This window comes from Thermobia domestica, chromosome 1 (genome assembly GCF_964235325.1).
Source record: "Thermobia domestica chromosome 1, izTheDome1.hap1.1, whole genome shotgun sequence".
NCBI classification, from domain to species: domain Eukaryota; kingdom Metazoa; phylum Arthropoda; class Insecta; order Zygentoma; family Lepismatidae; genus Thermobia; species Thermobia domestica.
This window is the reverse complement of record NC_137454.1, coordinates 92834204-92978382: the sequence shown is the minus strand read 5'-3', so window position 1 is coordinate 92978382 and position 144179 is coordinate 92834204. Positions and strand designations below refer to the sequence as shown.

The following is a 144179-nucleotide window of genomic DNA, read 5'->3' as shown; positions in this document are numbered from 1 at the left end:
AGCACAATGACAGAGAATCAAAATTAATGAATTCTTGCCCTTGTGAACTTGGGATACCACCATGTGCAATAAAACTGTCGCGTCTTCTGAAGTGATATTTTATCGAAAATAACTCGTTTTCCTTTATATATCCGAAGTTTTTGAGGGTTTCAAAGTGAGGAAACGTTACTGACAAACAAGGACGTATTTAGGGGTGGGTCCAGGTGGTCCGGACTCCCCTCTGAAATCCCAACTTCTCTGTAAATTTAGCCTAAATTTAAGGATTATCTTTTAAATTTTATTATAATTTATTCTAATATTGAAGTCGGACTTCTCCCGAAATAAATTACTGCATACGTGCCTGCTGACAATTTTCAATATATTCCTTAAGTAAGTAAAATAACTAAATTAGGAGCAAAAAGCTTCAACACGGGCTAACTTTTGTCCACTGCCAATATTGTTAGAAGGGATATTAATAGCAAAAACTGCTAGGCAATGCTGAACCTTGGAACTTCACTCCGAACAGCAAGCTTATTATTGAGAACTACATATGAAACATTTTATCGAAACTTATCTAGCTTTTACCTGGCATGAAATTATTATATACACCAACATTCACTCTCCTAAAATGTGTATCTAAACATTGCTCTACGTATCTCCGAAGCAATGAAAATTATTTATCGAAATATGTGAGCAGGGAATTCTAACAGCCAGCCATTTTATTTAAATCGTAGTAAACCCTGTAACCGGGCGTTAACGTGAAGACAAAGCTTGGTCCATTGGTAAAGTGTTGGAAGAATATAAACTCAATGTTCGTAGGTTCGAATATATACACTCACCATAACATTTTGTTCTTATGTGTAACGATGAAATAAGAAAGAAAAAATGTATAACCGTTAAGACAAAACTTCAACCAAGTCTGAAGAGAACAATACTAAAATAGTAATACATTGACGTCAACCAAAAATTATTTCATGTAGCGTTTGGACGAAATTACAGCTGTTAACAATTGCAGAAATAAAAACAGGCTGTAATGCAGTCTAGACTTCTGAATGCATTTACTTCCTGAAAACTTCCGTCTCGTCATTGGTATGCCGTTAATCATTGTAAAACCTTTCAATTGGAAGTGAAATGACACAAACTAAAACAGTTTTAAATCAATAAATGTCTATGTGTAAAAGTAGGTGTCTTTTATCTGTAGTTCTGAGTTCCTTTTACTTTGAAGTGACAAATGAGAGAAGAAAGTATGGTGTTCGAAAAAAAAATCAAATTTGACATTTCAACGAATTTACACGTATTATAGCCCCTAACACCGAAAAAGTTATTTTTCGATACATGTCCATCAGTTCGTCCGTACGTTCGCTACACTTTTCTATGCACTTGCCTAGAAGCCATACCGTTCAACTTATCTGCACCAAATTTTAGTTTAAGATTTTTATAGTATTTCCTATAGTTTTTTTTTTATTTCTCCTACTCCCAAAACAAGGGTAGTTTCCTGTACGATGAAAATAAAAAAAAAATATTTTCTCATAACTGGCTCTAACGATCTTGTTTTCTTTCTTTTTTTATAAATCAATATTTAATTAGCAACCCTATTTTGTGGTGTAAGGCATTTATCTGAGAAAAATCTACAAGGGGTAGTTTATACTAAGGGGGTGAGTTTTTTCTCAGTGATTTTCTCAAAATGGACTCAAATGTTTTCGTTCATATTTCATAAATAAAGATTTCATTAATAACTTATCAATATGGCATAACTCGTTTGTCCTAAAAAAATGCGAGGGGTAGTTTATTCTTGGTGGAGTGTTGTCTGGGCGATTTTCTCAAAAACGACTCAAAAGAGTTTATTCATATTTCAAAAATAAATATTTCGTTAATAACCGAACAATATGGCAAAACTCGTTTGTCCTGAAAAAATATGCGATGGGTAGTTTACTCTTGTGGGTGTTTTTCCTCCACCGTTTTCTCAAAAATGAGTCAAGCAATTTTGTTCGTACTCAGAAATAAATATTTCATTAAAAACCTAGTAATATGGAATAACTCGCTTACCCTGAAAGAATCCTCAAGAGATAGTTTATTCGGGGAGTTATTTTTCCCTCACGATTTTCTCAAAAATTACTCGGACAATTTTATTGATAATTCATAAATAAGTATTTCATTAATAACCCTATATTTTAGTATAAGTCATTTCTATGAAAAACAATTACAACGGATAGTTTATTTTTGGGGTCAAAGTTTTTTCCCCGACAATTTTCTCGAACGACAGGCGATTTTGTTCAAATTTCGCAAATAAATATTTCATTAATAACCAAAAGTATACCTTAACTCATTGTTCGAAACAATTCACAAGAGGTAGGTTACTCCTGACGTGTTCTTTTTGAATGACTTTCCCAAAGTGACTCATTTGATTTTTTTCATATTTCATAAACAATGATTGCATTAATTGGTCTATTATATGTCTAATGAAAATGTGCTCAAAGTGTGAGTTAGTTTTGTAGTATGGATTTTCTTCAATCGAAGTTTTTTATTCGATAATCTGACATTCGATGTATTTGAATAATACGATAATTTTATTCGTATTATCCAAATACACACTTCAGTAACAACTGCGGCCTAACACAGTTAAGAAATTGAATTGAAAAAGTTTAGTGCGGTGGCCCTGTAATTGAATATTTTTTGAGAAACTCCCTAGCTTTTTGTGGTAAACTCAGGCTTTTCTTTTTCGAGCGACAAAAGAGAGAAGAAAATATAGTGATTGTGAAAATAATATCAAATTCAGATTTCAACGGATTTACGTGTTTCATTGCGTCTACATATCGAATATGTGACTTTTCGACACCCGTCCTTCCGGTCCGTCCGTTCGGCACACTTTTATATGCACTCGCCTAGAGGCCATACCGTTCAACTTATCTACACCAAATTTTAAACTTAGGGTTTACTTAGTATTCTTACAGGAGCTTTTCCATTTTTCCTACCACCTAAAATAAATGTGGTTTACAAACAGCCGAAAATCGAAAAACGCTATTTTCTCAAAAATGGTTTTAACAATTTTATTTTTCATTAATCAATATTTAATTAACAACCCTATATTGCAGTATCAGATATTTCTCTTAGAAAAATTTACGAGGGGTAGTTTATTCTTGGAGGTGACTTTTTCTCGACGATTTTCTCAGAAAAGACCCTGGCGAATTTTGTACACACTTCATAAATAAATATTTGACCTTACAACATGGTATAAGTCAATTGACCTGAAAAATATATGAGTAGTAGTTTATTCTTGGACTTGAATTTATTCCCAGTGAGTTTCTCAAACACGACCAGTTGGCAACCCTGTATCTCGACAACGAAGCTGAATTCGAAAACTGCAAGAGGACCATTTGTCTCCTTTTGATGTCACGAATCACCTCCCGAAGTTTGTGGACATCTTTCAGGTTCACCCTTAATGAAGCTTCTTTTCGAAAAGTTAACTACTAACTTTAGGCATTGTTTATCTTTTTTTAAATCACAAATGTCGTTATTAATTTTAAGGCAGAGAACTACTTCTGAGAGAATAGATCTTGAAAAATAATTTTAAAACTTAGACTTTTGTTTTCGAGACATTCCAGACAAGACGAGACATTTTACAAGCTATCTCGTGTCCAAAACATTTGCCTCGTATTATCTTGGATGTCACAAAGCGCGTCTTGTCTCTTTCTCGAGACATGTCTTATCTCGTGCGCATTCGTTAACACTTGGGAAGGATTATCTTTCAACTCAAAGCATTGTTTTTATAATGGTTGCATATTTATGATAATTGCTGTCCACATAAATTACAGTCCTTTCAGTTGAATTAATTATTATTATTATTATTATTATTGAAATTGCAATATCTAGTTTAACGTTGGACGATTATGCACTTACGCTAAGGGAGAATGATGATGAATGAAATGGTGAAATGAAGAAAGTGGGAGGAAAATGGAAAATCTCAAGAAAACAAATACCCATGCACACGGTATTTGTCCACCTCAAATTTCACTTGGCACGAAGTGGAATCGAGCCACGAACCCCCTGCACCAAAGGTCCCTGTAATGCTTTATTATTATTATTATTATTATTATTATTATTATTATTATTATTATTATTATTATTAATAATAATAATAATAATAATAATAATAATAATAATAATAATAATTGAAGCGAGCTAAACGAGTTTCAACCGTACGACTCAACCAACGTTTGGGTGCCTGTTCGTTCGTCTGCTCCTCTCATAAAAGACATTTCATTTTAATGAAACTAGTAAGTGCTTTCTTTTAGCTCTGCGAAGTAACTATTGCTTGGAATATGAATCTGCAAAACATAAGAGGTAAAATTAACCAAATGGTGCAAGTTTCCACTTATATATACAAAACAATTTTGCAATATCAACTACGTGAATCTTGTCCCATAAAGAAGCCGAAACCCCTACACCGAAGAGCCCTCCGAGATTTGATCATTGTCCACACGGACTGAAATTGTCATTTGAAGCCAAGACTTAATATGAAGCCAATAATTTCTTTAAAATAGACGGAAAATTCGGAAGTTATAAGCATTTTCATATTTTTGCCTTTTCCCATAAGCGAGCCGTAGCCCCCTATACTGAAGACCCCCCCGGAGATTTGATCATTGTCCACTCGGACTGAATTTGTCATTTGGAACCAACACTTTAATACGAAGCAAAATATTTCTTTAAAATAGACGAAAAATTCGAAAGTTATAAACATGTTAATAATTTTGCCTTTTCTCATAAGGGTGCCGTATTAGCCTACACTGAAGAGCCCCACGAGATTTGATCATTGACCACTTGGACTGAAATTCTCATTTGAAACCAAAACTTTAATATGAAGCCAAAAATTAAACTTTTACATCAATTTAAATTGACTGGGTTCCGGTTCCCCCCACTATTGTTTAGTTTAGTTAAGTGGTAATTTGTGACAGCTTCACATCATCAAAAGAATGTTTCACTTCCCCTCCCCTCCCCCAGGAGTTCGTGCTGGATCCACCACTGGAATCAATAGACACTCTTCCTATTCTTTTTGTCACCCTTGATTGTGTAGGGGCTCCCTCGTACAAATAAAGAAGCGGTAATATTACAATCAAGGGGCGCTATATATTAGGTATTTTTTTAGTTACCTACCCCTAACCGCACAGGGCCATCTTTCGTAGAATAAAAAATATTACGTGATATTCCAATCATGAAAGGGGAGAGGATGCTGTAAATATATTTCTTATTCATTTTGTCTGTCCTGCTTATCAAAAATTACTTTCTGTTGGAAGGCTACTGAAATGAGAGGGGCAAAATAAAAAGTCGTACCCCCTCCTACATGGTTGCTCAAATAAGTACTAAAGAAAGCATTTTAAACTAAGATATTTAAGATTTAAACTAGGAAACTAAGATATCCTACATTATGTAAGGATGGCATATTCAGGATTATTATTATTATTATTATTATTATTATTATTATTATTATTATTATTATTATTATTATTATTTGAATGTTTTTGGAGCACCGAAATTTTGTGAGACGAACAATGATATGTAGAGGTTTAAGATGGGTGGTCATAGAGGAGGAAAAACCAGGATTTTTCTCTGTCTGACTCTCTAACGTAAAGATTATGTGCTGAAGGTAAGAAGCATCATCATTCTACAATAGGTTGCTTTTACGTAGAATATCAATTACTTGAGTTCTCCTCCTTCGGTCTACTTACCTTATGTAGTAAATTCAAAACAATTTCAATTCAATACAAATACATTGTAAAACTTTTCCGTAATTAAACATCTAGGGAAAATTAAACATTTAATAGGGAAATCTGTTATCAAAATATCCAAACACGTAGATAGAAGACTATCTAGTGAGAAATATTGTGAAACTTTATAAAATTCTCCAAATTAGAATTAACATTTACTGGGAAACATTCGTTATGCGCCAGCGAGCATATGGTGAGCAGTGAGCACAGGGGAAATAATTACGAAACTTTGCAAACAAAATTAAGGACGCTACTGCAAGTGCGACAACAGCATTTTTTCTTTTTTTGGTATCGTCATGAGTTTTACACATACGTTACAATTTGATTTTTCCCAAATAAAAAAATAAAAAAAAATAACCGTAGTGTAGTGATAAAAATGATAACGGTACTTCCAGGGGATCGAACCCGCCACCTTCAGCATACAGACTCGTTGCTTTAACTAACTGAGCTATTTGTTTTTTTACGTGAACTGAGCCTGTTCCGGTAAAGACGATATTTCATTACGATCGTCCTACCAATTCGTCCTTTTCCATAGATAATTTCCACTATTTGCTCTATCTTTATGTTAATACTTAGCATATATTCATATATTTGGAGTTTGCAGATAATGCATATAATAAGACATACTAGAAATATTCGTTAAAAGTTTAGTTTGTAGATTTAGTCCACATTTCTCTCAATGTCATAGATGTCGCTGCTTCGTGTTGAACTGCAGAATTCCCTCGTGTTCTTGAAAATTTCCCACTTTAGCAGAGTTGGTAATTCTCGAGATTTCTGTCGATTTAATGTTTTTTGCTTCTAATTTCTTTATTTTAAGCTAATATCTAACACAAATATTAAAAACGGGTTTGTTATTAACCTGTCCTGCTGGGGAAACCTTCCGAAATTTCGAACATATATAGAAAACGGAGATATTTTCAAAAAACTTCAAAATAAAGAGACGCGTCATTTATTTTGCTCATGGTAGTACTTGATCCCGGTATGGAATCATCCATAGTCAGTAGTGTCTACACCTTCCTACTAAGGCCGTGCAAAGGTTTACAAGTTAAATATCTCTTCAATAAACCAATTGTAAATTTATAGGACAGTTTTTACTTTTACTTTTCCTTAACGATATATTTGGTTATATAGGAGGAAGGATAAGAAAACAAGATTACAAGGACGATATTTCTGGAGTTTTGTCTGCTATACAGGGATTAGGAGTGTGCGGTAATTTTAATTCATGAAGTTGGGAACTGTGCAGAGTTTCAACCATTTACGGCGCTAGCTGTAGGTAAACACAAATGGCAACTCGTTTAGAAAGCTGGTCTCGCGAAGTCAGTTATTCGATTTCTGTGGGCGTAACATGTAACCGCGGCTAAAATTCACCGGCAGCTGGTAGAGGTTTACGAAGAGACTGTAATGTCTCATCAACATATCGCAAAATGGTGTCGAAAGTTTGCGAGTGATAGAGAAAATGTCACCAAATTTGAACACAGCTCGCGTGGAGGAGTTGATTCAGGACAACAGTAGGATCACGTTACGCTCCAAGCGACTTTCACCTGTTCCCGCACTTGAAGAAGCACTTAGGAGGCCGTCGCTTCGCTCTAGATGAGGAGATGAAACACTTTGTGACAACGTGGCTGAACATGCAATGACAGCATTTTTGCCAGGAGGGAATCTTCAAACTCATCTTACGATGTGATAAGTGCTTCTACTAGTATGGAGAGCAGGTCGAAAAATAACCTAATGTATGTACTATCTGTTGGCTGTATTGGTTGTATGAAATAGTATATACAACTGTCATTGCAGGCCAGGGGCGTATCCAGGATCGACTTCTGGGGAGGCGGTGGGTTGTCATACTGCTACTTATAAGGACTCCAAACTTTGGGATGAGTTTTATTTATATATATATATATAAAATAAGAAAGTTTCCTCTTCTGGGGGGCAATCGCCCCGATCGCCCCCCCTGGATCCGCCCCTGGGCTTTGTAACCTTACTCTCTGATCACTCCTCGAATATTTCGCTTCACAGCTATCTACATTTTAACTGCTATGTGTCTTCAATTTAGTCGTGGTAAACGTATGGAATAGCTGTATTATTATTATTATTATTATTATTATTATTATTCAGCAAATACTACACTAGGACGTGGTTAACGATAATTTAAATTAATCACTTCAAAAGCAAAGCAAAGGATGCTACAATGTATGTATTGGAGAAACAAAGAAAAATCTGCACAGTTAACTGACAGAGGTAGATAAACCATGAACGTCCTATGTGATCCTGAAATGAAATCTTCAAGTTATACGTCCCACAGTTATGCCGGCTAGCTAAAGGAGGCGGAGATTATGAGAAATGAAGGAAGGAAATGGTGGAATGAAGAAAGTGGGAGGAAACAGGAGAACACCGAGGAAACACACGCACACGGTATTTGTCCATCACAAAGTTCACTTGGCACGAGCTGGGATCCAACCAGGGACCCCATGCACCAGAGGTGAACGGTTTACCACTCTTTTTTAAAGTTAACTGACTCACCGAACGTGTCTCAGAAACTTACTTGGACTACTTATTACTTAGTTTTACTTGCTTTACTCGTTTACTTGACTTTTTTTCCAATCAGCTAGAACGACAGGCACACAAACACAGAAACATCGAGGACAGTTAAAATCACAAAGGCTCTCCCACCGGGTATCGAACACAGGACCTCGCACACCAAAGGCGCACGTGGTAGCCACTAGACTAGCGAGGAGGGCTACGACTGAGCCACCGCGGCCCTTTGCAAACAGTGAATCGACTCTGATAGATTCGCATTGCAAGCTGGCAAACAGGAATTAAGTCTCCGGCAGTCCAGCAGTCAGATTTTCGTGTATTTTTCTGATAATATTAACGTTGTCTTGTTTATATATCCGTATATAAGGTAAGTGATTTGTTTCTGAATTAAGGCAAAGAATGTTAGCATTAATAAAATTTCATGCAATAACTTACCATGTTTGTCAATTTGTAAATACTTTGTGAATAACACGATAACCATAACCTTCACAAACCACATTCAAGGCAACACATTAAGATAATACAAATTGAAACAATAATTATCTTCTTTTTACTATTTAATTTCTCAGTTTTATCTTTCCTTCTTTATCACGTAATATATACTCTTTAAAATGTTATCTTTGTGTAATGACAAAGGTCAACCAGAGCAAAACCAAAGTCAATATAGTTTACTGCTTCCTTCTTTACTACAAACGCTGAAAAAATTATAGATTATTTTTGTACTTATCATAGTAAATTTTATTACTCAAAAATACAAAGAGGTACTTACTAAACAGATTAGGCCTACTCCCAATGTTAACGGTTACGGGTTCGTCTCCAGTTTGTCGAATTATTCAGTGCATCGAGACTTGGACCTCTAATAGATTCCATGGGCCATTAAACAAGTTTCTGTGAGCAGTGTTTCTACCAGACATGATTTTGGGGGGCACTCCCCCCCCCGGAATTGTTAGAGTGCCCCCGGAGGAGACCAAAGTAATACGTCTATAATATAATAATAAGTAGGATAGTACGATACGAAAATAGTATGTGCTGTACTTTTTTGCTTGTACCTTGCCTTCCAGCGATATCATAAATATCTAGATAACTGACATTAAGTCATTACAAAATTATGGGTAGATTTCTAAATACCTTAAAAATATAATCAATTTTACTAATTTTTTTCTCAAATGGAAATTTCGCTATTAATATTTCTTCTTTTATCTCTTGTTTATATTCCAAGTTTCATACGTGTGTAGATAATTACTAGAATTTAAGATTTAAGTTTTAGGATGAGCAAATAAAAATTGAGATCTAAAATTCTGGAACAAACGTATTTTAAGGTAATAAAAATATGCAAGGATGAGATATATACTAATAGATATAACTTATTTAGCTGAACAAAATGCTGTGGGTGAGTGTAAAAACTCATGCGTAGTTTTCGAGAAAATTAAGTATGAGTAATTTCTTTGGAAACCTAAAAATTTTGACACCGTACGAGAACTGTACTACTGTACTTATTGTGGTGAAACTAATATTTAAATCTATCCTAATTAAGTTCTATATTATGGAACTAAGAAATGATCCCTCGTAGCATTGTTGCCAACTCTCTCGCCATTTGGTGTGAATGTTTCTGGGGAGAGATGGAGTGGGTCAATGGGTCGTGGGTCAACAGGACGTGACTCACTGCGACCCACTATAACCTGACCAGGATAGCAGTGCGGTTTTGGGAGGATGGCGCTGCTGTTGTGTTTACATCAGTTTCTTGGCTAGCGCGGCGGGACAGGGGGCGGAGAGTTTGACTTTGCAGTATATCCAACGGTTTTTAAAAGTTGCAGTTTAGATGTTATGCATATCCTAATCTCTTTCCACTTACTAAAGAACGCCGTAAGTTACTTGGTTGTAGTTAACCATTCCTGCAGTAATGTAGATGTATTGTGAAAAGATATATGAATGGAAATTACCAATTTAAGAACAACATAGCACAATTGACAATCCAGTGAGCTTCTACCGTGTATTAAGCAGATTGTATAAAAATTGGTTACGTTTTATTCGATGTCAATATAAAACAGAGACAGCCTGTAAAACGCTGCTCGCTAGTTTGTTCGCAAGTTAATATGGAGGGTGTATTTTTGTTGTTGCTTAAGATGTTCTGCAAATAACTTCAATAACTTTTGAAACTGTTTTTCTTAACTTGAGCCAGGGGCGGATCCAGGCTGAATGTTTGGGGGCGTTCGTTTGAAGTCAAATCAAGGTAAGAGTGTATTGCAGAAAAAAAGGAAAAGAAAAAGAAAACAACTTTAGAAAAGGAGGAGTAGCTATTGTCTACAACAGAAATGACCACCAGCGATTTCGAACGTGGACATTTTTTTTTTTTTTTTTAGCAAGAACGCAAATGTAAGTAATTTCTTGTAATTTATTGCTTTATTTGACTTCTGCAACGTAAAACAAAAAGAAAAACTAAGGCCTACCTATTTTAGATTGTATTTTACATTTATAATACAAAGGTGAAAATTCTTTGGTTTTATTTTTAAAATAAAAAATATCCTATTCTGGAGGGGGGCAATCGCCCCACCACTTGGATCTGCCCCTGACGAGCATTTGCGTGAAGTGGTTTATTACGAACTGGACAAAAATAACTGTGATAGATTGATTACAAGTAATCCGGTTAGAAACATTGATGCTTGCATTTTAGTTCCAAAACAGGCCGCCCGCACTCGTTCGCTGGTCGCGTAATACCCACCGTGACTCACTCTGACCCACCGACCCACTCTGCTCAATGCACTGTAGACAGCGGTGAACACTGATAAATTTGTCTAGGTTTATTTTCAAAGCTTCCAATTTTCTTCCTTTTTTCACGTATTTATATTTACTTGCCTGGCATGAGTATATCTAAGTGAAAAAGGAACTTCAGCTTCTTTTGGATATTGATACTTGTAAATATAATAGTAATAATAGCAGTAAGATCTACTACTTGGCTTTCAAGACATAGCCTGTGAGTTTTTAGAGGAGCTAACTACTGGAAAAATATATATATTAATCACTTGTAATACATGAATTATTATATAAATAAAAAGTTGAATGTAACTATGTGTGCGTGATCATCACAGTCAAATTATAAAGTCAACTGAAATGACTTTTGATATACGTATAGTTAGGACCCAATTCCAACTAGTATGTTACATTATAATACATATTTTCATTATAATACATATCCTAAAATGGAAGAGTGGGGGTCCGAATGTTTGCTAAAAATTGAGTACCGCAAGAGCCGTTCAACTTATGAAACTGAAATCCAGTATATTAACTCTATTAAAAATAAACAGAACGTGTCCTATCATTTTTTTTTTTAATTTTCTTTTAAGGGATGTACTTTCTGTATTAGGGGAATTGTTAGTGAATTGATTTGTAAAAATAATTGAAAACGATTTATATTAGTTGAGAAACAAATTGAAAAACAATTATTGAGACATTAAACTACAGTGCTTCGCATTTTATATTCACTACTTTCTATAATAATAACTGCTGAAGCTTGTGTTTGTTATATAGTGTTCAGAGCACAAGGCAATCAAACCATAAAATTGTGAGAAGAATGGACTTAAAATCAGGGCTTGCTAACTTAACATAACTATAACATAACGAAATAGACGGAAGTAACGTAATATATTTGTTAACACATTATGTTATGTACCAATTGTAAATTCATATATTTGTTACGAAACACTAATGTTACTATACTTATCAAATAACTATAATGGTACCGTCTTAAAGGAGCAAACTACTTTCTGTTTATCACTAAATAACTTTATGAAGAGATTGATAGGTATATAGTATATTGTAATAACGTTATTACTTTATACGTTATTCCCAAGGCTTGCTGATTTAACTTAACGTTAAAATAACGAAAAAGATGGAAATCCAGCCAAGTATAGCAATATATTTGTTAAATGTTTTGTTATGTACCAATTGTAACTTTATATATTTGCTTCGGAACAATTGTGTTACTATACTTATCAGATAAGTATAGAGTAACGAATTACATGATCAATCTACTTTCTGTTACCACTAAATAACTTTATGAAAAGATTGATAGGAATATAGTATATTGTAATAACGTTATTACTTTATACGTTATTCCCAAGGCTTGCTGATTTAACTTAACGTTAAAATAACGAAAAAGATGGAAATCCAGCCAAGTATAGCAATATATTTGTTAAATGTTTTGTTATGTACCAATTGTAACTTTATATATTTGCTTCGGAACAATTGTGTTACTATACTTATCAGATAACTATAGAGTAACGGATTGCAGGATCATTGTGCTTTCTGTTACCACTAAATAACCTTATGAAAAGCTTGATAGGAATATAGTATATTGTAATAACGTTATTATTTTATAGGTTATTCACAAGGCTTGCTCATTTAACTTAATGTTAAAATGACGAAAAAGATGGAAATCCAGCCAAATATAACAATATATTTATTAAATTTTTCGTTATGTACCATTTATAACTTTTATATTTGTTATGAAACAATAATGTTACTATACTTTTCAGATAACTATATAGCGACGAATTAGAAAAAATGAAATACTTTTTGCTATCACTAAATAACGTTAAGAAAAGATCAACTGAAATATAGTACATTTCAATAACGTTATTATTGTATAGCTTATTCCCAGGACTTTCTAACTTAACGGTATCATAACTAATAATTACCGGAACAAAATGTTTTTTGTTATGAGTGTTTTATCCAGGCATATGAGAAGGGGAAAATGTCCTCTCCAAAGTTGTAGAATTCCCGTCTTCCCCCCCCCCGCGTATTTTAAAACAACACTTTCAAGGTTTGGGAGGTGATTCCTAACACCAAGATAAGACAAAAAATATAGACGAAAATGTGTCCAAAAATGATTCCTTTCGAAGTTATAGGCTGCCGAAAACATGAAAAAATAATCCTCCAAAACAATGGGAAGTACCCTAGTCGGGTCAGGACTTCACTTATGAACTAGTATCTGCCCTATCCAAATATCGATGTTTCATAATTTGCGGTACTACCTCAACAATTTTTAGAGAGATAGTTGGTAAGTACTTCAAATTATATGCCCATAGCCAAACACCCTCTATAAAAAATGTTGCATGAGTATTTTAGGATTTTGAAACATTGATGTTTGGATATGACACATATTAGTTCCTAAGTGAAGTCTGGGGCCGCGGTAGCTCAGTGGTAGAGCGTTCACCTCTGGTGCTAGGGGTCCCGGATTCGATCCCAGCCTCCGCCAAGTGAACTTTGTGGTGGACAAACACCGTGTGCGTGGGTTATCTCGGGGTTCTCTCGTTTCCTCCCACTTTCTTCATTCCACCACTTCACTCATTACTCATCATCACCATCTCCTTTAGCCTAACCGGCATAACCGTGGGACGTAAAACTCAAAGATTTCATTTTTCATTTCCTAAGTGAAGTCTTGACCCGACTAGGGTAAGCCCCTAGTTTTGGAGCTATGGACCTTTAAAGTTCATTTTTCATGCCTTTGACAGCCTCTAGCTCCGAAAGTATATATTTGTGAACTCAGGTTGGTCTATACTTTTTGTCTTATCTTGGTGTCAGGAATCACCTCCCAAAAGTTGTCAGTGTTTTTTAGAAACACCTTGTATATATAGCTAGTTTCAAATTTAACGTTCAGTTTATGTTTTTCCAATTTGCGAGGTTTCAGTCAATGTCCTTTTCCATATTACCCAAAAAGTCACATATGTTTTCATGGTACCATTTTTATGTGTTCAATATTATAATCCGAAAAACTTACTGTTAGTGGTTTACTGATGAAAGTGTCAGTAGCAACGTCTCGTTTGAAGGATAATTATGAGTGACTAATCGAGTTATTTGGAAGCATTTCATAGGTATCACAAGAAAGTGATGAAAGAAAGTCTGTAAGCATTCCTGAAGGCAGATTTTGAAGACTATGATAAGCTCCATAATGAAGTTGTGCGACCATATGTGATAACATTGTTAGAAAATTTTGATAGATTTGGGGATACCGTTCGAAAAGTTTCTTTATCGTCCCAAGTGTTCAACTGTGGTGACATTATGCTTATGGAGTGGCCCCGTGTAGCGTAGTCGCTAACTCTCGCCTTCGGTGCGAGCGGTCTCGGGTTCGATTCCTGGTGGGGACACTCGGTCGAAAATGAGGTTTTCCTCATTCACATGAGGCAAATGCCAGGGTGGTACCTAACTTATATGACTCAGGCCACTTCCTTCCTTCCCTTTAGTTGGATAGTGTGCTCGACGAGGGACGAAATCCCTCAAACGTGACGAGCTAAATGCATTGATGCCGAAAGCACAGAAATCTAAATCCTAAAATCCATTTCTATTATGCCTATGGATAACGCAATACAAGAACTCAAATCTTTGTGTGATTTTCTTTCTTTGAATTTTGAGGAGTGTGTACCTGAATATAAGTGTTTTCATTAAATTTTAAAGAAGTGTGCAGAGAAGAATATGAAGTTGAGTGAAATGTTACGCAAACTTCAAGCGGATAATATTGGGGACGGTTTCCTACACTAAGACATCTAGCTGCCATATTAAGTGTGTGTCCTATAGGTAATTGCAAACTTGAAAGATAATTCTCAAGTATGGAACGAATTTGTACTAAATTAGGACAGCTTAGACCATGTCGCTTAAGTTCACTTGTGCTTACGCGCTTTTGGCGTGGGAGACCCGGGTTCGATTCCAGCGGGAGCTCATGTGGGTTGGATTCCACGTTAATCAGTAGGTCCACGTCTCATATAGCATCGCTGCTGAACAGGACGTTAAACTCAAAATCAGCTCATTAAGTTCACTTGTGTTAATATTCATGAAAAATCCTCGTGAACTGGAACTTTTCCATGTAAGAAATTGTATCAAAATTTGATATAATCCATCCCCACAAAGAATTGCACTGCCTTTTCTAAAACTTCAAATGTAAACTACGTTGGCTTAATAAAAATGTGTCTTTAAATATTTAGTTCATGGAAAGGTAAGAACCTCTAGATTAATCCTAATATTTTAATAATTGAATAAATATGAATATTTATCTAATCAAAATATTATTAATAATAATTCTTGTATATGGAGAAGCTTTATATTTCAATACTTCAAAATTAATGTATAGCAGTAAAGAAGAAAGATACAATTCTCTTAAAGTATACTGACGGTTTCTTTACACACAGTATATGAAGGTATGGGTTGCATAAGGTACATGGATACTTTCCACATTTTTAATTAGTTCTCCTCTAGAACTTAAAATTACCCCCCCCCCCAAAAAAAAACGAGACGACTGTATAAAATTGTTGTTACTACTAAAAAGGCATCATTAAAATACTGGCTAAATATTTTGTAATATCGTTATCAGTGTTTCTTCCAGACATGTTTTTGGGGAGCACCGCCCCCCCTGGAGGAGACCAAAATAATACATCTATAATACAATAATAAATAGAATACTACCAACAGTGCCCCCCCGGAATACTAAGTATGCCCCCCTAGAATATTGTTTCTGTAAAAAAAAAAAAAAAGATCGATATTATGGCATATGGTAAAATATTGCGAACAAGAACAATAAACTAAAGAGTGAAAAGTAGCTTTTCATGTATATACAAGGCCACAGGGGTAAAAGCGGATCTGAAAAGGTAGGGGGACACATGACGTCACGCCGTCCCCTGTGCCTATCTTTGCCCATTGTAATATTATTAGAAAATGGGGGGACGCCACGGATAATTCCTGGAAGCGGAGGGACGTCGTCCTCCCGCGTTCCCCCACACTTTTACCCCTGCAAGGGCATAAAATGTATACAATAATGATTGTACGTTTGTGTGTATTATCAAATGCAGGTGTAAGTATGCATGAGCTTGCTACATGTCGTAAGCGTCGGTGGACCACCGATGGGCAACTAGCGACATCTCGCCAAAGATTGGCGGCCCCGCAGCTTCAATGCGCGGTGACTCCACTTCCATTTTGAAAATTATACCACCAGCGACCCACTAGTGCCAGAGACGCGACGAAACGCCAATGAACAACAAAACAACTCCCCCCCCCAAAAAAAATATGTTAAATCGTCTATATGCGTAATTTATTTACATTAAGGTGAGTCTAAAAATCAATTTTAAAAGTTTTAAAAAATCACCCCAAGATGGGCGCGAACTACCGAATTTTCTATTATTAGGCACGTGCGCTTCCGACTTGGCCACTGAGGCGATGAAGAAAACGTTGCATGTAAAGGGATAAATACTTGAGATCTTTTTAATTTTGCTAATCAGTGTGCTACTGTAACCGTGCATATTCGACGATAACCGTTTGCGATCAGATAAAATTCGCTCGCCATCCAATTTTATAACAAAATAACGCGCGTCTATTTACTTTATCTCATGATTCTCCCATATTCACTTTCAAATGATCGGTGACAGTTGCCATTTAAATTCATATAATTATACGCACTCATCTCAAGATTGCTCACGCCGTGTGGTCTTTGTGGTGGACAAGCACTGTTTTCGTGGGTTTTCTCGGGGTTCTCCCGTTTCCTCCCACTTTCTTCATTCCACCATATCACCCATCTCTCATTATTACCGTCTCCTTCAGCCTCACCGGGTGATAATTTCAATACCCCGAATATAGATATTTCTTTCGACCCGACGAAACCCTGCCGCCAGTGGCACACTAGCGGCAATCCTTCGACGCGTCGCTATATCGATGATCGACATTTACTGGCAAGTGGGCCACTAGGTGTTGGCAACGTTTACGGCATGGGGTATAGGTTACTACCAGGTATGATGTTTTATTTCTCGGTAACTACTGGCCGGATCTGTACTAAACTTGCTGGGAAAGTAGCTCATCGTCCATGAAAAAAGAAAAAAAATATACACTAGGTCGTTTGCTTATATCCGACCATATTCGATTCGGTGCTGTTACCTGGTGTATCATACTGGAACTATGGGTCTGTTGGCAGAAGCGGTGTTGTGTGTGACCTTCTAAGTGCGTGAGTGTTATCAAATGTCGTCGAAAAACAACCAGTATGGGCAGATTAGGTAATGGTCCTTTTCCATGCTAAGTTTTCGTACGTACGCAAGTTCCAAGTACCTGGCAAATTCCAAATGGAAGAAAGTTGTCACAGTGGATTATCCATATGTCCATCTCACTGCTGGTGCTCTCATTCCGGCAATCATATACCGTGACATTGACGGTAAAAGACACAACAACTTTATTGGTGAGTGTAGGGACAGTTTTTCTCGTGGCATCATGGTTGTTGCGGGATTCAGATATGAGGATAAGTTGATGATACACAAGATAGACAAAAACGTGAATGTGAATGCTAGATACTTCCGAGGGTCTATTTCAACACCTATCTATTGGAAATAGATCCCATAATTGTATGGAATGAGCGCGAATCAGGTGATGTTCCATATAGACAAGACTTCGACTAATACCAACAGAACATTGCTACGGTTTTATCAGGTGATGGCAAAGGAATTGAGGATTTGTGTTATTCTTTTTGAATACATTCCTGTGGAAAGCTCAGATGCCAGCCCAATAGATTGTTGCGCCTTTGGACTGTTGAAATATCTTCAGAGTCACCGACCGCGCACCCTGGTAACCTGGTGAATATCATTCAACTCTGGGCCCTGGTTGCTCTCTTTGATTTTAATTATAGCGTATTCCAGGACAAAGTTGAATAATAATGGAGACAATGCATCTCCTTGTTTCAGGCCATTCTCCACATAAAAGCTCATGGAAAAAAAATCCTATCCGGACTTTACTTTGGGATTCATTCATTTACATAATAATATTATTATTAATAATAATAATAATAATAATAATAATAATAATAATAAAGGAATAACAGAAATACAATCCCAATTACGAAAACAATTCCTTCCAATAAAGAAAAATAGTTGCCATGACGGGATTTCGAACCCAGATCGCTGCATATAGTACCCTGCTTTCACACCTTTTATTTTTTTAAAATTCGTTCCAATGTATTAGTGTTATTGATGGTGATTGTTATTGGTAAGAGAAGGGCGATTTCTACATCAAATATGATTGTTCGCCAGGGGCACCTCATGTCCTTTCGATGTATTCCAAACACGACAGGGACACGAACACAGAAATATCGAGGACAGTTAAAATTCCGACCTTGCTTTTCAGAGGGATTCGAACACCTAGTGGATTGCGGCTCATGATCCGAAGCCGAAATCCCGAGGCTTTTTTTTTAATTTTTATTATTTTTGTGGGCTACTCGGCTATTGCCAGCGGCTACACTTCACCAAATTCATCATACGAATATAAAATAAACTAGTAGTTACGGAAGACAAAAATATAACTTTCTATTTCCACACGAGTTGATACAATTAAAAGAGTGCTAAACTAATGTCTGCCGTGTTTCCTTCTTTGGAAATCAGAAGTTAAGGTGATGAAATGTAATATAAATCGAGACCATCGTTGAAAACGATGACGTAGCGTCAACTTGAAGAACGTTTTGTGATATTTTTCTCATTGACGGAGATCTATATAACTTTTTTTGAGTTAAAGAAAATCTCGAGTAAGTGATTGTGACGTTCACATAAAGAACGTCTCTTTATACGAGCATTAGGATCGTGTGTATAGTCTTACATGCAACGATTATAACTGGCTAATAGTGTGGATGGATGGCGAAAGTGAAGCGGTAGGTATGTGGTTAGCATATTGAACTTCTATTCTGTGAACCCTCGCTCAAGTCCCCGATAGGTCCATTTTTTTTCAAATGTTTCAATTTCAATTTCAATACATACTCAGACGGGAGGGTCCCACAAGTTGTCACTAAAATCTGATTGCCCCATAGTACATCTGATAGAGAATCATCAGAAATGAACATTAGCAAAATTTAAGGTGCTATGGACCAGAAGGATAGGCGCTAGGAGGCTTCAAAATTTGAATATCCAAAATATTGTATTATAGAATTTCGTACGTTTAAAGTAAATATCTTGAAAACCGTTAAAGCATTCAAAACAAAAATTGCACAATATAATGAGAACAAAATGCCCTATTGAAAACCATAAGCAATGTTGCCATAGGTGAAGCAGTGTTGCCAACTCAGCATAAAATATTTTATTTGAAAAAGCACCATATACAAATGTGCACAGATTTAAAATGCACTTTTAACACTAAACATAACAGTGAAGTGTAGTGGTGCAGTGTTGCACGTTATTGCACCTACGTCTGCTGAAAATGTACAATGGAGAAGTTTGATATGTGGCAACAGATGGTAATAAAGTAGTATGAATTTAGTTTAAATGCATAAGACAGATACTATAACATAACAAAATGTCAGCAGTGTCACAAAATATTGATGCATTTGAAAAACGAAATTGAGTGATACCATTTTTATGTTCTATGTCAGCTTCGAATCTATATAGGAGTGTAAACTGGGATCCGAATCACTATGAAAGAGAAAGATTACAATGAAATGTAAGGTGAAAAGTACACTTTGATGCTAGCGGTCTACTGGTCTACGCTTAGTTGCATGCATGGAGAGCATACCTGCGACCTTTCGGTCTATTTGATGGACGGGTACCGCTCAAATGTATCGCACCCCGCCCGTAGTTCCTCAATACGCTATTGAATGTTCGTGCACATGCTGCACCGTCAGAATTTGTCCCCTAATTCTGACTCGCCTAAACGATGTAACCCCCATTCTCTGAGGGAGTGGGATACGCCCACTGCGCGGCCGGACCGAAGTCCTGAGTGCCTACCAGTTGACCTACTGGTTGAGGCAGACTGCTAGCGAATCAGTCCTACTATGCTCTGCAGGCATGGCGCCCGAGCGTTATAAGGCAAGCTCACCTCCCGCCCGTGTTCACCGTTACCCAGATTCCTGGGATTGGATCCCACAAGCTACCGAATCCCACGGTATGACCACAGCCCGACAGAGTCCAACCAAATCCGGGGCCCCAGGCAATGCCCGAGGGGGCTTGTTCAATGCCGGCCCTGCCTGCCTCGTTCAACTGGCAACCGCCTTGTCGTGTAGAGGTACCACGCACACGTCGAGATACTCCCGTATCTCATCCCGGACCAAATGGTACGTGTTAAGTCACCATTTGAGTTTGGTGCCAGCCCATACCCACAGAATTTCCTCCCTTTAGCAGGATCAAAACCGTTACCCAGATTCCTGGGATTGGGCCCTCCCCACCTCCGTTTGGTCTCCCCGCAGGCAAGAATCCGACACCCCCCCCGGTAGGGTCGTGCAAGCAATACTGTACTTCCTCTAATTACGGTAGAGGTACACCGTACATTACCAGAACCAATGACTGATGTAGACCGTTTGCTGAAAGGCAGACATTGTCATTTGGGAGCCGTGTCTCCCCTGGTAGGCCCGCTCAAACAATACGGGGCTACCTATCTTTTACGTGTTTAGGTACCACGTACACGTTTTAGCTAAGCTACTTGTCCGAATCCCAATGGTACGTGTAACCCACCATTAGAAGGGACACCCACACCCTTCCTTCCTTAGGGCCGTTCGAACAATACGGAACCACCTCTAATTACGGTAGAGGTACACCGTATATTACCAGACCCAATGGCTGATGTAGACTGTCTACCTTTAAAGACAATGGTCATTTAAGAGCGGCGGCTCCTCTAGTAGGGCCGTGTATTGCTCACTTCCTCAGCGCTCCTGAGGTACGAGTATGAGTTAGGATACTAAGTATCCCATCTCGGACCCAAGAGAACGCATTACACTCTCCTTGAGGGCAGTACCTACATCATCCTCCCGGTAGGGCGCTGGATCCGCCGACACTCTTGGACACATCAGCTACCCACTCTTTTTTAGCGTGTTAGGGTACCACGCAGCCTTCTCTCCCAGACCCAAGGTACGGCCTAGTTGTCCATTTCAGGGGATACCTGCATAGACACCTGGATCAGCGCTAGTAACTGCTGTTAGTGTACAGAAAAGTTTCGTGTAAGTTGGGTTGCATCTGTCCAGGCGTTTTACAAAGTGCAAATTATCTGGACCCCAAGGAATGGAATTAGAACACTTAGGAGGGAGATACTTTTGCTGGTGACTGTACATTTAAAAGAATAATATCACACCAGCGACCCTTAAGAGTAATAAAAGAAAGTCTATTAGTAATAAATTCAACGCGCTTAGTTGCTGATACTCTTCGTTTGTGAACGAAAAACCCTGTTCCTAATTGGTGAATTTTATTTCCTTCCCCGTAAAAGAACATAAAATTTCCGGAATTCACAGATCCATTTCCTTCCAACCTAACTTAATGAACTACTACTAGGTCCATCCTGTATTCCTCTAGCTCATTCGTTACGTTTTTTAATGCGCCTGCCCTATAAAGACTTCTAATATTCCATGTTCGAAATCTCATGTCCATTTTCTTTTGCTAGGGACGTGCAAAGTTATCAGTTCCGGTCCAAGGCTTCTGTGAGTGTTTCTGAACACATACGTACCAAATTTCACAAAATTAAATCCCCACGTTAAGCGGGTTTGCATATCCAGGCTCCTAACTATGAAAACATTTACGCTCAGTCCAACCTCAATCATTTCACGAATTCAACCTGTTTTACGTATGTTATTAGGACATAATATCGATTGTGATTTATTCTAAAAACACTTTTATACATTGCAAGAGCTGTAACGTCCAAATATTTACTGAGAACTCATAGTCGTATCGGAATAAACAAAAGCGAGTATGGAACAGTAAACTGCTTTCACAAAAGGAAAAAGAATAGGTGCAAAAGGCCTACAAAACGGTCGAGTGGTTTGCATCGATACACTATCAATCACATGTTTGTGAATTCAAACCCTGTAGCAAGTTGTTTCTTTTTTAAGTGTCTTCCTATTTTCATCCGGAGGCTGAAAATATTTCTTTGAGTAACTCATTGAAAACTTCTTTTGTTTCAAATTCGATTAGAACGGAACGTTATATGAATTGCGAATCTTAAATCCATAGCTAAAAAAAATGAAGTATACTCACTACTCCATTATCCTGTGATTTGTAACGAAAAACTATTTATAAACAGTGGTGACTTCAGAAAATTATTCTCGGGGGGAATTTCAATATGCGGGTGGAGGACAAACATTGGTAGTCCACATTGAGCACGATCGAATATATGGTCCTGAAGGCGGAAATTTCTTAGCTCGAGAGGGGTCTCAAATTCTCCCTCAGATCACGTCCTGAAAGCATCATTGCTTAAAAGCTTTTCGTAACAAATATAATATTACACTTGTTTCTCGTTCTACATTTAGAATTGGTAAAATCATAACTTATAGAGGATTATAATAAAAGCATAAAAATTACAATACCGATCATGTATAAATTATCCTGTAAGTTACCAACTTTGGGTCAGATTAAAACTCAAATATTTGTTTTCGGATTGCACTTAGAAGTAAGTCCTCTCTATATAATCCTGATTGGAAAGCCATGTTTAACACTAATTAATTAATCACTATTTATACGAATATTTTTTTTTATTTTACTATTTTTACTATTCAATATTATATACACTTCATTTCCAAAATCAAAATCTCGAAAATGTATATTGTACGAGTGCAGACTCGCAAATAAATGATTATTTATCATATATATTGGTCTCTATTTGAATTCTATTTAATCGAATCCGACAAGAACACAGACAGAAATATCGAGAACAGTTGACAAAAAAGAGAGAGAAAAACGTTGTACCCGGCGGGGACTCGAAGTAAGTTCGAATGGTTCTTTATAAGCGAACGCCTTAGACCACTGGGCTATGGTAACAGCTAGTGATTGAAGCAAAGGCTTCGAGTAGTAGTTCTTATTACAGAATAACATTTTTTCTATTGCCTAAAATTTAAACCTAATTTACTTTGATATAATATATCTATTAATTTGTTTCATGAACGTTTTCGTTACTTAGATGAATGATGTATGTTGTTGATATAGATTTTATTACACATTCTTTCGTAAATATTATAGAAAGTATCAGGGTTATTTATGATCTTTTATGGAAATTGACTGGCGCATGCGCAGTACACAGACAGTTCAATTGGAAGGCGAGGAATGAAACGCTTACACACTGTTACAATGTTTCCCTCGCAAGCATTAGTTCCCAACCGAGGGACGGCGGGACGCACTTCCTCCTCCTGGGGTGGTGTGAAGGATTTACGAAGTCCCTTCGTTGTCTTATATTTCTTGAATGATTATACACAATATCCAGTCACATATTCTACACATTTGGAAGTGACAAATCGTAGTATAAATAAACCGTCCTCCACATACGGTGATTGTTGCTTTTCCAAGATTATAAACTGAAACACTTTTTATTTCAATAGAATATAAAAGTTTCAATGGGAGGGGTTACAACCCCCTCAACCCCCTGGGTCTTCGATATGTCACCGCCTAAACTGTAACTTTCAAGTTAGAATCGAAAAATGGAGACATGTGACCTACTAAATATATTTTTAGCTAATTATACATTTTCATAAATAAAATATCCACAATTACAATGACAGTAAATGCTAAGTAATTATTGTAAATCTTTGTACTTTTATTTTCTCTCTTTCTTCTCAAGTGAGCTTGAAAAATGTAAAAATGGGAGGTTAAGAACTTCAAATATTACGTATATTTTAGCGTATTACGAAATTATATTTAATAGAATCCGGTAGGATCACAAACAGAAACGTCAAGAAGAGGTAAAATCAAATTGTACTGTGGTGGGATTCGAACTACTCTTGAACGGTGCCTCAGAATCTCTAACCGAATGCCTTAGTCCACTCGGCTAATGTGACAAGTTGAAAATATAGTAAGCATGTTTCATATTCAATCTTTTGTTACCGTATGAAATTTATTTTGTATTCTCTGAAGTTTAAGCCTATTTTGGCCTGATTAATAGTCTGTTGAAATTGTTTTATGTTTACGGTATTCTTTACTTTGACGAATGATGTTGTTAATATAGGTTCTATTACGTATTCGTTCATAAATATTACAGCAATTGTCAGGATTATTTATGATCTTTCATGAAAATTGACTGGTGCATGCGCAGTAGAAACAGAAAGATGCACTTTACCGACATTTGTCATACACGCCAGAACGCAAATTTCTAATAGGTTCTCAAAATGCCTCGCTCTAAAGGCTGTGGAGAACTGTCTGTTGCTCTGAGAGGAGAAATCATAGGCCGAGCAAAAATGGGACAAACTGTGCCTCAGATTGCTAGAGATCTGGGATGTGACAAGAAAACGGTCAAGAAATGGGTTCAGCGACATGAAGAAGGTGTGAATGGTTCAGGTCTCGGTCAAGAAGTGGAAGGCCAAAAGTGACAACTTCAGCTCAAGATCAAGCTTTAGTTACAGAAGTAATCAACAGACCTCTATGCCACACGTCAATCCTCTTGGACAAAGCCAGAGAATATAATTGTTCTCACGAAACAATAAGAAGAAGATTATTGGGGGCTGGTCTACACTGTTCAAGACCCGCTAGGAAGACTCTCCTGACGGAAACTCACAAGGCCAGACGAATGGAATGGGCACAGAATAACATAACCCAATCTCAGTCATATTGGGACTTAGTCATCTGGACCGACGAGAAGGTTTTCAAGTCTAACCAACAATTCAGAGCAGTGGCGGCGATTGGACGTTAAAAGTGGGGGGGCAAGACATGATTTGAATATTTGTATATCAATGTTAATATTCAAATTTCCCTGGTTGAAACTATATACATTAATAGGCCATTTCAGAAAAGTGGGGGGGCAACTGCCCCCCTTTGCCCCCCTAATCGCCGCCCATGATTCAGAGTTATATTGTATAGACCGCGCGGAACCAGGTATGCTGAACAAAATATTATCAGAACTTCTTGTTCAGGACGAATATCAGCACACTTTTGGGGATACATCACGGCTGCTGGTCCTGGAGATTTAGTTGCGGTGCCTGAGAGAATGAACAGCAGTGTTTACATTAATATCCTCGAAAATACGTTGTTACCGTCCTTAGAAAGAAACTTCCCCGAACAGGAAGAATATATATTTATGCATGACAACAGTGCTGTTCACACTTCCCGGCAAACACGAGAGTGGCTAAATGAACATCCAGAGTTAATTTGTATTGAGTGGCCCCCTCTATCCCCAGATTTGAACCCAAATGAACATCTGTGGGCCTACATGGTGCAAGAATGGGAAGAGAGACGTGAAGACAGAGACCAAACGTTTCTTCAAAATCATGTTATGGAACAGTGGCAACATTTTCGTGACACACCGTCGTATTGCTCGAGACTTCTATCTAGTATCCCCTACAGACTTCAAGAAGTTACTGACTCTGGAGGTGACTACACGAAGTTACTGACTCTGGAGGTGACTATACGAAGTACTAGTGTGTTATTTTCTGTGTAAACATTTATTTAAGTTTCATTTATTTATTATATTCTTTTCAAGAGCAATACTTTCGTTCTTCATTCTTTTCCTTTGCTTGTTTACTTATTAGTTCGTTAAAACGTAAAGGAAGAGTAGTATATCTTCAAAAAGTATTTGTGAATTTACTTTGAACGTTTCTAAGAATACATTTACTTTTTTTCCTTACTCTATATCATGCCCAATATTACTTTCATTTCAGTTAATTAATAACTTTATTTCACATCTCGGATAAAAGTATTATTGCCTTTTTAACGATATTTTTCCTTTTGATTGTGTAATTTCTAGTTTCATTGAATTATCTCAATTCTAATGAATAAATCACATTTTGTTTATTGTCCCTTCCTTAGCTAAGTTCGAATTCGAGAACAATTTGGTGTAATATACGTTCTTTATTCTTCATATTGTGCAGTAATGACAATATTAATTATTTTTCATGAGTCCAGTTGATTAGTGAGAACTTGGACAAACATTAACGTGGTGATTCTTTACGCAATGACAAGCGTAAAATACATTTTAGCTATTCTTTATACTTCATAGCGATGAAACATTCTAAAAGTCTGTTAGCGTTTCCTTCCTCGCCTTCCAATTGAACTGTCTGTGTACTGCGCATGCGCCAGTCAATTTCCATGAAAGATCATAAATAACCCTGATACTTTCTATAATATTTACGAAAGAATGTGTAATATAATCTATATCAACAACATACATCATTCATCTAAGTAACGAAAACGTTCATGAAACAAATTAATAGATATATTATATCAAAGTAAATTAGGTTTAAATTTTAGGCAATAGAAAAAATGTTATTCTGTAATAAGAACTACTACTCGAAGCCTTTGCTACAATCACTAGTTGTTACCATAGCCGAGTGGTCTAAGGCGTTCGACTTGTAAAGAACCATTCGAACTTAGTTCCAGTCCCCGCCGGGTACAATGTCTTTTTCTCTCTTTTTTTTCACCTGTTCTCGATGTTTCTGTCTGTATTCTTGTCGGATTCGATTAAATAGAATTCAAATAGAGACCAATATATATGATAAATAATCATTTATTTGCGAGTCTGCACTCGTACAATATACATTTTCGAGATTTTGATTTTGGAAATGAAGTGTATGTAATATTGAATAGTAAAAATAGTAAAATAAAAAAATATTCGTATAAATAGTGATTAATTAATTAGTGTTAAACATGGCTTTCCAATCAGGATTATATAGAGAGGACTTACTTCTAAGTGCAATCCGAAAACAAATATTTGAGTTTTAATCTGACCCAAAGTTGGTAACTTACAGGATAATTTATACATGATCGGTATTGTAATTTTTATGCTTTTATTATAATCCTCTATAAGTTATGATTTTACCAATTCTAAATGTAGAACGAGAAACAAGTGTAATATTATATTTGTTACGAAAAGCTTTTAAGCAATGATGCTTTCAGGACGTGATCTGAGGGAGAATTTGAGACCCCTCTCGAGCTAAGAAATTTCCGCCTTCAGGACCATATATTCGATCGTGCTCAATGTGGACTACCAATGTTTGTCCTCCACCCGCATATTGAAATTCCCCCCGAGAATAATTTTCTGAAGTCACCACTGTTTATAAATAGTTTTTCGTTACAAATCACAGGATAATGGAGTAGTGAGTATACTTCATTTTTTTTAGCTATGGATTTAAGATTCGCAATTCATATAACGTTCCGTTCTAATCGAATTTGAAACAAAAGAAGTTTTCAATGAGTTACTCAAAGAAATATTTTCAGCCTCCGGATGAAAATAGGAAGACACTTAAAAAAGAAACAACTTGCTACAGGGTTTGAACTCACAAACATGTGATTGATAGTGTATCGATGCAAACCACTCGACCGTTTTGCAGGCCTTTTGCACCTATTCTTTTTCCATTTGTGAAAGCAGTTTACTGTTCCATACTCGCTTTTGTTTATTCCGATACGACTATGAGTTCTCAGTAAATATTTGGACGTTACAGCTCTTGCAATGTATAAAAGTGTTTTTAGAATAAATCACAATCGATATTATGTCCTAATAACATACGTAAAACAGGTTGAATTCGTGAAATGATTGAGGTTGGACTGAGCGTAAATGTTTTCATAGTTAGGAGCCTGGATATGCAAACCCGCTTAACGTGGGGATTTAATTTTGTGAAATTTGGTACATGTTTTTTACATGTAATATTTTTAAGTAGTCATATCATTTTAAAGTATAATATGTTTTGTCCTTACAAACATTCAGTAAATATAATCATCGCAAACTTCTGTCTACACACTCTCTTTGTAAGATATCAAGGGTGACTTACTGATAAGGTGGCACTATTATAAGGACATTGTTGATAAGGGCAAGAGTAAACTGACATTTTTTAACATAGGGCGAAAGCATACATGCCCATGAGAGATGACGCGAAATACGGAAGGCGCGAATAGAAATGATGAATATGACTTCGCAACTTGTCATCAGTTTTTATTTACATTACGATATCCTTCCACACCAAACCCCGTTAAGTTTTTTTTCTTTTATCTTATGACGTAATTTTTAGCCCTTTTCTCAAAACTCTTGTCTGAAGGGGATTTGGCCTATAATTTTTTCGTCTTACGAAGTCTTTTGGTGATTGACACATGGAAAGGAACAAGACGGCGAGAGAAATTTTCTTGTACACCTTGTCTCAAAAAGGTTGAGCGCATTCTTTATTGGTGTTTTGAGGCAAAAATTTTCTAAGTCCAGCTTCGGGTATCTTCGGGAAAAAGTAAGCCAGGTTCGAACCTCCAAGCCAGCCTTTGCAATCGGGAAAAAGTTTGCAGATTTGTTTTTCTTCTTTTAAATATAATAAGACTTGTTACCAAGTGTTTAAAAAAGCAACATTGATTGAAATACTTAATGATACAATATTTCGAAACTTTTTTTTTTAATGTCAGCACATGCTTGTTTGTCATTTAGCTCTCCATACGTAATGGAACATTTAAATACGTTAAAGAATCTTTCCATATGTAAAAGAATGCTCAAAGTTAAGAAATAGAACATAATTATCGCCTGAGTACTAAAATAAAAGTCAAAGTAGAACAGAAACAGCGTTTGTAATGGATATGAATGTCATAATTATCTTGAGATACGTTATACATCGCTAGAAGCATAGTTCTGGAAGTCCTTGCGTTAGCTCATTGGTAAGCTGTCGGATTTCAAATCTTACGGTTGAGAGTTCGAATCCCGTCTAAGTTAGTCCTTTTTTTAAAATTATATTTTCCGCAATGCATGAAAAATTATATAAAATAATTACATTAGAATACATATGTTGTGTATATATAACATAATCATTGCAGAACATAGTAATTATTATGTTTAAAATATAACATCTGAGAGAATTTTCACAGTAGGTCGGTATTATATATGAGGATGTAAATACAACTTAAGAAACTCGTTCAATAGCAATAAATAAGTTATGTAGTGTATTTATTTGCATCTATTTGTCATACAGATGTAACTTCTCAATATTCTCATTACAGCATGTCATTTACATTCGTGAAATACAATATATTCCTACGGATATAGAAAGTGTATAAACAGAGTATCCAAAGTCGTATACTGCTTCAAGACACATAACTTTTCCCGATCCCCTTAACGTCACGGGAAGAAACACAAACTCTCTTTAGAACGGAATGTCGTTACTTACAGTCTCATTCGAATACAATGAATATGCTTTTGTATATTCATCTCTCTCTCTCTCTTTCGCTTTGTTTATGTGTGTGTGTGTGTGTGTTGCGGAATATCCCAAGTTGAATACAACATTTGCCAAGTATATGAGCATCATTGTCATCGAATACCAGAAAATGAAAGTCGTGTTTCTTCAGGTTGGGTTTGCGTGTTCATGTTAGCTCACTGGTAGAGTACGGACTTGCCAATAAAGAGGTCTTGAGTTCAAAGCCCACAGCTAATAATCATTCTTTTGTTAGTAGGATTGCACAGAAATCGGATACAAGGAGTGGTTTACTTCTAGAAATATTTTCAGAAGCGTTTAGGTAGCCCTGAAAAGGGCTGTTTTCGGGAGTTAAGGCGGGGACATTAATATTGTGTCCAAGACCCTTCTGAATTTATTACACGCTCCATTCTTCTGGGCATGGAATCTATTACATGGGTGACAAATCTATCTCCTTCCCCTACCTCCAGCCATGCTTCGGAAACAAGATGCCACAGGTCATCCTGAGTTCTTGGTGGATCTGCCTCAGGCCAACTTTCCCTTAGAGTACGCTTCACTTCTGCCCACATATTTTCCATGATATTGAGGTCTGCTCCACGAGCGGCCAGTCGATTAAATCAATCTCAGGATGCCCTGCGAACCATTCCTGAATCACACGGGAAGTATGTATTGGCGACTGGTATTGCTGGAACTGAATTACACCATCAGGCTGAAATACTCGTACAGATAGCACCATGATATTACTGATAATGTCTAAGTACTGAGCATTGTCCAGATGTCCTTCAATTCTATGAAGCTGTCCTGCTCCGCGACTGGAAATCCAACCCCAACATAAAATAGATACATGTCCACTGCGATTGCAAGCAGCCACATATCCATGGTCATATCGGGTGCCTCTCGGACGATACACAAAACGGCGTCCCTCCTTTGATGTTTTGAATATGGATTCATCTGAGAAAACTACGTTTTCCCAATTGAGACCCACATTCGCCTGTGCAAACGCGAGACGGTAAATTTTGTGGTCGTCTGAGAGTTTTTCCTTCACGGCAGCAACACGGCCACGTAACCCAGCATGACGAAGCCTTCGCAGAGCTGTATGCTTTTTACCAGGAAAGAGAGAAACTTCCCTTAGCTGTCTAGACGTCCTTAGTGGGTCTAACCGGGCTTCGTTTACTAATCTCGCATCTTGGGCTTCGGTTGACACATGCGGACGACCAGGAGATCGTAAATTATCAGTCTGACCTGTAGCACCATATTTCCGAATCCATCGCCTTCCTGTAGAGGCCGGGACACCTACTCGCCTGCTAGCTGCAGTTGCAGAATAACCTTCCAACTCCCATAAAGTAATTACTGCTGTACGTCTATCCATAGTTACCAATGTTCTGAGCTGTGAGAAGGAAGCAATAGGTAAAAGATAGTACCTGACGTGTGATTGGTTACTTGCACGACACGCCTATTGTGGGGAACAGCGTTGCCAGATCTAGCATAATGATGCTAGATCTAGCATAATTTGCATGTCTCTAGCATCTAGCATCTTGCTTTTAGCATCCTGCCCAAATATAGCACAATTTCAGCAAGTTTATCAGAAAGCCGTAAAACCTGGAGATGAGAAAGAAGTTGGTCGTGGGAAGAAAAAGAACGGCAGAAATGTATCCTCTTCCATTGATTCATACAGTCGGTAAACCTCACAGGCAGTCTTATTTTCCGAAGTAAGTTCGAAACGTCTAGCGTCTTTGGGATTTTTTGTGGCTCCACCCAAGGTTTTCTAATCCTTTAACTCCGAGGCATAGGCGGAGCTATGGGGGCCATTCTCCCCCCAACTTTTTGACAACTTCACCATCTTTATTTCTGACTTCATGATCATATTTATTCCTGAAATGACAGCTCCGAGACCGACCAAAAATCTGCCGCCCCCCCCCCCTAGCAGACGATTCCCAACTCCCCTTATGCTGCGAAGTAATTTTCTTTCAAAATATGTAAACAAAAACTTTGCATTCATTTATACGATATATACGCCATTGAGTCTGGCAACGACTGCATTAATTTAGCTGAGTTAAAATTTTGGTGCGTGAAGTATTGCATTCTTGCTCTCTGTGTATTTTAAGTTACGTTCTCAACTTCGTGTATCTCAACTTCGTTTTTTTAAACTCCTGAATTAGTAATTATGAGGATCTAGCATAATTTGACCGAATCTAACATAAGTTCGATCAGGTTTTGGAATAATTCCGAGCTGTGAGTCTGGCAACGCTGGTGGGGAACGACTTGGTCAACGACTCGCGAAAGAAATCTGAAAATGGTGTGCCGTAATAACAATATCAAAAACAGTTTTTATAAAGGAATATTAATACATACGAAAAGCTGTTTAAAGAATGAATTGTTATACTGACTTTACACGTATAAAAACATATACCATATTCCAAACAGATTGAGCGATATGATGATAGCTGTTTTGAGACAAAATCTTTCGAAGTCCAACTTCGGGTACCTTCGGAAAACAGCAAACTAAAGCTGCTGGTTCGAACCTCCAAAGCCAACCTTAGTAATCGGGAAACGATGTACAGATATATTTTTCTTCTGTTAAATATAATAAGACATGTTGAAATGGTATTAAGTGTAGAAAAAAGTAACATTGAAATACTTAATGATACAATATTTCGAGACTATGTATTCACACTCTCGTTTCGTCATTGTGATTTCCATACGGAAAAGAGCATTTACGTATGAGCTCAGTTATATTTCAGAAGCAGCTTCCGAAAAGCGGTCATGTTAGCTCAGTGGTACACCACCGAGCGTTTAAATCGTGCGTTCGATACCCGTTCAGGTGAAATTCTTTTATGATATTCTACTTTCCTCAATGCATGAAAATTATGTAAAATAGTTACATTACAATTCATCAGTTGTATATATCAGTTGAATATATATATTCATATCAAAAGTTGTATATATCAGTTGAATATATATATTCATATCATTTCACGACATAAGTAATTCTTATCTTTAAAATATAACATCTGAGGTATTGACAGAACGTCGGTGTGTTATGTGTGAATATTGAATACAAATTTAAAAAATCGTGTAATAGCAATAAATAAGTTATGTAATGTATTTATTTGCAGCTACTTTCATCGCAGATAACTTCTCAATATTCGCATTACAGCATTTAGGTAGAGCATATCGAAAATCGGATCGTGGTCCAAAACAAAAAACTAGTTAGCCCCAAACTGTCACGTAAGAAATTCGCGAATCGCAAAAGTAAAGTGAAGAGATTGAGAGCGGTAATTCCTTAATCGCTCTCTCTCAACTCTCTCTTATCTGCATTTATACACATAAAAGTGTATGTATGTATGTTCCAACATAACTCATGTATGCCTAGGGCAGGGTTTCTCAACCTGGGAGTCGCGGTCCCTAGGGGATCGCGAAGATAGGCGGAAGAGATAAATATAGTTAGAATCTAATACCAGAAATTATTTTTAAATATTATTTTTAATTTTGTTCTGATAGGCATACTTTTGTTTTTTATACACACTGTAAAGAACAATAAAAAATAAGTCTACTGAACATTTTCAAAGGGTGTAGAATTCGTGTTACTATTCGGTTCAAAGTCTTGTCGTCGCGAATTCTGTCGAGACATTTGAAGCTTAAAATATACAAAACGATAATCATGCCTGTTGTTCTGTATGGTTGCGAAACATGGTCGCTTACTTTGAGGGAAGAACATAGACTGAAAGTATTTGAGAACAAGATCCTTAGACGAATATTCGGACCCAAGAGGAACGGGAATGGGGAATGGCGGAAAATTCATAACGAGGAACTGCATAATTTATACGGTTTACCCAACATTGTTAGGGTCGTCAAGTCTAGAAGGCTTAGGTGGGCAGGTCATGTAGCTAGAATGGAAGAAAGTAGAAACGCTTTCAAAATCTTGACTGGAAGACCAATCGGAAAACGACCATTAGGAAGACCTAGGCGCAGATGGGAGGACAATATTAAGATGGATTTCGCTGAGATACGAATACAAAGTAGAAACTGGATCCAATTGGCTAAGGATAGAAGTCAGTGTAGAGCTTTTGTGAACGCGGCATTGAACCTCCGGGTTCCATAGGCCATAGAGTTAGTTAGTTAGTAGAGTTGTTTAAAAATGAATTTAAATCTAAGAGGTATGATATAAAACTAATGAGAACTGTATATAGAAATACTAGAAAAATACACATGCAACAAAACCTGCACATTGAAATACAATTAAAATTAAAACCTAATGAGACACCTAAGCATGGTGTAATTTCACTAGTTCAGCAATGTCCGGTTCAATCTTCATGACGAACATTATCAAGCCATTTTCAACTGATAAGCGATTTCTTATCTTTGTTTTAATGTTTACCATAAAAAACACACTTTCGCACAAGTACGATATAGCAAATGGAATTATTACTTTTAAAGCAGCAATCCCCAGACCACGATATTCTTCTCTCCTCATCAGGCAGAACTTGTCCAAGTCTTCGTTACAAAAAAACAGTTGCAAAGACTTGTCGCATGATCATTCTATTATTTGGTCAAGAAGTTGTGGGCTTAGATCGGATACGTTAATGGCCTCTTCAATGAAGGAGTTTAACATCCATCTTGAACCAGCACCTTCGTCGTTGGGAATATAGATATTACAGTTACTGTATCCACTGTCAGTGCCGGGCGCCGAAAAAAGGGGCCACACATTATAACGAAATACTGTGGATAGTTTAATAATGACCTGTACCTTGGGCAGAAAGTGCTCATACATGTGCACTATACTTAATAGAATGTTAATTTTATATTAACAAAAAGAAGAATGTTTTTAATATCTGTAAGAGATATTATGGGATAGTGTTAAGTAGTGTGTGGTTATGTAAAGGTTTATGGATATCTAATCATCTTGTATGTGTACATGACAATTTGAATGAAAATACATAAAAGTGTATCAACCAATAAATTATTTGATACCGTTCATCGACTTTATAATTTTGATAGAAAAGGTGAGAATAATAATATGTATAATTATTAAAGATATTTTTACATGTAAACTATTACTACCACTCGAGATTCATATATCATCGATCGAACCAGGTTGACGACTATCCTTGGTGAGTCGTTATAAAAATTTTGGTTTACCTCACCCGGGACTTGCTGTAAATTCATATCCCGAAGGAAAGTAAGGGTGAATTTACTTTTGTAATAAAGTTAATGAATACAAATTTCACAAGACTGAGAAGTGGTAGAATAATTATAAGAAAAATGAACGGTAAGGGAATAGAAAATGAATCCAATGAGGGTGATATCGGTGAACATAGTGTAGCACCAGGAATGACATTCGAAGAACGAATCTTGCTAACCTTACAGCGGCAAGAACAATGTCGAAAGGATGATTTTGAAGCCATGAAACAAAATTTGGTCGAATTGAAGCAGACGATAGAACAGAAGATAGAACAGAAGTCTGAAGAATCCAATAAGCAATACGTCAAATTGAAGCAGACGATAGAACAGAAGATAGAACAGAAGTCTGAAGAATCCAATAAGCAATACGTCGAATTGAAGCAGACGATAGAACAGAAGATAGAACAGAAGTCTGAAGAATCCAATAAGCAATACGAGGAATTGAAGCAGACGATAGAACAGAAGATAGAACAGAAGTCTGAAGAATCCAATAAGCAATACGAGGAATTGAAGCAGACAATAGAACAGAAGATGGAACAGAAATCAGATGAAACGAAACAGTCAATTGTTCAGGCGATGAATCACATCTCCTCACAGTTCGAGGAAAAGTTAAAAAAAATATTTGAGGATTGTCAAGATAAGCACAATCACCAAATCCAAGAAATCAGTGATGTAAAAAAGGATTTAGAAGTAATAGAATCTTCTGTTCAACAGCAAAAGATCCAGGTCATCAATAATTCTAACAACATACGTGCAAATACGCAATTGATAGCTACTCTACAGGAAGAAGTTAGGACGCTACAGGTTAAAGACAACACATACCACAATAATATGGGTAGTGAGCGCTTGGAGTTTCCCCACTCACCAGAGATGACTTCGCCTTCCCCTGTGTCTGATGAAGATATTATTTTGGAAGAAATTCATCCGAAGAGGACAGATGGGCGGAAAAGGGATAGTGCAACGACACATTACGTCATGGATAGGAATTGTCACCCAATAAGTACACAGAATGATAAAAGAAAGGTAAAGTTAAGTGTTAAGATGAGTGAAATACGGGCTATGAGTAAATTCAGTGCTAAATGTAATGAAAACGCTACTTCTTTCCTGGAAAAATTTCAGGACGAATGAAATATAATGAGTATAGATAGATCACAATATATGAAATTAATCCCTCATGTATTACTCCCACCATGTTCTTTATGGTTTAAAGCAGTACGCGATCACATCAATACATATGAGGAATTCAAAGCGGCATTGATCGCGAATTATGAAAATGACTTTTTGCTTGCAAATCGAGATGCCACCATTAGAAATCAACATTTCAATCCTCGTTTGCACAAATCTGTTGTAGAGTTTGTTGTAAATACATACAACGAATTAAAAGTCGTTAATCCCTTGCAATCGGAATCTAGAATAATAGCATCGATTCGAAATTTGCTCCCATTTAAGTTACAACAGATCTTGTTCTCTACACAGTGTATGAGTTTCAACCATTTATTAATGCTTGTTCAATGCTATGAAACCCAATACCATGCAATGAATCAACAAGCAGGAGTAGGTAAAAGCAAAAATAATTCAGATCATTTTGTACCTGTTCGGAATCTAAATATCAGAAGTGTGAACGATACGGAACACAACCTAAGCCGAGTAAATTCTAGCAATCAAAACGAGCAAAGTAGGCAAAGTTACGTAGGGAATACGCCTAGCCTAATTAATGGTAGCAATCCTAATGTTAGACCATATAATCAAAATAGGTTTAAAAATAGACGGAATGTATGGCGAAATTCTAGGAATACAGCAAATTACGTGGATAGACGTAATTGGAGGTCAAGAGATGGCACTTCGCATCAAGATCCAGGCATCGATGCAATTCCTGTACAGAACAGTAATACGGAACATAATCATGATTGTGCAGTACAATGTACTTTATTAGAATCATACGCAAGTATGAATGTAAGCTGATTATCGTTAATGAAATCAGGTTAAACCCATATCAGTTATAGATTCTTGTGAACTTTTAGTTTCAATTTTATGAGTTAATGTTGATAATGAAAACGACTTTTATGAATACTTGAAGTGCTTAGATATAGTTTTAGATAGACTATAAAGTTAATTTTCAAATGATTTTAATTCTCTCGTTAATGTGAAGAATTATAATTCGATTCATAAATGATTAAAAGCAAAGGTTATCTATATTAGATTGATTTGTGTTGAAAACTTAATTGTCAAAGATTATGTTAAGTATAAGATTCATTCTGTTAAGTTAATTATTCAACGACTATCTTGAATGAAATTCTTCTATATTTTGATGCTTTATAGATCCAATGTTTATTTTAAAATATCACCCAATATAATTATTATAAAGCGCCCTGGATAATGGTAACGCATGTTTTAACTGTAATTGCCTCTTACGATTTTGACTTCGTACCCTTCAAAGATTAAATAAATGAGCGACGACATTTTAATAATAAAATATAATAATAATGTAATGAATGATAATGAAATAAATATAATTAATGTAATGAAAGATAAGTATTAATGAAGTGAAAGATTTGTTATAAATGTATCTATATCTATAATATGTAATGAAGATACATACGAGGGTCGATCAAAATGTGATGGACATATGTAATGTAAGATCATTATTGTAAACGGACCAGTGGTTCTTGAAGATAAAAGCCAAGCTCGTTTATGACTTTTATATTCAGTCCAATTGTCGGGCGACATTTTATATAACGAAATACTGTGGATAGTTTAATAATGACCTGTACCTTGGGCAGAAAGTGCTCATACATGTGCACTATACTTAATAGAATGTTAATTTTATATTAACAAACAGAAGAATGTTTTTAATATCTGTAAGAGATATTATGGGATAGTGTTAAGTAGTGTGTGGTTATGTAAAGGTTTATGGATATCTAATCATCTTGTATGTGTACATGACAATTTGAATGAAAATACATAAAAGTGTATCAACCAATAAATTATTTGATACCGTTCATCGACTTTATAATTTTGATAGAAAAGGTGAGAATAATAATATGTATAATTATTAAAGATATTTTTACATGTAAACTATTACTACCACTCGAGATTCATATATCATCGATCGAACCAGGTTGACGACTACCCTTGGTGAGTCGTTATAACATTTCGGAGGAAGTGTGTTACTCATGTTAGGAAAGTGCATGTGCACATGTGTAAAATAGAAGGAAAAACGTAATAAAATGTGCTCAAAATTAAGGAAAGGTAGGGTTTATTTTGAAAATGTTATTGAGCTTCGTGCCAACCATGGTGGCGCTTCGTAGCTAGTCTGTCGACGTCACTCATATATACGGTGACATCGTACTATACTCTCGCCCCGGGCGCTGATTTTCCATGGCACTGTTCACTATAAACAAAAAAAAATGGATTCTACTATTATAGAAATAGGTATGTTAAAAATCCCACACAAGCTTATTATAAAATAAATTATAAAAGGGTCGCTGGCAAGAGCGTGTGATAAAAGGGGATCGTGATAGGAATTAGATTGAGAACCACTGGCCTAGAGTAATTTTAACCACATTTCTTATAGTTTCAAAAAGAGTGCTGTCGGGTTATCTATGGTGAATGGGAGGGGGATACATATAAAAGATTGGTAGAAAATGATCGATATTAGATTCATAGTTTTCGGGGTCGCTTAGATAAATAGTGAGACTTTCAATTTCGCTTAACTCCGATTAAGCTCTCATTAGTAGGGATGGGCACGAACGACTTTTCTTTGAAACTCGACTCAACTCGAAACAGACATCTTTGAGGTCTACTCTTGGACTCGGCGCGAAAAATATCTTCCAACTCGACTCGGATTAGAGTCAAGTCGAACCAAAACGAGCAAAATCCTGTGTGTAGTCCTACCTGGACAATACATAGACAATAATTATTCTATCATCAATTATACTACTATTACTACAAATAATAATAATAATAATAATAATTATTATTATTATTATTATTATTATTATTATTATTATTATTATTATTATTATTATTATTATTATGACAACACCGTGTACAAACATGAACAATAGATGGTTAGTAAAGGAATACTAAAAGCTAGTTGACTGCCGACGTCGGTAGTCATGAACTCTACAAGGCAAAGACATCGTTCATTACTCTAAGCTGTAAGCGTCGGTGGACTACAGATGGTCAACTATTGACCTCTCGCCAGAAATTGGTGGTCTCGCAGCGACGATCCGTGGTGGTCCAAGTTCCATTTTGAAAACTTTACTACCAGCAGCAGAGACGCGATGAAACGCCAACGAACCACAAAATTACTCTCCCAAAATATGTCAAAATGCCTATATGTGTGATTTATTTATATTTAGGTGAATCAAAAAACACAAAACAAATACCCGGGGTGGACGCAAACTATCAATATTACGATTACTAGGCACGTGTTCTTCTGACTTCTCCACGGAAACGATCATAAAAAGCTTGGTTGTTAAAGGATAAATCATTGACGTCTTAATTTAGCCAATCAGACAAACCCCTACATCTCGAGTTCTAGAAGGTGATACCGTGAACCGTTTCAGATTTATTGCTTCCTGGTGGAGTACTATCCATGAGCAAAATTTGAGCATAATAGCCGACATGCATCTTCGGTGCCTCTTATCTTTAGTACAATTTTAACCAGAGATGGTGTGGGTCAATGAAAATTTGATCCACGACCCACCATGACCCACTATCACCCACCAAGCAAATGCCCCATTGGCCCACTCTGATCCATCAACCATCGTGATCCACTCTGACCCACCACCAACTATGAACCACTCTGAACCATTGTGACCAACTCCGACCCACCAAAACCCATCGACATCAACTCTGACCGATGGCCCACGTCCTCCTCTCCATTGGCTAAAGAGGTTACACTTGTAATAAAACAAGACTGTGAAATTATCACTTATCGGAGTTTGAATTTCTACCGTTAATGGCTCAAGCACCTCTCTGTTACAATACTGGTGGGTCTGACCTTTACGATATATAATGGCAAAGTGTTTCTCATCTTCCAAATTAAAATGAATTTAAATTTATCATATATAATTATTTCTTTGTTGCCTTACAGACACATTTCAGTAGAAAATAGGGTGAAATTTGAAAGTTTCAAATCAAGGAAAAGTAGACCAACGTAAAAAAAAAAACAGAGAGAGAGGGAGAGAGAGAGAGAGAGAGAGAGAGAAACTAATTTTCTATATAATTAAGCATGCCGTACTAATTGAAAATGCCCATGCAATTAAGTTTAGAATACAAATTTTATGGCCATTTTTCTCTAACTTTATGGCTTGATTGCCTTATGCTCGGAACGCTCCATATATTAAACACCAGCTTCAGCAATTATAAATAGAAAGCAGTGGGTATAAAATTCAAAAAGAACTTTAATTTGCATTACTCAATTTCAACTAATATCAATCGTTTTCGATTATTTTTACAAATCAACCCACTACCAATTTCCAATATATAGAAAATGCACCCCCGTCCCCCCGCTCATAAAAGATAATTTTAAAAAATGCCAGGACATATTCTCTTTATTTTTAATAAAGAGTTATATGCTGAATTTCAGCTCTCAGTTGAACGGCTTGTGAGATACTCAATTTTTCGCTCATGTGGTTCGGATTCCACGTTAATCAGTAGGTCCACGTCTCATATAGCCTCGCTGCTGAAAGGGACGCTAAACTAAACTCAACTCAACTCAATTTTTCGCAAAAATTCGGACTTCTACTCCCCCTAAGGATATGTATTATAATGAAAGTGACACGCGTATGATAACTTCCCAGTTGGGATTGGAGCCTGATTATATACCAAACGTCAATTTATTTGACTTTGCAATTTGACCGTGATGATTACGCAGACATAGTTACTTTCAATTTTTTATGATACATATCCTTATTTCATATGTTACAGATGATTCAAAAATACTTTTTCAAGCAGTTAGCTCCTCTAGAATCTCACAGGCTGCATCCCAAAATCCAACTCCTACTATCCTATGACAATCCAAAAGTGACTGAACTGTTTTTATTAGGAACAAATGACAAAAGAAAAATGGAGATCTTGAAAGTAAAATGTAGAAAAGCTCGGTGCCCCCAATAACTACATATTTCTCCGCCCCTTCATCCCGAACTTAAAAATAAAACTTAATTCGAATATGGTTAATTAGTGAATTTATTACAGTTAAATTTCACTCACTACATGCTACAGCTACAACTATGTAACAAAAAATAACAACTGTGAAACATGTTCTCAATTACTATTAGATTTCTTACGCTATTATTAAACATATTAGAATAGTAAAAGAGGATTGTTCGTGAAATAGTATATTTGCTCTTGATTTATAACTTTTTCATACGGAAAAAAATAAAATATTATTCAAGTTTTAAACTTTGCACTCTGCAAATATTATGCCCTCTAGGCAATGGGACTAATGTGAAATGTGGACTATTGTGGACTAATGGGAAATGCTGCACTGTTAGCGGCGCTGAAAACTTACGATTCGATTCTAATATCGAATGATTTCGATAACTTTATGTCGCTACGTAACCACCCTGGGTGCTAATGGGAGCTTAGTTGGACTTGAATTGAAAGTAGAACCATTCACCTAAGCGACCACGAAACTATGGATTCGATACTAATATCGACCCGTTTCTAGCATTTTTGATATGTATCCCGACAGTACTCTTTTTCCAGACTGTAAGAAATATAGTTAAAATTGCTCTAGATATATCAGAATTATGTTGAAATACACACATAAATCCACTTTTATATTCTGTATAAATAGAGAGTGAGCGAGCGAGCGAGCGAGAGAGGGCGACTGAAGGCATCACCACTTCCACATTGCAAAAGCATATATCAGGAATTGAATTGAAAATCTATGTAAAGACTTTCTGCTGTGGCATGCTTCACAAGGACAATTCCAGTCTGCTCACGTGACCTTTGGGGTTCATGAATTTTTTTGTGAGCGTTCCGACTTTGGATTCTCTGTTTATACCTTCTGTTTATGCATCGAATAACTTTTCAAGAACATAAATGACATTCTGTATTATGAATGTTGAGAATTACCCTCTATATGACAAATAGCTGCAAATAAATACACTACATGATTTATTTATTGCTATTGAACGAGTTTCTTAAGTTGTATTTACATCCTCATATATAATACCGACCTACTGTGAAAATTATCTCAGATGTTATATTTTAAACATAATAATTACTATGTTCTGCAATGATTATGTTATATATACACAACTTATGTATTCTAATGTAATTATTTTATATAATTTTTCATGCATTGCGGAAAATATAATTTATAAAAAGGGTTAATCTAAACGGGATTCGAACTCAAAACCTTATGATTTGAAATCCGACAGCTTACCAATGAGCTAGCACAAGGACTTCTAGAATTATGCTTCTAGCGATGTATAACGGATCTCAAGATAATTATGCAGTGGTGCCCACCCCCCTTTATGTCGATGACGCACCCCCCCAATTGTCTATCCGTAGGTGTTCTTCCATGAAAAAATCTTCTTTTCGATTAATTTTACCCCCCCCTATCAAACATATTTATATAGATTTTTACCCCCCCCAAATATTTCAATGACGCAGTTTGCGTCGTAGCCCCCCCTTGTGGGCACCCCTGAATTATGACATTCATATCCATTACAAACGCTGTTTCTGTTCTACTTTGGCTTTTATTTTAGTACTCAGGCGATAATTATGTTCTATTTCTTAACTTTGAGCATTCTTTTACATATGGAAAGATTCTTTAACGTATTTAAATGTTCCATTACGTATGGAGAGCTAAATGACAAACAAGCATGTGCTGACATTAAAAAAAAAAGGTTTCGAAATATTGTATCATTAAGTATTTCAATCAATGTTGCTTTTTTAAACACTTGGTAACAAGTCATATTATATTTAAAAGAAGAAAAACAAATCTGCAAACTTTTTCCCGATTGCAAAGGCTGGCTTGGAGGTTCGAACCTGGCTGACTTTTTCCCGAAGATACCCGAAGCTGGACTTAGAAAATTATTGCCTCAAAACACCAGTAAAGAATGCGCTCAACCTTTTTGAGACAAGGTGTACCTTACATGACATAAAGTTTGGCCCTTTTTCAAACCTTCGGGGTCTTACTGTAACCAAAAGCACCCGGTTTGACGCGCAAGACTTTTTCTTACGTTCCCGCCGACCTGCACCAGATATAGGGGTGAAACAATTTGTACCTCATGACGTGATTTTTTCATGTGCTAGCTCTCTGTCCAGTACTAACTCCAAAGGATAGATAGTTTTTTTTTTTGTTCCCTTCGTGTAACGTTTCCTTTTTCTCGGTAGTGGTAAACACAACACTCGAAACATTCTGCTCGATCGCCTGAAGGCAAGACAACACAGAGCAGCAAGCAAGCAAGGGCTACCTCTCTTAGAACGATTGGGTGCTGCCAAGTTTCAAGCTACGTCTTATCAGCAACATGCAAAGTTGAGTAACAGTAGCGAGACAGGTGCAATTATTCCGGTGCAATTACCGGGGTATAAAATCATATGATAGCACAATAATATTTTACGTTTCACTTCTAGACAGTATTTTCTGTGAATCGAAGCAAAATAGAAAAATCTATTATTAACAATAGTCAGGGCCGGCTTTAAGCCGATTGGACCGATTGATCCTAACCGGGCCCTGCGCCTAAGGGTGCCCCGTGCTATTGCCGTCTACTCTACCCTCCAGTCTAACCTACTCTCTAGTAACGTTTTAACAACGTATTGGGCCGCAGAGTAAACAAGTGTGTTGTGGTCCCTATGACTAAATTTTGTTCCTAGTACATGTACTTAATACATGGCATTTTGCTCGCGGGGCCCCGGCCAAGTGGTCATGGTACCGTTAAGACGGCACTGCTACTCTCGGTTTTCAAGTACACAACATACGTATTGCAATACATGTACACCTTGTCTCAAAAAGGTTGAGCGCATTCTTTATTGGTGTTTTGAGGCAATAATTTTCTAAGTCCAGCTTCGGGTATCTTCGGGAAAAAGTAAGCCAGGTTCGAACCTCCAAGCCAGCCTTTGCAATCGGGAAAAAGTTTGCAGATGTGTTTTTCTTCTTTTAAATATAATAACACTTGTTACCAAGTGTTTAAAAAAGCAACATTGATTGAAATACTTAATTATACAATATTTCGAAACCTTTTATTAATGTCAGCAAATGCTTGTTTGTCATTTAGCTCTCCATACGTAATGGAACATTTAAATACGTTAAAGAATCTTTCCATATGTAAAAGAATGCTCAAAGTTAAGACATAGAACATAATCATCGCCTGAGTACTAAAATAAAAGTCAAAGTAGAACAGAAACAGCGTTTGTAATGGATATGAATGTCATAATTATCTTGAGATCCGTTATACATCGCTAGAAGCATAGGTCTAGAAGTCCTTGTATTAGCTCATTGGTAAGCTGTCGGATTTCAAATCATAAGGTTGTGAGTTCGAATCCCGTCTAAGTTAATCTTTTTTTTAAATTATATTTTCCGCAATGCATAAAAAAATTATATAAAATAATTACATTAGAATTAGTGCTCTCAACGGGTCGGGTTGAAGACCGACCCGACCCGACCCGTGACCCGAATTGACTGACCCGACCCGACCCGACTGACCCGAACCGTGATCCGATCTGATTGACCTGACCCGATAACCCGACCCGAGCTGACCCGGTTGACCCGACCCGACAACCCGACCCGAATAACCCGACCCGACAACCCGACCCGAGCTGACCCGATTGACCCGACCCGACAACCCGACCCGAGCTGACCCGACCCGACAACCCGACAAGAGTGGCCTGACTCGACAACCCGACCCGACTGACCCGACCCGACAACCCGACCCGAGTTGACCCGACCCGACCCGAACTGACCCGATCCGAGTCGGGTCGGGTCACGGGTCGGATCGGGTCAACCCGACCCGTTTGAGAGCACTATGGTCACGACACTGGGTGAACGCCAAAATGCACTCACATTGGGAAACTAGTTTTAAAAGCATAATTTTAGAAAATAAAGCATAAAGCATATTTTAAAATATATAGCACAATTCTTGGAAAATTCTCTTTAACTGAAAGTTTAACATACTGTGTTAATATTTTTTAAAGCCAATATTTACAATGCAAAATCATTGAGAACATAACAATGCAACAATGAAAAGCTTATTTTCATTTCTGTAAACTTTTCGGTGAAATCCTTTGATGTGGAGAAAAGAAAAAAGTAAAAGAAGAAATTTTTCTGCCAACAATGAATAGTATGCAAGAACTCCATACTATATTGTTACAGTGACGACGCCAGCTTTAAGTTCTTAGGGGGGCAAAGGAGGGGCAGATACATTTTCGGGGGGGGGGCTATTTGCCATACCAAAAATGACATATTTATTACGTTTGACTTATTTTACATTACATTGTGTATTTCGTTGCTGTTTTTATGTTAGATCTATATGATTATAAATTAAACTTATTTCAAATAAAATTTGTAACTAACAAATAAGTAACGTCTGCACATGAAATATTTTTCAATGAAACTTTTGAAGTTTAAACATAAATTGAATTACTTTCGCGTATGCTACAAGTAACACATTCGTCTATATGCTACGTTGTCTCTCTCTCTCTCTCTCTCTCTCTCTCTCGCTATATATATATATATATATAGCCAGAGAGAGAATTTACGAGGAGCTGCTGAAAATGTCGTAGTCCAATCCAGAAGGAGTGTAGGTACTAGGTAGAAAAATGAAATCGTAGTTTAGAAAAACATATCTCTGTATATACAAATATAAATTTTCATATTAATAATGAAATTCTTATTGTTTCTCAGGCCTCTGAAGTGTTTATGTGTGCCCAAACAGATAATTTCACGAACATCCAGATCCTTACTGTTATAACATTTTTGTTCCACCAAGGAAAGTCACCGAAGTAAATTAATTAGGAATTCAGTGAAACACCACGGGACTCTCCTCCGTTATATATGGTGGTGAAGAAGTAAGTGGCTTAGTATCAGGGGTGGATCCAGGGCCGACTTCTGGGAGGGGGCGGTGGGTTGTCATAATGCTACTTTTAAGGGCTCCAAACTCTGGGATGGATTTTATTTGTATATATAAAATAAGAAAGTTTCCTCTTCTGGGGAGGGGGCGATCGCCCCGATCGCCCCCCCTGGATCCGCCCCTGCTTAGTATAAACGTAGCAATTTCTCAACAAATTATGCTTTACATCCAGGATGATTAAAAGCAATGACTCTTCCTGGAATCATGGATGCAATTTGTGACATTATTCTTGAAAACTGCAGCATTTCAGCCAGTGGTGGATATAGCCCGGGGCCGGAGGGCCTAGGCCACCCCAGTTTTTGTGTGACAAAAATAATTTAAGCTATTATTTATATAGTTTTTAAAGTGTATAGTAAACTCACGATATATTTATTATAGTCTGAGGTCTGCACCCCGCTTTCTCAGTTTTTACCTTCTCAGCAAAACTTGTGTCAGAGATTCTGGGCATTTCTTTGGAACTCGTCGGTAGCATAATTCAGAATGGCTTGGGTATGCGCAAGTTCTCGGCATAATGGATTCCCAAAATATATGTCAGGAGAATAAAGGGGTAACGGCATTAAGAGAAGTCTTCTTCCAGTTTGACCGTAATGCTGATCAATTTCGCTGGCGAATAGTAACCATAGATGAAATATGGTTGTACCACTATGATCCTGAATCGGAACAACAGTCAATGGTGTAGTAGCACTCATTTCTCCATCGCCCCAAAAAGTTCAAGACACAGAAGTAGGTTGAGAAACTGTTTGGAACATTCTTCTGGTATAAGTATGGAGTGGTAGACTACCTCCTCAATGGTCAGATATTTAATCCAGAATCTATACATTACTTACAAAACTGAAAGAAAAATTCAAAGTTCAACGCTGCGGAAAATGAAAAGAAAGGAATCCTGTTCCTTCAGGAGAATACACCTGTCCATCAAGCCCCTGCGAACATAACTGACATTGCATAATCTATGATTTCAATGTCTAGATCATCATTCTTATTCCGCAGATTTAGCTCCGTCTAACTATTACGTGTACTTATTTCCCAAACTTAAATAACACTTGAAAGACGCCATTTTAGATCTGATAGGGGTAGTGCGACGAACAGTGGTGCGAGGAAATCTAGATTTTTTTAACTTTTCTGCAAAAGCTGGAGCACTGTACAATGTAGTATATTGACTCTCGAGGGAAGAGAAGAAGAAGTAAAACTTCACCAATCCACGTGCACTCCTTCTGGGTTGGGCTACGAATTTTTCAGCAGTTCCTAGTCAATATGGTAGACGTCACGTCAGTACTTTGAAACAAAATAAGTAAAGGAGCACTAGTGTAAACCAATTACTAACTAAAGATCAGCACTCTGACAATACATTTTATTGGGAATCAATTTCTTCCATAATTTTATTATTATCATTTGCAGGAAGGGAAAACACAACTCTTTTTATCTCCTTCAAAAAACTAAGCCCTGGTAGTTGCAAACTAAGCTGTTATAAGCACATCCTCTGAATATTGGAAGCCGAGAATAATGTTTCAGAAAAAAGAAGTTTTAAATAAAACAAAATATGAAACTGAAAACTTCAAACCTGGATAAATACAAACAAGTTACGTAACTGGTTTTACCTTTCTTTTGTTTCCAATCGAAGTTGATCCAATGAGAAGAAAACAAGTCGACCAAATCTACTATTGTTCGCTAGGCACAATTATTAAAAATCATAAGAAAGAAGTATAACTAAAATTTACCTCAAAAGGGGCTAAATTAGAAAACAGAAATATGCGTGCATACCCAGACGCTCAAAGAAGAAAGCTTGAGGATTAATCTGCCACATAGTAAATTCATGGAAAGTAGACTACAATTTGTCAATGAGATTGGTTATGATACTGATATAAAATACTACGTGAAGAATGTTTAAAGATTGTATGAGTCTGGAGGGGCAGTCTAAGTGGCAGTCAGGGGGGCAAAAGTAGCTACTAGGGGGGCGCTCGCCCCCTTGCCCCCCTCTGGCGTCGTCACTGTATTGTTATGTTTACTTTTTGAACTTAAACACTTTCTGTACTTTTTGGTGGCATCTTTTACTTTCCCTTTCTGTATATATGTACACCTTGTCTCAAAAAGGTTGAGCGCATTCTTTATTGGTATTTTGAGGCAAAAATTTTCTAAGTCCAGCTTCGGGTATCTTCGGGAAAAAGTAAGCCAGGTTCGAACCTCCAAGCCAGCCTTTGCAATCGGGAAAAAGTTTGCAGATGTGTTTTTCTTCTTTTAAATATAATAAGACTTGTTACCAAGTGTTTAAAAAAGCAACATTGATTGAAATACTTAATGATACAATATTTCGAAACCTTTTTTTTTTTAATGTTAGCACATGCTTGTTTGTCATTTAGCTCTCCATACGTAATGGAACATTTAAATACGTTAAGGAATCTTTCCATATGTAAAAGAATGCTCAAAGTTAAGAAATAGAACATAATTATCGCCTGAGTACTAAAATAAAAGTCAAAGTAGAACAGAAACAGCGTTTGTAATGGATATGAATGTCATAATTATCTTGAGATCCGTTACACCTCGCTAGAAGGTTGTGTTAGCTCATTGGTAAGCTGTCGGATTTTAAATCATAAGGTTGAGGGTTCGAATCCCGTCTAGGCTAATCCTTTTTTTAAAATTATATTTTCCGCAATGCATGAAAAATTATATAAAATAATTACATTAGAATACATAAGTTGTGTATATATAACATAATCATTGCAGAACATAGTAATTATTATGTTTAAAATATAACATCTGAGATAATTTTCACAGTAGGTCGGTATTATATATGAGGATGTAAATACAAGTTAGGAAAATCATTTAATAGCAATAAATAAGTTATGTAGTGTATTTATTTGCATCTATTTGTCATACAGATGTAACTTCTCAATATTCTCATTACAGCATGTCATTTACATTCGTGAAATACAATATATTCCTACGGATATAGAAAGTGTATAAACAGAGTATCCAAAGTCGTATCCTGCTTCAAGATACATAACTTTTCCCGATCCCCATAACGTCACGGGAAGAAACACAAATTCTCTTTAGAACGGAATGTCGTTACTTAGAGTCTCATTCGAATACGTTGAATATGCTTTTGTATATTCATCTCTCTCTCTCTCTTTCGCTTTGTTTATGTGTGTGTGTATGTGTGTTGCGGAATATCCCAAGTTGAATACAACATTTGCCAAGTATATGAGGATCATTGTCATCGAATACCAGAAATTGAAAATCGTGTTTCTTCAGATTGGGTTTGCGTGTTCATGTTAGCTCACTGGTAGAGTACGGACTTGCCAATAAAGAGGTCTTGAGTTCAAAGCCTACAGCTAATTTTCATTCTTTTGTTGGTAGGATTGCACAGAAATCGGATACAAGGAGTGGTTTACTTCTAGAAATATTTTCAGAAGCGTTTAGGTAGCCCTGAAAAGGGCTGTTTTCGGGAGTTAAGGCTGGGACATTAATATTGTGTCCAAGACCCTTCTGAATTTATTACACGCTCCATTCTTCTGGGCATGGAATCTATTACATGGGTGACAAATCTATCTCCTTCCCCTACCTCCAGCCATGCTTCGGAAACAAGATGCCACAGGTCATCCTGAGTTCTTGGTGGATCTGCCTCAGGTCAACTTTCCCTTAGAGTACGCTTCACTTCTGCCCACATATTTTCCATGAGATTGAGGTCTGCTCCACGAGCGGCCAGTCGATTAAATCAATCTCAGGATGCCCTGCGAACCATTCCTGAATCACACGGGAAGTATGTATTGGCGACTGGTATTGCTGGAACTGAATTACATCACCAGGCTGAAATACTCGTACAGATAGCACCATGATATTACTGATAATGTCTAAGTACTGAGCATTGTCCAGATGTCCTTCAATTCTATGAAGCTGTCCTGCTCCGCGACTGGAAATCCAACCCCAACATAAAATAGATACATGGCCACTGCGATTGCAAGCAGCCACATATCCATGGTCATATCGGGTGCCTCTCGGACGATACACAAAACGGCGTCCCTCCTTTGATGTTGTGAATATGGATTCATCTGAGAAAACTACGTTTTCCCAATTGAGACCCACATTCGCCTGTGCAAACGCGAGACGGTAAATTTTGTGGTCGCCTGAGAGTTTTTCCTTCACGGCAGCAACACGGCCACGTAACCCAGCATGACGAAGCCTTCGCAGAGCTGTATGATTACTACCAGGAAAGAGAGAAACTTCCCTTAGCTGTCTAGACGTCCTTAGTGGGTCTAACCGGGCTTCGTTTACTAATCTCGCATCTTGGGCTTCGGTTGACACATGCGGACGACCAGGAGATCGTAAATTATCAGTCTGACCTGTAGCACCATATTTCCGAATCCATCGCCTTCCTGTAGAGGCCGGGACACCTACTCGCCTGCTAGCTGCAGTTGCAGAATAACCTTCCAACTCCCATAAAGTAATTACTGCTGTACGTCTATCCATAGTTACCAATGTTCTGAGCTGTGAGAAGGAAGCAATAGGTAAAAGCTAGTACCTGACGTGTGATTGGTTACTTGCACGACACGCCTATTGTGGGGAACAGCGTTGCCAGATCTAGCATAATGATGCTAGATCTAGCATAATTTGCATGTCTCTAGCATCTAGCATCTTGCTTTTAGCATCCTGCCCAAATCTAGCACAATTTCAGCAAGTTTATCAAAAAGCCGTAAAACCTGGAGATGAGAAAGAAGTTGGTCGTGGGAAGAAAAAGAACGGCAGAAATGTATCCTCTTCCATTGATTCATACAGTCGGTAAACCATACAGGCAGTCTTATTTTTCGAAGTAAGTTCGAAACGTCTTTGGGCTTTTTTTGTGGCTCCACCCAGGGTTTTCTAATCCTTTAACTCCGACGCATGGGCGGAGCTATGGGGGCCATTCTGCCCCCAACTTTTTGACAACTTCACCATCTTTATTTCTGACTTCATGATCATATTTATTCCTGAAATGACAGCTCCGAGACCGACCAAAAATCTTTCCCCCCCCCAGCAGACGATTCCCAACTCCGCTTATGCTGCGAAGTAATTTTCTTTCAAAATATGTAAACAAAAACTTTGCATTCATTCATACGACATATACGCCATTGAATCTGGCAACGACTGCATTAATTTAGTTGAGTTAAAATTTTGGTGCGTGAAGTATTGAGTTCTATCCATGCATTCTTGCTCTCTGTGTATTTTAAGTTACGTTATCGTATCTCAACTTCGTTTTTTTAAACTCCTGAATTAGTAATTATGAGGATCTAGCATAATTTGACCGAATCTTGCATAAGTTCGATCAGGTTTTGGAATAATTCCGAGCTGTGAGTCTGGCAACGCTGGTGGGGAACGACTTGGTCAACGACTCGCGAAAGAAATCTGAAAATGGTGCGCCGTAATAATAATATTAAAAACAGTTTTTATAAAGGAATATTAATACATACGAAAAGCTGTTTAAAGAATGAATTGTTATACTGACTTTACACGTATGAAAACATATACCATATACCAAACAGATTGAGCGATATGATGATAGCTGTTTTGAGACAAACACTTTCGAAGTCCAACTTCGGGTATCTTCGGAAAACAGTAAACTAAAGCTGCTGGTTCGAACCTCCAAAGCCAACCTTAGTAATCGGGAAACGATGTACAGATATGTTTTTCCTTCTGTTAAATATAATAAGACATGTTCAAATGGTATTAAGTGTAGAAAAAAGTAACATTGAAATACTTAATGATACAATATTTCGAGACTATGTATTCACACTCTCGTTTCGTCATTGTGATTTCCATACGGAAAAGAGCATTTACGTATGAGCTCAGTTATATTTCAGAAGCAGCTTCCGAAAAGCGGTCATATTAGCTCAGTGGTACACCACCGAGCGCTTAAATCGTGAGTTCGATACCCGTTCAGGTGAAATTCTTTTATGATATTTTACTTTCCTCAATGCATGAAAATTATGTAAAATAGTTACATTACAATTCATCAGTTGTATATATCAGTTGAATATATATATTCATATCATAAGTTGTATATATCAGTTGAATATATATATTCATATCATTTCACGACATAAGTAATTCTTATCTTTAAAATATAACATCTGAGGTATTGACAGAACGTCGGTGTGTTATGTGTGAATATTGAATACAAATTTAAAAAATCGTGTAATAGCAATAAATAAGTTATGTAATGTATTTATTTGCAGCTACTTTCATCGCAGATAACTTCTCAATATTCGCATTACAGCATTTAGGTAGAGCATATCGAAAATCGGATCGTGGTCCAAGACAAAAAACTAGCTAGCCCCAAACTGTCACGCAAGAAATTCGCGAATCGCAAAAGTAAAGTGAAGAGATTGAGAGCGGCAATTCCTTAATCGCTCTCTCTCAACTCTCTCTTATCTGCATTTATACACATAAAAGTGTATGTATGTATGTTCCAACATAACTCATGCATGCCTAGAGCAGGGTTTCTCAACCTGGGGGTCGCGGCCCCTAGGGGATCGCGAAGATAGGCGGAAGAGATAAATATAGTTAGAATCTAATACCAGAAATTATTTTTAAATATTATTTTTAATTTTGTTCTGATAAGCATACTTTTATTTTTTATACACACTGTAAAGAACAATAAAAAATAAGTCTACTGAACATTTTCAAAGGGTGTAGAATTCGTGTTACTATTCGGTTCAAAGTCTCTTGTCGTCGCGAATTCTGTCGAGAAATTTGAAGCTTAAAATATACAAAACGATAATCATGCCTGTTGTTCTGTATGGTTGCGAAACATGGTCGCTTACTCTGAGGGAAGAACATAGACTGAAAGTATTTGAGAACAAGATCCTTAGACGAATATTCGGACCCAAGAGGAACGGGAATGGGGAATGGCGGAAACTTCATAACGAGGAACTACATAATTTATACGGTTTACCCAACATTGTTAGGGTCGCCAAGTCTAGAAGGCTTAGGTGGGCAGGTCATGTAGCTAGAATGGAAGAAAGTAGAAACGCTTTCAAAATCTTGACTGGAAGACCAATCGGAAAACGACCATTAGGAAGACCTAGGCGCAGATGGGAGGACAATATTAAGATGGATCTCGCTGAGATAAGAATACAAAGTAGAAGCTGGATCCAATTGGCTAAGGATAGAAGTCAGTGTAGAGCTTTTGTGAACGCGGCATTGAACCTCCGGGTTCCATAGGCCATAGAGTTAGTTAGTTAGTAGAGTTGTTTAAAAATGAATTTAAATCAAAGAGGTATGATATAAAACTAATGAGAACTGTATATAGAAATACTAGAAAAATACACATGCAACAAAACCTGCACATTGAAATACAATTAAAGTTAAAACCTAATGAGATACCTAAGCATGGTGTAATTTCACTAGTGCAGCAATGTCCAGGTTCAATCTTCATGACGAACATTATCAAACCATTTTCAACTGATAAGCGATTTCTTATCTTTGTTTTTATGTTTACCATAAAAAAAAACACACTTTCGCACAAGTACGATATAGCAAATGGAATTATTACTTTTAAAGCAGCAATCCCCAGACCAGGATATTCTTCTCTCCTCATCAGGCAGAACTTGTCCAAGTCTTCGTTACAAAAAACCAGTTGCAAAGACTTGTAGCATGATCATTCTATTATTTGGTCAAGAAGTTGTGGGCTTAGATCGGATACGTTAATGGCCTCTTCAATGAAGGAGTTTAACATCCATCTTGAACCAGCACCTTCGTCATTGGGAATATAGATATTACAGTTACTGTATCCACTGTCAGTGCGGGGCGCCGAAAAAAGGGGCCACACATTTCGGAGGAAGTGTGTTACTCATGTTAGGAAAGTACATGTGCACATGTGTAAAATAGAAGGAAAAACGTAATAAAATGTGCTCAAAATTAAGGAAAGGTAGGGCTTATTTTGAAAATGTTATTGAGCTTCGTGCCAACCATGGTGGTGCTTCGTAGCTAGTCTGTCGACGTCACTCATATATACGGTGACATCGTACTATACTCTCGCCCCGGGCACTGATTTTCCATGGCACTGTTCACTATAAACAAAAAAATGGATTCTACTATTATAGAAATAGGTATGTTAAAAATCTCACACAAGCTTATTATAAAACAAATTATAAAAGGGTCGCTGGCAAGAGCGTGTGATAAAAGGGGATCGTGATAGGAATTAGATTGAGAACCACTGGTCTAGAGTAATTTTAACCACATTTCTTATAGTTTCAAAAAGATTGCTGTCGGGTTACCTATGGTGAATGGGAGGGGGATACATATAAAAGATTGCTAGAAAATGATCGATATTAGATTAATAGTTTTCGGGGTCGCTTAGATAAATAGTGAGACTTTCAATTTCGCTTAACTCCGATTAAGCTCTCATTAGTAGGGATGGGCACGAACGACTTTTCTTTGAAACTCGACTCGACTCGAAACAGACATCTTTGAGGTCTACTCTTGGACTCGGCGCGAAAAATATCTTCCAACTCGACTCGGATTAGAGTCAAGTCGAACCAAAACGAGCCAAATCCTGTGTGTAGTCCTACCTAGACAATACATAGACAATATTTATTCTATCATCAATTATACTACTGTTACTACAAATAATAATAATAATAATAATAATAATAATAATAATAATAATAATAATTATTATTATTATTATTATTATTATTATTATTATTATTATTATTATTATTATTATTATTATTATTATTATTATTATTATTATTATGACAACACCGTGTACAAACATGAACAATAGATGGTTAGTAAAGGAATACTAAAAGCTAGTTGACTGCCGACGTCGGTAGTCATGAACTCTACAAGGCAAAGATATCGTTCATTACTCTAAGCTGTAAGCGTCGGTGGACTACAGATGGTCAACTATTGACCTCTCGCCAGAAATTGGTGGCCCCGCAGCGACGATCCGTGGTGGCCCAAGTTCCATTTTGAAAACTTTACCACCAGCAGCAGAGACGCGATGAAACGCCAACGAACCACAAAATTACTCTCCCAAAATATGTCAAAATGCCTATATGTGTGATTTGTTTATATTTAGGTGAATCAAAAAAACACAAAACAAATACCCGGGGTGGACGCAAACTATCAATATTACGATTACTAGGCACGTGTTCTCCTGACTTCCCCACGGAAACGATCATAAAAGGCTTGGTTGTTGAAGGATAAATCATTGACGTCTTAATTTAGCCAATCAGACAAACCCCTACATTTCGAGTTCTAGAAGGTGATACCGTGAACCGTTTCAGATTTATTGCTTCCTGGTGGAGTACTATCCATGAGCAAAATTTGAGCATAATAGCCGACATGCATCTTCGGTGCCTCTTATCTTTAGTACAATTTTAACCAGAGATGGTGTGGGTCAATGAAAATTTGATCCACGACCCACCATGACCCACTATCACCCACCACCCAAATGCCCCATTGGCCCACTCTGACCCATCAACCATCGTGATCCACTCTGACCCACCACCAACTATGAACCACTCTGAACCATTGCGACCAACTCCGACCCACCAAAACCCATCGACATCAACTCTGACCGATGGCCCACGTCCTCCTCTCCATTGACTAAAGAGGTTACACTTGTAATAAAACAAGACTGTGAAATTATCACTTATCGGAGTTTGAATTTCTACCGTCAATGGCTCAAGCACCTCTCTGTTACAATACTGGTGGGTCTGACCTTTACGATATATAATGGCAAAGTGTTTCTCATCTTCCAAATTAAAATGAATTTAAATTTATCATATATAATTATTTCTTTGTTGCCTTACAGACACATTTCAGTAGAAAATAGGGTGAAATTTGAAAGTTTCAAATCAAGGAAAAGTAGACCAACGTAAAAAAAAAAAAAAAAGAGAGAGAGAGAGAGAGAGAGAAACTAATTTTCTATATAATTAAGCATGCCGTACTAATTGAAAATGCCCATGTTACAAATTTTGTGGCCATTTTTCTCTAACTTTATGGCTTGATTGCCTTATGCTCGGAACGCTCCATACATTAAACACCAGCTTCAGCAATTATAAATAGAAAGCAGTGGGTATAAAATTCAAAAAGAACTTTAGTATGCATTACTCAATTTGTTTCTCAACTAATATCAATCGTTTTCGATTATTTTTACAAATCAACCCACTACCAATTTCCAATATATAGAAAATGCACCCACGTCCCCCCGCCCATAAAAGATAATTTTAAAAAATGCCAGGACATATTTTCTTTATTTTTAATAAAGAGTTATATGTTGAATTTCAGCTCTCAGTTGAACGGCTTGTAAGATACTAAATTTTTCGCAAAAATTCGGACTTCTACTCCCCCTAAGGATATGTATTATAATGAAAGTGACACGCGTATGGTAACTTCCCAGTTGGGAATGGAGCCTGATTATATACCAAACGTCAATTCATTTGACTTTGCAATTTGACCGTGATGATTACGCAGACATAGTTACTTTCAATTTTTTATGATACATATCCTTATTTCATATGTTACAGATGATTCAAAAATATTTTTTCAAGCAGTTAGCTCCTCTAGAATCTCACAGGCTGCATCCCAAAATCCAACTCCTACTATCCTATGACAATCCAAAAGTGACTGAACTTTTTTTTATTAGGAACAAATGACAAAAGAAAAATGGAGATCTTGAAAGTAAAATGTAGAAAAGCTCGGTGCCCCCAATAACTACATATTTCTCCACCCCTTCATCCCGAACTTAAAAATAAAACTTAATTCGAATATGGTTAATTAGTGAATTTATTACAGTTAAATTCCACTCACTACATGCTACAGCTACAACTATGTAACAAAAAATAACAACTGTGAAACATGTTCTGAATTACTATTAGATTTCTTACGCTATTATTAAACATATTAGAATAGTAAAAGAGGATTGTTCGTGAAATAGTATATTTGCTCTTGATTTATAACTTTTTCATACGGAAAAAATTAAAATATTATTCAAGTTTTAAACTTTGCACTCTGCAAATATGTTGCCCTCTAGGCAATGGGACTAATGTGAAATGTGGACTAATGTGGACTAATGGGAAATGCTGCACTGTTAGCGGCGCTGAAAACTTACGATTCGATTCTAATATCGAATGATTTCGATATCTTTATGTCGCTACGTAACCACCCTGGGTGCTAATGGAAGCTTAATTGGACTTGAATTGAAAGTAGAACTATTCACCTAAGCGACCACGAAACTATAGATTCGATACTAATATCGACCTGTTTCTAGCATTTTTGATATGTATCCCGACAGTACTCTTTTTCCAGACTGTAAGAAATATAGTTAAAATTGCTCTAGATATATCAGAATTATGTTGAAATACACACATAAATCCACTTTTATATTCTGTATAAATAGAGAGTGAGCGAGCGAGCGAGCGAGCGAGAGAGGCCGACTCAAGGCATCACCACCTCCACATTGCAAAAGCATATATCAGGAATTGAATTGAAAATCTATGTAAAGACTTTCTGCTGTGGCATGCTTCATAAGGACAATTCCAGTCTGCTCACGTGACCTTTGGGGTTCATGAATTTTTTTTGCGAGCGTTCCGACTTTGGATTCTCTGTTTATACCTTCTGTTTATGCATCGAATAACTTTTCAAGAACATAAATGACATTCTGTATTATGAATGTTGAGGATTACCCTCTATATGACAAATAGCTGCAAATAAATACACTACATGATTTATTTATTGCTATTGAACGAGTTTCTTAACTTGTATTTACATCCTCATATATAATACCGACCTACTGTGAAAATTATCTCAGATGTTATATTTTAAACATAATAATTACTATGTTCTGCAATGATTATGTTATATATACACAACTTATGTATTCTAATGTAATTATTTTATATAATTTTTCATGCATTGCGGAAAATATAATTTAAAAAAAAGGATTAGCCTAGACGGGATTCGAACCCTCAACCTTATGATTTGAAATCCGACAGCTTACCAATGAGCTAACACAACCTTCTAGCGAGGCGTAACGGATCTCAAGATAATTATGACATTCATATCCATTACAAACGCTGTTTCTGTTCTACTTTGACTTTTATTTTAGTACTCAGGCGATAATTATGTTCTATTTCTTAACTTTGAGCATTCTTTTACATATGGAAAGATTCCTTAACGTATTTAAATGTTCCATTACGTATGGAGAGCTAAATGACAAACAAGCATGTGCTAACATTAAAAAAAAAAAAGGTTTCGAAATATTGTATCATTAAGTATTTCAATCAATGTTGCTTTTTTAAACACTTGGTAACAAGTCTTATTATATTTAAAAGAAGAAAAACACATCTGCAAACTTTTTCCCGATTGCAAAGGCTGGCTTGGAGGTTCGAACCTGGCTTACTTTTTCCCGAAGATACCCGAAGCTGGACTTAGAAAATTATTGCCTCAAAACACCAGTAAAGAATGCGCTCAACCTTTTTGAGACAAGGTGTACATCCGTGGACTCCACAAGGGAGGGTATGGCCTCTCCCTAACAAGTAAATGAATAGTTTGTATTAAGTTACCGGGCATAAGCAAAAATTTTCTGAATTAAATGCTATAGTAGTTTCTTTATTTTTTTACGCTTACAACTTTTGTTGTAAAAATAGATATTACGTCCAGGGAGTATTCTGCAGTGTTTCTACAAGAAAAAATGTTTCTCTGCCACTTTGGTTGTAAACCCTTAATTACGGAGAGAGCTAATTAAAAAGTAATTACTGGAATCAGTCATCCTCCTTGCCCTTTTATTATCCCTATCTCCGTAATTAAGCGTTTTCGATCAAAGTTGCTGATTTTTTCTAGCATTGAAGTTCTTAACACACATGCGAAGTTAGAGCTCCTTCGTGGCTAAGCGGTTAGCGTATGCACCTTTGGCGTGGGAGACCCGGATTCCATTCCCGTTGGGAGCTCACGTGGTTCGGATTCCACGTTACTCAGTAGGTCCATGTCTCATATAGCCTCGCTGCTTAACAGGACGTTAAACTCAAAATCAACTCACTCAACATAAGCGAAGTTTTGAGGTTTTTCCTGGAACATCCTGTATATGAATACGTTATTGCATATATGAATACGTTTACACATACATTTGTAAATTATGTGTTTGAATGTTTAGTATCACACACATGTATTTCTTTAATTAAAACTTAGAATTTATCTTATTAACAACTTTTTACTTTAAATCTCAAATTACATTTACTCCTGTCAGCCAAGGGCGCACATTAGGGGGGCAACGTGGGGCGCTCGCCCGCTAGAAGAAATCGTACTTCAGAATATCGAAAACTTAATTGAATTTTTAAAATAGTTACAACAAAATTTGAAACTATATCTGAAATGTCCATATACGTGCCCCCCCTTGGAAACTACAACATGGGCGCCCTTGCTGTCAGCAGTTAATCATCATAATTATCATAGCAGAAAATCTGAGGGTGATATCGGTGCGAAAAAACGGATTGCATTTTCGTTTTCAGGATATGTGAGTTAGTAACGATTGTGTTGTTTTATCTCTGCATATTTTTGAAACTTGAAATTTGTAGATACTGTAGTCTATGTGTTGTCAGTGCTTTAAAGCTTATTACTGAAACTATATGTAAAAATATATAAGTAAATAAATATATAAATAAATAAATTGAATCCGGGGCTGCTATTACTTACGTTATAGAGAGTTTTAAATTTAGGTTTCGCTCTACATTTCTTGCTTCCTCGCTAACCTTACTAATCAACAAAAATAATTGAAAGAGGGAGCTAATGTAAGTTATGTGCAGAACGATACTGAAGTACACCCGTCGCGTCGACAGATTTACATTTGTTTGTGTCACAAAATTAAAAAAAAAAAAAAAGTGTCACTCGTGTGCGTTTTCGTGTTGTAAACACATTTGATTGTACTCATGCCCAGTGAAAGGAATAACTCAAATCCTAGGACAACAGTTTAACTGACGTGAAACCTAATGCATAAATTGTCATTGAACCCAGCAGCGTTGCCAGGTTTCGGAGGGGGTTCGGGAGTCCTCCAGGAATTTTTTTTTGGCAGTGTGTGGATTCGAAACGCAATTTTCGGCTTTATTGTAATGACTTAAATCTTTCGGGGGTCCGGGGGTTCTCCCCTAGAAACTTTTAGCAATATTTAGACTGGAAACGGAATTTAAGGCTTTATTTTAACAGCTTTTTACAATTTCCGGGAGGTGGTAAACAGACTCCATGACCCTCCCGCTGGCTTCGCCATTGCATTGCACTCAGTGTCTACTAAATATTAAATTGAACTATTACTCATTTGAGTAATTTGTGCGTGTAGTAAAGTTGTGAATTTATTTGTTTTGAAGTGATGTGAACAACATGGCAGGTTTTCCAAAGAATCTGATTTTACTTGAGACAGTGTTGTAAATAGATAGTAATAGGACATTGACCATAAGAGCTCCGAAAAACCCACTCGGACTTCCAGTAATTTCTGTTTTGAGAACTGAACAAAGGATAATACCACAATTTCATTCCACTATTTTATTCATTCTCTCATCATCACCGTTTCTTTTAGCCTACCCGGCATAACCATAGAATTTAAAACTCAAATATTTCATTTCATTCTGTTACCTTTATTTCATCTTTTGGCAAACGCTCACAAGTTATTTCGCCCAAAACCTTGCTTTCCTTGTAGCTTTTGAACTAATAGTTATATCTGTTTTCAGCTAGTGTATTTTATATTTGCAACTTGTAAAACATTTCTTCCTAACACAATTTGAAAGGAAATGAGATGAAAAATAGTTACATTAAAGTGTTCTCAGTCTCGGGGTGAAGTTAAAAGAACATGACACAAATCACAGCTCAGAAATAAATTAGTGTTAGCGTATTACTCGAAACCACTTGACTTTTCCTCATTGCAAGTGACACTTTTGGGTCACTTGCTGGTTTTTATGTTTAAATAAAGCTTTTAATTTATATATTGTTTTATATCAGTATATTGGTATTGATTTATATATTTTAAGTTATTATTATTATTAGGTTAAGAAATCCAGATCTGGTCATTGGTGATTAATTATTGTTATTATTAATTGTATGTAAATGTAATTGTTGTATTTACTATGTATATTTATATTATTTCTATTTTCTGCTATTACAAAAAATACCTCTAGTAAAAAGAATAGTTAGATAGCAACTCTGTTTCAGAGAATAACATATTTAAAGTGTTCAGAGAAAGCTTCTTTTTGGTAGAACACCCTCCTCCCTACCACTCGTTTTTTCTACATAGCTTATGATATGATAGCATTCCTATATAAACGGAAGATTTTTACAGGGAAGGGTTTCAGTTGACCGTCAGTCTTGGGGGAGACTTCGAACAGTTTTCAAAAATGTAGTCTATAGGAAGGACTCGGTTCGGTGAGCCGAGTGGGAGCTTTTTTCTACCCGTAAGAGAATATCATACTTCAAGTAAATGAAGGGGGAGTATTACGGAGGTCTTGCTTAGACTCGTTAGGTTCTCCGAGTCTTAAATAGGGCAGAACGCATGAGCTATATTAGGTTCTAACTTCTAGTACGTTTTCATTTTTAAGGGACTTCTTTCTTGGACTAAAATGAGGTTCTGTGAGAAGAAGGGATATAGAAAAATAATTCTTATACTAATTCAAGAAACAGAATGTTGCTAGGGAATTAGGCCCCGTAAAATAGGGACAGGATTTGATCCTTGAAATGCTACATTCCATATTTAGGTGGATATGGCATTTAGATTAACAATTCCCTGATACTAGAATTTTTGAGTACGTGTTCAAAACTGAAGCTGTATACGGTTTTGGTCGGTTATAAGGTAATTTGTTCCTCTTGCAGGACACAATAGTTTTTTTAATGAATACTCTGAACACAGATTCCTGGGTTCGATCCCTCGAAGTGGACTCGTAAGAGGCTACTGATAGAGCTTTTAGATTTTTTAAAATCACATCTCCTAATTCAGGGAGTATGGTTCTTACCTAACCTTTACATCCCAGATCTATTTAAGGATCTTTCGTTACTATAAGGCGAACTCATTCTCCTTACCTACCTATCCCTATAATAAATTTTTAGATAGATATCCTTCTAGTGCATCTCCTAGTTAAGGGAGTACACGAAATAGGGTCGTAGGCCAGGGCTTTTGATGTAGTGAGTCAATGCCCTTTATAAGTTAAGGTTGACAGAGGACGCTTTTAGTGAGGGCTAACCCTTCTGTCTGCCACATGCACATAATTAGAGAAACCTTAGCTTTATAAAGTGTACTAAAACTAGAGGAATTAGAGAAGAAAGAAAGGGAAATACCAACAGGTATTTCTCATGCGCTTTCAAAGATAGATATTTCATAGAATTATCAACTTTTTCTAAATAAACTTTTAATAGAGGTAATTCATGTGTTATGATTTCATATGTAGATAAGATCCTGAGTTATAAACCTGTTTATTAAGTTAATTACCCTAGAAATTGCTTATTTTGTTTTAAGATACGAGTCTGAATATAATTTATTATATTCTATTTTATTTTTTAAAGTTTGTCGAAAATTTTGTGATAGAGACACGAATAGCTATAGCTCACAGTCTGACGGATTTCAGCGTTACATATAATAAGTAACTTGAATCATTTATTATAATTTTTTTTCCCACAAACATCATGCTCACTCTTTTTTTCACTTTTGTGTTAATTCTTTGCTTCACAAACGAGATTCAACTCAGGTCACGGCGAATGATTGGAAGCTAAATCTCTTGCAATGTTTGAATATATTTTTCGAAGAAATCAAATGCTCCGTTTTAGTCATAATATCTTACAAGGCTGAATTCACGTTTAATATACACCGTGATCAAAAGTACCCGGACACCTGTCTGAAAATGACTTAAAGTTCGTGGCGCTCTGCATCGGTACTGCTGGAATTCAATATGGTGTTGACCCACCCTTAGCCTTGATTACGGCTTCCACTCTTGCAGGCATACTTTCAATCAGGTGCTGGAAGGTTTCTTGGGGAATGGCAGCCCATTCTTTACGGAGTGCTGAACTGAGGAGATGTATCGATGTAGGTCGGTGAGGCCTGGCACGAAGTCGGCTTCCAAAACATTCCAAAGGTGTTCTATAGGATTTAAGACAGGACTCTGTGCAGGCCAGTCCATTACAGGAATGTTACGGCCGTGTAACCACTCCACCACAGGCCGTGCAGTATGAACAGGTGCTCGATAGTGTTGAAAGATGCAATCGCCATCCCAGAATTTCTCTTCAACAGTGGGAAGCAAGAAGGTGCTTAAAACATCAATGTAGGCTTGCACTGTGAAAGTGCCACGCAAAACAACGAGGAGTGCAAGCCTCCTCCAAGAAAAACACGACCACACCATAACACCACCACCTCAGAATTTTACTGTTGGCACTACACACGCTGACAGATGACGTTCACCGGGCATTCACCATACCCACATACTGCCATCAGATCGCCACATTGTGTACCGTGATTCGTCACTCCACACAACGTTTTTCCACTGTTCAATTGTCCAATGTTTACGCCCCTTACACCAAACGAGGCGTCGTTTGACATTTACCTGCGTGATGTGTGTGGCTTATGAGCAGCCCTCGACCATGAAATACAAGTTTTTTCACCTCACGCCTAACTGTCATAGTACTTGGAGTGGATCCTGATGCAGTTTGGAATTCCTGTGTGATGGTCTGGATAGATGTCTGCCTATTACACTTTACGACCCTCTTCAACTGTCGGCGGTCTGTGTCAGTCAACAGACGAGGTCCGCCTGTACGCTTTTGTGCTGTACGTGTCCCTTCACGTTTCCGCTTCACTATCACATCAGACACAGTGGACCTAGGGATGTTTAGGAGTGTGGAAATCTCGCATGCAGACTTCTGACACAAGTGACACTCAATCACCTGACCACGTTCGAAGTCCGTGAGTTCCGCGGAGCGCCCATTCTGCTTTCTCACGATGTCTAATGACTACTGAGGTCGCTGATAATGACTACATGGCAGTAGGTAGCAGCACAATGCACCTAATATAAAAACGTATGTTTTTCGGGGTGTCCGGATACTTTTGATCACATAGTGTAGCTTCTGATACGAAATGGACGCAAGACACTAGTCCAACCAACCAATCTCACATCCAGTAAGTGTTTAGATAATACATTAAAGACGCAAAGAGTTCCAATGCCATTAATATATGATATTAAACAACACGCTCAAAATAATAGAGATTCATCTTACCGTTAGAATGGAGAAATGTTTCTTTCTTAGGTCCAGGGTCTTAAGGAAGTGGCTGTACCAGTGATCACAACATAATGTACCTTGGATCACTCACTTCATGTAGGCGGAATTATAAGAAAAGAAACAATAAATTCGGCTTTTTGTAAACATTTTACATTACACACCTTATTGCAAATTTTGCATTACTTTTTGCATGACTATCTTTTAGATATGTATGTTTTGTATCAGGTGATATGAAACTGTTTGAATAGCATTCTTCATGACTTTAAGGTCTACAGTATTTCGTTTTCCCTTGTTTTACTTCGTGATATTGTTCTGCAATAAAATTTATCAATAAATATAGCATTATATACAGGGCCGCAATTCCCATTAGGCCAAATAAGTTCGTGCCTAGAGCGCAAACTCTTTTAAGGGCGTGAAATTTAGTAGTTATAACCTTTTCCAAAACACTTTGAGTTACAAACTTAAAAAGAGCAAATTAAGGATCTTTTACGTTAGATAGAAGCCAGTGCCCTTCAAATCTATGTTGTAATAAATACAAAAACAGTCATCTACATTAACAAAGAAGCACCCCGCATCTCCTCAGTAACGATACAACACGCTTCTTTTCCTATACCAGGAATGGTCTCCACGCCCCTTCAATTAATTTGGAATCAAAGGAAGGGGGTGGGTGCCAGCATATTTGTTGGGGGAAGGGGTCGCCGAGGTTCTAAATGCGGAACTGACCGTGTACCTGTAGCCCCGATGAACACGGGCAATAAGTGTCGCACGATCAATCCGCGACTATGTCCTGTGTTGTTGATGCGAGGTCGTGTAGGCATTGCAGTGACAGTTGGCATTATTGGCAGCAGAAACAAATCTGTGGATAGCTAGTGATGGCCAGACGAATCCGGATCTCGAATATCCGGATTCTATAAGATTCGGATCTCGGATACGGATCCGAAATTTCGGATCTTGGATCCGGATCCGGAATTTCGGATCTTGGATCCGGATCAGGATATCCGGATCTTGGATAAGGATCCAGAATTTCGGATCTTGGATCCGGATCCGGATATCCGGATCTTGGATCCGGATTAGGAATTTCGGATCTTGGATCCGGATCCGAAGTTTTGGATCTTGGATCCGGATATCCGGTTCCTGGATCCACACCCGAAATTTCGAAGTTCAGATTTCGACTCCTGTTTTGAATATTTTAGGCCTTAGATTGAGAACCAGAACTAAAATATCCATATGTATAAAATTTACTAGGTGAATTTTATCTAACTCTGTGGGAAGACAATTCAATTTAAATGACAAAAGATTACATCAAAATCTCATTTTCACATTTTTCGGGATTAGACCACTGTTGCGCACACCCCATCATTTAGCCTTTAGTAGGCCTATATCTTTAAACGTACTACAAGTATGCCACTTTCATCTCAAGTCAGTAGTTGTATAGATCTGCCTTATATTAATCGAGTTAGGATTAAAATTCGATTGTTTGTGAGACCTATGATAATATTTTCAGACTGAGTTATAACGTTGAAAAACTGCATAGTAATGTTGCATATTTTCTTTGTGCCACATTGGAATTTAATGTAGTCTATCTTATACAGTCGGCTCTTATGATCAATTCAATGATCTGAACTCCTGCAGCATTACGCTAAAATCATGGATGTCTGAATATTCGCCATCATTTCTATTTTTTTTTTATTACGAGCAAAATAAATATCATAAGTGGTATTTTACATAATACATATAGACGCGGATCAGTCAGTTGATTGCTTAAAGTTTATAGCAAAGCTATTATATTTCTAAGACACTGGCGGCCTTAGGACAAAATCCATGGCTTTCCCATAAAATCTTAAATCTCTCTCTATATAAAGGGCAAAGTCCTGAGTGACTGAGTGAGTGAGTGATAGATCACCGTACAGGCCAAATCGCTTAAGCTACAAACTTGAAATTTGGACAGTTTATAGGCTTTGTGACGTAGGATACCACTAAGGAAAGACTTTGGGAAATTCGACGAGGAAGGGGGGAAATGGGGTGGAAAATATTGATGATTCTTGACGTTAGATACTTCAAATTTGGTATTTGGGTTTCTCTGTGAAAATAATTTGATACTTGTTTAAGTGTTTTTTGATATTTAAATTAGAAGGGGCAGGGAAGATGTAGAAAGTAAAAGAAGGGGTGGTAATTGCAATTATTGCAATTAGTATAATAATATGCCTATATCTCGGAAACTTAAAGGATTAGAAACATGGAATTTGGTATTTGGACTTCTCACTTAAAATAATTAGATACGTGTTTCAACGTTTTTTTATATATGTGGCCCAGAAGGGAAGAAAAAGGGCAAGAAGAAAATTAAGTATGGATTACAATTATTGTATTAATATGTTCAATCTTTTAAGGTTAGAGACTTGAAATTTGGTATTTGCATTTCTCATTGAAAATAATTTGACATATGCTTCAGTGTTTTTTGACGTTTTAGTAAAAAGGAAAAGAAAAGAGATGGAAAGGAAAGAGGGTGGGGATTGTAATTTTTATAATAACATGTCGATATCTGGGAACCTCTGAAGGTTAGGAGCATAGAATTTGGTATTTGGACTTTACATTTGAAATAATTAGGTATGTACTTAAGCGTTTTTTTATGTATGTCTTAGAGGGGCGGGGAGAAAAGACTTTTATATCTCGGAATCCTGGAATGTTAGAGAAATGAAACTTCTTATTTGAACAAAAATTCGTTATGAAATGAAATCCTTGAGTTCTATGTCCTACGCTTATGCCGGTTAGGCTAAAGGAGACGGTGATTATGAGGAATAAATGAAATGAAGAAAGTGGGAGGAAACGGAAAACCCCGAGAAAACCCACGAGCACGGTGTTTGTCCACCACAAAGTCCACACGGCGCGAGCTGGGATCGAACCAGGGACCCCAAGCACCGGAGGTGAACGCTCTACCACTGAGCCACCACCCTCCGACTTTTCGCCCTCCCCCTGCATCCGCCTGTGTGTTTACATGAATGATATAGCTCCTTATACAACCTATGCAGAGTTAATAGTAGTGGATTACTGTAGCTGTTAAAATAATTTTCTAAAAAAACACTAGTACTTCTCATTTTCTTTCTATAGTAACAACCATTCGTTGTCCTACGAATACTTTAACTTTTATACAATTTGTATTTCGGACTTCCATTACGAGTAGCACCAGTAGAACAGGTCCGGATATCATGCGTGGAAGCAGATTCACAGCATTTAATAAACATAACCATAGTTATACAGAGTCCAAATCTCAGTCCCAAAATTTTAATGTTTATTTCTATTACCAGGATACAAGGGCAATATTACAGCTGTCTGCTTTCTAACGATCCGGATTATAGGATACATCCGTTATCTCATAACCATTTTACTTCCTTTCTAACGATCCGGATTATAGGATACATCCGTTATCTCATAACCATTTTACTTCCTACACCAAGTACCTTGATTATTTATTACAAAGCATTCGACGTATATACTTCAATTATTAATAATATTTCTCATTCATTTCTTTAAAACAGCAACGTATTGGTACATGACATCCATCTCGTATTTTGAACATAAGCTGTAATATTAGCCTTCTATATTTAAGAAACTCCATATTATTTAATAACATAGTTATTTCATACAAAATATAACTTAATAATTTAGCATTGGGAATCATCTGGGATACGGAAGTAGGCGGGGTTAGGCTCTTAGCAATTCATATTATATTGATTGATATTTCTTGAACACATCTTACCATATATGTTAATTTTCCGCACAAAAGAATATGATTATCACTATTTTATAGAATTTAACTTAGATAACACCTCAAATTGTTTTAAAAACGTCAAATTAATTCGTTTCGTACATTTATTAATCTTCTCTGTTCACGTAGACATTCAGTGTATATCTTTCAATCGATCAATAATTAGAAAAAGATAAAAATGCATATATACAGAATTTAAAGCACTTTCCGCCCAGTGATTCATTTAGTATCCCAGAAAACTATAATTTATCGACTCATTTTAATAAAATTTGTTTTGTAGATTAATGGTAACGTATTAAAATTAATAACAATAACCTTAAAATTAAATGAACAAGTATTTAGAATAAAATAAAACAATCAATAATCACAATGTGAAACAAAACAAACATAATTTGAAACGATCGATTTTCAGATCGTTACAATTCCCCGGCTTCACCAAAAATTTTATGATCTTTATAGAGCAACATAAAATTTTCACCTTCAATTATTCATAGTTATCTTACATTTATCTTTTTTTCTCAAGACTGAATAAACTAATAGAAATTACAAACTAAACAACAATTTTAAAAACTGTAACATTAATAACATAGAATTTACTTTATACAAGTTCTTTTCTTTATATCATATGTCACCTTTCAATTTATTTCGTTTCTTCCCCGTATATTGTCTTCCTTTTAATTGCTTAGACTTCTTTCTGCTATATATCCTGATACTGTTTTCTTGTGACTTCTTTACTTTCCTCTTCCGATGTTTCCACTGTCTTCTTTCATCTGGATTTTTTCTTTTTATCCTCTTGTATTTTCTTGTCTCTTCTTTGAACTTCTTTCGTGTCTTCTTTTGATTCCTCAGTTTTCTTTTCCTTTTTCTACGCTTCCGATTTCTGATGATGATTTCTGTCAGTGTCTTTCTTCTTTTTCGTCTTCTAATCTTGTTTTCCTTTTTCTTCTTTCTTTTCCTCCAGCTTCTATTTTTCCATATTATCGTATTATTTCTTTTCTCCAACTGTTGTATTGTGGTTTGTTCTTTGTATTGCTTTATCTTCTTATGAGGTCTTTCGACTAATCCATTTGATGTTTTCGTCCTTTTACAAGATACAGTTTTAACACCCGTACTTTCATCATATACTGTGACATCTTCAATTACATTTGTTGTCCATTGGGCAGTGTTCATCAGAATGGCTTCTATTAATCCGTCACCAGATTGATCCTTTTGTCCACTCACTTCTTCACTTAGTTGGTTCAAACGGATATCGATAGTTGGTACCTCAGTTCTCAAATCCTCCTTCAACTCTTGTCTGCAGTTAATAAGTTCCTGTTCAGTCTCAATCATTCTTTTATTCATCCGCTCTTCCAACTTCTGCCAATGAAGTTCAAGATTCTTATTCTGATCCTCAAATTTCTTTTCCAAATTTTTATTCATACTTCTCATCTGATCCTCAAAAGTTTTGTTCAAACGCGTCATCTCCTGCCACAGTTTTGTTAAAATTGCTTCAGATCCTATATTACTACTTTCAGCAACTTCTTCTTCCTCTTCAGAAGCCTCATCAACCTCTACTAGTGACTGACTACTTTTACTGGTACATCGATTACAACACCAAGTGTTTAATAATTCTTATAACTTGGTTGAATCCAGCTTTTCGCAGGACACATGAAAATAATTACTGCAAGTACTGCACATTATACTATTATCAGTATCCTCTCCAGTTACTTCCACACCTTCACAACACATATACATTAAATTGTCTCTGCTTTTAGCAGTTTTATCGCCTTTATTCTTCCTTACCATAGTATTCATATAATGTTCTGCCTACTTCCGAAGTCCCAAAATCTTCTCAAAAACTTTTTTTTCTGGTATCCACTATCCTGAACGCTGATATCATTTCAGATCACTGTCGTTATATTCTGACTCTGGATCTGTGACTAGTAACGACATGTGTCTTCAAAGTCCGGTAACACGGTCGCCATTTTCTGTGACTAGTTAAAATTATTTTCCTAAAACACTCACTAGTACTACCCATTTCTATAGTAACAACCATTCGTTGTCCTACGAATACTTTAACTTTTATACAATTTGTATTTCGGACTTCCATTACGAGTAGCACCAGTAGAACAGGTCCGGATATCATGCGTGGAAGCAGATTCACAGCATTTAATAAACATAACCATAGTTATACAGAGTCCAAATCTCAGTCCCAAAATTTTAATGTTTATTTCTATTACCAGGATACAAGGGCAATATTACAGCTGTCTGCTTTCTAACGATCCGGATTATAGGATACATCCGTTATCTCATAACCATTTTACTTCCTTTCTAACGATCCGGATTATAGGATACATCCGTTATCTCATAACCATTTTACTTCCTACACCAAGTACCTTGATTATTTATTACAAAGCATTCGACGTATATACTTCAATTATTAATAATATTTCTCATTCATTTCTTTAAAACAGCAACGTATTGGTACATGACATCCATCTCGTATTTTGAACATAAGCTGTAATATTAGCCTTCTATATTTAAGAAACTCCATATTATTTAATAACATAGTTATTTCATACAAAATATAACTTAATAATTTAGCATTGGGAATCATCTGGGATACGGAAGTAGGCGGGGTTAGGCTCTTAGCAATTCATATTATATTGATTGATATTTCTTGAACACATCTTACCATATATGTTAATTTTCCGCACAAAAGAATATGATTATCACTATTTTATAGAATTTAACTTAGATAACACCTCAAATTGTTTTAAAAACGTCAAATTAATTCGTTTCGTACATTTATTAATCTTCTCTGTTCACGTAGACATTCAGTGTATATCTTTCAATCGATCAATAATTAGAAAAAGATAAAAATGCATATATACAGAATTTAAAGCACTTTCCGCCCAGTGGTTCATTTAGTATCCCAGAAAACTATAATTTATCGACTCATTTTAATAAAATTTGTTTTGTAGATTAATGGTAACGTATTAAAATTAATAACAATAACCTTAAAATTAAATGAACAAGTATTTAGAATAAAATAAAACAATCAATAATCACAATGTGAAACAAAACAAACATAATTTGAAACGATCGATTTTCAGATCGTTACATTACTAATTACAAAGATACATGTTACTGCTCGAGGCTCCATATGGTATTTTGTATACACATACAGTACATTAATACATTGATTTTGATACATTAATTGCCATTTAGAACTTCATCTCTACTACAATTCTTAATTCTAACTGGAGTGGTACGGTCACAGAGAAACGTATTTTTAAAGAAAGAAAAAAAAAGCTTATCAAGAGCAAGAAAAGGTAGTTGCTCCTTAATTTGATTTGATCTATATTTTATGGGCTGTTCTATTAGCAATGGCCTAGCCCATCACGACTAGGAAATGGCCTCATTCAGTGACCACAATAACTCAGAAAGAATTAGAAAAGTAAGCAGCCTGAGTCTAATGAAGAAGCTTGGGCTTGAGACTAAGGTTTCATCCCAGCATTTGACTAGTGTTACAGAAAACAAAGGACAAATTTCCATGAGGACGACCGCTTTAAAAAAGATTTACTACCTTTTCGGTCAAGTATTTCCACTAGAATCGAATCTGACAGTGAGATTGCTCTCACCTAACTCGACAGTTTTACTCAATCAAATTTGGAGTAATTGTGACATATTAAGGCACGAAAACCAAATATCAACAGAATGAAGAGAACGCAAGGCTGTCACACGATCAGATACCAAAAGTGTCTTAAAATCTTATTTTAAGCATAGGAATGAAAATCACTTTGTCAATAATTTCGAAAATTTTGCTGATTCGGAACACCCGAATTTTCTGACACGGAGTTTCGAATCCGAATCCAAGATCCGGTTTTTCAGGTCCGGATCCAAGATCCAAAATTTCGGATCCGGATTTTCGGATCCGGAACCAAGATTCGGTTCCCCGAATCCGGATCCAAGATCCGAAATTTCGGATCCGGATCCAAGATCCCGATTTTCGAATCCGGATCTAAGATCCGTTTTTTCGGATCCGGATCCAAGATCCGAAATTTCGGATCCGGATCCAAGATCCTGATTTTCGGATCCGGATCCAAGATCTGATTTTCGGATCCGGATCCAAGATCCTGATTTTCGGATCGGGATCCAGGATTCGGATTTTCGGATCCGGATCTGGCCATCCCTAATGGATACGCATTCAAGATCGAATTTCACAGGAAACTAGTTGCTTTCGTATAGTTAGTTTATAACTTTGTAAAGAAGAAAAGGAATTAATTCCCATTTCTTTATGTTCGAAAAGCAATGGGAATACAACACTCGGGTACATCAGCTTATTGATTTTAGATAGGCCTACGACTTGGGAAATATTGTACAATATTCTTACCGAACTCGGCATATACCAAAATAGCTAATTAGATTAGTAAAGATATGTTTAAATAAAACTCAAAGAAAAGTCCAGGTAGGAAAACATTTTGCCATGATCTTTCACATACAGAAGGGACTAAAACAATGAGATGCACTGAGAGAGGGAGGAAATAATGAGAGAGGGACTAAAACAATTATTATTCAAATTTGTTCTGGAATATGCTATAAGGAAAATTAAATATAGCAACAAGGCCTTAGAGCTTAATGGCATTCAGCAGGTTATGGCTTATGCTGATCATGTCAAACTGATAGGAGATGATGTGAGGACAATTGAAAGACATGCAGAGGTTTTATTAAATGCCTGCAGGGATATGGACTTAGAAGTAAATACAGAATAAAACTAAATACATGACAATGCACCGTGATCACAATACTCAAGTAATGGATACGTTAAAATATCAAACAATACTTTCGACATAGTAGACCTTTTCAAATATCTAGGATCCACATTATCAGACCAGAATCATATCCGTGAAGAAGTTAAATGTCGATTGAAAGCATTGAATTCAGTCCAAACTCTTTTGTCTTCGTGAATTCTCTAAAAAGAAAAACAAGTTGAAGCTTAAAATATATAAAACAGTTATTATGCCTCTTGGACTGTATGGTTGCAAAACTTGCTCAATTACTGTGAGGAAAGAACGCAGACTGAAAGTATTCGAAAATAAAATCCTGTGGCGAATATTCGGACCAAGAGGGATGAAAATGGTGAATGGCGGAAACTTCATAACGATTAACATAATTTATACCATTTACCTAACATTGTTAGAGTCATTAAGGCTAGGAAGTTCAGGTGGGCAGGTCATGTAGCGAGAATGGAAGAAAGTAGAACCACTTTAAAGATATTAATTGGAAAGCAAATCAGGAAAAGACCATTAGGAAGACCTAGGCGTATGTGGAAGGACAAAATTAAGATGGATCTCACAGAAATAGGAGTACAAAGGACAATTGGCTAAAGACAGAACTCAATGAAGAGCTTTTTTGAATACGGCTTCGAATCTCCGGGTTCCATAGGCCACAGAATTCGTCAAGTCAGTTAGTTATGAAGAAGAAAATGAGGCGTTACTGGAGTAATCCTTACGTAAACTTCACCTACCTGAAAGACCTTCACATCTATATTTATAGAATTGAAATAGCAGTGAACCAAAATGTTTCATATTTTTTCACATAAACGTAAATTCATTGGATGAACTGTTGTTGGTAAACTACACTGGAAGATAACTTTACTTGAAAGGTTTCATAGTGCTGTTGCAATTGATGGATCTGAAGTCCGAGTGCTTTGTTTTTTTTCTATTATTTTTTATGCTATTGTTTAAAAATAAACGCCCTCCATCGTAAGCAGGCACAAATTTTAAAGTACTACACTTCATATTTTCGTGGCTATATGATTACTGTACAAACCTTTGGTGTGGGAGAGCAGGATTTGATTCCTGGGAGAAAATCAAGTCCTCATAATTCTACGTAAACTATAGAACCACGTCTCACATAGCTTCAGTGCTTAATACGGGTAAACTCCAGACCAATCAATTAACCAATCATAAACAATGGAAAATATGACATTGAAGAGTGATTAAAACAAGCTTACATGTCTGGAGTTTAATGTAATTTTTACTGTCAAAACTTTGTGTGATGTGTCCTACGTAGGATCCAAATCACATGAGCTCATGGCGGAAATCAACCCCAGGCGTCCCGCACAAAAGACAAGTGCCCAGAAGAAGTAAAACGCTGTTTATAATTTAATCGTTTGGATTCAAAATTGAAATAGTTCACTTTCCTGTAACATTTACGAGTTAGGATAATAATTCATCAAAATTTCTTCAATTTCCGTGCTTAACATTTTCTGAAGCGTCTATGGATGGAATTCCAATACTCTGTCCCTTTGGGAGAACGTATTCGTAAATTTAACAAATATTGGATATTGGTTAAGTTTTAATATACTTTTCTTTAATTACATAAAGGATATTAGTCGTGCATGAAAAAGGAATGAGGCCGCGGTAGTTCAGTCGTAGAGCGTTCACCAATGCAACGTGGGGTTTCCGGTTCGATGCCAGCTTGCGCCAAGTGGCTTTATGGAGGACAAACACAATGTGTGTGGTTTTTCTTAGGGTTATCACGTCTCTTCCCACTTTCTTCAATCACTTCATTTATTCTTACCATCGTCATGCACTTTATCCTATCCGGCATAAGTATGGGACGTAAAATTCAAATATTTTATTTTCCTTTTCTTTTTAGCAAGTCTTCTTCTTTACGACTTACCACACTAATATTCAATAACATTAATACAACTGTACGCAACTGATTCTTAATCGTAGTAACGAAATGCTGTTTTTTTTTTTCTGTCAATAATATTATGTTTTTATACAAATGGAAATTGTAATAACGTATATTTTAATGAAATTATATTACGTTTAAAAGTTCTGTCTTTTAAATTATAATCCAATCTATTAAGTTAGCATTCAATAAGTTATTGCAACTGTACGATACATGTGCGCCGACTACGTGGGTGCTCCGAGGCTCTAGCACCCACACAAATAATCTTATGGGCGAGCCGCAGCCACGAGATTTTTAATTTGATAGAAATAAAATAAAATAAACATTTCTCACTTGATTGCCATTACCAAAAAATAATAAGCAATTAAAACATTGAGATGGAAGTTAAAATTTCTAACCTCTAAAACATAATTGTTTGTTTCAAATGTGTTTGTGCAAAGGCAACCAAACAGCACACTTAAGGGCAGGACATGCCGAAGAAACCTTGCGATCGACGTCGAGGTTTAAGTCGCGGTCGCACCCTCGATACTAGCACATAAACATGGATTCAAATGGGTAAGCGCATGCCGATGACGTACGCTACATGACGACCTAGAGGTCGACCGCGAGGGTGAATTAGTGGTCGCGATGATGAACAACTGAGTTTGTTTTGACATCGATGTTCAGCGGAAGCATTACTGTGGCTCGTATTTTCATTGGTTCTCCCTGAAGCGCTGCACGGAATAAACAAGTCTTCATTTGTTTAGAAGTTCGTCTGTAGCGGATTGAGTGTGTCTATGCTCAAGGTTTTGCTGCACTGTTATATTTGATTAGGGCCAGTCCTACAATATCCTGATATTCTTTCTGATTACTATCAGTGAGAATTAGATATCAGGAAGTTGTCAGTTACTTTAACCCGTGGTTCGTTCTACAATATACTGTGCCTGATATATACTCTGTCAGATAGTTAACCCGAATCAAGGTTTTAACGGACCATTTGATTGGTTGGTTTTCTGTTGCTCATACAGAAAACAATTGAAACGTCAAGTGCGTTTTCAGTATGCTTGTTTAAATTATCCTATTGAAAACATGGGAAACAGAAATGAGTACCGGTATTTTTTCTTATGCTCGTTATTGTCCAGGGGTACACTATCGTAAAGGCAAACACAAACTTAAGTAATAAACACTTTTTAGGCTACACTTACATATGCATTGGTACTATATACATAGAAATATTGCTGTTCGTCCTTACAACCTAAGAAGTATTACTAAAATATATAACGTTATATATTACACTCGTTATATATTACACTCCATTTTCGTTATATATTACACTCCATTTTATAATACTACACGCATGGGCGGCGATTAGGGGGGCAAAGGGGGGCAGTTGCCCCCCCCCCACTTTTTTGAAGTGACCCATTAATGTATATATCTAGTTTCATTTGGAAATGTAAAGTTATTGTATGTATTACTGGTTCATAGGAAAAAATGATGCCATATAATATCTGCTATTGTGTGAGTACGTATCGATTGTCTCCCCGTGGAATTAAGGAAGCTACAAGAACTGCATTGTGATTGCCACGGATAATGGCACAAAAATTAATGTATTGGAGCGCAATTCCAGTGTACTTTAGTTTCTTCTTACAAGGGCTCGATATGTTAGTCAGCCGCTTTGAAACTAATTGAGATAACATTTCACACACACACGCGCACACACAGAAAAACATCTCTTATAAATTTATTCTTTAAATGAACAAAAATTGACAATACCTAAAATGTCTTTTCTTCTTTCTAATACTAAGGATTAAAAACAGAGTCATAAGAAGCAACTTCTACCTTTTCCATTGTTTTGCAGTGTAAATACGAGTGAAGTGGTGTGTTTAGGGGTGTACGAGTGCATATACAATTAAATTCAGTGAATTTAACATAATTCTAGGTTTTAGGATTATTTTGTATAACTGCAGTATGGAGTGATTTTAAGTATTGTTCAGTTTTGATGTATCCCAAGAAAGTGAAAACTGCACCTAATAGCAACGAATATGTTTCGGAAGGGCCGCGGTGGCTCAGTAGTAGAGCGTTCATCTTCGGTGTGTGGGATCCTTATTTCGATCTCCGTTCAAGCCAAGTGAACTTTGTGATGGACAAACACCGCCTGCGTGAGTTTTCTCTTCCGTTTCCTCCCACTTTCTTCAATCGACCATTTCATTCATTTCTTTTCATCACCGTCTCCTTTAGCCTGGCCGGTATAACTATGGGACGTAAAACTGAAAGATTTCATTTTCATTTTAACATGTTTCGGGAAGCTGCAAAAGTACTTCTTTAAATGTCGTGTCATATGCTTGTAATATTTACTGTCTTTCAAAGAGTAATAACATACATTTAATAGCATGTGTTTAATTAAAATTATAAACTGTTCATTAATCCCAAGTTCAATATAACTTTTGCAAAACAAACCTCGTTATTCATTACTATGATTAATATTATCCTTTCTATTTATTTGTTTTGCAAATTTGTTACTAAATAATCCGATCACACAATTTTCCAGACAGAATTTTAAGGTGTTCATAAGCAAGAAATCAAATCTCTTCTTACACCTTCGTTGTTTAAGAGTACACACGGAAAAGAAAATATTTGACAGTTAACAAATTTTCTTTTGCCAATAACTCGGGAACAAATTAATTAATTTGGATCTTTTTGTTGTTATCCTTAGAATAGTTATAACTTGACAGCTTGCCAAAGTCAGTACTCTAATAGGTTAATTTATTGTGAGTTATTAGGAAAAGAAATTTAGTCACCTGAAGAATACTGTCTTTCGTGACTGTACAAAGACTAGTATCTACTTGCGTTGCTTTTGTCAATTTCCTTAATAAAATGTGAAGTACGATATACGGTATTTTAACTGAAAAAGATAGTATCCTATTAGTTATGCAACCTTTCGTCAAAAAAGGTTAGCATCAACCAGGGAAACTAACATTGATATATAAATATTCAGATCATGTCTTGCCCCCCCACTTTTAACATCCAATCGCCGCCACTGACTACACGTAATAACATAATCTGAGCTTTTAATTAATTCATTTATTTGATATTCCACCTCTAAAAATATGTAAACTAAATTAATAATTTAGATATTATTTTATAGATCATTCAATTTCAATAATTAAATTCTATATTTTATATAGAATATATTTCTTCATCTTCTAACTATACAAATTACATGGCGCTTATGTGCGGGCACTTGTAGCCAACGGGTACTACTTATCGTTATAAATTGGCATATATTCGAGCTAAAATGGTCTTCTAGGCCTCGCTATATATCGAACAATCTCCTCATCGTCCTCGGACAACATCAACAATTCTTCGATTTCGTCTATGATTCACTACACGACAACTAACAAGTAGCTGATAGCTGTTAACAGGCAATTGAACTTCCTGTCAAAGTACCAACCAGCCGAAAGGGTTTATCAACCACCTGATTGTTATCAGGACATTGTAGAACACTTATCGGAAAAATGTCAGGAGGATATTTATATCAGACAGATATCAGAAGATGGTAGGATTGGCCCTATGAAAGATATATTAATAGAACTAATAATGTTCCAGCAATATGGAATAAGAAATACAAACAACTTCATAATAGGCACGTTTTAAATACAGAATGGAAGAAAATAGCAACTGAAATGGGAATGTCAGATAAGTTATTTATTTGAGAATTATATTGTAGCTTATTATTATATAAGGCAGTGGCGGTCACAGGAAGGGGGTTTTCGGACTGAAGTCCATAAATTGTAGAATTTTTAAAGAAAAAAAGAAGCTACTGTTAATCATATCTATGCTTAAAAACTCCACGCCGCCCCCATTTCGAGTATTAACCCTTTCCGGATCCTGGCTTTTTGGGCTATTTTTTAGACTTTCAGTCAAGCAGCTACTGTATCCTCACTATTTATCCTAGGATCATGGTTCATACCTCATTCTCTTCAGAATAGAGCTGGCTTTCGAATGGTACCACTTGCATGCTCATATCATATACCAGAAACGGGGAAAAATGTCAAAGTGAAAATTTCGGAGGGAAAAATTGTTTCTCGAACTTTGGCCCCCCCTGGACCCCCCTGTGTGATCGTAGCCATCAAAAAATCTGATAAATAGTACTTAGTATACTGAATGTGTGTGCCAAATTTCAAGTTTCTATCTTGAATAGTAAGGGCGGGAGAATTTTTATCAAAAATTCCCACAATGCCCCTAAGTACCATAAAACACTATGATCTCAGGGAAAAAAATCCTGAGACATCCCTAATTACCCTAGGACTATAATCCGCCAATCATTCTCTTCAGAATAGAACTGTCTTTCAGGCGGTACCATTCATATGTCTCCATCATGTATCTAAGGCGGGAAATTCCTGAAAAAAGGGATTTTGGGGGGCAAATTTTCCCTTTTTTCAACTTTTGCCCCTCTGGACCCCCTGTTTTTACGCAGAAATCGGAAAAAAAAAACTTCTGGTAAATACTAATCGGTGGACTGAATGTTTGTGCAAAATTTCAATCTTCTATGTGAAAAAATAGGCCCGCCAGAAAAAAAATCCCTACCATGCCCCACTTTTACCCTATACAGAAGTACGAGGGTCGTTCAGAAAGTAAAGAACGTTTTAGCATTATTAAATAAAAACAAAAGATATCAACACAAAACTTCATTTACAAAGCCACAGGACTCTACTTTGCTTTTCTATATAATCGCCATAGTTGTAGAGATACTTGTTATAATGTGGGACCAGTTTTTTAATGCCGATATTATACTCATCTGCCGCCAAAGATTTCAACCAGGCTGTCAGTGCTTGCTTGAGTTCTTCATCGTTTGCGAACTGTTTTCTACCCAAAATTGTCGGGAATAAGTGAGAATCACTTGGTACCAAGTCAGGACTATAAGAAGGATGACAAAAGATTTTCCCTTCAGTTCTTCCGTAACAAGTGATGGCCTCCCACTCCAATTTTCATCATGCACGCTGATTCTTTCTTGATTAAACATAATGCACCATTTCCTCAGTGATGACTCGTTCATTGCACTATCGCCATAAACATTCTTTATTTGCCTATAAATTTCAACAGGCTTAACTTTTTTGCGCCTTCAGAAAACGAATGACACTCCGTACTTCACATTTGGCGGGATTTTCGATTGGCGCCGCCATTTTGAATCGCTGTAAAAACAAGTAGCGTGACCGCACAGCATTGAGACTCGGCTCACACTGAGATAAAGGAAGAAGCTACTGCCACGCACGCGATCGCAGTGGTAGGGGGTCGGAGCCGCGCCCAATACGCAATCGTTCCTTACTTTCTGAACGACCCTCGTATATTTGGATAAAAATTCACTGAGACGGCCCTTATTACCCTAGAATAATAATTCGACCGTCGTTCTCTTCAGAATGGAACTGCCTTTCAGACGGTATGACTCACGTGGTCCTATCATGTATGTAAGGCGGGAAAATGACGAAAAACGGGATTTTTTGGGTAAAAAATCCCTATTTTTACCTTTTTGCCCTTCTGGTTTCCCCCTATTTTAGCACTGACATCGGAACAAAAAATCTGGTAAATACTACTCCGTGGACTGAATGCTTGTGCAAAATTTCAGTCTTCTACGTTCAAAAATAAGTCCGTCAAAAAATATATACACCGACAATGCCCCATATTACCCTATATAGAAGTATATTTTTTAAAAATTCCCTGAGACATCCCTAATTACCCTAGGATAATAATTCAACCGTCGTTCTTTTCAGAATGGAACTGCCTTTCAGACGGTATGACTCACGTGGTCCTATCATGTATGTAAGGCGGGAAAATGACGAAAAACGGGATTTTTGGGGTAAAAATCCCTATTTTTACCCCTTCGCCCCTCTGGTTCCCCCCTGTTTTAGCACTGACATCCGAACAATAAATCTGGTACATACTACTCCGTGGACTGAATGTTTGTGCAAAATTTCAATCTTCTACGTAGAAAAATAAGCCCGCCAAAAAATATTGAACATACGCTTAGAAAATGAGAAAATAAATTTTTGACTTATGACGTCATCACCTCCTATGTCTGGACGCAGGACGGTCTGAAACCATACGTAATGTCTTCTGCAAGACCTCTGAACTTGGAAAAAAAAGAACCCGGACGAAAAAGCTCAAATAGAAGAGAAATAACGCAATGTACCATGAAAAGTGCATATGGTACAAATTGTACCATAGGATCCCGAAGGGATTAAACGTATATAGTGCCTTATATAATAATAACCTACAGTATAATTCTCAAATAAATAACTTATCTGACATTCCCATTTCAGTTGCTAAGAAGCTATTGTAAATAATATCTATGCTTAAAAACTCCACGCCCTCCCCCAATTCCGAGATGAATAAAAAGGGTTTCTTCTAAATTCGTTATTGACGTAAGGCAAAGAAATACCTGTAAAGACGGGCACGTATCCATTGGGAGGAAATGTCGAATAATGGAATTGCAGTGCTGAAATTTCATTTGCTGCAGTTAATACCACCTCCACCCCAAAATCTGAAGACATACCTGATTTATTTATTTATTAAATTTTACTGGGAAACGACTTCTCGCCTGAGTGCTGAAAGAGGACATTTTCTTCACAGAAAATTGAATAAAATGTAAAAGTCTTTGATTTAGAATATTGATAGAGATGAACAAGAGGTGAGACTCAAATATTTTTGCGAAACAAGAGACGAGACTTTGGTATTTCTCATTTCCCGTCTCGCGTCCATCCCTATTTATAAACTGTTTGGTGTTTTCAATTTCAAACTCTGGTTTTGCAGTGATTTTTGTGCACTGACGGAATAATTTCACATGCGTCACAGCAATATTTTCCCTTAAACTGAGAACTTAACAGCGAGGGTGCGACCTCCTCGCTATGTGCGCCCTTCATCATCGCGACCTAAACATCGAGGTAGCGACCGCGACTTAAATCTCGATTTCGATCGCAAGGTATCTTCGGCATGCATTTACTGTAAGTCAGTTATTTTGTAGTTTATGTTCACAACAAAACCCTTATACAGTTCTTTCTGCAATACCATTAAAATTATTTGTTTTTATGAAGATTTTTTCACTTTAATATGTATGAATGTGGTGTTTTCTTTTAGTAACGTGGTGATAATATCATTGCCTCTTGCGATCATTGTGCATCATATAAGTTATTTTAAAGTATACACTTAATGGTACGATTACATATGTTGAGGATATTCATTACAGTAACTTATCCTTAACCTTGGACCCGGGTTTGAACCCGTTTCTCTTGCGTTTAAATCAGACGTGTTAAGGCAGCCCCAACTTGTCCTTATAGTACCGATATGTTTTATTTTATCACACCACAGCCCTTTATGACAGTGTTCAGAAAATCTTTTAACTAAAAGGAAATCAATGAAAAAATATCGAGACTCCCCTGAAAACGCATAACAAGTCCTGCCATTGATATGCACCCACATAAGTTTTGGAAAGTCGGCACCGTTGGTACGATAACCTCAACAACGAAATGCTTTCCTGCCTGCTAATAACGTTATTTTTAATAAGTACCGTAAATGTGAGAGTAACGTTTGAAATTATACCTATGACAATAACGTTACTAAATTGGTTTCGTTTTTCGTTACGATACAGGAAGTGTAGCAAATAACGAATATATTTGATGCAATTAAATACAATGATATTAAGTTAAACAGTTATGTCTTTAACATTATAATTTTGTTGCAACTTATTACGTTATCATACTTTAACGTTACTGCAGCATAACTCAACGTTAGTAACGAAATGCTCTCTTCGCCTGCCAATAACGTTAGTTGTAATAAGTACCGTGATTGTGAGAGTAACATTTGAAATGATACCCATAGCAATAACGTTACTGAATTGGTTTCGTTATTTGTTACGATATACGAACGGTAACAAATAACGAATATATTTACTGCAATTAAATGCAATGATATTAAGTTAAACAGTTATGTCTTTAACGTTATCATTTTAATGAAACCTATTACGTTATCATACATTAATTTGATTGCAGCAGTAACCCACCCTTAATAACGAAATGCTCTCTCCTCCTGCCAATAACGTTATTTTTAATAAGTACCGTAATTGTGAGAGTAACATTTGAAATAATACTCGCGGCAATAACGTTACTGAATTGGTTTCGTTATTTGTTAGGATATAGGAACGGTAACAAATAACGAATACATTTACTGCAATTAAATGCAATGATATTAAGTTAAACAGTTATGTCTTTAACGTTATCATTTTTATGAGACCTATTACGGTACCACATATTAACTTTATTACAGTACTATCCCAATCTTAATAACGAAATGCTCTCTTCGCCTTTCAATAACGTTATTTTTAATAAGTACCGTAATTGTGTCGGTAACAGCTAAAACGGTATTTAACGCAGTAACGTTATTCATTTAGTCTTAGTTTTTGTTATCATATAGGTATGGTAACAAATAACGAATTAAAAATAACGCACATTATGTTAAGTTAGCAAGCCCTGCTTAAAATTTGTATTGTAAACAAAATTTCAGGAAATTTTATGTTTGTACGGAATGTTTAGTTATATGGAAAATTTTACATTTTCTTCCTTTACGTTGGTCTACTTTACTTTGATTTGAAACTTTCATATTTCATCCTATTTTCCACTTGACCTTGGCATTTGACGTTTGACCTTGAGACAACCAATGCAAAGCTACAACTGTAACGTTTGACCTTAAGAATACAAATCTTCAACAAATGCAAAGCTACAACCGTAACTTTGACCTTCAAAATACAATTCTTTAACGAATGCAAAAGTACTTTATTCTTGAGGCACACTAGTAAAGAATTTGCTTTTATCGGAGCTGATAGCGACATAGGCCTACTATTTTCTTACAAGGGAACTTTTTCTGGTGTCACACGAAATGTGGAACGAGTCTATGGTCAATCGATTTGTGTTAGTGAACAAGAAAATCCATAAGTAGGAAAAACCCTCACAACCATTCCGTACTTATTGAGGGGAGTAAGGGCACTGGCAACACAACACGTTGTGGATAATGAGACGAAATATGGAGTGAGTTCAATGAAAATATACGTAGAAGCACAACATATACTACAATGTGACATTATATTCGATTACTTTTACAGGTGAGGGCACACGCGTAGCACATAACGACAGAGGAGGGGGCGGGTAAGCGCAAGTAAAAATGGTCATACAATTGAGGAAAACGGAGAAGCAAGACGTCAGGGGAATGGTACAGTAATAATACATGGTCAAGTAACCAATCACAAACTATAATATAGCCTGTAGACGACACCGTGAAGCAGAAATGGAAGAAAGAGATCTATGAAGGTCCGTAGGATCCGGACCCCTTCCCCTCGTAACGTCCGATGTGTATAAATTATTGTATATATGTAGACATTCATTTTCATATGTTTGATTATGATGATGATGACATAAAAGTAAGACCACAATATATGCCCCTGTGTGAATGCACTGCGAAGTCCAATACACCACTATACATTGAAAGATCAGTTCGAGAAGGTGTGGGGCAATTACCCCTTGCCTTTCTATTTTCCACCCATGCACTTGACTATGTTAATGATATATTAGTATGCTATTCCCCTCAAGTCCGGCTCATGTGTGTTCATAACTTCTTTGGAACGTTTCCTCTACGCTATACTAAACGCTTACCCGCCCTCCTCCTCTGCCGTTACGTGCTACGCTTCTGCCTTCACTTGTCAGAGTATTGTCGAATGTAATGCCACATTGTAGTATATGTTAACTGCGCTTATATGCATATTTCCATCGAACTCGCGCCATATTTCGTCTCATTATCAACAGAGTGTTGTGTTGGCAGTGCCCCTTCTCGCCCTCATAAGTACAGAACGGTTGATATCGAGGGTATTTTCAGCCTATGGATTTTCGTATTCACTAACACAAATCGGTTGACCATAGTCTCGTTTCACATTTCGTGGGACACCAGAACAAGGTCCCTTGTTAGTACTTTTAAATGGTAACTTTGTGCCTGAACAAAATGCATCAGGACTATTGAAATCAGCATCAGAGATGGAGTGTTTGAGCAATTGACGGTATAAATTCAAACTCCGATTAGTGATAATTTCATAGCCGTTTCATTTTATCCTTCAGTCAGTAGAGAGGTGGGCGTGGATCATGGGTCAGAGTTGGTAACGGTGACTTTGGTGGGTAGGATTGAATCACAGGGGGTCAGAGCGGTTCATGGTGAGTCGTGGATCAGAGTGAGTCACGGTCGGCCGTGCGTCAATGAAAACTTGACCCACGCCATCTCTGCTCCCGGTTTCGATTACCGATGAGTACACTCACAGTCAGTCGAAACGTGCAAAAGTTTTTTAAGGTCAGACATTCTGATAAATGATTTCCTGGGTTTTCTTTATTCACATCAGACAAATGTCGGGATGATATCTAACATAATGGCCACATCCTTCCCCATTCTTTCTCGATAAGCAGCAAACTGCAGTGTTAACTCAAATTGTATATATTGTTGGTTGCATTTTACCAACAGTGACACAGATACTCCTTTACGTACATACTACTTGTAACTTTGTAATGATAAACTTAATTAAATTGTACAGTAACGCATAATCAGAAGTTTAATGCAAAAATATCTTTATTCTTAGATCTTATTACAATATTATAATGCATTCCATAAAATAAAATTCATATTATGCAATGACTTTGCCTGGGTTCATTAAATTTTTAGGATCTAAACAAGTCTTCAGTTGCTTCATAACGCTAATTCCAACTTCTCCCATCTCTTCTTTCAACAACGGGATTTTCCCATAGCCTATACCATGTTCTCCCGTGCAAGTTCCATCAACGCTCAAACCGTGCCTAAGGAAAAGAAATGAAAGGCAATTTTCATAATAATAATTATTATCCGTATACTTGTATACTTACAAATGCCATTGTATTTCTCATACGATATTTCTTCGTAGAGAGTACAACTAAAAATTACTCTTAGTTAAAAATATATAAATATGAGGCGCATGTCAAAAAATGATAGAACAAATTTATTGTGATTGGTATACAAGTGATAATAGACCACATACCTTAGCTATTTTTCGACGTAGTCACTATAAACCTCCAGACGTTTCTGGGAGCACAAGCTTCCGTATACCTTCTGTGTAAAAATCTGCCGCCTGAGAATGTAGTCAGTCAATAACTGATATCTTTTGTACTTCACTGTCGTTGAAACGCTTCGATGGAATTCATTTTTTTAGGTGAACAAAACGAAAGATATCGCTGGATGCATGCGCGCCGACTACGTGGGTGCTACGGGGTTCCGGCACCCACATAAATAATTCTGTGGGTATGGTGCACACACAAAATGTTTAGTTTGTACCCGTTTCTCTTGCGTTTAAATTGGTCGTGTTACCGACTGAGCTAGGGTAGTCCCAACTTAACCTTATAGTACCGGCATATTTTACTTTATCACAGCACAGCCCTTTATGACAGTGCTCATAAAAGATTTTAACTAAAAATAAATCTATTAAATATCAAGACTTCCCTGAAAACATATAGACTAACACGTCCCGTCATTGATATGCACCCACAAATTTTGGAAAGTCGGCGCCGTTGGCAGCTGTGTGTGTGTGCGGGTGTTGTCATGGATTAAAAGAATTCTAGAGCGTAGCATTTCTCTCCGCCGATTTTGGATGTCATGTCGCAGATTATTCACTGTTTGGCAATTCACATCTACTGTAATTGTTGCTCATGGTTCCAAGAATTTCATGAGAATCACACCCTTTTGGTCCAAAAACACGGTAATCATGATTTTGTGAACTGGTGGTGTTTGTTTAAATCTTTTCGCTTTTTGGGGAACCAAAGTGCTCCTGCCACTGGCGTATTTAGGGGGGCCTTCCGGGCTTAAGCTCACCGAATTCTTACTATAGTAAATGCAGTATATGAAATATATTGCAGAATTTTCACATTTTTAGGCAACCCCCCCGAAAGTTAGCAAAGCCCCCCGAAACAAAATCGTAAATACGCTACTGGCTGCTGCCATTGCATTGACTGTTGCTTCATCTCCCCAGTCCCGTACGGTACTCAGTTTTCATCCCCTGTCACTATGTGAGAAAATAGGTCATCTACATCCTTCTCCCAGTGGGTCAAAAGATCACGCGCAGCTGCCATTCCTTGCTCTTTGTGAGCGTCAGCCAGCATTTTTGGCACTCACCTCGCACACAGCTTGTGATTAGCCAGCTTGTTAGTCACAATTTGATTCACTGTTTTCGCATACACTTCTGCAACCTCTTTGACTAGTTCAGTTATTGTGAATCAAAGATTGGATTCGTTAACGCATCCCACCAGAACGTCCGTCTAAACACTAGGGCTTCTCCTACGTTCATGTCCTTCCTGAATCTCCCTGCATCATTGCCTGACCTTCTCTTTACTTATTACTGTCGGCCCGTAAATGGCACATAATTCCCGATGGATGTCAGCTGCATTCTGTCCTTTGGCGTTCAGACATCGTATGACAGATCTCACTACACATTCAGCGTGATTTTGTATTACGACAGCCATTTCACCTACTGCTACTTGCATGTTCGCAATTCTACTCAGACGGGACTCTATCTCTGTTGTAAGCACAGAATACTAGGACATACTCATTCGCATGCACAGCTTCATCAACGTTGCTAACCCTGTATAAAAAGTTACCGTCCGTTTCTTTTGGCATGGGCCTCGTAAATAGAAATAAATAAAAATAGCACTGGAGTATTATATAGTCTCCCTTATTTAGGTCACTGTGCAAAATTTCGTAGTTGTATGACGTCGGGAAATGATTTAAATTAAGGTTGCAAAGCTCAAGTTGAAACTTAAAGAAAACCATATAAAAAGAAGCATGATTACTTTATTTTGTTGGTTGCCATTTTGCAGATGCAGTACTGCATCTTGTATCAAATGGCAAGGTGAATATCTTTATGGAGACACACACTATCTTATGAACTGCTGTTCCACTTGATTCGCGGGAGAAGAAAAAAGGCCCACGCTGACTGACTGCGGATTCAGAGAAACGTAGTCAAAACTGAGAACCATGGGATTATTCATTGTAATAGGGATCACATTTTATAGTAAATACAACGTTGTTATAGACATACAATGTAAAGATTAATAGAATAATCTCATAATAAAGTTAGCCAAAATCCTGTTTTCTAGAGCTACAAAAAACTATTAGTATATCATATTATCTCACTTGCATCTCTTCTGCAAATGCTATCCAGAAATTAAAGTACCTCGTCCAGAATCCTGAAGTAAGTGATTTTGGGATTGCATATTCAGTAATAACGACAGTATACTGAGCAGGAAAGCGATGGATGAGTCAAGCATTATATACGAGTACATCCACCACTGTTATTTGTTCCAGGTAGATCACAAACAAATCTACAGCATAATGAAGCTTACTACGATAGTTATGTGAAAGAATTGTAATTTTTGTTTACAGAAATTAGAATTATGTGTTTTGTGTCGGTTTATAAGAATATTTTCGAAAGAAATGCGAAATATATATATTAAAGTTAAAAAAAAGGAATGGAAACAATATTAGACTCCAATGAAAATATGATTATTTATATACCTTGCTACCCTGGCTGCAAATCCTTTGTACTGTTGTAGAGCATTGGGATCACTTGGGTCAAACAAGAAGCAAACGTGGAAGTTCCCATCTCCAACATGACCCAGAATACTTGCTAGAAATAAAGTTTCAATTTATATGTATGCATTTGAAACTGGATAGATAAGTTCAAGCATACTTTAAAAAACACTAAAAAACACATTAATAGACATTATGGGTCTTATGCAGAGTCGTTTCGACGTATCGTTAGCGTCATACTAAAGACCTGATTACAGCAGGCAACATGTTAGTCGAACTCTTTAGTATGGTACTAATCACGTGTCTAAACGACTCTGCACAAGGCCCTAAGGGGTCTTAATCACAGTCTTTCTAACGCTATATTAAGAGCTTGACTAACGCGAGATACTAACTCCCGCATTGAAGTTAATGAAGATTTATATCTAAAAAGGCTAACCACTTTTCCGTAGAGTTATCCAAATACAATAGAAGGTATCAATATAAGAGAGAGTAGGATTCACTTGATTTCTCTGAAAGTGACGTAGTGAGAAGATGCATACTTTCCTATTGGGTGTCAGTGGTTCTATCTCCGATGGGGGTGGGAAAATTTTCTCTTTTTATATCCTCTTTTCAATGCAGTTCAGAGGGTTACCAAACCTCTCTAAAATGGGCACCTAGAGTAACTTGAAGAGGAAAGGCGACCTGATTGTGGTGTTAAGTACATCACCTCCTTAAATGCCGAAGCCGCGGAAGTGTAGAGCCTTATCCCTATCCAAGCCCTTAGGCCATTTTTATGGCATATCCCGAATGAGAGCGACAAAAAAAGTGGTACATGTCCTGGATATACCTACCAAAAGTCCTTTACATAGTTACCCTGTCTGTCTGGATATGTATTTGTCCGCAGGACAAAAGATCTCAAGAAGTACTTGAAGAATCACAATCAATTTAGACAAGTTATAAAGGATCAAAACTTAAGAATGAAGTTCGTTGATGGAGGTGGTGTTCAAACCGGCAATAGTATAAATCAACCGGTTTTAACGTTGACCACGATAGAGCAAAAGCTATAACATTTAGCGAAAAGCGGTTTCCCACAATTGATTAAACGTTCCGAGAATACATTTTATCTCCATCCTTAACCTTCTACTAAAACCGAAACTGATAGAAATCCACTACTCTTTCCAATTCAATATTGGCCTACACAGAGTAAGCGATATGAAATAGGGATAAACAATTTGTTTAAAACAAAATGAATTTGGCGTTCTAATAATAGGCACTATATTCTCTCTTTAACTCTCTATTTAAACCGAAAGTGGCAGAAATCGGCCACTTCCGTTTTAATGTTGCTCGCTATAGAGTAAAAACGATAATAGCTCAAAGCGGTTTTCTGCAATCAGGTAACCTTCCCAAGAACATATTTCATCTCTGATCTCTCTACTAAAACAGGAAATGGTAGTTTCTGGTTCTACTACCGGTACTACTACCCAGGGGCGGATCCAAGACCGACTTCTTAGGGGGGACGGTGGGTTGTCATTCTGCTACTTTTTAAGGGCTCCAAACTATGGAATGGGTTTTATTTATATATATAAAATAAGAAAGTTTTCCTCTTCTGGGGGGAACGATCTCCCCGATCGCCCCCCTGGATCCGCCCCTGCTACTACCACTTCCATATCAATTGATAAAATATCCCATTATACAAACAAAATTCCGGCACGTGGTTTACATGTGACATTCCTGCTTTTTGCATTGTGTTTCGTGCAGGCTAATGAAAATGATAAGAAATAGAGAATAATATAGTAAAGTGAATTGATGAATAAAGTAATTGGTCCAATAGCGAGTGAATGTGTAGTAGAATTCCTTCGTTTTAAGAGGAAAATTATGTAACTTAAAAACAGGAAGTTCTATTTTGCATTATTTGTTTACTAGCTGAGAACTTAACCTTCTTTTTCAACGTCGATCCTATACATAACAGACATGAACGTGCAGTTTTAGTAAAAATCCGAACCATATTTATGTATTTCATTCAGGAAACCAAGCCCAAATCTACCACTTCAAAAGCAAAAACAGACAACTACGAAAAAACTTTAAAAAGAAAAGAAATTCATGCTATTCTAAATGAAGGAAAGTACTGGGTGTTTCAGCGAAATGTTCCATATTTTAAATAGTTGCGTCCATAGTAGTCACATATGATTAAAATATGAATCGACACGATATACGAAAGCAAGAGTTCCAATTTCCGTACATACCGATGTTGCGTTCTCGTGCAGCAGATGAATCATTGCCCTTTGCTGTTACCTAACCATTAAAATGAGATATACAATTCAATAACGAGTAATTGTTATGAAGAATTACTGGCTTGTTGGAAGAATTATCTTATCTCTGCACAATGAGCTTATCGGCGAGAATATTATTTTTTATGTTGGTCCGAATGGCGGCTCGAATAAATTTCATTTGAATACACCATATCATAAAGCAGAACCTATTTGCAAATTAGTGAAGCAGTGTATCAAAGATTTTAGGATATATTCTTTTGTGCATACAGGACAACACATCCATGGTTATAATGAGACGTTTTGTAATGTGTGTGAAAAGATTACTCCGGCTGAGCAATCTTTTTTATTCCTAAGTAAATTGTGAGGCTAGCGGAAATGATGGAAATAATATTGATCTGACAACATTGTGAAGATTGTGTCTCCAAGAAAAGAGGGAACAGTTTCAAGACATCTTGTAACTAAATTATTTCCCCAGAGATAACACATCATTTACACTTGGTTATATTATTACTTCAGCAATATAACTGTTTCAAAAGTGGAACAAAGACCAACTATTGAAAAACCTTGAAAAAGAGACCCACTATTGAAGAACCTTAAACTATAAAATTAAACTTTTGTCTGGTGAGCCCTATCCCTTTTGATTGATGTAGTTCTACACAATATCTCCGTTACTTGCAAATAGTAACCTCTCACTCAGCTATATAATAATAATAATAATAATAATAATAATAATAATAATAATAATAATAATAATAATAATAATAATAATATTTATTTCAGTGCCGCTAACATCTTGTTGTCAAAAATACAGCACATTGTGTGGTATCAGAGTACTACATTACGATGGAATAATAATACTAATAACAATAATAAATAAGAAAAAGAGAAGCACTAATATAAAACATAATATAGATAAAAGTCAACTAAGCAGAAATCATTCCTTGTCAACGTAGTAAAAATTGTCAAGTTCTCTGTCTTATCTAAAATAAAGAAAAGCTAAGAACAGCAATCTTAAAATTACATTTTAACTTAATGGGCCTTATGCAGAGTTGTTGTGACTTGTGATTAGTGCCATACTAGAGAGTTCGACTAACATATGTTTCCTGCAGTAGTCAGGCCTTTAGTATGACGCCAATCAAACATCAAAATGATTCTGCATAAGGCAGAATGTTTCTAAACGTTATTACTTAAAAACTATCAGTCAGATCTCATACAATTTTCACGTGCTTAAGATAGTAAGTCTGTGTTTATGTACTTAAAGAATCTGTCTTTTATTTTGTAATTTCACATTTCCAATTCAGAGGAACTAAAATCCTGTTATTTCTTATACTATGATTTAGTACTTGAAAACCTATATTTCGTAAACAGTATTCACAGGTTTATACAGTATCTTGTATTTTTGCATACATATTTTGTCAAAATCTTTTCTTCTATTCGTAAGATTCTTCAAACTCCAAAAATTCATAGCCATGTAGTTATACTACATAATACATTTATGCTAATTAACATTTATTTGCTTGTGATTATAATCTAAAATCAAATAAGCCAGAAATATTAGCGACAAACCAGTCAGTTGGTACTCCTTAATATCCTGTTGAGTCAGCATTATGACATCAGCCAATTTACTAATAGGTACGCAAACATCTGTCACTACAACATTACATCCAGGCTGGAGAGATTTTAGGGCGTAATAAAGATCATGCCTCGCTTGCCACAGTTTGGTTCTCTCTTCCAATTTCTCTGCCCATTGAAAATTAGAAGATCCATTATCTTTCGCAATTGATTCTGCAATAAAAGAAATAAAGTGCGATGTGAAATAATACAAACATACAGTATATCAAACGATTTTGAGAAGAGTGATGCAGTGATCTGATTAAAAACAGGAAAAAGAATCAGTTGTGTGTATATACGAGGTCTGTTCAAAAAGTATAGGACTTTTGGTTGGCAAAAATATACTTATTGATTTGGAAATCCGAAACACTAATCCAATTCAAAATAGTCTCTTCGGTAATAAATGCACTTCTCCCAGCGCTGCGGTCATGGTTGGAAACACTTCTGTAACGTAGCTTTAGCAATAGTGAGCAAGCATGCGTCGCATTTCTCATGATGTCTTTTCTTAACTCAAATTGAGTCCCTTTTAGTGGCATTTTCATCTTGGGAAATCACCAAAAGTCACACGGAGCCATGACTAGGGAGTCTGCCGACACAAAAGGAATGTTGTGTTTGGCGATGTAAGCCTGAATCAAATTTCCCGGACGCTAACCTCATGCCCAAATTCTCGTTCAAAATTGAATGTACCGATCCAGTTGAATGGTTTCCGCTTGAATGTCGCCAAGCTTTTAGAAAAATTAGAAGCAATATCGATGGTCAAGTTTTTTTTCTTTCTTTTTTTTTTTTTTTTTTTTTTTTACAACAAACAAATCCGACGACAACTCACTACATGTCTTCACTCGTTGGCCGACTTCCAGCGACTGATTCTTTCTCCGAGCAGGAAAAAAATCACGACTGCACGAGTGTTCCATCTACATCTACACTGAGGAAAGTCTTCTGCTCTTCGCTGGTTTACGCGAGAAAAAAATAAGGTTTGATAGTTTCTGAACACTGCTAGTACAGTTATCAACCTACGACCGACTTCGGTTACGACTGCCAGGTAGTCAATCGATTTGGTCTTACAACGGTCAGGTAGGAGTGTACTCAATGCTACTAGAGCGTACTATACAGTAGGCTACTTTATAAAATACCATTTTGATCAATCGTCTCCTGATGATTTAGACTGCGGTTTCGCTGGATAAGAATTCGTACAAAATTTGACTCCACGAATTAAAAAATAATAATAATTTATGTTCATGGACGAAGTCAGACACGCCCGAAGGTTTTTTTTTTTTTTTCAAGGGAGGGCAAAGAACTGACACGTAAGTGAAGTTGTGGCTATACACACCTTAATACTTCAAGTAAAACAATTATTATTGACGTATCTTGAATAATTTTATTAACTACGATAAATATATTACGAAATTCTGCAGTGGGTGAGTAAGCAAATTTATTATGCTTTCATATGTATGTCGAAGAAAGAATCGACCCCCTTTCGAAAATCCAAGGGGAGAAATTGTCCCCTCTTGCCCCCGCTGCGGCGTCCATGGACGCAGTTACATTACTTCCATCCTATTCATATGATTGTTTATATTTTTATAATCTTAGCAACTGTAGCTTTTCCATATTAGTGATGAAACTATTATTATTATTTGCAGAGAAATTATATATATATATATATATATATATATATATATATATATATATATATATATATATATATATATATATATATATATATATATATATATATATATATATATATATATATATAACTACATGAACTGATCTAAAATAAAGGGGTACTTCCGGTTGAAGTAGAAAATTCAACTTTGACATCATGTAGCTTTCCGGGACTAACCCACAGGAGAATTACCAAAAGTGAATATTTTTAATTTTTAGGGAGCCTAAAGCGGAGATAAAGAAATTCCCCATGTTATTTAAATGGACCTTTCTCTGACCTATATTTTACGTAATTGTAATAGGAATAAAAGCTTCAAATCTGTATACTTGTACGTTTTCGCTAGCGTTACCTAAATAAATCACTAAGAATAAAAATTTCCAACTTTAGAGGGATTTTATGGAGAACTGAAAAATGTCCCATGTTATTTATATGGAACACCTTTTACACCCCCAGATTATTGGGCACTACCTGTACGGCTACAATGATTAAATTTAGCATGATTGTAGCTTTTCGAGACTAACCCCCAAGAAATTTGGCAAAAGTGAATATTTTTAAGCTTTAGGTAGTCTAAAGATGGGATGAAGAAATTTCCCATGCTATTTAAAAGGACCTTTTTTGAACCTATAATTTCATGTTGTTAGTACTTGGAATTGGAATAAAAACTTGAAGTTCGTATGCTTGATGGTTTTTATTAGCATTAGCTAAGTAAATCACAAAATATTAAAAAATTCCAAATTTAGTGGGGATTATAGGCAATTGAAAAATCTTCCCCGTGTTATTTGTATGGGACATCTACACCCCAAAATGTTTAGGCACTTCCTGCAAGATTAGAATGATAAAATTTGGCATGATTATTCGGGACTAACCAACAAGGAAATTGCCAAAAGTGATTTTTTTTTTTTTTTTAGTTTCTTAGGGGTCGAAAGGGGGATGATGAAATTTGTATGCTATTTAAATGGAAGTTTTCTTGGGATGCAAAATATTTTCTTTTAGATAATTGAAATAGGAAAGAAAACTCGAAATTCGATAGACTTGTGGGTTTAAAAGGTGTGAGGCTGTAGGCTGAGCAAACGCTGGGGTCTGGGGGCGGAAACCCCAGCTAACCAAAGGCTAGTGCGAACATATATAATATTTAAAATAATAATATTTAAAAAATTCTCCTCATATATGTATATATATATATGAGGAGATTTTTTAAAATATTATTATTAGTAGTAGTATAGATCGTTGATAATAATAACCGCCTAACCTTAACTTTACAACCAGTCGTAAGTTGACGACTAACTGTAATTCAAATGTTCAAGTACGTTAATGCATTTTAATAAAAATGAGTCATCTCAACTAGATAAAATATGAACTAGGGGTTGGTTGAATTCACAACTTTTTTTCTGATAAAACGTTCAAACGATTCATGATCCATTAAGAAACTTTTAGTGTAGAAATACAAACCCTTGAACATCTTTGGTAAACGTTCAACGTTTACTAACATAAATATTTAACTAACAGTTTATTAACAAATTTAAAGTTTATTTTGAAAATATTTCTTATATGACTGTTTCGCAAAATGTTCTCCGATAAAATAGCTAAAAGTATGGATCATTGTTTTACGAGGGTCCTATTTCTTGGAATTAAAATCAGTAATTCAACTGGATTTTACACACAAAATTCAAATCTGTACTCAGAATTTCCCTGTCAGGATAGCTTTTCAGTAATTATCAGTAATTGTACTGTAATTTGAACACGTTGATAATATGAATGGTTAAATATATAATTAATACTGGAATTTATAGAGATAAATTCAAATTTAAAATTAGAATTTCGCTGTCGAGGATAGTTTTCTAGTAACTCCGGTAGTTCCTGTGATTACAACTTAAACGTTTGTCTAATGCGAATAAATAATAATAAGGAATTTACAGCTGTAAATCCTAAGTGTACATAAAACTACATAAACTGACATAAAATAACGGGTACTTCCGGTCGACATGGAAAGTTGAAATTTGGCATGATTATAGTTTTCCAGGACTAACCCACAGAAGAATTACCAAAAGTGAATATTTTTAATTTTTTAGAGGATCTAAAGGGGGGATGAAGAAATTCCCCATGTTATTTAAATGGGCCTTTTTTTCTACGTATAATCTCATGTTTTAGGTACTTCGAATTGAAATAAAAACTTGAAATTCGGTATGCTTGTACGTTTTCCTCAGCATTACCTAAGTAAATCACTAAAAATAGAAATTTCCAACTTTAGAGTGGTTTCATGTGGAACTGAAAAATCTTTTCCATGTTATTTATATGGGACACCTTTTACACCCCAAAATTATTGGACACTTTCTGTAGGGCTACAATGATTAAATTTGACACGGCTGTAGCTTTTCGGGACTAACCCACAGGAAAATTACCAAAAGTGAATATTTTTAATTTTTAGGAGGTCTAAAGAGACAATGAAGGAATTACCCATGTTATTTACATAGGCTTGATATATATATATATATATATATATATATATATATATATATATATATATATAATCTCATGGTTTAGGTACTTGGCATTGAAATAAAAGCTTCAAATTCGGCATGCTTGTGGGATTTCGTTAGCGTTACCTAAGTAAATCACCAAAAATAAAACTTTCTCACTTTAGAGTGGTTTTATGGAAACCGAAAAATCTTTCCCATGTTAATGTTTGGTGATTTATGTAGAACATCATCTGCACTCAGGGCCGGATCCAGGATTGGCTGAGGGGGTATGTACCAATAACTACCAAAATAACTAATCATACTGAAACTCTTCAAAGTGACGTGTGACAATATTCTTTGCCCCTGATAACACTGATGCATAGAACGGAGGAAAGTATTTTAAAGAGGGTCGCGAGTGGAATGAAGGAAAATATGACCATCTCTCCTCATGGCTTCTGTTTTATTCCCTATTTGACAAATGTTATATCATTTTGTTTGGTAAATTCTTTTCCTTCAACCTTCAGAAAATCAACTTAAACTATTTCTTTTGCAAAGCTCTGCTTTCTTTTAAACCCCAAACGGAAACACAATGGCAGAAAGTTTCGGAATGTGTTGCTATTTTCACTGTTAGCTTCTCATTTTAGATAGTGTACATTTACAATGAAAGAGGGAATGCACATGCACCTTTGCACCCCTCCTAAATCCGGCCCTGTCTGCACCCCAAATTTATTGGATACTTCTTGTAGGGCTACAATGATTAAAGTTGACGTGATTGCAGCTTTTCGCTACTAACCCACAGAAAAATTATCAAAAGTGAATACTTTTAATTTTTAGGGAGTCTAAAGGGGAAATGAAAAATCTCCGTGTTATTTAAATGGGCGTTTTCTTGGGATAGAAAATCTTATCTTTTAGATAGTTGAAATACGAAAAGAAACTTGAAATTTGGTGGAATTATGGGTTTAAGAAGTGCGAGGCCGTAGACCGAGTAAACACGGAGACCAGGATGCGAAGCCCCCAGCTGGGCATAATGCAGGAAATGTTATGAACAAATGCACGAAATTTAGTCTTGATGCAAGGCTGATACATAAAAGACGCGAGGCCATTGGCCGAATAAACGCGGAGGGTCTGGGGGCGGAGCCCCCAGCTAGTTTAATTCTAAAATAAGAATTTCTCTGCCAGGGACAGCTGACCAGTAATCGCAGTAGCTCTAATAATTATAATGTTAATGTATGTGGAAAGGAATATACAACTGTAGATTCAAATCTGAAATCAGAATTTCACTGTTAGGGATAATGTTTCAGTAATTCCTATACATGGATGAGTCATCATTCTTTACACAAATACGGAGTTAGTGGTATTACTTTGGCATTTTTGATAATTTTCTATGCGAAAAGTAATACCATTAACTCCCTATTTGTGTCAATAATGTTGTGGAACTGTAATATTAAATTTATAGTGAGAAAACATCGATTTGTACGAACTTAAAATTGATTCATTTAGATTCATTAGAGATACAAACACGTTTTCATTTCGTGGGTTGGCTGGAAATATGGATATTTCAGAAATCATTCTCAACGAATTTTTAAAATTCAGTGACGTTTCGATAGTATATGTTTATGTGCATCTATTTCTTCGCCTAAGGTGTTAGGAAAAGAACATCATGTGTTTGCGAATTGCGTATACTGCATTACTCTTACAGCACTGGTAACTGTCATAAAGTCCTTTCTTTGCTAATCAACTACGTATGTGTTCCTTAAACAATTATTTTCTTTCTTAGTATGTGCAAACGCGTTCCTTGTTTTGGTTTCTCTGAACGCATTTGTGATTAACCTGGAAAGAATAAAAGCAGGATATTCAAAGAAATTTATAAAAGACTATTTAAGTATATTTCAAGGTCTGCGATAAGGGTTAAGAAATGTTGCGGTCATTTTGCTTTATGACATATTTCCATATTACGAAATATTGATACAATAGTGAGAACAACTTTCCACTTCCTAAGCTAAAGACGTCAACTAGACGATACTTTAACACTGATTATTCATTACTGGTGAAGTACTTCTATTTTTTTTTTTTTTTTTAATGAGCAACAGCGGAATTATGACGGTATTTTCAAATATCATATTTTGTGTTCGAATTCTTAAAGTTTTGAACACGAAGCTAGCGCAATTTTCAATGATCTCGTTGGCAATACTAATTTCTCACTATAGATATTGTAAAAAATTGACAATAGTAACGAAAAAAATGTTATATAGTCTAATGAGAATTATTTGAGTATGCTTGCTTATCTACAAGAATATTTACTTACCAACAGCTTTGACTTGTTCCTTTACCGACGAGGAAGATCCATGAAATTCAAGAAATAATGTCGTTATTACTGGTAAACCTAGTTTGCTATACTTATTAACCGCTTCAATTCCCAATTCATCTATGAGCTCTGCAATAAATATTACTAGCATGAATAACATTTTCAGATTATTTTTTTATTATAATGGTATTCAATAGTGCCCACCCTAATGATGTTATAATACGGTATAGAAGATACGCCCATACATCAAAATCAAAAAGAAAGCCATACGTCACAGCTTTGCCACGCCTACTCCGCCATGTTTGTTGGTTCGTCTTAGAAATAATATTTAATAAGTTAAAGCTAAAACTTGCAATATCTTGCTTGCTATTTCTTGGATATCAAACATTAGGCATTAGAAGAAAGATATTGTTATTTACACATCGAGTGATCAAAGCAGTTTTATTTTTGCAAGAATTTGAAGTGCATTAAAATAAGGGACACAAAAAACAAGGGATAATTTTGGAACTGAGGGCCAAAACCAGGTAAAAAAAAAACACCATGTTTACAGGCGAAATAAGTTGATGTTACGTAAGGGTAATTACTAAGTACTAACCTAATCTAAACTAACCTAGCGTAAACCATCAAAAACAGAAAATATAAGAAAGTATGAATTTTAAGCAAAGAATTCTGGTCCCCAAAACCCAAAAATCCTAACCTAACCTAACCCAAACTAACCTAAACTAACTTAACCTAGCCTAAACCATCAAAAGTACAGGAAATATAGCAAGAAATAACGAATTTTAAGCAGAAAGTACTGGTCCCCCAATTCCAAAAAATATGCCAAAAAGAATAATGCTTTTTACAGAGTATATCAAATTGAAATACAGTGCGTTATCATTCTATTTGGAATAAAATTTCGTATGCAACACAGGAAAACACTTGGAGAAAGGCAACGCATTTACAACTATTCCCGGAAACATGCCAAGATAAAAGTGTTTCTGTTTCTGTTCGGTAGATCCACTGTACACTAGACAAATGAATAATTGGTACTATAAATGTAACACGAAATATTTTAACAATACAGTTCATATAATATTATATAATCCTACGCATAAATATTATTAACTAGTGTTTCTTTAACATTTTCTTTTATAATTGTTTCAATTTTGCCTGCAGTGTAGGGGAAAGCTTGTCGATATATAGTATTACAAAGTAAACGTCAATGTTAATGGGAGAAAAAGTACTGTACAATAATGCTGTACCTCGCATTCCTTTCTCCGCACATCCTACTTCCCACATAAGACTTTAATCTTTGCTTGTGTCACGATTGTGTGTCTGGAAAAAATGAGAAGTGTTTTTTAAAGGAATATTTTGCTATAGTGTCTGATGAATATTCTTTGTACTAGTATTTGAAGTTGCATTCAATAAAAACCTACGAAGTGCCACGTATAATTGAAATTAGAAATCCATGCTTAGTTAAATCATTATTGTTTTAAATTGGGAAGATTACTAGTAGCATCCTAACTTGGAACTTTTCCTTGGAGGCGAAGTATGAATATTTGGGCCCGGTTAAGAAACATATGAAGTTAAGCACCGTATTAAAATATGAAATCCCCCCTCTAGAATTTTAAACCTGAATATTTTCTAGGGGCTCCAGTTGGGTTTTACTGAAATATAGCCCAAATTATGCTTCATCTTAGGGAAATACAATATATCTTGTTCAGATAATGAAACAACAGCAGCATTTTAAATTATTTTCAGTTCTTTGGGGAATGGTATGGCAGTCCCTTTCCAGGTTTCACAAATTAAATTAAGAGACAATATTTGACCAAACTTAAGGTCTTAAGAAGTATATGTTCTTTCAAAGACCCTAATAGTAGATTTTTTACTGAAATGAGCCCAGATCACATTTTTGTTCCTTTTAAGAGTTTTTTTTTTTTTTTTTTTTTTTTTATGTGGTAACCCTATCGAGTTCCTAATTTGAACATTAATGTTCATATCGTATCATAGGAGTAAGAGAAGGTTTTATCTTGAATTACACTTCTTTGAACGGCAGGGAGGCAGTTGCCCTTTCTTCTCCACACAAGTTATCAGCCTGAATGCCCGGCTGACCCTTTGGTTTTACGAATATTGTGGTGAAACAAAAACAAGAAAGGCCTTAACATACTAATGAAAAGTACCATTACTATAATCATTTATTGTTCAGGAAATTTTACACAAAGAAAGAAAATAAATTTGCAAAGCACTGCAAATTTCTTGCAGAGGATTCAGACTTATCGAGAAGCTCCTTACGGTATAATATGTCTCTCTCTTTCTGAGAGCGGGAGTGAAGTTCCTGGTCTTCTCTTTAAGATGGACCGCACATTGACCAGGGACAGAACAACCAAGCAGAGGCAGAAGAAGGCAGCAGAGAATGCTGAGACAGACCTGAGAACATTAGCCGTGTGTCTCAATCACAAACGTTAGGGAAAGCCCTTGTCTAGCATAGCGTTTCTCAACCTTTTTTCCTTTAGGGCACACTAAAGTACGTTTTAAACTTTAACGACACCCTTACGTGTGAATTTTTCCTAGATGCAAAACAGCAAACATGCAAAAATACGCATAATACTTTTTTTTAAGTTATGGAATAACTGTGAGATACAAATCTCACAGGCCAATTACGTAAGAGACTCTTGAATAGAAACATATTAACATAAAAGAAACTTATGACTTACGTGCTTCTAAAGATAATTTGTTTGCGGAAGATCTTTGAAGACATTAAAAGTCTTGCGACGCAATGTTGAGAAACGCTGGTCTAGCACGTTCTCAAGTGAATGTGCGGCACGAATGTTTTAGAACTAGACGACTTATACTATCATACAACAAATGATTAGTATTCATCCCTTTATGTTTCTCTTAAGTTAGTCTATATGATAAGATAGACGCTCTAGTGGTTAAACATTAATGTTCTCGTCTTTAGTACAGAAGGTCCAGCATTGATTCTTGGTGGGAGCTCGTATAGTTCGGATTCCAGCTAAGCTCTAGGTACACGTCTCACATAGGTCATATACCATCTATCTGGAAAGGGTACGTTAAATTTCAAAGAACTCCAAGAAATTAAAGATAAGATATTTAGCTCCAATTCTTACCTATTCGTGCAATTGGAATATTACATTGAATTGTTTGCATAGCAGTTTCCACAGCAGACTTGACTGTGGGAAATGAACAGAATCCGGAAAGTATTGCCTCGGGAAGGGCATGAAGTCTCAGAGTTGCTTTTGTGATTATACCCAAAGTTCCCTCTGATCCTACAAATAAATTTGTCAAGTTGTAACCGGCAGACGATTTCCTAGGGAAGAAAAGAAAACTTTTAATATATTGATAACCGATATTCATTGAACGGAATGATGTGTGTGTGTACAGAGCCGTAGCAAATAGTTTTCTCTACTATAACGCTTCAGCTCTTACAATAATAATAGCAATACAATGGCATTCCAGTTTTGGCTCGGGACGGATTAGAGGTCTGCACGGGCCGGAATGTTTTGCCCGGTCCCGACCAGGCCCACGAGTTTATAATGTGAGACCCGACACGAGTCCGAAATATGTTTTAGCATTTAGGCCCGAGCCTGGTCCGAGTTCGTGTGATAAGCAAATGAGCCAGAAATAAGCCTGAACTACAGAAACTTAATAATTAAAGCAAAATTGTATTTTTATTTAGAGCAATAAGAGATTTAATTTTGAAGTTGCGGTTTAAAAGTTCTTCAGAAAGAACGGTTCAATAAATATCGTTGTATAGTATATTTACAAAGTTAGGCCCGAGAAATATGGTGAATATTTAAAAATTTACGGCCCGAGCCCGGGCCCGAAGTTATATATGTTTTGTAGGCCTGAGTCCGGCCCGCGGGCGGGGTCGGGCTTAAACCCACAGACTCGGCCCGACTGTACAGACCTCTACGACGGATGTCTCTGTTAATCCTTCTTTGAACAACTTCTTTCCATAATCCACTACAGCTATATCCCCATGTTCCAGATTCACAATGAGGTGCACCTTGTATCTTTCGTGTTTCTTCTAATTTTATTTATTTTTGAACAATTGTTTATTTTGCCTTAAAGATTTATCTCATTTTTCATCCTTTTCCTTGCACAGACACCATGCTCCTGAACACGTGACTAGGAAGGAGCTCATTTATAAAAAAAAATTCCTAGTTTATATATATATATATATATATATATATATATATATATATATATATATATATATATATATATATATATATATATATATATATATATATATATATTAGGGTGGTCCTTAATTTTCTATTTCCGAATTTCTTTGTTCTCAACCCCTAAATTGGTTCCATGTCAGACCAAATTAATCTGTGAAAAAAATGGGCTCAATCGAAGAATATTTAACCGACCCCCAAGCGACCTAAACATCTGAATGCATTTACAATGTATAGTATATGGCAAAAGTTTGTAATAAACTCTTGTAACTTAAATATGGCTGAGGGAAAGGAATCATATCTTGGATAGAGGTTGTAGAAGTGGATCCATACCTGATACTGAGTAGTGACCGAGATGAGGCATATCTTTACGTCCACCATCTTGGATTCGGGCACAAAATTTTAAATAGAAATGACCTCGTATGATATATAATTTTGAGGTACCTTTGGACGACAAACAGACGTCTGCCTTTATTTTACACTTATCTCTAAACATGTAATAATTTCAACTATGGAAAATAAAAGGTCCGAAGTAATAAAACTTAATATTCTGTGAGTTTATATCTCTGTACGGGCTGCAGATTTATAAGATTGTTGAATAGTTTCCCTTATTTGAATTATGGCCATCTACTTGGAAAGAAGATGTGAACTTTCAACGTGGTTGAATATATTGAAAAACATTGTGGTGGTGAATGATGTTGCAGAGAGAGGTGTGAAACTGATACAAGAATGCGGGAACATTTTAACAAAGGACGAAAAAGAGAAACAATACATAAAGCAGATAGTCAGTGAACACAGAAAAAAGTATCCAGATGCTACAAAAATTGGCTTAATGATGCAGTAAAATTTGGCTAGTTATCCACAACCTTCAGCTTTCTTTTATTATCATTTTAAACATTCATTATATTATTTATGTAATTTCATTTCATATAAATAATTTCAATATAGGCTGGTGTGTATTTCGGCGGGATGTAATTATATAACAACATATATAATTATTGATTTCCTTGTTACATGTATGTAATAGTTTATTAATATTTCAGTAACCTATAAAAAAACAATATTGAAAGATAATAAACTATTATTTCAAAGCCAAAAAGAATTAAATGGCCAGAGATAAGTTGAAAATATGGGAAGATATGTTTTTATAATGAAAGTTACCCAAAAATGATGTCACAAAACATCATTTCCATTTAAAATTTTGGGTCCGAATACAAAATTGCAGACTTCAAAATAGCCGCCATCATGCTATTTCTCAAGGTCAGATATGGATTACCTTCAATCCTTGTATCCAAGATTTGGTCCCTTTCCCTTCAGCCGCTTTAAAGTAAGAAGGGTTTATTCCAGACTTTTCCTATATATTAAAATATTGGATATGCATTCAAACTTTAGGTCGCTTGGGGGTCGGTTAAATATTCTTCGATTGAGCCCATTTTTTTCATGGATAAATTGGGTCCGACATAGAACCAATTTACGGGTTGTGAGCAAAGAAATTCGAAAAAAAAAATTTCGCCATGTAATTAAGGACCACCCTAATATATATATATATATATATATATATATATATATATATATATATATATATATATAAACTAGGACATGCCTAAATAGAATTGCCTCGTGATTAATGTTTAGGTTTGGGGCCTTGAATGCTGCGAATCTGGGTTCGGAGGAGCAACTGTATCTCTAAGTTTCATATAGCCTCGTTAAAAAGAACAAAACAGCCTCTTGAATTTTTTGCCTTCGTAATTCATTTGGAAGAATATTGCTTTCAAAGTAATTAAATTAAGAAATTGAAGTTATTTTTTTAAGTTTTTATATCTTTACCAAACTACAAACAATGGAGTCCTAAAAACAATGGAGAATGAAGTCTAAGCACATTTTCACCAGGTTCAATTCTGAAAAGAAAAATAGACAAAATATAATTGTCTGCCATAGTTGGTTAGGCAAGGAAAGTAAAAATGGGTACTTACTGTTGAAAGTAAAATTCAGTTGTAGGCCAGGAGATCTAGACTACTAAGTTTTTGCAGGAGTACGTTTTACCATGGTATAAACTGAAGACTTCCTAGTTTCATTCGTTCGATCTCTAGCACAGTCACCCGTAGCTAGCAAAGCAGCACTTCAACCTTTCAGAAATAAAACCGAGTACGCAACGCTAACTTTGAATTCGATCTATCCTATAAAAAGTAGCACTCTCAAGTTCCATCTATCCTCATTGTATGTCCCACTAGATAAGTACTGAATCCAGTGTATTCCGCATACTAATTTCATTCATCGATATACAAAAACAAGTCGTGCAAGCAATTCATTTTTACGAAAAAAAACTACGATTACCAATACGAAATTAATAAAATACGTGTGTCTTTATGATCCCTATAACGGTGTTATTAAAGCATATCGTCATGGCGGTCTGTTGTTGAAAATAAAGTAAGAGATAACTCATTGAATCTTATTACTTCTGTTCAGTCATCATCAGTTCACTTTCCATGTGTTTGCATCATTTTCTTCCAAGGCGTTGTTGGAACTGATCAATGGCTTGGGAATCGCAATCTGGCCGCAGATGTTCAGGTTATGCAATTGACATCAAACTATGATTGTCGCAACAGGGTGTTCCAGGTGCTGATTAAGTTCCGAAATCACTTTTGCCACTTTGCCTTCGTGACAACCCTCTTAGTGGTTGGTGATTCTTGACACTAAGACATCTCTTCCATCCACTATTACTCTTCGACAATGTTGTTTTGTCGTTCTTGTAGGTGTCATCACCTTGGACATCGTTTCTCTCGACACATCTACCAATCTCCATCTTAGATAACTGACTACGCATCCAGGCCCGTATCCAAGGGAGTCTAGGGGGTCCAGGACCCCCTAAAATTTTCACGGTAGGTGTGCAAGTGAACTATAATATAGTGATGAACTATAGTATGGTTGAATCGGGCCCCCTAACTTCTACCGTGCCCCCCCCCCTAAATTTTTGGGCTGGTTACCGGCCTGTACGCATCCACAATTTGGGTTCTTTCGAGCTCAGAGAGTTCTGCTCGCTCCAACGCTTGTCCCTGTTCTGCGGACCCCCTGTTGTAGTATAGATAAGCACCTAACACACCAGCAACAACTTGCAAACGCATTTTCATTGTTACCATTTCAAATATCTTGCTATATACCTACTTACATGTAAAATATCTACAATTTTGGGTAAGGCTGCTTTTTTTGGGGGGGGGGGGAATTTAGTACATTTATTGATATTTGCTTCGAAAACTAGAAACTATTAGCCAAAAAATCTATTAACAAAAATCATATCAAGCTGAAAGCCAGTGTGATAGAAAGCAGAATTGCTGGGCATCATCATCAAATGGTAAACGCACTCATTACCTTGTAGTGATTCAGAGTGTAGGAATAATTCTAAATTAAATAAAGATTCTATTTTATTTTAGTGTTCATAAAATACTACTATGTAATACTATGTACTATTTCTTTGTATAAATATAACACAATATTTTCTCAAAATTCGTGAATTACCTGAGAGTGTCCACTCACTTTGTTCTTCTATTTTGTCCAGCAGTGTGTAGTATTCTACCATCTGCTAGAACTACTTCTAAATTAACAACATTCTCTCTCATTGTTCCGTAACGTACTGCATTTGTTCCCGACGCACTTGTAGCCGCCATACCACAGAGAGATGCATCTGCTCCAGGATCTAACACAACACAATAAATAAATTAATAAAATAGTAATACTGCGTAGTATGTACCATGGGAAATGTTTAACAAAATCAATATCAGTGGCGGCAATTAAGGGATATGGAACCATTGTTAACTTACTTTGTTCTCTTTAGTGCTAAGACATTGTCAATCAGGAGAAAGTAAAATTTTCCTACAGTATATTTAGTTAAATTTACTTGGGAAAAAATCATAAAATTAAATAATTATTATCTTAGCTTAAATAATTATTATTATAGCTTAACAGAAGTATATACAAATTTCTGTAGTAAGAAGTCATATCCTACCACGACTGTATAATTAGTACTGTACGTTTCAATAATACTGTACTACGCTTGTCACAATGTTAACGATACCTCATCATTGTACCTAAGTTGACATGTTTCGCACTGTCAGATTCTACACTAGCAAATGAACGTCGCCTCAGATCATGCAAAAAGGAGCTTTTTTTTTTTTTTTTTTTTTTTTTTTTTTTTTTTTTTTACATGTCTTTCTCTTATGATTACACGTACCAATTGGAAACCATAATCCTTGGTCCTTCACATACTGATTAAGGCTTTTCCGTGTAACTCCTGGTTCAATTGTAATATCAAAATCTTCTGGATGAAATGCTGTAACTTGATCCATTTTCGTTAAGTCTATAGTAATACCTCCCTGGAATAATTAACCAACAGAAGATATCAACTGAAATATCATAATGAGCTTTATTGTTGAAAAACAGTTTAATTAAATCCTTTGTAAGCACACAGCATTCGTCTTATATCAGTTAGAGGATATACATACAAGTTTCCATTGAAAATTGATTTCTTTTTAGTGTCGATCAAATTAAATCTATATAACAGATTAGAAGTTTAAGCTACTTAAATGTTAAAATATGCAAGGTGTCCCAAACATAAGTATTTTTTTCTTTTTTTACGAAAACTTGGAATTTTTGAATGATTTGTATGTCATTCGATGGTGACCCTATGATGTCTAAAGGGTTAAGTCTGTTTCACATTAGGATATCCCCACCGGTAGGAGAAACATAGGCAATACATGATACTTGATGTTGCGTTTTTCTAACTGGGTAAGTGGGATTTTGTCTCAGGGTTCTTACCTCTTGTGGAACCCACTGTTGAAATTAATCTGACTCATTTGTATGTGTGTTTTTTCAAGTTGATCATTATACCATTTGGATATCATTGTGTTTCTAACAGGTTTTATTCAATAAACTATGATAGCACGCTCAGCAGATCTTACTCCATTATACAGGGTCAGGCAGGAAAAACCTGGCGGTTTTCAAATTGAAATTGTGACTAGACTGATTATTTCACACATAATCTTTTATTTCTCAATTGATATATAATTTCTTCACTACAATAGTTGCAATATGTTTTCGCTTACAATAATTAGTTATGAAATTTGCCATCCTTACTTTCTGAATGGTGGGTTGGTGATTTAGCCCAATTTGGTGCCAGTCTCAAGCCTAGTAAATAAGGAGAGTTGGCGTCAGTAAGAGCTTCTGGTCGTAAAAGCTACACCAAAACCACAATGTTAAGTTCTTTAAATGAAGCCTTGGAAAATGCTAGTGCGTAGCCTACCCCGTAGGTGAAGTGCAGTCTTCCCGCAAGAGCTACCGAGTAGAGGACGGCTTCATTAAGGAAGATAATCCACGTGACGATAAGAGTGGGAACACTTTATATCGGAACGTTGAATGGACGAGGAAGTGGGATTACAGCAGATGTCATAGATGAAGAAAGTTGAAAATTCTGTGCAAACAATAAACAAAACGGAAAGGTAATGAGGCAAGCGAGGTAACAGGTTGCTATAAGTTGCTGTACAGTGGAACAAATCAATAATAAAGAAACGGCGAGCAGATTGTTCTTTCTAGTGATCTAAAAGATAATATGTTAAGTAAGAGTAAAATAAATCACAGAGCATGAGCGTCTCTGGCAGGAGGGAACAGGAAGTACGCATCTCTCCTTTTTGTGTGTAGAAAAAGAAGTAGATGGAGGCTGGAGATAGGCTTATATGGGGGAAGTAAAGAAATAGGAGAAACGCAAGAATGTTTTATTTGTTGTTAAGTAGTATTACGTTATATATATACTTATATAAAACTTGTCTTTTAAGAAGGAATTAAGGAGTATCGTGGTACAAATTAAATTAAACAGGAGAGATAGAGAAAGATTACAACTTATAGATAGTATTAAAGCATATATGATAAGAGCTATGTCAACAGATAGTTGCTGAACACGAATGGTAACAAAAACAACTTAAAAGTTGTCAGATCACAATCTTATGCTGACTGAGGTGGAATCCCACTAAAAATATATATTTAGGAAGAAAAGTAGGAGACAACATTTGGTACTGAGAAATTTAAAGATAGGGAAGTAAAAAAAAAAAACAGGCTTGTTTGAAATTTGAAAGAAAAATATACGAGTTGAGAGAGTGTAGATACAGGAACTAACTAGTTGGAGTATTTTGAACTTTGTGAGGAAAGTGTGCTACCACCATAAAAGTAGCACAACTAAGAAGCATGAATATTAAAACTTCTGAAAACTAGTGAATGAAGAGGATGGAGACAAAGTTACACTAAAGAATGTAAAATAACGTATAGAAAGTTGAATGAAAATTAAGAAGGGAAATCAGCAAAGACATGGAATTATGCAATAGATTCTGGTGATGCCGCATTCAAGAGCACCCAGTAGGAATACAAAGATCTGGTCCGAAGCGTAGCTAATCAGATAGGTCTGTCTTATTTGATTTCTACTGGTGGTCAAGCTCCGTTCTATTATGATCCACACGTGGTTGATAAAGCTTAGATCTGAAGGCCTAGAAGGCTAAAGTAGAAGACGTATACCCAGTAGAGCAAGTTGAGTTCGCCAGGAGGTATGGGGACGTGCGATATACTACTGGAAGATAGGATACTAAAAGTGTTCAAATAAGATCGTAGATTTGACAACATGAATGAAGACCAGCGACGAATGGGATAATTTGTCAGAAAATGATGTGTAGTCGTATATGAGGAATGAGAACGGAATGGCCAATAAATAAATATGAAACATACGATTAGTCAATCACGAGTCGAAAATAATTTTCAGAAACCCCCCAAAAATGGCTGTTATGTCATTATCCATGCAACTTCCATTTACTCTGGCTCTAAACACCGCAGTATGACTTAGTGGTCCACACGTGACATTGAAATTGTTAATGTTGCTCGCACTGTCTGACGTATTAAAGACCCCTGTTTGAGCTAAAGGAGGCGGACTATGAAAGATTATGATGATTATGAAAGAATTGGAGTGAGAATGTGGAAAGAAACGAGTTAACCCCGAGAAAATTTATGGATGTAATGTTGTCCACCACAATATCACGTTGCATATGATCAGAGCAAAATTACCCTTGAACCAGAGGTGTGAGCTCTTCCGCTGAACCACCGTGTTCCAGTCCAAGAAAAAGCATAATAGGTAACAGTTTTTAATGTCGTAAACAATTTTTGATATGGCAAAAATTCGCCTGAAGCTTGAATTAAACTTCAGAATTTTAACCCCTGTACACTGAGAAAAAATGTATGTGGCGTACGTAAAATCGTATGTTACATTTGTAAATCTGTAGTTTTTGGATTTAACGTACAACAAACGTATAACTGAAAACGCATGTTTTATAATACTTTCTGTATAAGTGTTCCATCTGTACGTACTTTCCATATGAAACAATATAGGCGGTCAGGATCACACATACAAATGGACGTATATTCTATAGCTGATGAAGGTAACATATATATATGTATATATATATATATATATATATATATATATATATATATATATATATATATATATATATATATATATATATATATATGTAATATAAGACCATTAGATATCAGACATCCTGCAACGGCATGATGTAATATCTAAGGTCAGTGCCTATGTAGCATACGTATAACGTATGCTCCGTACTGATTTCTGTAGTAAGTAAGAGGATTCCATATATTTGTACAATATACCACTGTGCGGAGAACGGATTTTTCTCAGTGTAGTCATGTATTACAGACTCGAGGTTAGAAAGAACTGGTCATTCGATAAAAGCTTAATGCCGATGTTGAAAGTAGAAAATAAATTCTGGACTGGAGACGTTAGCATGTATTTCAACCATTATGATAACTTACTAGACTAAAAAGACATCAAAAGTTTTATATATACAGAACTCGGGACAAAAGAATTTTCATAATTTCCTTCAACAGTTCTTTTCACTCTTGTTCGTTTAGTTTAACGTCCCATGAATATGCACGGAGGCTAAGGGAGACAATGATAATGAGATAGATGATAATGATGAATAACAAAAGTGGGAGAAAATGAGACAATCCCGAAAAATCACATACACATCATGTTCATCCATGACATGCTTCACTTGAGTTCTGGAATCGAATCAGGGACCCTATGCATCAGAGCTGAGTGCTCTACCATTGTCCTAGGATTGCAGTTCGTCCAGAGCAATGACGGATATAAGAATCTACAATATACATGAATCGGTAAATTTCTTCGTTCCGCAGAGTGTTTCTCGATACTTATTTTCATATAATATAACCATATAGATCAAATATGCTATGCTATAACATAATCATAGCTTATAATAGTAAAGCATTATAGCCAACATACCTGTATTGGAACAGATCCTCCTTCTAGCCCAGTACCTGTACTGCGTGGAACCATTGGTATGTTTTCTCTATAACAAAGTTTAGCAGTTTCACTCACTTGACCAACTGACTGCGGCCACACTACTAGGTCAGGAAGTCCTAATTTTAAAGGTCCTTCATCGCGTCCATGTTGTTCTCGTACTGCCTCTGAAGAGGATACATTATTGTCTCCAACAATTCCCATAAACTTAAGTTCCAAACCTTTACTGCAATTCGCCTTTAAAAAGCATACAGGAACGTTAAGAGGAAATTTGCATGTAAAATTACATAATTATGAAGAAATACAGTTATATCATAAATATAACGATATATAGGTCGTTAATGGTCGTAATTTGTCATTACACACACACATAAGATTCCACAAGAGAAACAATGATGCCGCGACACAATGGATCCAAAGAGTTGTCATTTCGAAAGTGGTCAGATAGTGAAACAATGCAACCTCGGTGCGAGCCAAAGTCAAATATTCCGAAACCTTCAGATCCCATTGTATATCACCAATCTGGTTATTAAGTTTAAAAGATATCAAAAGTAAAATGTGATATCTATATGATAAAATGTAAGTCTATGTTCTGACGACCAGTCCAAGCGGAATACCAGTTGAGATCTACCAAACTGTATATAGAACCAAATCCTAAACGCAAAGCTGCAGGCGTGGCAAAATACCTGAAGGTGAGGCGGATTACAGCTATCAGACATCTGCATCAACTAAGCTGTCATGGGAGAGCCGGAAGACGTAAACGTTTCCTTAACATAGTCAATATAGTTAAGCGAAAACAGTGGATAAACATGGTGGAGCACCATTTGGCGCTTTCTGATGAATCCATATTTTCCCAATTTTCATCTAGCGAACTCACATATGTCTAGGGATAAACCCTTCAGGAATTCCACTTGGATTGCTTACAATCAATGTTCAAACATGGAGGGTTTTCACTGATGGCATGAGAACCCAATTCAAACTCTAAACATTCCCAGTTGCTGAAATGTGTTAGCACGCTCAACAGCGCTGGACACATTAATGTTTTCCAGAGAATGCTGCCGATATTTTCCACTGGGATGCTTCCAAAAGTAACTCTATGGCGGCTGATGCTTATTGACAAAAATATCCAACCGTGGCAAACACAAAATAGCATCCAAATACTGCCATGTATCAACCAGTCCCTGGATATGAAACCAAATGAGCATATTTGGGCTATTTTCGATCGTGCCATCAGACGGTATCCCCAGAAACTCGCTTCACGTGGAAAACTTCTCCAATGGTTTCGTGAAGAATGGGCAAAATCCCCCAGGTCCAAATCACGAAACTTATTAATTGCATGATTCGGCGGGCTAAGACTTTGCTTCAAGTCAATCAACAAGATATGATAATGGTATATTAACATCTACTACGTTACAAAGATTTTGTTGATGCCATTTTTTCATGTCTTCCAGATTCTGTGAAGCTTTTGATGTTCCTTTGAAGCTACAGAGATGCCGGGACGATTAAGCATTGAGGAGAGAGCTAAAATTGCAGCAAGATTTAAGATGAGGCAGTCTGTAATTCAGGTCCAACGGTGATGGAGAGGCAGCGTTGCCAATGTGTGTGTAATTGCACAAAATGTGTGCAATTTTGGTTTGTTTGTGCATTTTGTGTGTAATGCCAATCTGTGTGTATTTTGTGTGTAATTTGGCACAATTAAAAATTTTGATCATTGATGATTTTTACGAAGTTCCTTTCATTCAAATATTCATTATTTCTACCATTTTTTTTTTCTGAAAATTGCCGTCTAAAAACTACGTGCTCCAACGCCTGACTCCAGGCCAGCGCAATAAAACAGAGAAAATAGCAACTTATTTGTTATTATTGTTAATCTCTTGTTATTTTCTGTACAGTATGATGATAAAACATATCTTGCTTCCTTGGTACCTCACTTCTTGTTTTTCAGAGGCGGGTGTCATGACATCCCCAAGCAAAGACGTTTTGTTCAAGCAAGCAATGTGAATGAATGTTGACCCTCGATGTTGGCCAAAACATGAGCCGGAGGTGGTAAGAAGTCTTGTCTTCTCACCACTTGTGAAGAAAATGCCATTTTGCAAACAGAAGAACGACAGAGTGGCCGATGTCCAATTAAAAACATTAAGTACGTTGAAAGCAATGGCGCAGACTTTCCAAGATTTATGTGGGTGCATATCAATGGCGGGTCATATTAGCCTATATGTTTTCAGGGAAGTCTCGATGTTTGATTGATTTACTTTTAGTTAAAATATTTTATGAACATTGTCATAAAGGCCTGAGCTGAGAGAAAGTAAAATATATCGGTACTATAGGCCTAAGGATAAATTGGGGCTGCCCTAGCTCAGTCGGTAACACGACTGATTTAAACGCAAGAGAAACTGGTTCAAACCCAGGTTCAAGCTAAAATCTTGTGGGTGCGCCGCACCCATAAGATTATTCATGTGGGTGCTGGAGCTTTGGAGCACCCACGTAGTCGGCGCGCATCGTTGAAAGTAAAATGAAAGTGACAATGGGCGGGAAGGTGACGGTTTTACAATAATAATAATAATAAATCAAACGCTGAATCCTTGAACAATGGCTGGTCAATGTACAGTACACTCATGTTCAAAATGATTGTCGCATATCTATAACGGTCGTATTGTGCGAATATAATTGGATAATAAACTCGCAAGGTACTTTTAGTACTGTTACTATGTGTATAATCGGGAAATGTATATTTGTGCTAAATTTCATTGAAAAAAAATACAAATACGAAAATTAGAATAAGTACATCAAAATGTTGCTAAATGGACAAGAAAAGTTTTTTCGTTATATTGTTCTTATTTTACAGATCTTTTGACATGAAATTTACCCCATACATGTCTCTACCGATTAAACACATAGTAAGAGTGTTAAATGTACCCTGCGATATCATTATCCAAATATATTCGCTCAACAAGTCTGTTATAGATATGCGACAATCATTTTGGACATGAGTGTACGTATAGGTATGTACGTCATTAGACATAATATACATATAGATAGGTAGTTATGTATTGTGTAATGCTGTGTGCACTGTCTTACAGTTTGTGTGTAAAATTGTGCAATTTGGACGGAAGATGTGTGTAATTTTGCTTGCAGTGTCTGGCAACACTGTGGAGAGGTCAACATGAAAGGCAAACAATTATGGATGCAAAAACAACTAAAAATTGCCACAAAAAGATAATTACTACCGGAAATGTCGTGGACATTAAGAGATCAAGTATGCTCTCGATTTCGGTATCAGAGGAAAAGCTTTTCAAAATCAACAAGGCGGGTTGTAAGAGAGTGGCATCACACGCTATTCTACGTGTGCAATTCTCCACAAAGAGTTACATTACAAAACATGGAAGCCTATTATGTCCAAAAGTTGTACCCAGATAATTGCGATAGGTGTGTTGAATTTTGTGAAATTATGCTCAAGTGGCATGAAGATCAACACCTGTTTGGAAAAAAAAAAAAAAAAAAAAAAAAAAATCTGTCGAATGATGAAGTTGTGTTTCATGTAGGAGTGTTCGTTAATCGTCATAATAGCTATTATTGAGCAGAAGGTGATCCCAAAGAGACCACTGAAAACATGCAGGGCAACCCGAAAGTGACAGTGTGGTATGGATTAACTTCTCCCCGTATTATTCGACTCTATCTATTGAGAGACACTATGAACGCTTAAAGATGCCTGGAAATGTTAGAAAATTTTATATGGCCTCAATTTGTGAAAAGGACGAGTCATGTGATTTATTACTTATGCAAGATGGAGCTCCCCTTCATTGCGCCTTATCAGTAAGACAATAGCTTGATGAACGTTTCACAGAGCGCTAGGTAGGTCGTCGGGAACACAGAATAGCCAGCACGAAGTCCAGACATCATCCCATGCGATTTCTTATTGGGAAGGGGGGTGGGCTAAAGAAGAAGTGTATCGCAGCAAACCACAAATTCTTGGCGAACTTGAGAATAAGATTCGTGAGGTCATAAGTGGTGTTCTTGCTGAGGTATTGAGGAAGGTCGTAGCAAACGTACTTGTTCGTTTGGGACAGTGTCTAGAAAATACTGGAGCACACATTGAGTTGTAACTTTTGGAAAGATAAGACTACATGTGTGAAAAAATTGAGTTTATACCTTCAATATTTTAGGAAGGAAAATATTAAAAATAGGAAGTTCCTTCACCCTACCCTATATATCACATCACATTCCACCCTATATAAATAGTCAAAAGTCACTCTTGTCCTGAAAGGAGGCCGTGCTGGCCCACCGGGACATGTCCCGGTGTGCCCTCCGAAACATCACATTATAAAGGTACAAGTTTTTCATAAAAATTCTTACAATTATTATGTAAAGAGCGCGCGATAAGAACAGTGCGCTCTTTACATAAGGCGCCCTTGCGAAACCGCATCGAAGATAAATGGTTTTATTTATTCTTCTGTATAACACGGTTCTGTACAATAAATACATACTGTTACTGTTAGTAAATAAACCCGTGAACAGTAGAGTCCGCCCTGCGCATAGGGTGCCCTGCAAAACATTATTTTATAAATAAATGGTTCTAGTTGTTCTTCCGTACACCAGTTCTGCATAGTAAATTCATACAGTGGATGTTAGTAAAGAACCTGTGAAGGTTACAGTGCGCCCTTACAAAGGCGGCCTGCAAAATATCACATTATAAATATTTTTTAAATTCTATATACTAGTTTTGTATTATACATTAATACCGTTGCTATTGGCAAAGAACAGGTAAAGAATACAATCACTTTTCAAAAAATATGTGTAATGCCAGTAAAGCAAATAACATGTAGGTCTATTTGGTAAGATAATATAGAAATTTTCGTGCTGCTACTTATTTATTGCCCCCCCCCCAAAAAAAAAACTTTCAGAAGGTAAGCGCAACCGATATACACAGTTTAAAAATTCAAGCTTTTAAGTTCTTTATTTACACATTTGATTGTTCCTGTGTGTTTTAGAGCAGTGTTCGAATAATCAGTGCGTTTTGAATTTCTAAAATATAGCTATATTGATTTAGTTTGACAAAAGACATATTACAAGAACTAAAAGTGTTTCTCTAGTAACGACGTTTTCACAGTTTAGCTATTTACGATACTAAACTAATTGATGGTTTTAATACATAAAATGATGTCCATATATGATGTCCATATATAATATAACAAACGTCGGGGGGTGATTCTTGACTCTGAGATAAAACAAAAAGTATACACCAACCTAGGTGTAAAAATGCCTACTTTCGGCGCCTTGATCACACGAAAATTTATCGGAAAAATGTGAAAACAGCCATAATTCAAGAAGAAAACGTCGGATCGAAGTTGGATTGCCCATTATTTTTAGTCATAGATTCCATTAGTGTACAATTGGATATAGTGCAGTGGGGGCGCAAGGGTGAATCCCAAAGAAACTGGAGTATTGCTTCGAGTATGTTATCAAACGCTAAATAACGGAAATAAACAACAATCAAGTACAAGATTTCAACAATCAAAAATAATAATACATCGTTCAGGTTCAAAGATCACTTAGAACTTGAAAGAAAGAGAGATACACATGTGTGACTGATCTATTTTGTCTCAGTACAGAGGAAGTTCTCGGAAGAAGAAATACATGAAAAGAAGTCTTTAACGTATCACAGTTATATCTTCTAGGCCAGGGTTTCTCAACCTTGGGTCGCGAGTGGCTTTCATGGGGGTCGCAAAGATATGCGGAAGAAATAAATATAATTATAATCTAATACCGGAAAATATTTTTAAATATATTTTGAATTTTGTTTTCATAGGTATATTTTTATTTTTATACATACTGTTAAGAACAACAAAAAATCAATTCAAATGAAAGAGGTACGAGACGAAATTAATGAGAATTGCATATTGAAATGCCAGGAAAATACAAATGCATCAAAACCTGCATATTGAAATACAGTTAAAATTGAAATCTAATGAGATACCTGAGCATGGTCTGATTGTCCGTTCACACTAGTGCGACAATGTCCCGTTCAATCTTCGTGATGCACTTTATCAAGTAATTTAAAATACTCAATAACTTTTTTTAACAACTGTCCAAGCTTTTTTAACCAAAGTTAGAAATTACTTTTTTTTTATCATATGACTCAAAATTAAGGAAGTTATGGAGTTTTAAAATTTTCAAACGACCTCCCTTTTGAAACAGTATGACGGATCGGAATTGATGTATTTGTAATATGAATGAAACGACGAAATTTTGTTTTAATCCATTCGCTTTTAGGGAAGTTATTGTATCCACTATATACACGAAATGGATTCTACTATTATAGGAATAGATGAATATCATGGGATCTCCGCAGTAGGAATATTAAAAATCCCACAGAAGCTTATTACGAACCAGAAATTATAAAGGGGGTCGCTGGCAAGAGATGTAATAAAATGAGGGTCGCTGCAAGTAGAGATGATAAAATCGGGGTCATGATAGGAATTGGAGGAGAACCACTGCTTTAGGCTAATAGTGACGGATGATAGACAAACGGCTTCCTGTCCAAGTTGCGAGTGTGTAAAAATGGAAAAAATAACTTTGATCCAGATTAGGTTTAAAATAACTGTGTATAGGACAGTCGGGTATCTATAGAAATATAAAATGTAGTATCTAAAAATGTAAAGATTCTATGTGATGAACGAGTATACAAGGGATTCTCCAAATGTTGCATGAATACATATTGGGTAAAAGCAAGCTGCAATAAAGGGTTTCCTTCTCGTAATATGTAATTCCGTAGAATATGATACTTCCGTGGATAGAAGCAACAAACATGGACAAAACATGAGATGTTGCACACGTTGCATAACGATACAAAGAAATGCGCTGGAGCAGTGTACTTGATTTATCCGTTAGGTAATCTTCTTCTAGGGATACTTTTGAAGGGCTTTTCCACTCCCTTGGAGTTGGCAAACCGCCCCTTTCCTCTGAGCTACGAAAAAAATACATTGCTATTGTGAATGTAACAAAATAGCATTCTAATGAAGCCCACTTAAATTTTGAATTTGTCACTGCTGGAGATTTTTTTTAGAAGATCGTTTCAATTACATCCAAACAATGGGGGAAAAACTTTTTCCGAAGTTTTAATGTACAGTACCTTGAAGCTGAATGGAATGCCTACAAGGAGGAAAGAGAATGTGGCGCTTTGCTTACAAGTAGCAGCACGTACGTAGCTCATAGTACTTCACTAAGGACATAATGCTTTGGCCACACACTACCGAACTATCGTCACTTGTGTGCCAATTTCGAGCGGTTCGCGGAAAGCTGTCTTGCAGTTTTGTTGTGGAATAGCGTCAATTAGCGTGTCTGTGTTGTAGTAGGCATCTACGCAACTTGTAAGTGATATGCTGTACATAGTCTGATGCTCTGGTGTAAAGTGTGGAATTGCTATATAGCATTATAGGAACTGTTACATTATAGGAAGGAAATCGCATTTTCATGTAACGGTTTAAATGGGGAAGGAAAAACTCGTGGCCCCTTATTCCTTCCCCATTTTGAACCGGTACATGAAAATACGATTTTCTCCATGTTTGCCTGCGCCAATTTTGAAAATTCCTTTACTAGTCGATTTCTCTCGCCGAGTACTACAAGAATCAGTTAAAAACTCGCGGGTCCTTTTTTCCTCCCCATTTTGAACCGGTACATGAAAATGTGATTTTCTTCATGTTTGCTTGTGCCGATTTTGAAAATTGTTTCACTAATATATTTCTCTGGCCAAGTACTACAAGAATCAGTTAAAAACTCGCGGGCCCTTTTTTCCTCCCCCCAGGACATTGTCTCCATAGTCTTTCAGGTAATATTATTCAATATTAAAGCAGTGACTCGCGTAGCACCAATGGAACGCGTACCACGTACTGACAAACCACGTTATACTTAAAAGGCACAACAGTACCACAAAGAAAGGATAGTTAAAAGCGCCTATGCCCTTGAATGGAACTCGAACCTATAATGGATTGCGCCTCGCGATTTGAAGTCAACTACCCGAAACCAGTCGGTTATTGTCACCGGCAACCACTAGCCTATAGATGTTCATCAGTCTTTCTCACTAGAGACAAACACCAGTACTCTCTCTATAAATGTACTTAAGTGAATGTAATATATATTATTAATAATCGAAAAAGAACAATGGGTCAATCTAAAGCTATATCCAGAACCACAGTTTACTAGCAGAGGTAAAAGTGAGGGAGGAGTCGTCCCTCTACTTCTAAGAAATATATATATGGCGTCCCTCCACTTCCTAAAAAAATGCAATGGGCAAAGGATGTAGGTTTCTGTGCTTTCGGCATCTATGGTCACTTAGCTCGACACGTATCAGGTACAACGATAACGTTGTATGTATCATTGACAATCTGTGCCTATTTACAGAAAGGGATCAGAGGCGAATTATGTGAGCAATATAATGTATAATGAAAAAGAAAGACATATAGAGATTTCGATATTATTATTTTGTAATCGGTAGCTAAAATATAAGTTGTTGTTACTATAGCAACGATATAGATAATTGTACATATACGTGGACATCTTAACGAATAAATAAGTGTGTATGAAAGGTCTATATATATTTTATTATATGTGCAGAAAAGCTAATTAGATATACTTATCATGGCCAAATATTAAAAGCCAATTAAGAAAGTGATAAAACGCGTTGGGTTATTTAGAAGATTAACTTAAAATACGAACCAGGCCCTTATAAAAATTGGTGCCTCACCACGGGAGTTATATAAAGTATCGTTTCGAAGGTCTAGTAAAAACGGCATTTCAACGCAATTTTAATATCACAATTTTGCGAAGTGGAAAAGTAATTAAACGAAATATGGCCACGGAAAGTGATAATTTGGTTGATGGTCAAAGTGTGAATCCTGAATTGACTCCGAGGGACAATTTGGCAGACATTCTAAAAGATTTGGCTCAACAGATAAAAAATCAGTCCGAGCAGATAAAAAACCAATCGGAGCAAGTGAATGAAAAACTGGACCAGCAAATGCAACATGTGGATGAAAAATTGGACCAGCAAATGCAATATGTGAATGAAAAATTGGCCAGAAATTAACGCAACTAGCCAACGACTTTGATGAAAAAATAGTAAAATTGAATCAACGTAATGAAGATAGATGGTAGCATGTGCAACATCAGTTAGATCAAATGAACTTACATGTGGTGCAAAAATTCGAGAAATACGAAGAGAAAATAGAAAAAGTTGTACAGCGAAGCACAGAAATTCAAGAATCTATGGATGTTTTAAAATCGACAATTAACGCACATGAAAACTACATCAAAGTACTGCAAGATGAAGTTAATTTCATCAAAGAAAGATGCATTCCCGGAACTTCATTTCAGGATACCGAAGGCACGAGTCATCCTATAGCCACAGGTTGGGTACCTGATCATCCTCCAAGAGCAACATTGGAATTTGCTGGATCATCGAGTGGTGTAGAGAGTAGTGGCGGAGAAGAACGAGAGAGGCAAACATCCAAACGCAGACACGTCTCCAGTAGAGGTATGAAGACATCTACAGGTAATCAATTACGGTTTAGCGAAGTAAAGTCGCTCACAAAGTTTAGTGGTGTGCCAGGAGATATACCCGCTAGGGCATTTCTCGAAAAATTTCAGGATGAATGTGAGCTCATTGGTGTAAATGAGTCTCAATTCTTAAAAATATTACCGCATATCTTGTTGCCACCTTGCTTAACATGGTTTAAGGCTATTAGAAGTAGTCTTCATTCGTATTCAGATTTTAAGAATGCTCTTTTGTCGAATTATGAAAACGATTTTATGGTAGCAAATAGAGATGTTGTTTTACGAACGAACCACTACAATCCAAAGTTACACCGTAGTGTTACTGAATTTGTACTATCAACATATCATGAGCTAAGATCATTAAATCCGAATCATCCGGAATCCCGAATTATAGCTTCAATTAGGATCTTATTGGGGGTATGTTTAGTACAAGGGGTCCAGAAGCACGTAAAAAACACAAAATTTACAGGAGAAATGAGTGATGCAAGTACTTAGACGTAACATAACGTAACCAAACCTAACCTAACCTAAAATAAACTAACGTAAGCTAACCTGAACGAACCTAAACTAACGTAATATTAGTAGAAATAAGCGAAATTCAATCATTTTTTGGAAAATTATGCGGGACTCTTACACTAATATAACATAAACTAAACTAACCTAACGTAACCTAAACTAGCCTAACCTAACTTAAACTAATCAACCCTACCCTAAACTAACCGAATGTGAACAGAAATTACCAAAATTGTAACATTTTTTTAGAGAAAAGAGCTGGACCCCTTCTGCTAAACATAGGCCTCTTATTGCCATTTAGATTACAACAGTTGTTAATGTCAGCTCAGTGCATTAATTTCAATCATTTAATTATGCTCATTCAGAGTTATGAGAGTCAATCTGCAATTCAAAATAACAATAAGATGCAGGATAGAGGTCAGGGTAATTATGCACGTAATCAGACACAATATGCATCTGTTCGTAATGTAGATATACAACCTGAAAATGATACTAATGTTCGTAATTTCAATAATAGAATGAGTAGTTATAATGGTACCGGAAATCAAACGCAACCTAATTATAGAAATGGGGCTAGGAATTTTAGAATTAACAACAGGAATTACAGTAGGAGTAATAGTTATCGCAGATCTTCACAAAATCAATTTGCAGATGGCAGGAATTTTGTAAACAGGAATCAAAATATGGTATCATCCTATGAAAGACAAGCACGTACACAAGATTGTGCTATACAATGTTCCTTAAATGAACCCTTCGAACGTATAACTTGAACTGACAAAAAGGCGTCCGATGGATTTGTATTAAATTGGCCTTTGCTTACGTCTATGGTTGATATGTTCTTCAGTCGATTTATTATTAAAATGTATGTTAAAACATATGTAATTATGAAATATTTTGATTATGGGTAAAACTCATTATTTACGGAATATTGACGAAGTTAATTTATGGCAGTTAACTGAAAATATTATTGATTTGTTCCTTATAGTTTTGTTGCAATTTCCTTTTATAGCACTAATTGAAGAAATGATAATTTGTGTTTCTTGTCTTTTGCAAAGTTATCTCATAATTATTTATTTGAATATTATGAATATTTAAAAATAAAAGATCGTAATTTTAATGTAAACTTATGAAAGTAATATGAAATAGATGTAATTTATTACATGGAAGGAATAAGAGTAATGAATATCGAATCTCTTGATTTTTCAAAACTTATTAATGTATTAAATGATGACCATCAATGCGTTTATATGTTCCAACTTTGTGGACTTCTGATCTTATCAATATCTAATCTTATGAAGATCTTTGTTTATAAAGAGTGTTGTTTGCATATGAAGGAATAGTTGATTTTGTATCCTATAAAGAAACTATTAGTTAGGTTTAATTCTTGAATAGCCTTAATTATGATAATTGTAATTCGTCGTTATTAATACTGAGATATACTGACAAATATAAGAATGTGTGATGTTATAGTATATTATATATAAATGGAAAAGTTAATTATGTATGTGCATTAAAGTTGATATTATATATATGAGGGCTATTCAAAAGATAAATGTTTCATGATATATAACCCAGGGTTCTTTCCTTCATAGTAAAACTATTATGGAAGTCCCGTTCGAGGCGACATCTACAACGATATCGTTGTATGTATCATTGGCAATCTGTGCCTATTTACAGAAGGGATCAGAGGCGAATTATGTGAGCAATATAATGTATAATGAAAAAGAAAGACATATAGAGATTTCGATATTATTTTGTAATCGGTAGCTAAAATATAAGTTGTTGTTACTATAGCAACGATATAGATAATTGTACATATACGTGGACATCTTAACGAATAAATAAGTGTGTATGAAAGGTCTATATATATTTTATTATATGTGCAGAAAAGCTAATTAGATATACTTATCATGGTGAAATATTAAAAGCCAATTAAGAAAGTGATAAAACGCGTTGGGTTATTTAGAAGATTAACTTAAAATACGAACCAGGCCCTTACACAGGAATTACGTACCTCGACGAGCACACTATCCGGAGAAAAGGAAAGAAGCAGACTGGAACCTATAAGTTAGGTACCACCCCGGCATTTACCTGGTGTGAATAAGGAAAACCCAGGAAAACCTCATTCAGGAAGGCTGGCCTGAGAAAGTTTTTTATACTTTCTCGACTGAGTGAATCTACCGGGAATCGAACCCGGGACCGTTCACACCGAAGGCGAGAATGTTAGCGACTACGCCACGCGGGGTCACTATAATGAGCGAAGATAGGCACAGAGGACGGCGTGGTATCATGTGTCTCCCTATCTTTTTCGATCCACTTTTTCCGTCTGTTACTTAGACATAATTTCCAGTTAATAAAATTATAATGATGAGCCTCGTTGGCTCACTACTGGAGCGCTCACCTCTGGTGTGTGGAGTGCCTGTTTCATCGATCGCAGCTCGCGTTAAGTGCACTTTGTGGTGGGCAAACAACATGTGCATTCTCTCGAGGATCTTTTGTTTCCTCTTCTTTCTTTCTTCCACCATTTCATTCATCATCATCATCGTCTCCCTTAGCCTCGGAACATAAACGTGAAATGTTAAACTAAAACCTAAACTACAGTATATATACTCACCATATAAATAAATATAATGGTAATGTATACATACATATACACTATATAATAGTAACTTGTAATCTAGCAAGTATACAATACTTGGAGGAATAAGCGTACGGAAGCCAAAGAGAGTAATGCTTTTCGGAATCCAAATTGATCAAAACATGGATCTATAATATTCACATCTTATAAGTACTGGTTTTTGTCTATGTCAGTGATCTAAAATTAAATCTTTCAGTTTAAAGTGTGTAAGTGATTTAACAATGTAAGACTTTCTGAAAATCTACTAATGAAAGTAATAATAATACACCGCCTTATGCAGAGTCGTTTTGATGTATGATTAGCGTCATACTAAAGGTTTGACTACTGCAGGAAACATATGTTAATCGAGCTATTTAGTATGGCACTAATTACGTGTCAGAACGACTCTGCATAATGCCCACAGTGTTTATACTAGTTGTTGGAGTAGCTTCATTCGTGTGTATTTCGGAATTTAGGACATACGACTATATTCTTTCCTTAAGTCCTCGTTAATACCTAAACTCAGTGGCGGCGATTGGAAGTTACAAGTGGGGGGGCAAGATATGATCTGAATATGTGTATATCAATGTTAGTGTTCCTAACACTGTGTTTGACGAAAGGTTGTATAACTAATAGGATACTATCTTTTCCAGTTGAAATACCATATATGGTGTTTCATATTTAATTAAGTAAATTGACAAGAGCAACGCACATAGGTACTAACCCTTGATTCCTTGCTCATGAACATCTTAAAATTCAGTCTGGAAAGTTGTGATCAGATTATTTAATAACATATTTGCAAAACAAATAAATAGAAAGGATATTATTAATCATACTAATGAATAATGAGGCTTGTTTTGTAGAAGTTATATTGAAACTGGGGATTAATGAATAACTTACATTTTTAACTCCACACTTGCCATTAAATGTATGTTATTACTCTTAGAAAATGAAAGACAGTAAATACTACATGCATATGCTACAACGCAATTGTAATATTAATTCCTTCGAACTGCAATTAAAACGCAATTCCTGTAGCTGTCTTAACTCCACGGGAAGACAAATAACCAATAGGCCTACACACTTACGCAACGACAAATATTATATGGTACCATTTTTTCTATGAACCAGTAATATCCAAAAACTTTACATTTCCAAATGAAACTATATACATTAACCATTTTAAATTATGGCTTTTTAAAGGTAAATTATTGAATTTCAGTCAATCAGCTACAGCATCATCCATTTTTATCCTAGGATCATGGTTAGTACCTCATTCTCTTTAGAATAGAACAACCTTTCAAACGGTTCCATTTACGTTTTCCTATTATGTCTCTAACGCAGGAAATTTTGAGGGAAATCTGGATTTTTTTCTGATTTTTTTTCAAACTTTGATCCCCTCTGGACCCCTTTTGTTAACGCACAAATCTCAAAATCAACTGAAAACTATGAAGGGGTGTACTAAATGTGTATAAATGTTTCAAGCTTCTACTTGAAAACTAAGTGCAAGAAAATGTTTACCAATGAGCTAAGAACATTTCCACAATGCCCCAGATGACCCGGATGTAATATAAAATTTTCCTGAAACATTACTATTTATCCTATGATCATTGTTCGTACATCATTCCCTTAAGAATAGAACATACTTTCAAACGGTACCACTCACATGTCTCCATCATGTACTAGTACCTGAGGTGGGAAAATCATGAAGAAATGGATTATTTGTTTAAAAAATATTCCTTCTTTGTACTTTTCTGTTCCTCTGTACCCCTCTGTTTCAACGCAGAGATCTGAAACAAATCTGAAAAATACTTAGGCGTGCACTAAATGTGTGTGCAAAATTTCAGTGTTTTAGGTACAAAAGTAAGCTTTGCAAAAAGTAATTTTAAAAGTCATAACAAAAAATATTTTTAGTTATGACGTCATCACACTACGTCTCGACGCAAAAAGACGTGGAAACATATGTAACGTGTTCTATAATGCCTCCAGTCTTGAGAAAAAAACGGAAGTAAAAAGCTTTTTTGGTACTTTTTTAAATCGAATAATGAAGATTCTAGCCTATCACCGAAAAATATATGATATAATTTAAAAGTTAAGTGGTCACTTCAAAAAAGTGGGGGGGCAACTGCCCCCTCTTGCCCCCCTAATCGCCGCCCATGCCTAAACAACTTACTATTTACTAATATTATAAATGAAAGAGTTTGTTAGCTTTTTGTTTCCTGTTAGACAAACTTCATGTCAATTGAAGTGAGCTATAATCGAGACGAAATAGTGTGTTCGTTATTACTACATTGATATTTCGATATTGTCGAGCTATGCACTTTGCAGAAAGAATTCACCCCCATGAATAAACTATCCATTCAAGATTTTCCCAGAAAAATGACATATCACAGTATAGGATTGCTAACCAAATATTGATATATGAAAAATAAACAAAATCGCTACAGCCATTTTAGAGAAAAACTTTTTTTTTTAATTTTCCCTTCAGCAAACTTCCGTTTTCGGAAGTAGAAACACAATTCCAATCTCCCTAATCTCCTATTGTTTTTTGTAAGAATTACATGATACACACTGTTCCACACAGAATGACCTCATTCTTTATTGTTGTTTTGAGGCAAAAAAAAAAAAAAAAAATCTTCAAAGTCCAACTTCGGCTATCTACGGAAAACAGTAAACCAAAGATGCTGGTTCGAACCTCCAAGAAAACTTTAGCAATCGGGAAATTTTTTGCAGATGTGTTATTTCTTCTTCTAAATATACCTAATAATAAGACATGTTGGAATAGTGTTCAGTGTAGAAAGAAGTAACACTGACTGAAATACTTATTGATACAATATTTCGAAACTATGTATCCACGTGCTCGTTTTGTCATTTTGATTTCCATACGTAAAAGAACTTTTACATATGTACAAGAACATTTGCAATGAAAGCAAATACAGAGAACATAGTAAAATAAAAGAAAGGAGAGAAAACAAGGTTTGCAATGAATATGAATGTCATTGTCTTGGAAACTCAGTTATATTTCGTTAAAAGGAGCTTCCCTCGAGTGGTCATGTTAGCTCAGTGGTAAACCGCGAGAGTTCAAGTCGTCATTTCACGCCATAAATCATTTCACGCCATAAATCATTTCACGCCATATAAAATCATTTCACGCCATAAATAATTATTATGTTTAACATCTGAGGTATAGTTGGAGTTGACAGAACGTCGGTATATTACATGTGAACGTTAAATACAAATTAAGTAAAACTTGTAATAGCAATACATCAGTGTGAGTTGTGGATTTGTCTGCAGATATTTGTCATACCGAAATTATTTTTCAATATTCTGTTTACATCATGTAATTTACTTTCGTAAATATAGAATTATAATAGTTAAATATGATACTTTGTGTGTAGTGTTTAATTCGAAGATGACGAAATAAAGTAAAGAGAGAAATATTTCCATCTGAAGAATGAAATCAGAAAAAATCTCTTTACTTAACCTAGATTCGAACTCGTAATCTCTGAAACTGAACGTCAAAGCTCTACAGAGTGAGCTAATAATTGATATGACAGTGGATTTATTTATACCACAACCGGTTGATGAATATGTATTAACGAACTTGGCCGAGGTAATTGCTCCATTTAACTGTTGCAATAATAATAATAATAATAATAATAATAATAATAATAATAATAATAATAATAATAATGACATAATTTAAAATGTCTCGTTCATTAAAGGTTTTTCGTCCAAAGTAAGTCCCAATGTGAGATTTTAAATAAATATATATAATAAATGTAAGCGTGTTTTATGTTGTGTGCTGCTCAAACTACGTAACTCACTGCCGTAGCTCCATTAGGGTTGTATGGTATAGTAGCCTTCCATGGGGGACACAGGAATATGTAAAAATAATCGAAAATGAAGGATATTAATGTCATATCCATAGTTTTTGAGGTCACTGACATGAATTGTGATATTACCGATGTCGTTCACGTAAAAAGTTGACCTTATCGGCATGGAGGTTTAAAAGGAAGGGTGAAAATTTAAAATTCTAAACTGAAAAATATTTGTGTCTCTTCAATACTTTTCGGGCTTGTTGAAATCAATAATGACATTCCCGATACCATGAAAGTCCAAGGCGTTTCTCTTCGTTAGCGGCAAGTTTATTCATTTGCCCCTGGCTGGAAATGCGTTCGTACTACATTTTGATTCAAATACATATCCTAATGGGAAAAAGAAGCTCAAATATATCTTTGAAATATAAACCTATTTTTCCCGCGCAACTCCGGACACTACAGCTCGTAAATGAATAATTTAAGAAACTTTGAGTATATTTAGTCAAAATAGAAATATGTGTTTTTGAATGTTGTACTGTACATGAATTGTTAAGGAGAACTGTGTAAAACAATATTTTGTTAAACTAGTGGATCAAAAAGACGAATTTTCTTAAATTAGTTTCACTAATTTACGATCAATTTAACTCTCCAAAATTACAAAGTAGTTAGCAAGGGATAATAATGACCATAAAAACTAACATTATTTAAGTATTATGTTTCTTCAATAGATTGTCTAAGTAGCTTTAAAATGAGTACATATTAATAAAATAATATTTTTAGTAGATCCCAGAGTTTTTGCTAGTGTTTAAATTCTAGGTCTTTTCTACACGGCTAATTAAGCATAATTGTCGTCCATTTTTCGTTGTTTCTTAGTTCTACATATTTTTGACTTGGAAAAGATACGTTCTTTGCATAGGCAAAAATTTATTAATCCATAGTTTAACATTTTGCCACTGGAATGCGTAAACGTTTTGATCACTCTCATTAAATGCATTGTATCTAAATTACTACAGTGATTACTACTGAAAAATATCGTTTGATGAAGATAATCGTTTTCGCATCTGAACGTCTCATTGAGGCCCTGAATCGAATGCAGAAAAATGTTTGTCGCTATATCTTACCATTTTTGTTCTATGGCTATAAATATTGAAACCCGAAATGATTATTTTTAACCACTTCTGATTCGAATTGAGTTCTTTTTGTGTTGTTTTTTTGGGGGAGGAGGGACGAATCCTTTGAGTTTCTGAATCCGTACGGGATTAACTATGTATGCGCCAAGTAAAGATAAACAAACTGACAGCCGTTAAGACTTCCGACATTTATACATAGCATAATTAGCAAGTCAAGAAAATCAGGGCGTAAATTTTGTATGTGAATTTACAAAATGAAATGAGATGAGAACATCTTTTCGAAAATCGAGACGAGAAAAATATTTTCGAGTATTCAGTGTTCAGAAGAAATGTTCATGCTTGTTGTGTTACATTGTTCTAGTTTCACGGCAAATATGTATACTGTATCAAAGTTACGGGAAAGTAAAAGAAAAATATGTTATAAAAAGATTTTTTAAAAATTTGACAAAAAATAAAGAAAAAGGAAAAATTGTCATTAAACATCAGATCCCTTTCTTTATAATTTGGAAAAGACATAAGGCAATGTCGTACAAGCATTGACGCATGGGTTTTGGCAGCAGGAGGGTTATCCGTTGGCGTTATTTGAGTGCTATTTTGTGTTTTTTGGAGGGGAAAGCTACTAAGCCCTTGAGTTTCTGAATCCCTACGCAATTAACTGCGTATGCGCCAATAGACAAAAATTGTGGTTGTCTAATAACATACAGCATGTATTGACTAAACAGCTAACATGCCAGTTTTGTTCACCATTGTCAGAATGGTAATTTTCCAAAAAAAAAAAAAAAGAAAGAAAAAAAAGAAAGAAAAAAGAAAGAAAAAAGAAAAGAAAGAAAAAAGAAAAAAGGAAACAGTATGACTGAATAACTAATATGCTAGTTTTGTTCACTATTGTCAGAATGGTAATTTTGCAAAAAAAGAAGAAGAAAAATAAAGAAAAAGAAAACAGTATAACTGAACAACTAATATGGCAGCTTTGTTCACTATTGTCAGAATGGTAATTTTACAAAAAAAAAAAAAAAAAAAACGGAATGACTAAACATCTAGTATGCCAGTTTTGTTCACCATTGTCAGAATGATAAATTTGGAATGACTAAACAGCTCTTACGCCAGTTGTGTTCTCTATTCTTAGAGTGATAATTTTGCAAAAAAATATTTAGAATGACTAAACAGCTAATATGCCAATTTTGTTCACTGTTATCAGAATGATAATTTTGCAAGAAAATACTTGGAACAGGTAATATGCCGGTTTTGTTCACTATTGTCAGAATGGTAATTTTGCAGTTGGAACAGCCAATATGCCAGTTTTATTCACTATTGCCAGAATGATAATTTTGCACTTGGAACAGTTAATATGCCAATTTTGTTCACCATTGTCAGAATGGTAATTTTGCACTTGGAACAGCCAATATGCCAGTTTTGTTCACCATTGCCAGAATGATAATTTTGCACTTGGAACAGCCAATATGCCAGTTTTGTTCACATTTGTCAGAATGGTAATTTTGCACTTGGAACAGCTAATATGCCAATTTTGTTTACCATTATCAGAATGGTAATTTTGCACTTGGAATAGCTGATATACCAATTTTGTTCACCATTGTCAGTATGGTAATTTTGCAAGAAAATACTTGGAACAGGTAATATGCCAATTTTGTTCATTATTATCAGTATGGTAATTTTGCAAGAAAACATTTGGAATGACTAAACAGCTAATTGCCAGTGTGGTATTTTGACATGATAATCATTAAATAGCGTGCATGATTAAAGAACTATTTTGTTAACCCATTTAAGGAGAACTCGGACACAAGTCCGTAACTCTGGTTTTCGGTGCGTAACCACACAACTTGAATCTGTTACGTCCATAAAACATTTTACTTTTAGCACTGTCCACTACGTTGTTGATGTCTACACAATCTAAATCATTATTAGATTGTTGCTCACTCCCAGTATCATGTTCCGAATTAAATTCTGGAATTTGTGTTCTCCATCTTTAGTTCATCTCCATCACTTATTTCCTCTAAAACGGAAGCTATAAAGTTCTAACTCATGCTGGTCAACATTTAACTGTTCTTTAGAAGTGGAAGCCATTGTAACACACATATACCACAATAGAAACAAAAAGCTACTTCTAAAGAAACTACTGCTCTAATGTGTTTTATTAAAAAAAGGTGAACGGCAACTATGATATGGGGTCATTTCTGGAACCCGCACAAAGTTTTTTTTTTTTTTTTTTTTTTTAAATCACGTACCGATACCGACTCCATTGCGCGACTACTCTCTTCACACGTTGGCCTTGAACTGATTTGAAGGTACGGAGACTAACAATGTTTCTAACCAAACTACAATTTACATATATTACCTTGAATATTTGATAGTGCTTAAAATGACACCAGAACACGGTTTGAGGTTAAATTGAAAACTACCAAGGGCGCCGATCCTGAAGGGGAGGGCAAAGTTTATGTGGGCCCCTCATTGTATTTATGAATATATAATATTTGCATATTTTGAATGCAATTTGTCTTAAAATTCTCATATATATGTCTTCTGTATCTGAAAGCGCCCCCCCCCCTTAAATTTACAGAGAAATTGGCGGTCTTGGAAACTACCTATTTCCAATAACTTTCATCTCTGTCCATTTTTTCATATCTTTGCACATAACGAAATTGGCCTATGGCCTCAAACTTTTGATACATCCTTGATATTTCACAGTTTCAAGATAAGTAACAGCTCAACTAAAACGCAAAGCGTCTGCAATGTCCGTTAACCTGCCATACGTAACTTCTCTACTGGTTGCCTAGTACCGTAGTTTCGGCCTCCAACAATCTTATCTATTAAAACGTTACAATTAAAATAAAAACGCCTCAGGTCCAACCTCTAACTTGTAATTACAAACCATTGATTTACGGTTATTTGTGATTTTACGTTTAACAAAGACAAATATTTTAAAATGTGTGTACTTTAAATTAATTATTTAAATAGATCTTTTCATAAAGTTTATTTCTTAAAATTATTGTTCAAAGCCTTTGTATTTTAATAAGCCTTCCCAAAATCAATGCAAATCAATTGTGCAGCCATTTTTGGAGTTCATTTAAATTATATCTTTGTGGGCGTTTATATGTTTGTGGCCAATTCTTTCGACAATGAGATCTCGGAAACTACAAGTTCTAGAAAGATGACGTTTCACTTATCGATTGCAAATTTTGCGTAGATTATCCAGTTCTAATTGAATGTTTAAAAAAAAAAAAAAAAGAACATGGTCATTATTCCTTCATTGCATTTTTACGGGTACACTGGAAGTGTTGAAATTAAAAAAAAAAAAAAAAACTAAAGCATCATATCTTACGCATTACACATTCCAACATCACATAGTTGTATATAGGGGTTGTAATGCCTCAGGCGTTTGTTTCATGGCCAAATAGTAATGAAAAAGGAAGGATAACCATTTCTTCAGTCTAAGTTGAATCTTTATTGTTTGGAGTGTTTTGCCCAATGAACACCATATATCACTGACATTATAATTAATTGTGTATGTAATGTATTTGCTTATTACGAACTGCCTGCAAGAAGAAAGAAAACAATGATCATACATGAATTAGAAACTTCAACCGGAAGTAGGCTCAATCTTGCAAACGGTGCGAGATATTGAAGAAATAATCGAGAAAATCTTTCTTTTATGGTACCCCTTGCAGATTTTTTTTTTTTTTTTTTTATCAAGACGTCCTTCACTTGTGTCTGTAAAGGGACATAGATGTTATAAGGAATGGCAAAGAGATTCATGCTCATATGTGAATGATGCGCTGGGTAGAGAGCGCAGGTTCAGCTAGTCTATATATTAAAATTCTAGGTTTATATGATTGTCTCCAATTCTTTCAACAATGAGATCTCGAAAATCACAAGTGCTAGAAACGTGCCGTTTTCACTGGTCGATTCCAAATTTTGTGTAAATTGTCCAGTTCTAATTCAATATTTAAAAAAGATTGCCGTTATTTCTTTACTACATTTTTAGTACACTGGAAGTGTTACATTTTTTAAAAAAGTAAACCATCATATCCTAGGAGTTATACATTCCAACACCATATAGTTGTATATGTGGGTTGTCTATCTCTCAGGCGTTTGTTTCATGGGCAAATGATATTCAAAAACGAAGTTATCATTTCTCCAGGCTAAGATGAATCTTTATTGTTTGGAGTCTTCTACCCAATGAACACCATATATCATTGATATTATAATTAATTGTGCATGTAATGTATTTGCTTATTACATACTGCATGCAAGAAAAAAAACACTGATTATACATGAATTAGGAACTCGAACTGAAAGTAGGCTCAATTTTGCAAACGGTGGGAGATATTCCCTTTATGGTACCCCTTGGCGATTTTTATGAAGACGTCTTTCACTTGTGACTATAAAGGGACATGTACAGATGTTGTGAGGAATGGCAAGATTCATGCTCATATGTGAATGATGCGCTGTTTAGAGAGCCCAGGATCAGCTAGTGTTAATCTTATTGGATCTAAACGTCCCATAAAATGTTGAATAGAACAATGATGACACGGTTTTTGAAAATTTGAATGAGAACTAGACAATCTACATAAAATTTGGAATCGACCAGTAAAAACGGCACAACTATAGCATTTATGGTTTTCGAGATCTCATTGACGAAAGAATTGGAGACAAACATATAAACTTTTCTTTGGAAACAAACATACAAACCTAGCATTTTAATATATAGATTTTTTGCAGTGAAATATAGCTAATGTACTACATTTGACACACGTACATGACATACGTAATTTAAGATTTTGGTATTGATCCTTCTGAATTGGAAGGAAGTATAATTATTACTCTAATAACTTAAAATCTATGAAGATCTCTAATTTTGTGTATACTTCGTTCAATATGTAGGTTATTAATGATTTTTTACTCGTATTTCTAATTTAATTTTCATTTGGTATCGAGTATTATTAGGACTGCTTGTCTAAGCATTTATACCTTTGTGTAAAATTTCGGTTCAGATGACACCTATAATGTGCTTGTACTTATTTCACTGCTAATGTTTAATAATCGGATGATGTCAGTACGTTGTATGTCCCAAGTGCGTTACTTAAGGCTAGTTATTAATGACTTATGAATGCGTTGGCCTATAACATGTAAGTGGCCATTCGTTTAATTTGATCTATACTCTTCTAGGGTGCACTATTTATCTTAAGTACTGTTCACAGCTTACTTAACCATGAAAATAAATTGTAGCTTTTGCATAAGTTCTTAGTAGATTATTGAACACGCAAGCGTATATCTTTTGGTTGCTACACTACTTCTTACTCGTTTGAGGGAAACCTTATAGTACTTGTCAGTATGATAGCAGGCCGTTAGCCAGCCCAAAAATGTAGGGGGAGGGACCGGCTGAATTTAGAGGGGTCCGATCCAACCATATTATAGTTTATCACCATGTTATAGTTCATTTGCAAGCCTACCGTAAAAAGTTTAGGGGTCCAGCAAAAATTTAGGTAGGGGCCGGCCCCCCTTGACCCTCCTGGATACGGGCCTGTATGGTACTGGAGCACCAGGGAAGACGAGTCGAGCGTCTACCTGAGTAAAGATGCGCACGAGACGAGTCGAGACAGGATTTTCCTGACAAAATTCGAGTCGAGACACCGCTCTTCCAATAGAGAAATATACATTTTTCGAGTCGAGACATCACTTTTACAGCACATTTTCGAGACGAGACAGCCACAAATCTTGTCTCGTGCGCATCCCTATACCTGAAGAATGGTATTTTTCGCTGCTACGTTGTTAATACTAAAGAGAAGAATTAGTTTAGAAAAATGTAGCTGGTTTATAGATGTTAGCTCTATTGTGATTTAGAAAAGAAATGGATTACTATTACTAACAAGTGTTAATTGATACATACTACTCATGTTTGTCTTAACAGCTCCCTGTATCGAATTATTTTCGCGCGTTCTCAATCTTTGGAAGCTGTTCCTCCTCTTATATTATTTTTGTGTGCATTTGTGTTACCAATTACTCTTGGTGAGTAAATTTAAATATATAGAGAGACAAAACCAGGTTTTTGCATACCCTTGGAAAAAAATATTGATCACTAAATTACGAGCTTTTTCCATTGAAATAAATACTTTTACAAACATATTTAGCATTTAAAATCATATTCAAGCTATTTCACCCACATGCTGTAGATCTTGAGCAAGAAGTAAAAACATTTTGGAACCCGGTTTTGTCCGAGTAGTACGTTAAGTAACGTTAATTTGTCTGTAATATATTGCTTAAAGAGAGTTGAAGCCCTGAAATTCCCTTGCGTACGCCACTGATACAGATTAACAATTTACGTAGACTATAAAGATAAAAATTAATAGAGATTACTGAATAAAAGTAAATTCATAATGTACTAACCTGTTGGTGTAAGCTTACTGAAGTAAAAATACATCTGTGTTGATTTTTTAGCGTAGACTTCAAATGTTTGCGAATAGGATTACAGACATATTGTTCATATAGTAATCCATATTGTGAGATTCGATACAGTGTTAATGACAAACGTGTGGAACACATTTCCTTCAACATCTTATGTTAATTGTTGTGACACTTGTAAACAAAACTTAGAAAATAAAGGAAACTAAAAGGCTGTTATCTGCTATGAAGAAAGAATCAAAGGTTAGGAAATTTCACGTGCTGTAAAATGATAAGTGTTATCTACTAACGTCACCCAAACATGTTCTTAAGCATTAGATAATAAAGGTAATTAACGTATAAATAATGGGCTTCTCAAATAAAGTGTATTTACTCTTTAAAGTAGAATAGCTGATATATTATTATGATTATTACAACATTACAAAAGAAACAGTTGCAACACAATTTTTTCGTGCTCAAAGTGGTCAAACGGCAAACCACCAGCATTCAAACACTTTTGAGCATAATGCTCTCATTTCTGGACACCTTCCAGGGTAGCCACAAGCCATTTTAATTTCATGGTGAAGTTCAACTAGTGACGGAGGCTTCTTACTGTACATTACGTTGTTGACGGTCTCCCCACAACTAATAAGCTAGGCGGATTAAGTGAGGGGAACGCAAGGAGCGATTGGGCCCTCTCGTCCTATCCAACGTCCTGGTACAGTATTATCCAGGTAGGCGCGCACATCTTTATCAAATTGCTGCGGGATATCATTTTGTTGAATAAGAAATCAATCGTCACAAAAAAAAAAAAAAAATCCTAATGGATGGTAAAATTAATGTGTCCAGCTTCTCCAAATAAGCCTGTGTAACAAGATGATCGAAGTTGGGCGAAAGCAACAGATGGTAGAGCTAATGAGTAGCATTTAATAAACGATTAGTTTGGGAAGGACCGCGGTGACTCCATGGTAGAGCGTTCACCTCTGATGCATGGGGTCCCTGGCTCGATCCCAGCTCGTGCCAAGTGAACTTTGTGGTGAACAAACACCGTGTGTGTGGGTTTTTCGGGGTTCTCCCGTTTCCTTCCACTTTCTTCATTCCACTATTTTATTCATTTCTCATCATCACCGTCTCCTTTAGCTTAACCGGCATAAGTGTGGGACGTAAAACTCAAAATATTTCATTTTTTACTATTAGATTGGGAGTGTCCACCACTAGCAATAAAGCTAGACATAATAACGTACAAATCAACCACAATTTAGAGACCTAAATAGCACCAATAGCTATTAGGATACACAAGTAAATCTGAAAATTTCAATAATAAAATAAGTTAACAGTTATAGTGCGTCCAGTAAGAGAACGTCTCTGACAGCTCGCAGTGACATTGCCACTACTCGCGTGTCAAGTTTTTTTCGGTGCAACTGTAGTGGCAATTTAATTAATGGTATAAGACAGAGTGATCGTGGTTGGTAACACTGGTATCAAAGTAGGGGCTGCAATGTCCCACCGTATGTGGTAAGAAACGTCAGAGACCATCTCTTGTTGGCCGTGCTATAGTAAGGTAAAAAGGAATAGGTAATTGCAACTTGAATAATTGTCTTTATCTTACTTGCTTATCCATTGTAGACACTCTCAAAGTACAAGCCCGCACACGAAATAAAGTCCGATGAATAAAAGCATTGCTACCGTCTCACGAGGTCTCTCTATCCAAGTCTAATCGTAACCATCCCGTCTAACAAGGAACCCTAGGTATCTATCAGAGCCCGATTTTCATGAAACTTTGTATATAAATAGAGTACCCCGGGAAACACGCACAGCCAAAATTGTAGCTGCAGAGTCCAAGACGTTGGAACACTAGGGCTCGAGAAAGATCAAATATGGAAAGTCAGTACATTAAGGACATGGTGAGAAAATGCAAGTTTTTCTTTAAAACTCTTTTATGAGATACACTTTGCTCATCTTGTACCTAAATCACTCTGCCAGAAGCACAGAAATAATATAATCCCACAACAAACTTCACCAACTGTTTTTTGTGTATATTTATGTTCAAATTGATGCATCGCATGACCCTCTTCTCATTTATACCAATCGCACCAGTTTCAACATGGCCTCCTTCAAGATGGCAGATATTCTTTTCATCACTTTTAACAGATCATATCTACCATCTCGCATCCATGTATGCTCATTTCGTGTGGTTACAATGACGAGTTTTAAAGAAAAACTTGCATTTTCTCACGATGTCCTTAATGTACTGACGTTCCACATTTGATCTTTCTCGAGCCCTAGTGTTCCAACGTCTTGGACTCTGCACCTACAATTTTGGCTGTGCGTGTTTATCGAGGTTCTCTATTTATATACAAAGTTTTATAAAAATCGGGCTCGGATAGATACCTAGGGTTCTTTGTAAGACAAATCAATTTTATTCGGCTTGAGTTGTGACGTAGGAAGATGGAGCACGACAGAATGATGTCTGGTTCATGCTGGTAAACCATGATAGATTTCCAAATTCGGCGTCAGCTTTACCAGAGGTGCCCTAAGTGGCATTTTGTCCAACTCAAAACATGAAGTTACAGTTCTTGGTATGTGGCAGGATACGACCACATACTATCTTACACAGTAAAAAATGAGGTGTTGAAACAACACAAAATGACTACCACTTTAGCGTGTTACTTGTGTGTTAATCCAGCAGCACGCTTTTTTTTAAGTGCTAGTCGTAGTGACTAGCTACCTGTAAGAGGGTTACGCCCTCGTTGAGGTGCGTGGTGCGAAGGAAGAAAGGAGAGATATGGGAAAGAGATTGGTGAGCTAAGAGATTTTATTTTAGTTTATCGCATTATCATATCGATTTCATAATCTTGTAATGGGTCGGACTTAAGGAACTTCGTTCCTTAACATGAGGTGTGGAAGGAAAGGAGAAGAAACATATCTATATTTATACATAGTGAAAACACATTACATAAAACATATTATATACATGCACAGTAAACAATGTAACATATTAATATAATAATACTCTCTAATAATAATAATAATAATAATAATAATAAGAAGAAGAAGAAGAAGAAGAAGAAGAAGAAAAAAAGAAGAAGATGATGAAGAAGAAAAAGAAAAAGAAGAAGAAGAATGATAATAATATTACTTAATAATCGCGAAAATAACGAAATAACAAATGATGTTTGAACATGTAGAAAACGGGAGCCACTATGATCAGAGAGTTAAGGCATGGGAATTGTTAAAATGTAACATGAAAATGGAGATGAGGTATGAAGCGAGGTGCATTACACAGGACAACACATAGGTTCTGTTAGTGAGACAAATGAAGTCATCTTCTGCCTAGGGGCAGCTATAGGCGATAATCAGAGACGAAGGGAGCCCAAGTTAGACACAAAGGGAATTACTGTGCAGGAAAAGATGGATGAATGAAAGGAAGATGTTCATGAAGAATGTAATCTCCAATGACTAATAATAAGGGATCTCCGGGCGGTAAAGTATAATGGTATAGGGTGAACAGTAGCGATAATGGAGGATGAAGATGTCGGTGTGGCGTAGGGTGGAGTGCGAGATGATGCATTGCGTCTTGAAGTAAAGGATGCTGAGTGTGTAGGCGTTTACTGATATAGGTAAGGCGAAGTTTCTCGATGTTATATTGTAAAGTTGGGAATGAAATAAGGCGGTATAAATCCTGAGTTGGGCTTGGTAATCGGATGCGGAAGGCGATGCGAAAAGCGTGGCGTTCAAGGATTAGTAGCTTATTATAGAATTTAGGTGAAGCGGCTACCCAGGCGGTAAAGCCATATGTTAATACTGGGCGTAGGAACACTTTATAAGTATTTAGAATGATGTTCGGTCGAAGGCCCCAGGTAGTACCTGTCAAGCGCTTTAACAAATTCAGCCTATTGTATGCTTTAAGGGTGACATGTTCCAGGTGTTTAGTCCAAGTTAGATGTCTGTCGTATGTTATACCTAGATAGGTAACTGTGTGATGGAGTTGGATAGGAACGTGATCAACGTGTAGAGTGAGCAGTCGTTGATTTCGATGAACTCTAGAGTAGCGTCCACGTGGTAAAAACACTATGGCTTGGGTTTTGGCCGCATTAATTGTAAGTCTACATTTAGTACACCAGGATGTAAAGCGATTTATTGCGGTTTGAAGAAGAAGGTTGATCTGTTGAATGGTTGTAGCAAGAGTGAGGAATGCCGTATCGTCGGCGTACTGAAATAAATGAGTATGTTCGGGCAGTCGAGGCATATCTGAGACATAAAGAAGGTACAATAAGGGTGACAAAGCTGAACCCTGTGGTACACCGGAAAGAAGAAAAATGGGATGAGATAAACAGTCATGAATTGAAATGTATGCCAGTCGATTAGTAATGAAATTATAGATGAGTCGAATGTATACTATGGGTAATCGAAGTTGTAGTAGCTTATAGATAAGTCCAGTATGCCACACTTTATCAAAAGCTTTTTCTAAATCAAAGAGGATTAACCCTTTGGGGATCTTATGGTACAATTTGTACCATACGGGGTGTTTCATGGTACATTGCGTTATAATTCTTCTATTTGAGGTTTTTCGTCCGTTTTTTTATTTGTTTGTTTGTTTGTTTTTCAAGTCCAGAGGCATTGTAGAAGACATTACGGATGGTTTCACACCTTCCTATGTCGAGACATAGGAGGTGATGACGTCATAAGTCTAAAATTTATATTTTCGTGTAATACTTTTTGGGGGGTTTATGTAAAGTATTTTTGGCGGGCTTATTTTTGCACGTAGAAGATTGAAATTTTGCACAAACATGCAGTCCACCGAGTAGTATTTACCAGTTTTCTTCAGATTTGTGCCTTAAAACAGGGGGGAACCAGAGGGTCAAAAAGTTGAAAAAAGGAATATTTTTACCCAAAAATCCCGTTTTTCCTCATTTTCCCGCCTGAGATGCATGATGGAGACAAGTGAATGGTACCGCCTGAAAGGCATTTCTATTCTCAAGAGAATGATGTGCGACACATGGCCCTAGGGTAATTAGGGAAGTGTCAGGGAATTTTTATCAAAATATACTTCTGTATAGGGGAATTTAAACATTTTCGGTACTATTTTTGTGCTGGCTTATTTTTGCACCTAGAAGATTGAAATTGTGCACAAACATTCAGTCCACCGAGTAGTATTTACCAGATTTTCTTTTCAGATTTCTGCGTTAAAACAGGGGGTACAGAGGGACTAAACGTTGAAAAAGGGAAATTTTTACCAAAAAATCCCTTTCACGGGATTTTCCCGCCTTAGATACATAATAGGGACAAGTGAATGGTACCGACTGAAAGGCAGTTCTATTCTGAAGAGAATGATGGGCGAAACGTGACCCTAGGGTAATTAGGGATGTCTCAGGAAATTTTTTACCTGAGATCATGGTGTTTTACGGTAATTTGGGGCATGGTGGAAATTCCTGATAAAATTTCTCCCACCCTTGGTATTCAAGATAGAAACTTGAAATTTTGCACACACATTCAGTATACCAAGTACTATTTATCAGATCTTTTTAGATGGCTACGTTCACACAGGGTTGCTTCAGGGGGCCCAAAGTGCGAGAAAAAAATTTCCCTCCGAAATTTTCCCTTTGACATCATTTTTCCCGCTCCTGGTATATGGTATGAGCATGCAAGTGATATCATTTGAAAGCCAGCTCCATTCTGAAGAGAATGAGGTATGAACCATGATCCTAGGATAAATAGTGACGATGCAGTAGCTGCTTGTCTGAAAGTCTAAAAAATAGTCCAAAAACACCGGATCTCTTAAGGGTTAAACAAGAAGGTTGGTTTGAATTGTAGTGTTCCGTGATAAGAGTTGTGAGTCGGAGAAGTTGATTGTTTATGGAGAAGGATGGTCTAAAGCCAGCTTGTGTGAAAGGAATGATATTGTGGTTGTTCAGATAAGCATGTAAGCGTTTGACTAGAATACGTTCAAAGATCTTACTAACAGTAAGTGTAGAGGTTAGTTGTATAGGTCGATATGACGTAATATCCTGAGGAGACTTGTTAGGCTTTGGAAACATTAACGTTTTGGATGTTTTCCAGGGCAAAGGATAGTATCCAGTGCGTAGGATAAAGGTATAGATAGTAGCTAGTAATACTAGTAATGGGATAGGATATTCTTTAATATGGCGGTAAGTGATAGTGTCGAAGCCGGTGGCTGTGTTGCGTTTATTTTGAGTGACTTGAGTTATGTCCTGTACGGTGATAGGGGCCAGGATAGGTGTATTTTGTGGTAAGACATGGTGAAGGTTCGGTTGAAGGAGTGGTGATGATAGGTTGAGAGTATCAGCAGCGTGTGGGGCGTGACCTAGCGCAGTTGGAGTGAAAATCTGTTGTAAGTGGTCAGCAAAGGCGTCAGCTTTGTCTTTGTCTGTCGAGAGAGCATTGTTGGCAGTTAAGACTGGATACGGAGTTTTGGAGAATTTGCCACATAACGCATTGAAGCGAGTCCAATATTTACTAGGGTGTGATACGTCGGAAAGAGAGTTACATGTTTTCACCCAACATCGTAGTTTATAGGCTTTGACATAATTTTTGACCGTGCGTTGGAGTTGCCTGTGGTGTCTCAGTGCATCTGGATTACGGGTGCGTAGAAATTCTTTATAAAACTGTCTTGAACGACGAATCAACGTAAGGTATTGGGGTGGTACGGTAGGATGGTATGGCTTAGCTGTGGTAGTGGGTGTATATATAATGTGCTGGCTTCTTGTATGGTAGTTGTAATAGTATCAATGGTGGCGTATAAGGTCTCTTCAGAGGTGGGCTCGGTGAGATGAATGGTGCATTGAGTAATGTGATTACGGTACTCTTCCCAGTTAGCTTTGTCGTACCTAAAGCTAGTACGAGGTGGTACAAGAGAATGTGAGTTACGGACTGCTAATGGTTTGTAAATGACTTTAATTGGAGCATGGTCACTGCCTAGAGTATCTAGAATTTCAACTGTACAATGTGAGATGATATTAGAAGATGCAATGACAATGTCCGGTGTTGTATTCGAAATTGGGCGAGTGGCTTTTGGCAGATTTAGTACGATACCTGTAGTGTTGGTCGTGATGAAATTGTGAAAGGTAGTTTTGTCTTGAAGTGTGCGACTGTGCATATTGAAGTCTGCCATGATAAGATATGTTTTGTAAGTATTTGATATATATTGTAGAAATTGATACGGAAGTGGATGACCTGGTCGTATATAGATAGTGGCAAGTGTAATGATCACGTTTTTAAAGTAAATTGTGGTAAGCAAATACTCCAGCAAAGGTGCCGTCAGATAGTGATGTTGACGGTATGGTAGGTTGGGAGAAAATCCAATGGCAACATTCCCGTTGGCACGAAGAGCCGGCGTGGGATTTTCGGCATGAAGCATGGTATAGCGCGGTATGCGACAACAACGAGACTGCGTTAAAAAGGTTTCATTTAGTAAGAAAGCCGTTACGTGTTCTTCAAGAAGAAGTTGTTCAAATAGAAGTTTGTTTTTCGGCAAAGAACGAATATTTAGAAACAGAAAAACCAAAGCCATGATGAGGTTATGAGTTTGATATATTTTGTGATTTATGAAAGTGAACGGTGTTGACAGAGTACGTAGCTGTGAAGGTGATATGAAACGTCGTTTTGCCTTTATGGATGATTTGTTGGAGTATGTGTGGTCGGATGAATGGATGTATGTTCTGTAGTGAAAGTGTTATGAAAGTGAGAAGTTGATCAAGGGCAGCAGCACGCACATCGTCTTCCGGGTATATCAGAAATAACTCATTACTACCTGAGAGAATTTGCATTGGTATTTATCGTTTAATATGAGCAAAGCTTTGCGAAATACATTTGGCACTTATGCCAAGTAACAAATAATGTTCTATGTTTTTTTGTAATCGGTCACAATAACATTGTAAACCTGAGAATCGACTGACAAGAGTTACATAGGCAACAGTTCTGCCACCTTCAGTTAATACGTGCTAAGACACAAGAATAACAAATAAAGAAAACAGATGGAAGTACTGCTCTCTGTGTAACTGTTGTCAGATGATTCACAGGTATACAACAATATTATTGTGACCGATTACAGAAAACATAGAATGTTTTTAGTTACTTGCCATGAATGCGAAATATATTTCTCAAAGCTTTGCTCGTACCAAACAATAAAAAACAATGCAAATACTCACATCCAGTAACAAGGTATTTCTGATATGCTCTAAGGCGATGTGTTTGGCGTTGAACACCAACTTACGTTGATAGTCCCCTATAGCACTTCATGACTCTTTATCATTTGCACCTGGATGATGCTGTAGTGAATCCCGAAATCTTTCACATCTACGAACCCCGTGAGCTTTCATCATTCATCTACCCATCATATGCACCGTAACTACCTATTAACATGGGATTCCTCTGTCTTCATCAGTTCTTGAATCGCCCGAGGAACAGAAGATAACTTGCATTCGTCAGTACTAACAAATCCATGGGATGTAGCGTTCAGAGCACTGCATCTCATATTCATCTACTTCTCTGCCTATTGCACCCTACACTATATTCATTCCAGCTTTACATTCGTCATAACTCAGCACAGCATGCTAATAAATGTATTTCTTTTTCCTACAATATTACTGTTGCACACTTGGTCTCCCATTACATTGTGCTTGTACGTCATTATATGTTATTTCGCACCCTTCAATCACCCCTCTATATGAATATGTAATTAATGAATTAAAAAAATAAATATATGTAACCTCTTAGACCAACCACATTAAAGTTCAATCCAACTTTTATATATCTGAAGCACTCACCCGAAGAAAGGGCCAAACCCTTTAACCGGGACGACGGACAAAAAAAATTTTGGTGTTGAATTCACACACAAGTAACACGCTAAAGTGGTAGTCATTTTGTGTTGTTTCAACACCTCATTTTTTACAGTGTAGAAGATGGAATTCGTTAGTCAACACTGTTACTTGGACAGCGGAAAACACATTTTCCCAAAGTCAATGTATCGGCTTCTTGATAGTGAAATACAGCAGAATTACTCTGGTGAATATACGTGCCACGTGAAATTGTCACAACTCAAGCAGAGAACAGATCAATACAGGATGAAGCAATATCGTTGTCAATAAAAGTAAAATTTACCATGACTCACGTAGGATGAAGAAAATCTAAAATTGCATTAAAGGGAACAAGAGACAGGATAATAACTGCTAGCCTGAGGTTTATTTCCAATAATTTGCAACGAAACAATTGTTTTTGATCATAAAAGCAAATTACAAGTTTTCATCCAGTACCGTGACTTGTGTGTAAACATTATTTTCCAGCTGCCTGTAATGATGGAGAAAGTCAGGGTTGCAAATAACAACAAAATCGCCATAGAACTGTCGTGAGTATTTAATCATCAACAGATATGTGGATGAGAAGAGAATCAGAAGACAGAAGATTTAGACAGATTCAGAC

General features: G+C 36.2%; 1 protein-coding gene across 1 annotated transcript; it reads right to left on the bottom strand.

The window, feature by feature from the left end:
• Positions 1-84868: 84868 nt before the first annotated feature.
• LOC145687346 (D-lactate dehydrogenase, mitochondrial-like) lies at positions 84869-134973 on the bottom strand. Its single transcript, XM_081760804.1, has 9 exons — positions 134748-134973; positions 110698-110952; positions 106570-106711; positions 105876-106035; positions 101268-101467; positions 98158-98286; positions 91689-91907; positions 87859-87970; positions 84869-85115 (listed from the first exon to the last, which is right to left on the bottom strand). The coding sequence occupies exons 1-9, from the start codon at positions 134913-134915 to the stop codon at positions 84947-84949; spliced, it is 1554 nt and encodes a 517-aa protein (XP_081616930.1). The 5' UTR covers positions 134916-134973; the 3' UTR covers positions 84869-84946.
• Between the last annotated feature and the right edge of the window lie 9206 nt (positions 134974-144179).

Coding starts and splice junctions, on each gene's coding strand:
- LOC145687346 (XM_081760804.1), bottom strand. CDS start 134,915: ATGTTGAAGGAAATGTGTTCCACACGTTTGTCATTAACACTGTATCGA. Junction 98,287..101,267: donor TATTCCAATTGCACGAATAG/GTAAGAATTGGA, acceptor TATTTATTGCAG/AGCTCATAGATGAATTGGGA. Junction 85,116..87,858: donor TTTGCAGCCAGGGTAGCAAG/GTATATAAATAA, acceptor TCTTTTCCTTAG/GCACGGTTTGAGCGTTGATG.